Raw genomic sequence first — 121896 nt, forward strand, 5'->3', positions numbered from 1 at the left:
CCTGCTTGGCAAACCCCCAAAACAGAGCAACAACATTCCCAACTGGAGTAAATTAGAACAGATGAGTGGAGCCACTTGTGTGATTGTTAATCATTTGGGCAATCAGGATGAGTGCATGCATATGCATTGGAGGTTTTGGGTTGCATCTTTTCAGATTCTCTGTGTCTATGTGTGCCAATGCATGCCAGTGCACGCATGCACTTTATGTCTGTACGTGTTTGGTTATGCAAGGAATAAAACATGACGAGGCATTCAGATATAGGAATATAAACACTGAGGGGGTGTTGGGACATGGCCCAGCACAAAGTTCAGGGTCATTATCACCCCTGAAGTTGATCAATTTCCAATAACAGCATGCCTGTCATGATTTATTCCTCTTATACTACAGCAGTTTGCCAACAAAAACATTTATGTACTGTATTTATTTAAGAATGCCACGTCATACTTTTTATCCATGTATAGGTATGTTTCAATTTGTGAAATTTCCAGACAACAGGTTACTTACAGAAGAACAGCTATAAACAGTCATTCCTTTACCAACCACTCTTTCTCTATTGAAGTAAAAAAAAAAAAAAAAAAAAACACATTTGGTTTTGCTCTGTTACTTAGTGACCACAAGGTCCTCCTCCTGAAGACTGTTCTGTGTCTGAAAACATACAAAGTAATGAATATGTATATTCTGTTCATAAATGTTACATAAAAGACTCAAATTATCACAGCAAAACAAAATGCATACATTGTTTCAAATCTGCTTATGTGCTGCTACCATCACACAGATCCCTGAAATTCTCTAGCGTAACAAAACCACAACTTGGTTGGATCATTGTTTGTAAAGATAGTTTATCATGCCACTGATTCGAATGAATAGGCATATGAAAATGGTATTTGTCTGGTGACCATATGCTTTCATTGCTTTCAGTGAACAACAGGAACATTGCCCTGTTTCCTACAACCTTCTCAAACCTGCTCCTTTGCTCTTTGACCATCCTGTTGTAAACATCCTCCCTCTGCTTCCTAAAGCATTCTGGGTCCAATGCTCATTATGCTGGTTTTGTATGAGATTATAAAAATAATAATAATAATTGAAAGATGCAAATACAGCCCAAGGCAGGCTACCTTTACTCAGCTGAATAAAGAAACATTAATTTAAAACACTTGTCCAGTGAGTAGTAACTTTTAAAATATAATTTTACCAGTAAATGAGAAAAACAAACATTTTTATATATTTTTAAATATAGTCTGTTTAATAAATCAAAAACTCATATGCCTTCAATCTATTGTCAGTAGGAAATGTCAGTAGGAAAACACTAAAAATGCATCAACATTATTCACATTTAAATCCTTTTTAAATCCATACCACTGAAATTGTACTGTACCTAAAACAGCAATTAACATTTTACCATTCAAAAAAATAATATAGTGTAAAAAGAATGTATGTAATTTTGTACTTGTGTTTGCATCATTTGTTCAGTGAATTCATTTTTTCCTGCTTTATTCCCAATTTTTTTCTTATAGAAAATGCACAAATACAATGTAATATATATATTGAGTCATAGAATTATTACCACCTAGCAAAACCAGTGTTTTTAAAGTGTTTTATGTCTGTATGAGGAACATGTAAGCACACATCACATCAGCGCCAAAGGCCATCTTCTAATAACATGGATTTGGTAGCCATATGATGTTTTTTTAACAACCCATGTGTTGTACTTTACATATACTCCTGAGGACATTTACCCTCTCAAGCTCGAAAGAGTACATACAAGAGAGTTCAAGTACTTGTTTGAATTCCTCACTTTGGCGTGCTAATGGAGATTAAGCTGCATTGAAGCCTGTGTGTCAGCCAGCAATTCAGGTAGTTCATACCAGACATGCCTAATCTATTGTGTTCCTCTTAGTGCATCGTACACAGAAAATCATGAAAGGTCGAAAGGCAGATGCCATTTAAAACATTGTCATTAGAGTGGTTTTGTTCTCCTTAGAAGCCTTAGTATATATACATTTTTAAAAAATTGTTATGCTATGTACACTTCAGTCCTTACCACTGCGTAGTGTTCCAGGCAATAGACAAAAAACCACTATAAAAAATAATGTTTCTTAGCACTAAGAACTGAAATCAATTATATAATGGCAGCTGTAAGAAAATTCTTGTTAGGAAAGATTGTGTTTTATCATGTAGGAATTATCTTTATGATTTACAATGCATTTCTTTTGCAGACATATTTTAGTAAATTTGCAGGCACTAACATGTCACACTTGGTCACAAGGTGACTGTTATCTGATGTTCTGTCAACTCACATCTATTCAAGTGATTGTATTTTTCTAATTTAGATTGTTCTCCCTCTCTCTTCCTCTGTCTCACTCTATTTGTTTTTTGTTTTTTTCTGGCTCTAGAAAATAATATGCATTTCGATGTAGTTACTTTCCACAAATAATGGCAACAAAAAAAGTAGAAGAAAAGGCTGCTCTTCATCAACAGCCCTGAGGAGTGAAGAAAGATGAGCCAGTTGGCAGGTTGAAATATGCTTCTCTTGTAAGTTCATGTCAAGAATTAAAAGCAAAGGGAGCCCAAAAAAAAGAGAGATAATAGTTTTAATGGAGATGTCAGCGTGGTAGCATCGTTGCACGGAACACCTCCTTACTACAGTATGTGGCATGTCCTGACCAGAGCACAGAGGGTCAAAGCTGCTGCTGAGTGTGTTGCTTTAAGAGTTGGTGTAGGCAGGAGAGCCCCCTCACACACGGGCTTTTGGCAGTGCAAACATAAAGTAAGTAACAACATGGTCCTCGTGCATTGCAATTGGGAAGTAAAGATGAAGCCTGGTGTCGTCATAAGCTGCTTTTCCAATACGGTGAGAGTCAATAAAAGGCGCGAGACTTCACGCGCGTCCACAGTCCATTAGACGCAGTGCGTTGAACCCGCGCAGATTCAAGTGACAGAGCTGAAGCTGGCTGAACTAACATGAACGCATCGGCAGGATGTCTCTTCATGTGCTTTTTGTTGCTATTTAAGGTGAGTTAAATCAATGCATTGTTAGAAAATAACTTCAGAAAATCTGAATGGTGGTGATGTACGCACTGGTGGCTTGCGCGCGCTTGTATCCCTATGTTAGTTGTTGTGCTGAACGATAATAAGAGCAGACGAGGTGCATCTAGTAACCTAGATGCAGACAGACGTATTATGTGCAAAATATGAATTAGTGATGACAGCAAACGAATGGTATCCTTTCTTTCGGAAATGGAAAAAGGTGCTGTAGGAAAAAAGGCAAAAGAGCTGGGTGTGAAGGATTTATTTATTTTTTTATTTTTTTGGGCAGCTGTGTTTGTTTTATTTCCATCCACACGTTAAAGGCTTGATTCTCCTATTTTCCTTTGTGCTTTTGACCCATCATCTGCTCATCATCTGGTGAGCATTTATTAACTGATGAATAAACACGTCATGCCTGACTTCTGTTTCCCAAAGACACTGTCGGTGCATGTGGCTCTGAGTGGTAAAGCAAACAAAATCAGCACGAGTCGAGTTACATTTCCTGCTCGAACACATCTACTAAACCTTCAAATGATCAGCTTCATTAATTATTGAGGCCATCAGTTATAGCAGACATGCTACAGATACCTAAATCTGGTCCTGGAGTTGCAATTGTTCTGCATATGATTGTGTTCTTCCTGCTCCTCATACACCTGACTGAAGTAATGCTGATTACAAGCCCTTCCTGAGGTGAAGGTGGTGTGCTGGAGCAGAGAAAACACTACAATCCATAAGTCTCTGGATACTTCAGGATCAGAATTGGGAACCTGTGTGGTAGAGCATGCAATACTTGTTTTCTCAAAACAAAAACATGATTTTTTTCTGGCTTTTCTGTCTGGCCTTCTGGTATAGAGCAATCAAAGAATTTACAGTATAATCTTACTATCAGGTGTCAACCATAAGTGGATGGGTTTCCTCTGAGTTTAGGGTCTCTAACAGTTGTTTCCTCATGATGTCTCAGGGAGTTTTTCCTTGCCACTGTAAACTCTAGCTTGCTCATGAGGGATCTAAAAGTACATTAGCGTCCCTGTAAAGTAGTACTACATTATGTAAATGTCTTGTTTAAATGAAATTATAATTAAAAGTAATTGACAACCTATGGCTAATATTAATACTTGTCTCGTACATTTTTTGCATATTTGTACATATTTGTAACTATTTATTTTATATAGCACACCCAATTAAGTGACCAGGTCAGAAAATCATTGTGGAGCTTCCTGTATGTATAGGCCTCTTTGCAGGTTGTGGGGCACAGCGAAAGCCCTGGACAGCTGAAGATTGAACAGGAAGTTGAAATGTTGGTCATAGAGATACATAGACCTGTTCATGTGTAGGTCAGCCTTAAAATTTAGTTTCTACTATTAAGCATTGATTAAAAAATGCTTCAATCCTCTAAGCATACATGGTGCAACAGGTATGCTACTTAGAAAACCACACATGTCTAGACAACGTTTTAGGCTTGATTATGTTGTACAACATTTGCTGATGAACACCCACCAATGATAAACATGTAAATGCCAGCATCGGGACAGTTTGTCTTGTGGTCTGTTAGAAGGCTAGGAGCATCTGTCAGGCTCATTAGAAGATCATATGCACTTGGACAACTGGACGACACCGTGTCTGCTGCCTCTCGTCTGGGACTCTTGGCTTGGCACCTCCACACCTGCCACAGAAAGAGCTCAACATCTTCAGCGTTTATATTGGTGTTGGCACACGCTGCGGTTAACAGCCTACATTAAGATTGTTTATCTTCATGATTATCTATTTTCATTTTCCCTGTTGTAGGGAAGAGGTCTTTAAGAGATGGATTAGAACAGAAGTTCAGGAAGGTACCCACAAATAAACCCTTATGTCTTTTGGCCCTTGCGTGTACTGTAAGTCTGCAGAAATTGGATGGCACTATTGATGAATGATGTGTGTAAAGAACGTCTCGTTCTTCAAGCTGCACTTAATAAAATGCTGAGAGAGAAGCGCAAATGGGACAGAAATGTGCAGTTCAAGTCGTAAAAGGAACAAGGACTTAAGGAATGAGAAATGCGATATCTATCAGTACAGTGGAGATGAGTTAACATGAGGCGTTTTATGAGGCACGATGTGATCCAGTGAGTAAATTGGTATTGCTTGCATTAGGATGGTTGGGGCCAAATTCTACTTCTCACACGAGGTAAAATGGACAGTGAAAAGACAAACTTTCAAATTGTGTACATTAGGAGAATGTGTGTATCAGCCAGTTTATTAAGACTTCAACAGTTAACTGTCCTCTAACAAGTGCTGCATGTCTGCTTGCCAACATGCCTGCTATTCAGATGTTTCCAGAGTAATTAGAATAGGGACTGGATTTATTTGAACGTCTCGTAACTTAGACATACCAATACCAAATTCAGTAACATGAAAAACCCAACATTGATTCTACAGTAAAAGACATGCCTGGGAAAAAGATAGGCTTATATGGATATAGACTTAAATATCTGCACGAATTAATCACATCCGGGTGACAGAAAGTATTTTATCCCATTTTCCACTGAAGGTACAGACACTCATACAAGCATTTTTGTTGGTCTCCGCATCTCCTTATCTACTTCTCGGCTGCTATTTATTGCACAGCTCCCTAAATCCGCTCTTCTCATGTAACTCTTGATCTCTTTTCTTTCTCACATTCTTTTATTGTCTCACACACACAAACACATTCGCCTCTAGTGACCTAATCGGTTCTCCCACCAGCTACTTCAAAAACAAAACCTCTTGCACTTTGACTTGCCTTTCTGTGTAGCATTTGTCAAATGTGTGGCTTCATTTTTGGTAAAAAATCTTTACTGAATTACTTGATTCTTTATTCGTTCATAGTTTATAGAGAAGACACTGCTTTAGCAGGCAGGGTGGAATACTGACCATTGTGTGTGTGTGTGTGTGTGTGTGTGTGTGTGTGTGTGTGTGTGTGTGTGTGTGTGTGTGATTGTGTACGTTTGTTGAAAAAACCCACTACTTTAAGAGTAATGGTATGCAGATTAAGCAGGCTCTGGGTTCTTGTTGATGTAATGATGTGTTTGAGGTGATTCACCCCCCTGGTGGCCTTGTTGACCCTGCTATTGTGAGTGTTTCACTTCCTTCATGAATGCCGCACATAATTGACTCATAAAGTATTTTGTCGGAAGAAGTCAATGTTTAGTGTCTTTTTCAGTTGTTTCATAATCTCCAATAACATTCCCAGCCATAGACCTTTTTCTTTCAGAATGCTACCGTCTAACTGGTACAGAATATGTGAGGCAAAGCAGTTTCTCTTTTGTGTAAATATTAGATAAGTGTAGCAAGGGACCTCTTTGTCACGCTACCACCATGCCAGAAGCCCAGTGTTCAAGAAGAAAGAACAACCAAATTGCTGTTTTCTTGTTTTGTTTGACAGTAAACTCCAAAACAAAATACATTCTTAAATCCAATTTTTTTTGGTTCTTACATTTAAACCTGTTTCTGATTCTGATGATCACAACACCCTTCTGACAGTAGCAACTAGTTCAAAGAATTTTTATGATGAATTTTATTTTTAAATGAAGTGTTCTTTCGAACAAAAATGTGCTTTTCTAAGTTTTCTGTGGGTCAAGTTTCTTAAAATAAATAAGTAAATAAATAAATAAAAGCTCTTCGAGGTTTTCCTCTGTACTAAAGTTTTCACAGAGTGCAGTTAGTTATTAGCAGGACAAGCTAAATTTTTATCTATAAAAACCTCAGGTGTTTAAGAAACAACAAATATAAAAACAAGTGATACTAGAAATGTACTTGGTTCACAGATGTACCACAGTTTTAAGTGCTATTATAAACTGATAAAATATATAACATCGTTCTCTAATTTAAAAAAATGAGCTATTGACAAAATGCTATTTTTGGAAAATACTTTCTAATACTCATTACTTAAGTATTAACAGCAACTGTAGCGTCTTGTACTGCTACATCACAAGGAAGTAATATGTAGTAGGTTAGTAACCAAAATGCTGCACATTGAACATTGCATTTACCTTATCCAGAGCAACTTACATTTGTCTTATTCATACAACTAATCAGCTATGAGGTTGAGGGCCTTGCCCAGGGGTCCAGGAGCAAGGGAGGTGACTTAATAGTTTGTAACAGTAGAAGATTTTAGCAATTTCATTGAACTTTTTCCCCTGTGCTTTTCCTCATGCTTTCTGTCCCTGTAATGTCTCCCTATATTACAAATACCTGCTTCATTACTATATGAGCTATCTATAACTAGGCAGTTTTTATCTTGTTTGCCTACTGTTAGGGGTTTGCAAGAACTACTGTTAAACATGTTACAGGCACGTTGCCTTGCTTTGTAGTTATCAATGATATGTCATCAATAGCACCACTTACCCTTCTTCTCCTCTCTCAAATATGCCTGTCTCTGTCATTAGGTTGCCAGTTTTCTTAAGGCAGGGTAACTGTTAGCTTGTGGAGGCAAATAATGCACTTTTATCCTGTGATGAAAGATTTCTTTTCTGATAGGAGTAATCTCCTCTGAAACTAGTGTCCACATCCTCATAGCATGATGACTTACTGAATGGTATAATGTGTATGAAAATGATATTAGGCACATGCGTTTGCTTTTACAGTCACCAAATCACAATTCGTTATGAGAGATCTTAGTGTCCTATGACTTCTGAATGTTTTACGTTATCCACAATTTTGTTTTGCATCTCATTCCCTTAACTGTAACGAAATTCAGCTGAACCGTAACGTACAAACCAAAGCAACTACCAAACCGTGAATTTTGTGTACCGTTACACCCCTAGTGCTAGATGATTCAGTGTGCGAGAATGTATCTCTCTTTCTCTCTCTCTCTCTCTCTCTCTCTCTCTCTCTCTCTCTCTCTCTCTCTCTCTCTCTCTCTAAAGAAGTCAGCTTAACAGTGTATTATCTGTACTAGGTTTGTTTTTATCTAACTAGATACTGCTCCAGCAAACTTCCATCTGATCTAAATCTGGTTTTGGGTAATGGGCATAAATCCTGTGTCATTGTTTTCTCGCTAGTTAATTCCTTAAACTTCATTCCCGTTCTGCTGACATTGCTTGGTACAGGGAGTTTTCTTGATGAATAGTTTGAAAAAGGCCAAAAGTCCTGACTCTCAGTGCTCACTATATCTATACACCCTTTTCCTATTAGTTTCACTGAAGTTCCTGAGTAATATGATTCAAGATGAATAACTGAGTACTAAGCTGAGACAATGAGGGGTTCAGAAAACCACATGGAACCTAGTGTTTTTAGCCTCTTTTTTGTTTTAACAAAGAGACTGACAGTGCCCCGTCTTTCATGCTGGACATCCTGTTGGCTTGTCAAACTCTTTCATCTCTCAGCCAACAGGAAGGGCATTGTCATTAACTTCTAGAAGGAGAAAAGGTGGAGAGTGGTAGAAATTCTCCTCATGCCATAAGAAAGAAAAGAACAAAAAGATAATGAAGAAATACCAAGTAATTATATGGATTCATAGCACTGTATTAAATAGAATAATTGTTGTATTTTTTGGATGCATTATGTTAATTTCCAGTTCACAGTTTTTTTGTAAATAAGGCTTGTACTTAAAATCCAAGCCACCCAGAAATCTTTATTTAAAGTTTTAAATTGATGTTTAACAAATCTGTTTTATTGCTATTGAAATATTTACATATTATAAACCTCTCCTATACAAAATGTACATATCTGTTCCTTCTAAAGCTGATTGGTTTCCAGCCAATAAATCATGTAACAGCAGTGCATTGCATAGTGACCTTTTTTATGGTATGGTTGTAGGTTTGGCTGGTTTACGTATTTCAGAAGTTGTTCATCTCCTGGGATTTTCAATGGCTGTCTTTTAAATATACAGTATAGGAGCTCCAATGGCAGTAGGGAATGGCCAGACTGGTTATAGCTGATGAGAAAGCTGAATGAAATGAATCACTTAAATAATATATAAATAATTTAAAATAATATATAATATATCAATAATATATAATAATATATAATGTCCTTAAGTGATGTAGGTAATGTTTTAGTAATAAAAACAGTGATCCTATCTGAGTTTAACTAATTATCATAAGCAATTATCTAAATGAAAAGTGAGACACGTGGTGAGTCTTTGTCATTGTGATGTTTTTGTTGCGCTTCTTTATTGTTCATAAAGCTAAAATATGACAGCAGATTACCAGTGCAGCTGTTTACATAGCCAGAAACTGAAAGAAAGGCTTTCTAGTGCACCAGGAGCCAAAAGTAATTTTAATCATACACAAATGTAAAATTGCACCACACACTCTATTTATAGAAAAACACCCTGTCATGAAATTGAGACGATTTCAATATGAATAGAGAAGAATAAGCAACAATATTCTGTCAAAAAAGAAAAGTTTTTATCGATTTAATTACTTGGAGAGAAGCCTCCAGTGCAAATGCTTGGGCTGGCAGTGTTGTGCTTTCCCACAAGCCTGTGTCAGATGAGTAAAGAGAGATGACAGGTCATGGATCGGTCATGGCACAAGACTGCGGTGCTATAGTTTTGGGCCTAAAATAATCTATTAATACAGACAAATATTTAGCAAGATGAACATTACGTGTATGAAGATTAATATGGGATAGTGTTGCTATGAAGCAGATTTTATGTTAGAAATTTTGATAAGTTGCTATGCAGAAAAGCACTCAATCATTAAGACGTCTGAATTAAATTCTAAACAAAGCATTTTGCTGACTGATCTGTTTAATTTAAGTCAAGGTCATGATTCTTGACCAACATATTTCTTGCTTTGTTGCTTATGTATAGCTGTTTTGCAGTTTAGGGTCTTATGATAACTATCTTACTTAGTAAGGTAGGTAAAATATAAACAAATCTCTTTCTTTTCCACAAGTTCCACAATTTTCCCCACCATATGTTTTTTCCCCAAACTGTTGCCACAATTGTATAAGATTTATCTGAATGTGGTAGTGTTACATTTTTAAATGATATTTTTAGCATTAAGCCAACTCCATTCAGATATGGTTTACATGGGTTGAAGTGGAAGATCTTGAGTTGCTTGCTATAGAGCTCTGATCTCAGCTCTATTAAACACCTTAGGGATGAATTGGAACACTGACTGTACCCTAGGCCTCCATACACTACATCAATACCTGACTTTACTAACACTGTTGTGGCTGAATGATCACAAATCTACACAACCAGACTCCAAAATCTAGTAGAACATCTTCCCAGAAAAGTGGAGGTTACAGAAAATTGAGGCTAAATGTGGAATAATATATTCCAAAAGTACATATGAATCTTACGGTCAGGTGTCCACAAACGTTTGTCTGTATAGTCTACTAATATCAGTATATTGCTTAAAATTCATTCTATTCTATTTACTATTTAGGAGTGACATTAAGATAGATAAATAAGATTAAACATTGCTTGTTTGAAAACTGTTTTTATTGTTAGTTCTAAATGTTATATCAATCAGGTTTATCTGCATAGAGCTCCATAATAGCTTGTAGTAAATGTTTACAGCAACCTCAACTGTACCTCAGAGGAGAACCCATAACATAGAGGATATGGATCAAACAGCAAAGAGAATCAATATACAGTAGTCTGATTAAAGAAAACCTAAATTCAACCTAAGTATTGTAATGTCTTTTGATATTGGCCTTTCGAATTGTTATATTCATGTTGTTTTTCTTATCAGTTCACCAGTAACAATGAGTATCCAGCAGAGGGCACTAAAACAGTTGGTCAAAGAAAAGCTGGTTGCACCTGCTGGAGTTCACCTGTGCATTTAGACTTTACCTGCACTGGTTGACTCTCATACGCTTGTTTAACAGCTCAGATCACGAATACATAATGGGCAGAAATATTACTAGTTTGATAGTTTGATTGAGAGTCAGATATCATTGTTTATTTTTAATATATCATAATGTACACTGCACACATTCAGGTCTCCTTACATTATAACTAAACATTTATTTCAAGTGGCACCAACTAGTCATAGCACTGTGTTTGAGACTACAGAACCCGAAAGACAGCATGTTAGGAAAAGTTTATCAATGCATGAATAAAGATATCTTTAATTTTTTTTATTATTATTATTCATTAATTTTGAGTACTGTACTTACTGATAAATCAATCAATATAATATATGAACATTACCCCAGATTTACCCTCACCTTCATATAGTTTAGAATACTTCAGGTCCCTTGCTATAACATTTACAATTGACAGTCACTGTCAATTAAAACATAAGCATATACATGTAAGTGCCGACTGCTGACATCTTGTTCTTTTCTTAGATATTTTGTGGCTAAATGTAAAAAGTGCTTCTACTGTTCCATATTGGCAATAGTGCCGTGTCCCTAATATGTGTTCCTGGATGAGAGTTGAAAACTGTAAAAGCTATAATGAAAGAGTAAAGAAGATGATGAAAGGAGAAGAAAGAAGGGGAGGGGGTGTCATATGGCTCCCAGATTGCATTCATTGTCCCATCCCTGAACTGAACAAGGCTCATGGCTCATCAAAAAAATATGAAGGAAAAAGGAAAAAGAGGGAGCTAAGAGGAACTTGTCTCTAATATGGCCCGAACAAAGACCTGACAAGCTGGATTACTCATCGTCCATGGCGAAGATGAAGGCAGTGGGTGGAAATGCACCATATGTGAAAATATAGAAAGTGGAATTTACCATGAGATGTTGAAATGGGTTCGGCGAATCAAAAATGGCATAATGCGGTGACAGAAATGAGCAGTGAAAAGAGAGTGGAGAGAACATGTATGGTGCTGCTGCTAAAAAGGGGTCGTTGTGCTCTGACCTGGGTCTCCATGCCTTGTTGGGATGAATGTTTGCGAGGCTAATGATGTTTCCTGTGGTTTGGACATCTGCTTTCCTCCTTCACATGTGCTTTTTAAATGCAACTATATGGAAGTGCGGAAAAGAAAAAGCAATGACTTTTTGGACCGGTTCTCACGCACGCACACACGCACACAGGACATGCTTGAATCTTTTCAAGGCTGTGCACATGCCAGGTTAGCTTTGGCACACACTACCTCACAATTTTGAAAAGCAAATAACCTGCTTCACTTGCTTCCACATACTGTGTGCCCCTTGAAGCCTTATCCATTTTTTTATGATCAAACCCACGAACTATATCTAAAATGTAGTATGTGTTTAAAAATTAGAAGGCAAACCTCATTGGGTCAAGAATGCACAAACTATAAACACTTTACAGCTCTTATTCTTAAGTTTACTTTATGACCATAATATCTGGCTTATTATTTTAAATTTTTGGGTATTTATTTTATCAATAGAACTCTTATGGCTAAATTTACCACTGACAGGACACATGATGTCAAACTTACTATTAATAGGCCTATTCCCATTCAATTAAAATAAACAAACAAGTAATTGGGGCTGCAAGTAACAATTATTTTGATAATTGATTAATCGAAGGGCGATAACAGCATTTGTTGAAAACAAATTTCATTACAATTATTATCAATGTTATTACTTGTCACAGCCCTACAGGTAATAACTATTGCACTCGATAATATATGAAACTTTGTTACTGGATGGTTGCAGCTTTATTTTTTTTACTGAAAAAGCTATGCTTCACAGATGCTTAGCGGTATACAGACCCCACTTTGAGAAACACAGGGATAAAGGAAATCACTGTTAATTCTCGTTTTTGTTATTTAATATAATTTCAGTGCATCTATCTGCTTTACACACAAAGATTTTGAATTGATTATGAACACAAAAACGTATTCATAAGCATAATCAGACCTGTTTAATGTAGATATACAGTAAATTCTGCAAAAATAATTGTTCTGTGCAAACTGCATCCAGTGCTACAAGGCCAAAGCAGTTGTTTTTGTAATTCAATGGGGCGCTTGTAAACTTGTAATTTTGCCAAAAGGAATGTGCCAAATGTCACCCACAAATCTTCAATAACAAAATTACTTCTCACTGTAGATATCTTAAATATGTAATTATCAAGAACAGCTTTGCAAAACATAGTAAGATTGGTAATTTATGGTGTATACCTACTTGTTTCTCATATGAATATAATTTTTTTTAAATGCCTCTTTGTGTTAGCCTCTTCCACACACACATCATTGAAAAGACATGTTGTGCATACATTTGAAGTAAATACAGTATATACACCGGAAGAGTTTTGAATAACACATTTTTTTTCCCTAATTGTATATAAGAATTGTGATTGGCCTTGAGTCAAATCCCTCTGGATAAAAGTATCAGTCAAATATAAATGACTACTGTTCACCTTATCACAAGTACCTACCTGCTTTGGTCTGCCTTCAGAGTTTTCATACAGTAGCTATCATACTTCATAGGCTTACATTACTCCTTTTCCGAGTTGACCATCCATTACACAGACTATGCTATGACTTTGAAGGTGCTGATTACAGAGATGCTGGTGCTTCCATGTGCCCAGACACTGAATTGCAAAACATGAACATCAGTGTTTTAGATGTGGAAAAAAGCATTGATTTGCATTTATCATGCGGCTCATCAGCTCACTGGCTGCTTTTACCTGTCATCTTCTCATCTTCCGACTTCTTATAATCTTCTTTCAACACTGCAGGGTGCTCCTTGGACTTGACATGTTCAATACATGAAAGACATTTCAAAAGAGTGCTACCTCTTATTCATGCTTTTCTAACTTTTTACATTCCATGAGGGTTTAAATCCCTGAACCATGTCTGTGCTAGTGGTTTTTTTTTTTTGTTTATTTTATTTATTTTTGCATTTTCTTTTCAAAGAGAGAAAGAGAAAGATAGAGAGCAAGATAAGAATAGGGTAAATTATTTTTCTTTTTTTGCAGGCTTGTGGTGTTTTAATGTTAGAATTGAAAAATTCTAAGCATAAACAAAAAACTATAGCTAAGCTAAAATAAGCATAGCTCTATACGTAAGGAAACACGTATATCCGGACTATGCATAGTCAAAGTCTATGAATTTTTTTCTTTTGACAAGCATTTTAAAACAATCTTATGTATAAATCCATGGCTGTATAAAATGATGAGAGTCTGTTTTAATGGTTATTGATTTCAGCTACAATCTTTGTAGAATCCCTTTGATTCTCCTCCTTTAATAAATGTTTTTTTTTTTTAACAAATATATTTTGTCCTCAGAAAATGTTATGTCCCATGTTTTACCCTTAAAGTATGTCTTAAGTATGTGACCTCAAGTATGTGCAGCTCAAATGTCCACGTGCACTAACTTGCCAAAACATATCACTTGCTCCCTATCTACAGCATATATGTTTTCCTAAGCACTACATGGCCAATAAGGAAATGATCGTGCAAGACTAACAATGGAAAATTGAACCTTTGATACAGCATATCAACCATAATAAAACCTTCCCATCATCCCTTCAAAGTAACAGTAAAAAGAAGACAAAGGTCTTTCAGAGCAAAGGACAGGATACAAACATGGATAAATAAGGCAGGGGGAAAAAATGTGTCCTCTCAAATTTCCCAGTGAATACTATCTAACAAAAAAAAACTAAACAAAACACAATGGAGTAATACGGTTATTAGTTTGAACATAGTTTATGAGTCTGTGGTTCATGAACAGTTGCATCTATAAGTCTTACATTGACAACAAACCCGAAATCCAGTGAGTTTAATGGTTGAGTTTAATGGTAGTAATTATTAAAGTCTAATCATTTCTTAATGAGCTTCGATCAAGCACGTGTGTGCATGTAAGACCGTAACGTGCATTTATGAGGCATTTAAGCTGATTTATAAAAGCGAAAAATGAGCTAGAAGTAGCCCCCATCTTGCTAGTAAGCGTGTTATTTTTCTTAAAGAGTAATTACCTTGGGAAAAAAGGTGGGAATTATGCATGGCAAGCCTGCCAAATATCTGCCTAACTGCCAGCCAAGAGCATTTTACATTTGAAACTGAAGTTGGGCATCACCACCTATGTCAGCTTTGGTGTAAATAGGCTTCTTTGTACGCAGGGTGTGTGTGCAAGTATGTGTGTGAAATAGAGAGAGTGAAAAAGCTTTGAGTTTATGCTCCAAGGATACAGAGTGCATCACCACTGACAAACCATTAAATTGAAAATTGAACACTGTATTAATAGTAAGCTGACCCAAGATTCCATTGTTGAATACAAAAGAGAAAATATACTGTATATAAAGGGAAAACAACTAAATTAAGGATTAACTCATAATAAGTCATGCTGTTTTAGAAAACGTATTAGGAATTAAGTGGATTGATGCAGTAGAGAAGATAACTGTTTTCATCCTTACATCGGTTATTTTATTAATAGCAGCATATTCTGAAGTGGTTTATATTATTTGTATTCTATAGTAATATTTCAGCAACCACAGTTCTATTAAAGTAGGAATATCTGTAAAACTAATTGGTTCCTGTTATCACTTATATCTTACCAGGTCTAGACCAACCTCTCTCTTTTATTGTCACAAATGTAATAAAAAGAAAAAAAAATCACAGATTGTCTTATGACAGAGAAGCTAGAAAATACAAACCTCCACTTTTCTGAAGAAATAACATTGTTTAATGTGAAATTAATGACTTTTTTTTTCCTGTTTGTCTGTTTATATTAGGTATAGGTTATGTGGAACCTTAATCAGAATATACTGGCAACATTTGGTCGAGATGTTTTACTATCTATTAATTTCCTTTTTGTTCTCCTAGAAAGTTGTGGTTATTATACCTCAATAACCCCATCCACTCATTTCCAAACAGGATAAAGATGAGATGGCAATACAGAGCTGTAATGTTCAAACCAATTTAAGCTCAATTGTGCCAAGCTTTGACCGACACCTCTTGCCTTTAAACAAGCTATATAAATAAATGTCAGGTGACCTGAGTCATAAAACTAACCAGAAAAGTGAGAAAAAAAATTTTTTCCGAGGGTGTCATAGTGTGCACGTGTATTTTTTCAATTATTAAAAAAAAACATTCTTATACATAGGAATACATTTTAAGAATAACTCAGGGCACAAATAAAAAAGCTGAAGCCTGAGTGGATTGCTAAGCATTCACAGAGGTGCATGCAACAAATGTGCTTTTAACCATTTTAATGATTTACAGAAAGTAGCGTAAACACAAGTAACATTGTGTGTTCTTTTAAGTAACTGATAAAGCATTTGGTTTTCAGTATATAGAGTACACACCGCACAAACTTCATCTTTGCTCTGCACTTCTTTCTTTAGTTTGTCTGCTTTAACCCTAAAGTCTTCCAGAGCAGGATTGCTATTTCTGTGGAAGACAGTTCTCTAACTGCAGAAATGTGCAAAATCTTTTACACTCTCCATAGTGATGCTGAGCGAGCATGGAGACTATTCAGATATAGGATAAAGCCAGACAGAGTATAACTAATGTTCCACCCTTTGTAAAAACAATGGAAATTGAGCAGTTCAAATTTTTAAAGCAAAAAAAAATACAAAATGCATGATTGAAATGCTTGAAAATATTAATAATTGAATGTCAATATTTATGCTGGTATTGAAAGGTAAATGAAATATATGATGTATCTGACTTTTTCTTATCAACATGGGGAGCACATAAATACTACTACCGTATTTTCCGGACTATAAGCCACTACTTTTTCCCCACGCTTTGAACCCCGCAGCTTAAACAACGAAGCCCAGTTTCACAAGCTTCAAGGCAAAAACCTGAACCCCGTAACATTATTCATTCATTTTCTCCCGCTTATCCGTAATTCGGGTCGCAGGGGCAGCAGTCTAAGCAGGCCCCCGCCTTCGACTGCTGCCCAATCCTCACAGCACTGTCCCTTATGGTCCCTCCTGCAGGTGGTGAGCCCACGGCAAGGCGGCCCCACGTCACTCCGACGTCACGGACCTTGATATTTCCCTCGTAAGGGACCCCCAGAGCATAGAGGGTTAAAGGCCTTGCTCAAGGGCCCAAGAGTGGCAGCTTGGCGATACCGGGGCTTGAACCCCAGACCTTCCGATCGGCAACCCAGCGCCTTAACCGCTGGAGCCACCACTCCCCCCCGTAACGTTAGACCAATTAAATTGCCGAACGGGTTCAGTTGAACCAAAAAAACTCTTTATATTAAATCAGATGCGCTCCCACTGAATCGGCCCGCACCACATCATAAATATGTATGAGGTTCCTCTGACGTTTGACCTGCCGCTCACTCGGACTGTCTACAGGAAATGCGAATCCTTCTTCACGCTGAAAACAACCGGGCATGAAAAAACGCCCTTCACCTGTGTTCTGAGCTGCACGGCATCGTGAGAAAAGCTTCAGAAGATTTTTAAACGCACGACGATGCTAAAAGGAAAACTCTCGAGAGAAATTGTTGTGAAAGGAAGGAGGAAGACAGTGAACAATGACTTTCTTGGTAGGCTACTGTTTAGATACAAGCCGTGTAACAGACACTGTCTTTCGTTAAAGCCTGTGTAAAGTTCATTATTTTCAATGTAGACTTATAGACAGGTGCGGCTTATTTATGTTCAAAATAAAAATCTTTGTCAAATTCAGTGGGTGCGGCTTATATTTGGGTGCATTTAATAGTCAGGAAATTACGGTAATTTACTTGGAACATGGGATTCACAAAATATTCTTGGATTTATAGAAGTTATTTGTGCTGCGATTGCTAAATATTCTGCTTTAATTATCAAATGTTTAACATCTACTATAATTAATTGTTACCTTCCATGTCCTACCACCGAGCAATTGTAGTTTAGATTTTAAAAGCTCTACAACTAAAAATAAATGGCCTTACTTATCAGATTACCTCTTGTCTAATTTCCGATCTGTAATAAATCATAGTGAAGCAAACAGAAAATCCTTAACTAAATAAACCATAAATTGCAAATAAAAGAAATCATATTTGAATTCATCCCAAAAACTACTAAACACATAGTAAAAACCTTAACATTGTAATAAATTGTCAACATTTATTTTTATATATATATATATATATATATATATATATATATATATATATATATATATATATATATATATATATATATATATATATATATATATATATATATATATATATACAGACCAAAAGTTTGGACACACCTTCTCATTCAAAGAGCTTTCTTTATTTTCATGACTATGAAAATTGTAGATTCACACTGAAGGCATCAAAACTATGAATTAACACGTGGAATTATATATGAAATTATATACATAACAAAAAAGTGTGAAACAACTGAAAAATGTCATATTCTAGGTTCTTCAAAGTAGCCACCTTTTGCTTTGATTACTGCTTTGCACACTCTTGGCATTCTCTTGATGAGCTTCAAGAGGTAGTCACCTGAAATGGTCTTCCAACAGTCTTGAAGGAGTTTCCCGAGAGATGTTCGGCACTTGTTGGCCCTTTTGCCTTCACTCTGCGGTCCAGCTCACCCCTAAAATATCTCGATTGGGTTCAGGTCCGGTGACTGTGGAGGCCAGGTCATCTGGCGCAGCACCCAATCACTCTCCTTCTTGGTCAAATAGCCCTTGATGCCTTCAGTGTGACTCTACAATTTTCATAGTCATGAAAATAAAGAAAACTCTTTGAATGAGAAGGTGTGTCCAAATACACATCTCAGAATATCGGAAAAAAAAAAAATAATAATTATATATATATATATATATATATATATATATATATATATATATATATATATATATATATATATATATATATATATATATATATATATTATTTTTTTTTTTTTTTTTTTTTTTTTTTTTTTCCGATATTCTGAGATGTGTATTTTGTGATTCACAGTATATTCAAAAACATGGATCATATCTCAGCACAACAATGCCAACAATGTGTCAGGCTTCCTCAAAAAACATCAGTTCCTGTCTTAAGTGATGCTTTTGTGGTTGAATGAGCACATATCCACATATTCACACAGGAGATAATTAAAAAGGGGGAGTTAAATCTTGAATGTACTGTTTATAAAAGATATATGGGTGGGATTGGTCTTTTGTTCACATACTTTTAGCCTTTATAGTGTACTTGTAGCTGATAGAAAGCAGTTGATTTGATATTTGGGTTTTTTTTCCCAGCAATTTGACCAAACCTATATACTGTACTGTGTATATTATAAATGTCTTAAAAAATTATATATTTTGTCATATTGCCCAGCCCTTTAAACAGCAATACAACCCACACATTTAAAATAATAAAATCAGTGAAAATGAAAACAATAATGCACAACACGCTAATTTAACAGTGTCAAAGACCAGATATCCTAGAAATCCCTAATCACCATGCAGCCCAAGAATTAATTTGTATTTGCATGTCCAATATTAAGTGAACCAAATGATGGAGATCTGGAGATTTCCCCCAAGTAGTTTCTTTTATTTTTATAAATATAAAAGGAATAATAGATTAGGTTTTGATAAAATCTTCAGAATAAATTGAGGAAACATTGGTGACATGCTGATTTAATAACCACTACAGTTATACTAATAATGATGGCCTGAAACTTTTTGCAGAGAAATGGGAAAAGATTCTTCCTACTCCATATGTTTCTTTAGACATCCTTTGTAAGCACCTGCCTGTTGCCATTGTCTCACCCTCCCAATGACCCCAAACCTCCTCATTCCTTCTTATCTCACTTTTAAAATTTAGCAGCCTACTAACTACCTGTACACCTGCTAGATGCATTACTTACACAGGCTGGATGACTTAGACATGGCTGACCCCTTAATAACCGTTTTAAGGAGAAGGCCTATTGGATGTGTTGGATTTAAAGGGATTTTAGCAGCAAAGCCTCACTGAATGTGACTTATTGACAAATGTGTAATTTAACAATTGAAAAAAGTTTTTTATGCTGAAATGCATTGCTGCATAGAGCAAGAGGGGGAATTCAAGAAACATTTGTAATAAAAGTGATAATTTGATCCTGCCTTTAGGACTGGCATCAATTGTCTTGTAAAAAATACAGTTTCTGCTAATGTGCTGACCAGTTCATAATAAACAGAGTGATTATAACACTTTATTGTTCTTATTATCGACACACTACAAGGAATAAAAAGAGATCAAACCTCACAAAGGTCTCTTAATCATTTATGTTTAACACAGGCCAGTGCAAACTCTAAAGTACTGTAGTGTTTTGTCAAGTACAAAACACTAGTACCACCAAGTAAGTAGTGGCAAGACACTTATATTTAATTACACTGAAATGGTTGTATTCATGAATGCATTAATTTGGGTTCAGTAATTTGTGGACGGCAATGATGTTCAGATAGGTATAACAGATTACAATAATACTACTGCATGCACTACTATTAATTACTTAATTATAAAGCTATTAGTTAAGGTTTAATGTATGACCATTTATACAAATATGGGTGTTGATAGTTGCTTGTTTTCTCTCTGTAAAAAAACATAACAGTATGAAGACCTTCCTTTGTCAGCCTCCAAAAGATCCCACTATGATAAATGCAAAATATATAGCAAAAAGCCATTGGAATTATACATCAAATTACATTTCATTATGATCACTTTTATAATGATACATCAACAGTGAACAAACCTGTACATAGTCATTCCTCTCTCTCCAAAAAATATTATGTTACAGTGGCCACTGAATGATTTAAAAAAAATTAAATCGTGCCAGTGAGAACCCATTGCATGCAAAGGAAGAATATAGTGTAACACATCTGTATTTCATTACAGCGATGAGAGTTTTAATGCAACTTGAAGTGAAATAAGAGCTAATATATGCCTCGGGTAAGAGCCACTGAATATCGTCACAATTTCACAGATTTGATTAGCATCAAGCCAAGAGGATATTGCTATTCATGTGATATCATGAAGAGGACAAGAGAACATAGGAGAACCCTTACTTAACATCAGGGCCCCAAAGAAACTATGCATTCATGTCTTGTTGATGGACAGGCGGCGATATTCCATTTCACAAGCACATGAAACACTGTACTTCTACTTAGACACCTAAATCCTCTTTAATTGACGCATCAGAAGATACAATCATCCCCCAGTACCCACCAGATCATAAATGGTTGGATTTTTCTTTGGATTAAAGAAAGAAATATATAGGGGCAAGAAGTGAAAAAACATTACCGAATGTACGTTTTTTCTTACCTTTTCTTACATATTAAAGTCAAACAGTTTATTAAAAAAATATATATAAAAAAATGTGTACAAAAATGTGTATGGAAGACTGTAATTGAGTATTAAGTAAAAAATTAATTACAAGGAAAATTCAATAGTATTATATAGTACAATTAATATATAGAGAGAAAATGTTGAAATGCGGACCCAGTGTTTTGCAAGACTGTACAGCTTATAAAACACCACCAGTGGAATGAATGCAATTTATGAACCTGTTGTTGTGAGGGTCAGCGGTTGCAGACAGGGGAGTTAAATCAGTAATTTGGTTAATAAAAGTCATGTGACTTGGTGGTGGGCAGGGAATTATTGGGAGTTGAGGATGTTGATGTGACATCATGATTTATGTAATAAAATGCTATACAAAGAAAGATGAAACCAGCCAAATATATTTAGGCTTGCTTTTCTCTATTTTAACTGTAGCAAGCTTTTTAAACAACAATTCTTACAGCTTGAGAGAGCTGATTGACTGGTTGCAGAGGCTTCTTTGCTAGTTTCAACAAGTGCTTGGGAAGAAATCACACATGAAGGCAGTTCATGTTCAAGGATTCAGACAAAAACCTTTTTGTCTGTGGGACACTACTTGTGGTTTTATTGCTAAGGCAAGTGGCATGGTGTTTTTTAGGACAAATAAGGCCCCTGTAAATGGCTAAGTAGCACTCCTTAGCCAAGAAACCCAAGCATGCCTGGCATCAGGCACTTATGCAGGGTACAGCATGAACTGCAACAGCGAACACCTGTTTAAGATCTCATCAGTTATGCTGTCCTTTCCAGGCATCCTAAAAATCTCACTCACAACTGGTTTTATTTACCTCTTGTCCCAGATGCCTGCTGTCCATTAGGGCAGCCAAAGCAGCTGTAAATGGCAATTGATACAGTCCTATATGTCATTCCCAAGAAGCACATCTGGAGAATGCACTATAGACAGACACTGTTAGTTGACCTCCTGTATCTCTATAATACGTCCATAAGAACCCCTTTTTTATTTACCTTAAAACCATGTGCCATGACCATTGGTGCTTTTTGTTTGTTTGTTTGTTTGTTTTGCACAGTGTTTTAAAAATGGTGTTATCTCCACTAACCTCGTGATTTTTTTGTTACTCTCAAGGGGTCACAGAACGTAAACCCTGCGAGTATTGAGGTTGCACTGTATATACAATCTAAATTAACCAGTTTGCTTTTAAGGTAAACAAACTTAGTCTTGGATGTCCATGTCTTTATCTATAGCTTGGCCACCCAGCATATAGCATACATACAGAGCTCCTATTGATGATTTCTTGCTGTTTTTCTCTCTCTCTTCCTGACAAGTCCAGAAATTTGAGCACGGACATGAAAGTTAACTTTTTGGTGAATTGGTAGTCCATCTTGCATTAGTCAACACAGACTGCAAGCAAAACAAGTGCCCTCAGTGTTTATTAGGATCACCATACACAAACACCTGGTTGTTTCAGTAGTTGCTTTAAATTTGTGTGCTCATCAGTGTATGTATCTTTGATGTAATTACATCAATAGTGCGCCAAATGTTTTTACAGTGCCATATTTAGCAACAGAGAAACATGGTGAGATACTATAACTGATTTTTTTTTTGCCAGCTTTGTGGTCATTGAAGACAGATATGATTGAGCAGATATTTTGAGTTCTACCACTGCTCTGATTCAGCCAAGTATATAAAGATATAGGCTGAAAATAAAAAAATAAGTGTCTGTGCTTCCATTTTATGACAGCTTGAAAGGCTATGGAAACTTCACATGCTTTAGAACATAGCTGACATGTTAATGGTCATTTTGGGGATGTTTCCTGTTGCAAGTCTGCTTCCCTCCACCTTCTTTCTCTTTCCCTCTCTGTGTTACTGAATTGCAAACAATCTCAAATTTAAAGTAAAAAATATCAGTTACTGTAAAAATATTCTTAGGAGCACAAGATCACTATCAGTAAACAGACTAAAATCAGTTAAGCATGTAAAGATCCATTTCCTTACAAAAATTTTATAAACTTTATTGCACTGCAAGTGTATATAAAGTATAGAGTGTAGATTGCAGTGTTAAAGAATACTTAAAGTTTACAACCTCATTTTGCTATTATTGCACAACCTTTATACTTTTTGAGACAAAATTTGTATTGGAATATTTGTTTAAGAAAAACCTTGAATATATATTTTTATATATGTTAGTATATTAATTAAATAAATATTATGCTACTATAAATATTCTGTAGTATAAGTATATACATTTTAAATAACATCTTTTTGTAATGGCAAACTATGCTAATAATGCTAACTGCCATGTAATGCTAATCTATGGGGAAACATTTGAGTGCATTTTAGATTTAATTGAAACCTGAACAGTGTGAATTGGTTAATGTTTTTAATACAAATGCTTGAATTTAGCTGTTTTGTTTCGAGGACAAAAACAAATATATATAAAAAAATAATATTTTACTCACTTTAATATCTTACGATTATAATCAACATTTAACTTTTCTATTTTAGAAATAAAGATATTCAGGGAAATAAAGACACCATCTTTCAGCACTTTAGTATTTGCGAAAGCAGTGGGGCTGAAAATCTTTTATGCGAACAGCTACTGCGAAAGTGTTACTTAGCGTACAAGCCAGAGGGACTGGAAGCGAGAGGCAGTGACCTCCATCCCATTAAAGAGCCTACCATACAGAAAGCACACATATGGTGACCAATAAATATCTTTTGCTGCATTCAAGAATTTCAGTAGCGTTGGGGAGCTGTCTAGCCAGAATGCAGTCAGTTTGGACTTAGCTGGTATGTCTATGTATAACGGTTTTTGTTCTTATTACTGTGCACTTATAAGTCCCTTTATAATCAGTGTTTTTGTTTAACAAAACACATTGTTAAATGACACAAAACTTGACAGACCATTACTAATAGACATAAAATTGAACAAAGCATCAGAAGCACACTTCAAACCTGGAAAGCAGTCTGCAAGCAACAAGTCATGGCCCCATTACTGTGAATGTGCGTCACAAGGCGTTGTGTATGGAGTCTGGGTATGACAAAACTGAGCCTGTTAATGGAGGGTAAAGAAGTGTGTTTTCTGTTTGTATATAAAGGCTTATAGACATAATAGAAATGTGTATTCAACTCCATTGGTGCCAGTATAGAAAAAAGCCTTGAGGCATGACCTCTACTTTAGAGACATTGTGGGTTAAGTAAAACCATGATTTGTGGCTCAAAGAAAACATGGTACAGAGAAGGGATATTTGAAAAGGTATGTAGTGGGGTTTTTATTACATTTTGTAGGCAATCATCAGTGTTTGAATCTGATGTGGGCAGCTGCAGAGAGCCAGTGGAGGGAACACAGCATTAGGGTGATGTGGGAGTATTTTGGAATATTGAAAACAAGCTGCACATCTGTGTTTTGAATCCATTCCAGTGGGTTGGTGCCACACTTAAAAAGAGTTGTCAGAAGCAAATTGCAGTACTCCAATCTCAAGATTACAAGGGAAGGAACAAATGCCTGCGTGTCTTTAGTGGTGTGAAATAGACAGATCCTCTTGATAGAGAGGTATGCAGGAGTCTTGGCTTAGTGGTTAAGAGTTGGTCTACTGATTGGAAGGTTGTGAGTTCAAATATCAAACCACCATACTGCCACATTTGGGTTCTTGAGTAAAAACCTTAAGTGTTTAATTGTATTGTAAAATGTTAAGCAAATGTTGAACATGTACATTCATGTTTGCAACATACAATATAATGGCTAAAAGTTTGTGAACTCCTGACCAGTACACCCATATGTTGGTCTTCCCCAAACTGTTGACACAACGCTGCTTGCCGCACACAATAGGCTTTCAGCAGACAATACGATTGTTTTGGATGTCTTTGGATATCACTAAGGCATAGTAAGTAAGTGGTTCAGCCCAAACCTGTTCACACCTTTCCAGAAGAGTATTGGGTAATATAACAGCAAAGAGGAATTACATTTGGAATGGGCTTGTTTACATGGACCTGTGGGTGTAATGGTCAGCTGTCCACAAACTTAACAATATTGTGTTCCATGTTTTACAAACATATGACAGGATGCATGTGTCACATAGTTGTAACTTCCTCAGTCCCACCATACTATTTAGCCTAATAATCACTTGTCTGTAACATACAAGTACCGTCTTGTACAATTACATATATCAACATGTAACTATCAGGTTTTTCACCCTATAGTTTACTATTTCTTTTTATTCCTTCCACACTATGAGGCACATTGATGCCAAACTTGCCGTTTCCGTAGCAGTTTTTTGTTACGGGGTTGGGTATATTATTATATTTTCACAGACCGGCCTAAGGTGTGGCAGATAAATACAACAAAATTAAATGATACGACCTGCATAAAATTTTTTATTTTCTAAATATAATAATAAAAAACGTGAATTTGTTCATTTTGCTAGCTTAGGGGTTTCAATTTACTGGTAATGTATAATTTTGTGTTACTGGCCGGAGCATCTGCACCTTTAAGGAGGTAGCAGATGTAGGTAAGACATGTGACCGAGGCAAGCATCTTGACATGCATCAAGAGTGATTCATAGACAGATGTGGCGGAGAGAATCCGGTAACTTGATCAAGAACATGAGGGCAAGTACAATGACATTGGACGCTGCTGCCATGAAACCAAGCAGTCTCTAAAACTGCCTGACAGTGAGTGACTGCTCTTATCTGACCTTCCTGACAGCTGTAAGGATGGATGCAATGCGGGCAGAGGAAAGCTGTGTGCGCATAGTTGTCAAATCCCATATGATGCCGAAATAGGTGTTTCGCTGTAATGGAGAAAGCACACTCCTCTCGGCATTCAGCCGAAACCCCAGTTCCTTCATGTGAGCGAGGTCGACATCTCGATGCCAGACTGATAACTGCACAGATCAAGCTAATATCAACCAATCGTCGATATAGTTGACGATGCGGATGCCCTAAAGTCTCAGGGGATCCTTAGCCCCATCGACACATTTCGTGAAAGTGCGGAGTGATGAGGCAAGGCCAAACGGAAGGACCCAATATTGATACGCTTTGACCCCAAAAGCGAACCTTAGGAATTTCCTGTGAGAAGGAAGGATTGGTACAAGAAAGTTTGCATCCTTTAAATCTACCGTGACAAACCAGTCCTCGGATCTGATCTGAGACACAACCTGCTTGAGGGTCAGCATCCTGAACTAGAGCCTCACCAAAGAACGGTTCAGCTGACAGATCTAGGATAGTCCGCAACCCACCGTCCTTTTTTGGCAACTATGAAGTACCGGCTGTAGAACCCGGACTCTCTGTCTGACCACCTCGTTGGCCTCCTTCCTCAGGAGAGTGTCAAATTCTTGAGCCTGCTCGCTTCCCACCAGAGTGGGACAGAGCCTGTTGAACCGGGGTGGATAAGACCAGAACTGAATCGTATAGCCTCGCTCTACAGTGCAGGACCTATCGAGATACATCTGGCAGAACTATCCAGGCTGCCAGGTGCTCTCTTAAATGTATTAGTCTCTCGAGACTGACCTCCTGCACTGACCCAGTTCTAGTGACGAGACCTCCTGGTCCACAAGGACACCGGGCAGAAACCAAGGAGGGAGTTTACTGGAGCTGGATGTGCCCTAAAACACATTTGTGGCAGGGTTAATGAGCCAGGTCCCTGAGGGGGCCTAAGAGATACGGGCACCAAGCAAGGCGGTGCTACACGCCCTCCGGTCATCCCCAGCAGGTCCGGTCAGGACCTTTTGGTCGAAGCCTTTTTATTAAAGATGACATTCCTGAGATCTGTCACCTCACGGGGCTTCAGACCAGAGCGCCATGCAGGATCACTTACAGGGGGAGAGCGCATCACGACACTCTGTCTAGGCACTACCCAGTCGGAAGTGCTGGCTTGTGGTTGGTGCTGCGCCCGCCGAGCAGCCCGATGAGAGCGGAGTGGAAGGTACTGCTGGAACACCGCCGATTATTTCTTGGCTTTTTGGATCCTTTCGACTACCGAGCTAATGGAGTCGCCGAAAAGGCCTGAGGGCAAGAGTGGGGTGTTTAGCAGCAAGGCTTTGTCCCTGGCAGAAATCTTGGACAGGGTGATCCACAGATGTCTCTCTGTGGCTGTCATGGTGGCCATAGACCAGCCAATGGCCTTAGCAGTTTGCCTTATAACAGAGCTTTTGGATCTGACCGCCCATTAAGTCTCCCACATCCAGCTCCCGCAGCAGGTGGCTTGGTATGCTTGTACACCGCCATGGTGTACAGACATTCAGCAGCCTGACCTGCTGAAGCAGAAACCTTCCCCACCAGCGCTGATGTAGTACGCAGAGGCTTGGTGGGTAGTGTCAGGGTGTTAAGGGAGGATGCCGCCCCTGGGAAGAGATAGCCTGCTAGCATCTCTTCAACCCGTGGCATGAGTGCATAGCCATGATCCCTAAGCCCTATGATGATGGAGTACACCACGATCTTGGGGTGAAAGGGGCAGGCTGAGAAGTGCAGGGAAAAAATGGCAGTTCCCAACGTGGAGGCTGTGACGCCGGGAGCAAAAAGGACTTACTGGACAGAGAGGCTTTATGCTAATCGGCTGGCCAAGCTATTCTCTAGGTCATGTGTCACAACCTCCAGGAGCTCCTCGTTTCCGGTTTAGCAAGGAACTGCCCCCCTCCTTGGATGAAGAGAGGCGGAGCTGCATGCACTCGTGGCAGGGGGAAGAAAGCGGCGAAAGGCATGCTTCTGACACCTACGAATGGGAGCTGGACCAAGCAGATGAGGCAGGAAAAAGGGGCAAGCCCGTCTCCAAAACCTCTGCGAGGTATATTTGCGAACCCCAGGAACTGAATTGCCACTCTGCCTTAGCCAGAACCGCAAGAAGCGCACCGGTAGCAGAGCAAGTGCATGGGCATGCGAGCGCAGTGCTGGCAATTGGCTCCCTCGAGAGATTGTCTCCCAAAGAAGCCTTCGTCTGCTATTTTGACAGACTGACAGACAAACTACATTTTTACACAGAGCGCTTCGTGAACAAACAGAAGCTGGCACCGGCTTCACTCCATGTGCGTTTTATACTTCCTGGTCGTGCCGTCCCTCCGGTGAGAGCCTGCCTCCAATTTTGACTGATTACACACATTATTCAGAGCATGGACAACGCGGCTACGTTCCCGAAGTGTTCCAATGCAGCTCAAGTTCCTGAAAGGGAACCATTAGTACGTGGACAATTGAAAAAATCTGTAATCCAGAACCACCCACAACGCCTGTGAACCAAAGCCACAATGCAACAACATTTATATAATTAAACAATGAATTTAACGTCTAATTAAGCTGTTGTGGGAACACCCAGTACTAAATGTTTTTGTATTGACATGCTGACACAGAAGAAAATGCCACATTTGTGATGTGCAAAAATATATTTAGGTTATCTATAAAATGTGATATTAAAATCGGTCCTGGTGCTTAAAGTCAGAAATCTAAAGCCCACATGGGTAGATAAGTTAGAAGTGAAAATGTATTTAATTCCTAAAGCAACAGCTGCTGCTTTCATGCAATCAACTTTCTTGTAAAAATCAACTCACATTAGGCAATAACACAAGCACCTATTACCTACAATTAACTTTTTTTTAAGTTTTGGAATTAAAACTGAATATTTGGTAGTGGCTCCCTGTTAAATTAGCTGTCTCCTCTTTTTTATGTTTTAATGACTAATTATAAGCTTTTATTCACTCCTGTAGCAGCCACTTAAAGCTTGCATGGGTTTGCTTTTTGAGATGTGCGGTTTCAGTGAAAGGGCTTGGCTGCCAGATTGGATTCGTGTCTGTGTCAAAGAAAACACTGGCTTCTGGGAGGTCTTTTAGCACTTTTACTACTAGCCCATGAAACGAAAGGTATAAAGAGAGAAATGTGTAAAGATTTATAAAAAGAGACATGCAGATATATGTTAAAAATATTTCAAGCTAGGCTTCGAATTCTGCTTGCCCAGAATATTAGTTTTCAGCATCTGGATTTCTTTCTTCTTCTCACTGCAATTATGTTCAACAGCAAAAGATGTGTGTCAAGCTCTAACTGTATAAAGACATCCAAAGCATAAATCAAATACAAGTGGCAGGCCAATTTTAGGAGAAAGCCGCTACGGACGTGGATATAAACATTTACCACACAGTTCTAGTAAAAACATGGGACTATTTTCAAATCATATACTTTAAATATAATTATACTAAGCAGCTTCACCAGTAAAGCAATGCAGCAACACAATTTTAAATTAAAGCATAGCCCCTCAACCATTTTCACCCTTTTAGCCAACATAGCTGGTCAAATATGGCACCTTAAACAAGCTACATAAATGCTTTTGCTATCATAATCTTCTTTTTATCCATGATGAAGTATGACAGATGACCAGAGAAGAAAGACATAAGAAGGAAGAATCAAATCCATGTAGTCCCACTTTCCTGTAATTAAAATGCTTGAATGGAGAACGCTTATTACAATGGAAGCATACCATACTGGCTCTGCAAGGGATGAACAGGAGGCTTATTTATGATAAAATATATCATTATGACTTGCAGCCAACTTACTTTGTTTGCTTGAGATGGTGTAAGCACACTATATTTGATGTGACCAATGTTTCATGCTAAAGAAAATCTTGCAGCACTAACCAAAGAGCTTCTGCAGATGCACTCTGCCTCAAATCTGTTTCAGGTAATCCCAGACAGACTTTATGAGGTTAAAAGTAGGACTTTATGGGGACAAAACTATTTATTCCAGGCCTTCGTGTTGCTCCCTACGCTGAAGATAGTTCCTAATGGCATTGGCTGTATGTTTGTGGTTGTTGTCCTGCTGCAGAATAAATGTGTGCTAATTCTCTGATGGTATTGCATGATAAATAAGCATTTGCCAGTAATTCTCAGCATTAAGGACACCATTAATTCTTACTAAATCTCCAACTTTGTTTGCAGAAATGCATCCCTAACCTGCAGGAAACCTCCACCATGCTTTACTGTTGCCTGCAGAAAATCATTATTGTACTGCTCTCTAACCCTTTTGGCAAACAACTTGTTTTTTGCTGAAGCCAAAGATTTCCGATTTCCGATATTTTGACTCATCAATCCAGTGCATCTGCTGCCTTTTTTCTGCACCCCAATTTCTATGTTTTCATGCATAGTTAAATCACCTAGCCTTGTTTTGGAGGTATGGCTTTTTGGCTGCAATTCTTTCATGAAGACCACTTTTGGCCAGACTTCTCCAAACAGGTGTACCTGGTCACTGGTTTCCACCAGTTCTTTGCTGATGGCACTGCTGGACACTGCTCTACCAATGTCAAAGGGAAGTAAGCATGATGTGTCTTTCATCTGCTACATTAAGTTGTCCTGGCCAACCACTGCTTCTACACAACTTTTTGCTTCATTTAATGACTGTGTTTCACCCTTCATATGATAATGATAATCATTAGCACCTTTTTATTATCTTGGTTAATTATACACCTGACTCTGATCCTACAAAATCCCTGCAAGTGCACAAAGCTAAACTAAATACTGATTTGATTTGGATTTCTCTTTTGTTCATTTACTTTCCATTTTGTTAAATGATAAACACACAAAGCATTCTCATTTGAAAGCATTTTTTAACAATTGCCTACAATGTTTGCACAGTATAGAATACATTTCTAAGAAATACTTTTACTTTCAAGTTCATACGTATTTTAAAAAGAAAGACAAGGAAAGGTATGCTGTCAGGAAGATGAAACGTGTTTGCCTTGCACTGCATCGCCCACTTTTTTTTTAAATGTTGGCCCTGCTGTTCTGGCATTTGTTCCCAATAATAAATGCCTAAGGACATATTTGTCATGTTGGTGCCCAGGCAATTAAATTAATGTGTGTCTGTGGTTTTTATGTGAAATTAGCATGCCAAGGTGTTTCTGCTCTCTGAGAGAATGTGTATGAGGGTGTAACATGCTTCGATTTGCTCTTCTGTTAAATGTCTTTTTGACTAAACATTAAAAGAAAATGGAAAATGGCATATGTGCAGGGACAGCTGGTGTTAGAAGACTAGCAAGGCTAAGCTGTCAGGGCCTTCTCTGCTGGCCTAAACACTCTCAGAATCACATCACTGACTTACGTTTAACTTGTTTTTTCAATGTATACTCCATGAATATGTATTAAATTATTCCCAATAGTCTATTCTCTTCATTTCATAGTGTTTCTCTCACTTGCTCTGTTTTCTGTAAAGTCTGTTTAGGTTGGAATATTTATCCAATCATATTTCAGGCACCACAGCACGTATGCCAGGTTCAGAATCTGGCATGAGTCCTTCAACAAGTCTGGGTGCCTGTACACAGCAAACAACAAATCTAAAACATACTCTCAAGCCTATTTAATAGCAATAATAGGCAGCAATAATAGGTTATAGTTCATGGATATGTATATGGATCCTTAATAAGTAGTTATAAACAGGTGCGTATACATTATCCAAGTGTTGTGTGTATACTAATGTACACCAAATTAATAGAAGGTTAATATTCTAATGTATATGCCAGATCTGAACAACAAATTCCTCACAGGGTTTTTGCCCTTCTGCTCTGCTTACCTGAGCCCTTGTTGAGGCCCAGCTGAAGTGATAAATTATGCACCATTTCACAGAAATTGTTGTAAAGGTTGGTGAACACCCTTGACTTACCTTGAGAAATATGCTCTTCTTTCTACAGGAAAAATGTTTTGTTTAACGTTTAAGGGTTAATATGGGCCCTTCTGCTGCCCCAAAATACACTTTTTGCTTCACTCACATAATTTAAATGTTTTTTTCAGCCCAAGCCTCTGAGGGAGTCACCCATCTTTTTTCTGGCTCCCCATATAAGCATTAAGCTGGGTGAATGCCATGCAATCAGTTCTGCATGATACACCCTTCTTTCTAGACTTGGGTGTCCACCAAATGTGTCACTTGGGAAATGCCACCCAGTCCAACCAAACCTCTTTAACTGATTATCTAATTACATTTTCCTCTGCATAAGCATTCCTGGCATTAGGCAGCTGGGCTTAAGCTACTCAAAGCAATGCTCTGTCCTTGACAGTAGAAAACTCAGATTCAGAATGGTAATGGGATGTCAGGAACTATATTGCTGCATAATTTTTAACACTCTCTTTTAGTGTTTTGCATTTACAAATTGGCAATATAAAATGCTTTAAAAATTCCAAAACACTAATACAAAAAACAGACAACCATCTGTCATGCATCAGTCATAACTGCCCCAGGAAAACAAATGTCTTTTTTTTTTTTTTTTTTTTGCCTTAAGTGGGTGTGATCAAGGATGTAAACCAGGCAGATAATCAAAACCAGAATTATGTCAGCCCAGTGCATCCTCTTATTCCTCCTAAATAGTGAGGGCACAATCCTCTGACAGAGTGTGTTGTGGCTTGGCGATGCAGTTGCTTTGTTTATATGTTCAAATATTTGTGTGTACGTTCGGAAATCATTGTATTTTATGTACAGTATAAACAGATCTCTAAACCATAGAAAAACTAAACTAAACTATTGCCTTCAATGTGAACCTTCTGTGTCTATTTTGTGTCAGTGTCATATTATTATCCATTATGGCCTTATCAAACTTATCAAGCTACTTTTAAATTTCTTCATGTGTTTTTTAAACTCACACATGACTGGATACAACTTTTCCTACTCTACTGAGGCTATGTGCTGAGGCTATGAGTCTGTGAACATGAGCTAACTCACTTTTTAATCATAATGTGTCAATACATGTAATTTCATCAGGAGCTTTAGATTTCATTGCAGCCAAACCTGATCCTTTCAGCCTGTTTGCATAGTTACAGCCACTCAACACCTTTAGCATACTCTGACTCTGTTTGTAGCCTGGGAATGCAGGATCGAGTTTGGACTGCAAGATTTCACACAAGCAGGGACTTAATGGGAATTACGGTTTCGTTCCCACTTATTTATCCCTGGAGAACGATTAAAGGTCAACCCAGAGCCTTGTATTTCATACTCTGCTCCATGTGGAGGCCTTTTAGACAAGTTCACTCCTTATATTAAATGGCTGCTCTAATGAATGTGGACGTAGGTCATTCAACAGTCTAGGAGTTTAGGAAAGGTCTAAGAAGTGGCGTGTAATTACGCATTAAATCCAAATACCATGATCATCTCTGTGCAGGGAAATGTATAATGACAGGACATGGTTTTCTTTTCTAACAGAAAGGACTGGGAGGTCCTTACTAACATTTAATTTGATATGACATGATGTTGAAATGTTTATGTTGGTGTGATTAACATGTATAGCTAACAAGAGGCCTATAGACAGTTAAGTGCTTGTATTTAGATAATCATCATTACCCCGTTAAAACCTGACCCTTTTGGCTTTATTTTCTTACCTAGTATGTTCTATTTTGGCCAAAATAATCTATTTTAATATTCTAAAAGTGGTGTGATACCATTAAGTGTTTTTTTTGCAGCATTTGGACTCTAAATTCCCCAATAAACATGTTACATCTTCTTTTTTTATATATGCAAATGGATCTCATATGTTGATTTCAGCAAATATTGGTTATAATTATATTTAAAAAAACAATTGTATTCTGTAAACTGTTAACATAATTTAAGAAGCGATTAGATAAACATAATTTTTTTTTTTTACATCTAAAAATAATGGTATATGAAGGCCCACCATACACTTCCTCAAGACCTAGGACCTGTAGATTTGGCTGTGTTAACCCTGGCAATTTATTCTCTGACCTCTGACATCAAAGGTCAGAGAATAAATCGCCAGGGTTAACACAGCCAAATCTACATCATATCTACATGCAGGCAAGCAGTTCTGAAAAGCAAAGAAAACTAGAAATGTGATTTGAGCATGCTGGCACAAACTAGGCACGCCATCAAAAATCATCAGAAATACAAGATGAATCAAAATACATTTTTAAGAAAATATTTTTTATTATAAAATGCATTTCTCATTATTTAATTTGGTAATACAGATTTTCAGTAGTCACCTGCACATATGCTTTGCATTAATTTAAGCACAGTCATGTATAAAGATACACATGTGTATTTAGGCATCTGTGAATTACATATATATTCTTGTTTAGAAACGAAAACATATTTACTTTTGTTTTGCTAAAATGCAATATGTCCAGTAGAGAATCCCATTGGATTTAAAAACAAATTCATTTTAACAATAAATTCTGACGTAAATATTACTTAGGAAATATTCAAAAAACAGAATCAGAAATAAGCAATGTACATAAAAAGTACACAATGGTTCTGGGAGTTTAACCACGTCAAGTTGTCAGATTGTCATTCAGTTATGTACCTTAGAGCACATTTAACAACTGCAGTACAACAAATGGGAACCAAAATTGTTACAGTAATCAATGTGGAGATGAATGAATTCATTTCTTCAATGCAAAAATGCATTTGCTATTATATCTATTATTATTTTTGATATCTCACTCATTTTACATATATAGATATTTTGGAAGCATTTGTGTTCACATGATAAGTTTATTATCAGTGTCTGAGAACTGTTAAAACAACATGAAGTGCATGGATACATTTCTATTTTTAACACAGAGTTGACATGTCATTGTTTCTTCTTGCTCAGGGAACACTGCACAGTGTTATAGCAGAACAAACAGTATTGTTTAAATCCAGTGATTAAAACCCTTCCTCTTGTACCACTTCACTCAGTTGAGAATTTCTGACAAAAGGTCTCTTAAAGTTTAAATGGAACATGATATCATTCCAAAGGTTCACTCCAGGCATCAACCATCCTCTGTAGCGTGTGTGTGAGCTGTTGCGAGTTCAGTGCGACCCACATAGCAGTACTGATTTTGGATTTTGCATAAAGCCATATCCTGTTGTTATTCTGTATGGATGACAAATATTGAGCTTTTAATGGTCTTTACAGCAAATAATTAATACCGAAAATAAGCAAGAATTAAATAAATGTGCTTCTGAGACCTCCTCTGCCATCATTTGACTGGTTACTTTAGCTGCATTTATCCGGGAAAAGCTTAAAACGGAAAACATTTTCTTGATGGTTACAATGATTGAGGTAAAATGAACACAAAATATAGCATTCTTGCTGATGCAGCCCGTCAACGAACAGATAATAAATAAACTCCTGAATGGAACTAGAACTGGAACTAGAAGGGAGGGATCTATTTGTTTAATTCATGCTCATTTCCTGAAAAATTATTTGTGAAGACCATTAAAAGCTTAATATTTTGCCATTTTTTCCAGTGTGCCATTTAAACATGTGCAGCCATGAACCCCAATAAATCTTTGTTGCAGATGTTTAGAAATTCCAGCTGTGCAGCATTTCTGAAAGGTACAATGAAAAACATGTAACAGGATCATAAATAACCAAGAAGCAAGTGATAGTACACAAATCAATAACTTTCTTTTTTTTTCTGTATTTAATGTTTGCATTGCATTACAAGATAGAAACACAAGCAATGCATTATTAACAAAAAAAGCACATGCCTTTTATCATCCAGAGAAAATCTAAAACCCAGAAAAACTCACTATTAATGATAAAACTAGTATCTACCTGATTAGGCCGAGGATTTGTCTTTCTCAAAGACGTCAACCAGTTCTCTTGACTTAACTCTGTGAGCATGCTTGTGTAGGTTCCTTTGCTGAGACTGGTGCTCCAGGCCAACGAAACTCTCCGTTGTGTTTGCATTTAAATCTTTGTGATTCTCCCTCACTCCTGCTGAAATGCAGTCTGCATCCATCATTTTCTTCCTTCATTTAAGTGAAGTCTTCCAATCTTAAAATCCAAACGTCTCGTGCACGATCCCTTGTGCTGTTCTAACTAAGCAGTTTGAAATATGATTGTAACCTTGGAGGTACGGACCAACCCTTTCAATTATTGTTGCCAACTTCCTTGTTGCTATAATAAGAATGATAGAACAAAATGCGCCGCTCCATTCACTATGCGTGACGTTAGAAATGTTTAACATTTCTAACTCTCAGTGTCTCTTTGTTTTTAGTTTCTTTAGCTAGAACTTTAGCTCTTTCTTTAACTGTGTAAACAGTGAATACCTCTTTCAAAATGATAAAAGATGAACACAGGTCTAAAGGCCACATTTTTTTTAGGTCATAACTGATTTTAGTCTATTGCCTGATTTCTACTAAAAACATACCAACATTTTTATTCTATCACTCAAAATTTTTTTTGTTCTGACAATATACCCAGACACTTTGGATTTAGTGAATTGGTATGTAATATATTAATATATTCACTAAAAGAATACTTTAAGTGAATGTTGATATTTACTTTCATTTTATTTACAGATGGATCATGTTTGTGAAATGGCACAGGCTATTCACATGAGAAGTGATATATGAATGAACCACTGCAGTAATGAAATTAATTGGCACAAAAGCATAACCAGTGGTATAAAACTACCTCCCAGGAAATAATTGAATGAATAGTATTTTTTGTATGATTTTAATTACTCAAAAACTATTTTGTAATTGCCATTATCTTACAAAACAAGTCATGGCCCTGCCTCTGTGCTTTGACGTCATTTGCATCACTGTATTTAAGGCCCAACCCTTTGTAATTCTGTTGCCAACATTCTTGTATTCATATACTGTCCAAAAATCTTAAGCAGTTGTGATTTAAGTTGTATGAAATTAGTGTCAAGTCTGTTTATGAGAAACACTGTAAAATAAAAATTAATTAGCAAATCTAATAAACCAATATTTTATTCATAATAAAACATGCGAAATGTTTAAAATGAGGAAATATACCATTTTAAGGAAAAAAGGTCGGTACAGGGCAACAAAAGTCTGGAAAAAGTGAGTGTTATTAAAATTAAACAGATAGCTTAATTGACTACAGATCAGTAAGGGTATAAATAGTGTATGTTAGAGAGGCAGAGTATCTCCGATCTGTGAAAGTGTCTACAAATTGTAGAGCAATTTCAGAATATTGCTCCTCAGCATAAAATTACAAAACTTTTATATATTTCATAATTTACAATACATTATATCATCAAAAGTTTCAAAGAATCTGGAGATTTTGTGTAAAAATGTGTGAAACGTGTGAAAATCAATATTGGATGCCTGTGATCGTCAGGCCTCTGATAGAACTGCATTAAAACAGTCATGATTCTATAATGGAATTCACTGCATGGGCTCATGAACACCTCCAGAAATCAAGTCAAGTTAAGTCAAGAAGCTTTTATTGTCATTTCAGCCATATATACAGTGAGGAAAATAAGTATTTGAACACCCTGCTATTTTGCAAGTTCTCCCACTTAGAAATCATGGAGGGGTCTGAAATTGTCATCGTAGGTGCATGTCCACTGTGAGAGACATAATCAAAAAAAAAAATCCAGAAATCACAATATATGATTTTTAAACTATTTATTTGTATGATACAGCTGCAAATAAGTATTTGAACACCTGTTTATCAGCTAGAATTCTGACCCTCAAAGACCTGTTAGTCTGCCTTTAAAATGTCCACCTCCACTACATTTATTATCCTAAATTAGATGCACCTGTTTGAGGTCGTTAGCTGCATAAAGACACCTGTCCACCCCATACAATCAGTAAGAATCCAACTACTAACATAGCCAAGACCAAAGAGCTGTCCAAAGACACTAGAGACAAAATTGTACACCTCCACAAGGCTGGAAAGGGCTACAGGGAAATTGCCAAGCAGCTTGGTGAAAAAAGGTCCACTGTTGGAGCAATCTTTAGAAAATGGAAGAAGCTAAACATGACTGTCAATCTCCCTCGGACTGGGGCTCCATGCAAGATCCAAGGTTACTGTTGGTAATACACTAAGATGTCATGGTTTGAAATCATGCATGGCACGGAAGGTTCCCCTGCTTAAACCAGCACATGTCCAGGCACGTCTTAAGTTTGCCATTGACCATTTGGATGATCCAGAGGAGTCATGAGAGAAAGTCATGTGGTCAGCTGAGACCAAAATAGAACTTTTGGGTCATAATTCCCTTAAACGTGTTTGGAGGAAGAAGAATAATGAGTACCATCCCAAGAACACCATCCCTACTGTGAAGCATGGGGGTGGTAGCATCATGCTTTGGGCGTGTTTTTCTGCACATGGGACAGGGCGACTGCACTGTATTAAGGAGAGGATGACCGGGGCCATGTGTTGCGAGATTTTGGGGAACAACCTCCTTCCCTCAGTTAGAGCATTGAAGATGGGTCGAGGCTGGGTCTTCCAACATGACAATGACCCGAAGCACACAGCCAGGATAACCAAGGAGTGGCTCTGTAAGAAGCATATCAAGGTTCTGGCGTGGACTAGCCAGTCTCCAGACCTAAACCCAACAGAGAATCTTTGGAGGGAGCTCAAACTCCGTGTTTCTCAGCGACAGGCCAGAAACCTGACTGATCTAGAGAAGATCTGTGTGGAGGAGTGGGCCAAAATCCCTCCTGCAGTGTGTGCAAACCTGGTGAAAAACTACAGGAACCGTTTGACCTCTGTAATTGCAAACAAAGGCTACTGTACCAAATATTAACATTGACTTTCTCAGGTGTTCAAATACTTATTTGCAGCTGTATCATTCAAATAAATAGTTAAAAAATCATACATTGTGATTTCTGGATTTTTTTTTTTTAGATTATGTCTCTCACAGTGAACATGCACCTACGATGACAATTTCAGACCCCTCTATGATTTCTAAGTGGGAGAACTTGCAAAATAGCAGGGTGTTCTAATACTTATTTTCCTCACTGTAGCTTACACAGTATACAGTGAAATGAGACAACATTTCTACAAACCCTGGTGCTACATAAAACAACATAGAGCTACAAAACAAAACACTAGGCTAAGGACTAACGTGTCCTCACTACAAAAGTGCATTGTGTGCAACCGAGTGCAAACAGTGCAGTCAGACAACACAAGACAGTGTTGGACAGATACACAAAACACAAAATAGTGCCACCAGTAAACCTATTGTATAATGTTATACAGTACAATGTGCAAAAGAGAACTGTATACAAGAGTGTATTTGTAAACATAAATACAATGTTGTGCAAAAATAGCAAGAGAAATCATTCTGTGAACACAGTTTGCCATGTTATCCACAAATGCAGGTTAAATCTCTGTCATTCAAAGAAGAAGGCATGTGTGAACATGACCCAGAAATGCCATCCTCTATGGGTTAAAGCTTATATAAAAAGAACTGAGACAAAGAGGAAAAGTGCTGTGGTCAGAGATAACTACATTTTCATTGGTTTTTGGAAACCATGTGCACCACGTCCTCTGGACTTAAGTGAAGAGGGACCACCTGGCTTGTTATCAGCACTCACTTCAAAAAGCCACGTCTCTGATAATACGGAAGTGCATTAGTGCCTGTGGAATTTGGAAAGGCTCCAACAGTGCTGAACAGTATATACAGGTTTTAGAGCAACAAATGCTTCCATCCAGAAAATGCCTTTTTCTGAGGAGGCCTTGCATATTTGTGCAAGACAATGCTAGCTGCATACTGCATCTATTACAGTTGTATGACTTCACAGTAGAAGAGTCTGGGTGCTGGACTGCCTGCAGTCTAGACCTTTCACCAATGAAAAACATTTGCCGCATCATGAAACAAAACATGCCACAAAGGACACCCTGTACATTAGAATCCTGTACCAGACACATATAGGATAATGTTCCTCTCCCAAAACTTAAGCAACTGGTCTTCTCAGTTCCCAGATGTATATGGACAGTGATGCTACACAGTGGTAAGCATGCCCCTGTCCAAATTTTCAAAAACCCGTTGCATCCATCAAATTCAAAATGACGTTATTTTTTACTTAAAATGGTATGTATTCTCAGTTACAAAATGTAATGTTTTTTTGCTTTATTGTGAATAGAATATAGATTTCTGAGATTTGCAAATCATTGCATTCTGTTTTTATTTACATTTTGCACAGCGTCCCGACTTTTTTAAAATCAGGGTTGTATTTGTCTTAAATATGTAAGTCTTTGTACTTTGTCTTTATCCAAAGTGATCTAATAAAAGAGTTTTGTCTTTTTCCACTTGCAGTTTTTGAGACATTTTTAGAGAAACTTTCCAAACGGGCCCATAGCCTAAATGATTACTTTATATGATTATTCAGATTCCTGTACCTACAAAAGGTCTTCATGTACCAGAGGTGGGAAGTTTTGAAATACAACCCGGTTATGTCGCCGGCCTAGAGGACGGCAAAAAGCGTTGAGATAACCGATGATCGAGATAAACAAAAACCAATATGGCGGCAATATATTAAACGTGCTTGAAATGTCTTTATGTACATGATGTGCGTTATTAAATGAGAATGTGCATGCACGTGTTTTTGGAGGTTTTTTACACAACAGCGTTGCTGCGATTTGTTTGAGTGGTCATGCGGATCGAGATAATCTGTAATGAGGATAAGGAGGCGGAAGCCGAAGTAAACGCAAACAAAGTTTATTGAGAGTACTCTGGAGATAATCCACCAATACTTGTAGCGAATCAGTAATATCCAGTGGTGCGCTCCCAGGAGCACGGTCCACGAAGTTCTGTGAAAGCAGAGACAGTTCGTTTAGAGATTCCACAGATCCGCGCTACGGAAAGCGCAGCGCTGGGCAGCAACGGATAAACGTGGTGCAGACAGCGTGAACATGGACAACAGCAGGATCGGGGTAATCCGGGGTGCCGTTGAGAGAATGCGGAGTCCGAGAAGAAGGGTACGTAGCGGGATACGTATACGCGATCACACAGACCGACATGAACCAACACATACGATCATGCACAAACAATAACGGACCGCGAGTGTGTGGAGGTGAGGGGCTTAAATAGGAGATGGGATGAGTGAGTGAATGAGAGTCAGGTGTGTGTGATCAGCATGACTGCGACGAGCTCCGTGTGGGCGGGGCACGCACGGAAAAAGAAGCAGGGTGCTTCGGGTAATCCCGCCGCCGAAGGGGGCATGGCAGGGGGATTCCTGACATAACTGACCTTAAGTGGCAAATTTGCCCCCCTATCATGGTTCGGCGACAAAAAAAATTGACATAACTGATAAAAAATGCTAAGACAAAGCGAGAATTTGGCGGTTCCACTCCAAAAGACTTAATAGGGTTGGCGAGTTAACCGAGGTCGAGATAAGTGGGTTCAACTGTACTTTGTTACTGTGTTTAAGTAGATTTTTTAAGTATCAGTATTTTACTTTACTATATATTTTTTGGACAACTTTTTACATTTACTCATTACATTTTTACACAAATATCTGTGCTTTCTACTTCTTAATTTTTTTTTTTTCAAAACATGCTTGTTACTTTATTTTTAATCTTATCGTTTAAATGTTAATATTTTTTATTGTATATTAGTTTTTAGCCCAATCACCTGTTTCTTGCACCTGACTCTCACACACCACAGACGTAGACTAGTTTATGAAGCTCACAATGAGAAGACTGAAGTCAACAAGAATTCTGGGGTTAATGTGGATGAGACAGAGGGAGTCAGCGATGTAAACAGGACTAAGAACAGAAACATTTCTGATCATCATCCTCTTTTCTCTGCTTGTGTTCTATATGGTGATTGTTCAGCCTGGATACATTCATTAGATAACACATCAATTGTGAAAATTAACGCGTTAATACCGTGTTAACGCATATTCATTTTAACGGTATTAGTTTTATTAACGTGCTCATTTTAGTTTGACCATTTTTATTAAAAATATGAATACATATAAAAGAGGCGGAATTAACTGTTGTTTTTCTGATGTGCCAATCTCAAATCAGCACCAAAATCCGCCATGATGCACAAAATTAACCCTCTGGGGGTCGTTTTTGTGGCATTTTTTCCTCATACCGCCTAAACTAACTGAAATTACTTTGTCTTTTTTGATCGTACAGGTCAGAGCAGTACATTATTCCAATCTGTAAAGGGTCTACTTTTATTTGTATACACGCATAGACACACAAATAAAAAATAATAACCAAATCCGTATAAAAGTTAGAAGACGTACAATTTATCAGGTGTCACCCAATTAACGTCCGTGTGGAAACATAGCAAAGGTTCCATTTGGTGTCCTGATGATTTATGTAATTTAAAACACCATAATTACTTGAAAACATTTACAAGAATATTTTGTCTTCATGCTCTATATTGGGTTTGGTTTCACTAATAATAAACATACATTTGCATAAAACATCCATATTGTCCATTCCCATGTTGATTAGAGTATTCATACTTGGAAAGTATTTATTTAAGGCACATTAAGAACAGATAAAACTGTACATTTAAGTTTCGTTTAATGTTGAGTTAACTCATGACAAGCATGCCATTATTCGCGAATAAATATTTTTAATCAATTGACAGCCCTAATATTAATATGATGTAAAAGTTTAGTTAACATCATCATGCTAAAACAGGTGGTAGTAAAGGATACTTTTTACTTAAGTACATATCAGAGCCCAAACTTTTTTACTTAAACTTGAGTAAAAAAGTATAGTCAGTACTTCAACTTTTACCTGAGTATTTTAAAACATGAGTATCTGTACTTCTACTTAAGTAAAGCATGTGTGTACTTTTGCCACCTCTGTCATGTACCAATAGAATTAAATTAATTGTACCCTACCACTGTTTGAATGTATTCAATTTTGGAAGAGACAAATTAGGGAATGTAAAAATCTTTCAGGATGGCAGTACTAAATCCATTTAAGTGATGTTAAACTATACTTTTGTTCTAAAGTTAATCCTAAGATTATTAGCGTAAACTATGTACCAGCATTAAACAGCAGTTTCATTTTATTGACATCTAAATCAACTACTACACCTGTCAACAGTAAGGGCTGCAGGGGAACAGCCTGACACTTTAAGGTTTGCATGACAGAGTTGATTTATAGTTCAAAGGCCTTTCAGGAATCCTAACTGTTAAACAGCAGAAGATAAATGGACTGTGATGTAGTCATAGGCCGGAAAGCAATGAACATCTAAATCACAGCTTCCAGTTGCCACCTCTCTCTTGAGGCTTTGTCAATATCATGCTGCTTCATATTTCCATAAGAGGCAAAGTACTCAACTCTGTCACGGCTAAATTTTTCCGACTCGCATGGTGCAAAGTATCCTCAAATCTCACGCAGCAGTGTTTTACATAACTTTGTCATAAGAAAGAGATGTCTGAGCTATAAAAGGTATGGGAAGAAAAAGATCAATTATTCTTAACACGGACGGTTAGTCTAGAGAGGGAGACAAATGTCTTATTTTAAGACCTTTAGAAATAGCAGAGCATAATGGAGGATTGTAGAGTTCAGCATTAGCTTTTTGTCCAAGATTGTGACAGGTTTTTCCTTCTTTTTTTTCCTCCTTCCTCTCAACATCATCCAGGTTTATTACATGAATGTACTTAACTGCTGTCTATTCCTCATTTAACAAAACAAAAAAAATTGCATTGGAAATACAGGTATATCATGAAAGTCCAAACAGCGCAAACAAAGTCAGGAATCAAAGAATTAACTTATGGATACAACGTCTTACCGATACACAGTGCATGAAATGCAATTTGTAACCAGGGGTACTTTACCAGGCAAAAAGTGTAATGTGTAAAACCAGCCAGGACAAATGTCTTTATCAGTGCTTTGATCTCTGGTGTTGACTTCTTTTTTTGGTTGCAGATTATATTGTGGGCAGACTTTTGTGCTGTTGCCCTGTTTTTCCCCACTTGTGTCTGGAAAATTATTCTAAACATCATGCTATGGGATTGCAGCATGTCACTGCACAGCATGAGTAAGAAAAAGTGCTGTGACAGAAATGTCCCTTTAGGAAAGAAAAGCCACCATTTGGGGGGAAAAACTGATCTGTCGTGAGAGAAAGCACTAAGGGTTCAGAAGATAGACGATGAACAACAGGACAGTGAAAAAAAGACAAGTGGCACATCAGTGGACATCATTCAAGAATTCCTCATAACTCAAGCATTAAAAGTAACCTTGCACTGATCCCTTTAGAAGGAGATTTAGCCAAATACCTCTTTCCTGTTTCATTTCATACAGTCAGGAGCAGGGAGGAAAAGAGTGCTCTGGTATCAAAACAGTGGAAGATATCTTATTAATCTTAGGAACCTATGAATGAAACAGAAGCCTAGATTGGGATTGCACTGAGCATACAGTATGTGGTCCTCCTTTTCATTTCCCTCAGCTCTAGTACCTGGAATCTCCCTCCAGGAAAGACAAATTATAATATCAGGTTGATGTTATTATTTCTGATTGTCTTCTTTTGTAGGCCTGCTGTGACCTGGGCTTTCCATCTTTCTCTCAATGCACCATGCTTGTACTTTGAAATTCAATTTTATTGCCAATAAAAGAAGTGTACATTGCTCACTCTTACTCTGTTCCACACATATACTGTACATACACCATTGTCACTGTTAATGTTAGTCATGTCTCCTCACTAAGTTGGTGTATTCAGAAGGATAAGTTTGATGGTGCCTTGTTCCAAACCTGTACATCGTCAGAGTTTAGTCTTAAGGGCCCTGTTAATTTTCTTAAGGTTTTTTTTTGTTGTTGTTTTATTTTTAAATTATGACATATTCCTTTCCAGACATAGTGGCCATATTTTGAATGTTTGAAAGCATGGAATAAGAAGTGTTTACATTTAAGGGCTTTCAAAAGTGCTTCTCTGTCTATTCGTACTAGTGGAGATCTTCCAGGTCTTCTCTGGTGCAAAGCTAAGAGACTTTCAAAAACAAGTTAATGCTGACAAAAATACATTCTGATTACAGATTTTGCATAATTAACCTTAATTTAACTGCGTATTAAAAATTATGTGTTTGAAGAAAGCATATGTTTAGGTTGTCCAAACACTCGGGCAAATTGCTATAATATTTTCTTAGGATGATTATTTAGCAGTCGGATGGTGACATCCAATTTCATTTATCTCACAATATTCATTAACAGAAGGTTTATAAGGATGACATAACGGAAGCAAAACAGAAGTACGTAGACTTTTAAGGCGAGTGTTGTTGACTTAAGAGAAGAGATTTCTGCCAGCACTTAACGTCTAGGACCAATGGGAGTACAGGCACCGTGACAGCTGATTTTAACAGCTGGCTTGTTTTCTTAAGCAAGACGTTAGGAAGGGAATTTGATAAATTTGTCTTAAACATTCTAGAAAAGACTTGGCTGCCATGCTCTATTAAGCTTTAGTTCAGCCAGGTTTCACTCAGCGGCCTTTCTCTTGAATAAAAGTGCTATGATTGATTGGATGGTGTGATATGGAGTCTCAGAGGATGAGGCTTCACTGCACCCAGTCTTATCACTGGAGGGATTGTGTTTTTAAATTACTGTAAATGTGCAAAACCCGAATCTGCAAGGAATGTTCTGTCCAGGAAATCATTTAATGCATGACTTTTACCCAAAATGCTCAATGCTTATCAAAAATTATAAAATTGTCTTTGTTAATTCTGGAAAAATATGCTTTCTGATTCTGAAGTAGCAGAAGAAGAAACATTCCACTTCTAGTTTGAGTTTGAGCAGTATGTTTTCCTAGGTCTTGTTGATAGTTCCTATGAACCCCTGACAGCGCCTTTTGCATAGACCAGTTCAATATTGTGTGCCATTCCTGGTTTATGGGTATCAGTCTCATTAAAATAGTTAATACAATGCTAGTAATTGCTTGTGGTTTCAGGCTTTTCAGGGCATAGTAAGTAAACCAGCACTTGGAAGTTGCAGAATTTGAACTTGCAGACACAAATGTGATAGAATGTAGGGTGCAACTTTAACAATGCCTGAAAAGTTATGTGCTGCTGAAATTTGAGGAATTTACCAAAAGAGCACACACCCGATAGTGCTGGGTGACTGAATGACTTCAAAAATCGGATCTGCCACATGAATTCCTACTTAGAGCAGCCTTTTCATGTTGCATGTATATTCGTCTGACAAGCATTTTCTGTGTTCATCCATGCTTTCATTTGATGTAGACAGCTAGAGACGGGTAATGTTCAAAGAAGCATACATTGTTTTCACATTCTTTAGTGCAATGCATAGTCAGAACATGTTTGGAATTTCCATTTATTCTGAAGTTATCTATGCAGAAATGCTGACCAAACTTATGCTGGCTGCTTAACCTTTCGTAATGTTTTTAAATAATTTAAGATTAGCAGGCCATTATTGATTTATCTGCACACAAACAAAGGTTCAGGACAAGAAACCAGCAATGAGATTTAATCTAAGTACACTTTTCCTGGTTGATATTCCTGAGATTTGATTCAGGTGAGAACATCCATTAGAGCAAAATAAGATCTAATCTTTAGAAAACAGGAACCATCCAAACTACTGTAATCCTCCAAACAAGCATGAGTAATAGACAACCAGCCAATAACGAGCTACAGCAGCCATAATCTATGTGCACAGCGTGAACACAATCAACACCTGGGATTAAAACCTGAGCTTTAGAACATTTATGTGAGAATTACATATCCACAAGGGCACAAATACAGTATGTGGTCATTCTTTATTAAAGGTGTGTAAGAAAAGGGTAAAAGATGCAGGAGATACTGTAGAAACGGATTTTAGCATATATTGCATTGTGATGACGTTGAATTTTTAATAGTTTACCCACAATACTTATATTAAATGGATTATTAAATTTTTTTGTAGACAATTAAATTAAAAGCATAAAAAAGGGGAGGACAGTGCTGGTAATGAATATATACCATAATTTCCGGACTATAAAGCGCACCCATAAATATAAGCCGCACCCACTGAATTTGACAAAGATTTTTATTTTTAACATAAATAAGCCGCACCTGTCTATAAGCCTACAATGTCTACACTGAAACTAATGAACTTTACACAGGCTTTAACGAAAGACACTAAATGCAATATGTTGCGCTTCTATTAGGAGCATAGCGGTATTTTGGGAATAGCCTGCCACTGCATTCTTCTGCTATTACTGCGTGTGTTCAAGACTGAGGATTATGTCCTTTTTATTTTCTGATGCTTATTTCTAAGTTTCTTTGACTAACCCGTAACGCTGTTGCCAAGTAAAATAAAAAAGCACGAGTTTTGGAAACCTGTCTGTGCTTATATGATTTCTGTTGCAACTGGAGTTAGCGAGCTCTCCCTTCACCCAGACTCAACGCATTACAACGGCTTGTATCCAAACATTAGCCTACCAAGTAAGTCATTGTTCACTGTCTTCCTCCTTCCTTTCACAACTACAGTGGTACCTTGACCTCCGAGTGCATTAATGTACGAGTTTTCCGAGGTACGAGCGGTTACTCGGTCGATTTTTTTGCTCTGTTACGCAAGCAAAAAATTGAGGTCGAGATGCCGCTGCTAGATGGCGAAGCGAAGCAAGAAAGCAAAGATTGTGATGGAAATTAAGATTAGCAAAGAAGAAAAAGTAAAAAATTTTAAGTATAGGGATACGTAGTGTACAGGAGTGATAGTAAAAAATTAGTTTTCCCTCTGCCTCCGCTTATCGCCTCAACCCACACACACACACACACACACACACACACACACACCCTACCGGTGTTTTCGTTAGCTCAAGTCGTCTCATCCCCAAGGAAAATACACTGAATAAAACCTTATTATATCTTTACATACTCTTCTATTATGTTTTTATACAAGATTTGTTATTTATCAATGTATTTTCCAAATTTTTTTTTTACCGGGAAAAACCCAGGAAAAATCCATATATTACCACTTTGTTGTTTAAGCCGCGGGGAAAAAAGTAGCGGCTTATAGTCCGAAAAATACAGTAATTGGTTTCATTGCTTCTGGTTTATTAAATCACATGATCCCAATTTATATGGGAATCTGCTGATGGGGTCTCACAATATGTTATGGTTTAATTATATTTAATTGAATTTAAATAGATTAACACTTTAATTTTATCAATAGTTATTATAATATAAAGTGTAAATGTGTTTATTTAAATAGCATTATAAAATAGTTGCATGTCGTGTACTCTAAATACAAGAAGTTTTACCTCACATTAGTGTGTCTTGGCACAACATGAAGACCAGTCATCTGATTTGTTCAACTAGATTCAAGAACAAGGTTTTTGAGTTTCCGGTGGCAAATTGCACAGGCTTACTAACTTTGCTTAAAGCATGGATCTATTGTATTAGTCACTTAGCTAATAAGTATAGTAATTCAGCAGTCGTATTGTGAAGGAACAAAAGGGTAATTTAAAAATAAAATATCTCCCAATCTGTTCTTTAGAGGTAAGTATATAAACACAGATGCATTTGATTCTGTGATTTCGTAAGTTTTATCTGATGTACAGTACATAATTTTCCTTATTTCAGATTTAAATAATGTACCAAATTGGATAACTGTAATAGCTGAATAATGCAAACACAAACCAGAATAATATATACTCACAATCTAACATGGCATGTTCAAAACAAACTTCCTGTATTATCAAAACCTATTGTGCCCTAATTGGTTATTTTGCTAATGTGTTATATATATTTATTCACTATCCAGGTGCTTTTAACAAACGTCCTCTGAATGTATACAACATTGAATTACTGCCACTTTCCAGCCAAATTATTTGTTAACCACAGAATCTCTTGCTTAGCAAATAGTGTAAAGCTCTGGGTATTAGCACATATTTTATTTGTTATTGTTACTTAGGTCCATATTTTGAAGAAGTTCCATAGCAGATTTGTAGGAGCCTCCTACTTAGCCTTATGTAGCTAATCTAATCATCACCAGCTTGGCACAGACCCTCCAAGTCCCACAACTGACCTCCTTCTTTATCGGGCGTTTATGGCCTTAGGAGAGCAGCTGAGGCTAGAGCTTATGAGCTTGTGCATCTTTAAGAATGATTGCTGTTAATGGGCCCTGTCCAAGCTCTCCCCTGGTGTGACTTCTAATACGGGAAGTTTTTCCAAACACTGAAGGGATACCCAGCACATCGGGGGCTGACCACATAACATAAACCGTTTAGTGAAGCAAACAGCTTGAAAATCCATTTTAATGTGCATGAAATGCTAGAAATAATACACTGTTCTTGTGGTACAGTGGAGGCGTGTGAGACAAAAATGGTGGTCTTCGCTTTTGACGGGTAGCTCACATTGTTTTCATAAACTGTAATGGGCACTGGGCAAATATTTGACAAGGCCTAATTTATCCCAGACACATATTAGTTGTATTGTTCTCTATTCATTATTGCTTCTTGTTTTTCATAATTTCTTCTGAAAAGTTATTGTTCTTCAATCTCAATTAATAGATTTTTTAACATAGATGATTAAACGGAGATGATCAAGCAGGCTGTTAAAGCATTACACAAGACTAAATGCTACTATTAGGGAACAAAACCTGCATTAACACATTTAGTTTTTTTTTTCAGGTATGGGTGAATGCTAGCGATGGAGAAGCTATTTTTATCCGTGAGTTCACCCTGAGCCATCCTGACGATCTCCCTGATGATTTCTTGAATGAAGGTCCTGCAAACCATAAGTCTGAGGATTCTGTAAGTGTCTGAATTCAGACAATGTTTTTTACATCATATCTAAAGCTTTCTGACGCTTTCTTATGGCTCCTGATTCCTGTTAGTATACATAATTTTATAATGCTATTACCTGCCATATCAAGAAAAATTGATTGACAGCAAACATGGTTCTATACAGCTGGCAGTGACAGCAGTGTCTCTTGCATGGATATGAATGTAGTGACGAAGAACAGATGGGGAAAGCATATGACGCACATGCATGGGAAGGTCTGACATCTGTGTGACCTGACCCTTTTACACAGCTCTGAAAGACCCACTTAGGAGTAGTCCAGCTGCTTCCTAAATCCATTCGTCACCGATTTGTGTTATGTAATCATTGTATGGTTGCACATGATTGATGCGAATAAATTATTGTTGGGATTAGCTATTAGTTGCTTAGTTACTATACACTGTATACTTAGTTACTGAAACACTTGTTCACAGACGAGCCCAACAGATATCAGTCAAATTGTCATAATATTGCACATTTTTTATTTTTACACTAGATGGGGTCTAAAGCAGGGGTCACCAACTTTTTTGAAACTGAGAGTTACTTCTCGGGTACCGATTAATGTGAAGGTCTACCAGTTTGATAAAAAAACTTGATGTAGCTCACTGGTAAGTGGCACTTTGGTGAGCTATTTTTAGAAAAGGCCTGCGGGCAACCTGGTGTACGTGGGCAGTATGTTGGTGACCCCTGGTCTAAAGGAAGTTTAGTTGCTAAAGGACGTTTTTATGCTTATTGAGTTAATGGTATTTGACTGTTTTGTCATATATGTATGGCATCCACATCCATGACTCACACTTTTCCTCAAGTTTCTTTGAAGGGACATAACTAAACAAAGATGGAATTGTATATTTTAATGTAATTACATTTTATTTTAAGTTCCTTTCTTCCTTTTTTCACATTGTTCATAGTTTGTATGGCTGATAAATTTTGCTTTGGTCTTTTATTCTGCAATTGCAGTAGTTTGCTTTGCCTAACAAAGATTTTTGTTACAACATAGACCCTGTCTTTCATTGTATTTCATCATGAAATGAAATTAAGCGCTCTTCATGTTTACATAAAGGATATCTTCATTCAGTCACTTCTCGACGTATCTTTTCCTTCTTTCGTCTGCTCCAATTAGGGGTCGCCACTAACTCTTTCAACTCAACTAATTGCTAATTCCCTCACCAAATCCATAAACCTCCTCCTTGTCTTCCTCTTTTCCTCCTTCCTGGTGGCTCCATTCTCCTACTAATATACCCCATGTCCCTCCTGTGCACATGCCCAAACCATCACTTGAACTGCCTTGTGCATCAGTAATTAGTAACTTTATTTTAGATCCAGTTTCTTTGCATTTTCTAGACAAGTTTTTGTTGTGTTGTAATAATGCCTGTATTATTATACAGTAATCCACCGCTTTACTGCGGTTTGAATCTCGCGCCCCCGATTTATCGCAGAACTGCATTTATGCCACATAACTAATTAGTTTGGCTGATTTTCCCGGTCTCTCGCGGATAGCACGTTATATACACATTAAAGCAAATTCATTTTAACGCCACTAATTTTATTAATGCGTGAATAATGCAGCATTTCTGTTAGACTATTTTTATTTAAAGATATAAATAAATATAAAATAGGCAAAATTAAAACCTTCATATCAACACATTTATTTACAATGTCCTTTCTGTACTCAGATAGTACAAAAAACAAAACTTTAGATTTTTTTTTTTATCAATAAACATTTGTTTTACTGATGTGCCAAGTCTCAAATTAAGCACCAAAATCCACCATGGCACACACACATCCAGCAATTAAAACCATCCGTGTGGAAACATAGGAAAAGTTTCGTTTGGCGTCCTGATGATTTACGTAATTTTAAACCTCATAATTACTTTTTAAAACATTTACAAGAACATTTTGTCTTTATGCTCTATGTTGAGTCTGGTTTCACTAATAATAAATATACTTTTGCATGAAGCATCAATATTTGTCCATGCCCAAGTTGATTAGAGTATTAAAAACTTAAAAAGTATTAATTCAAGGTACATTTAGAACAGATAGAAATGTGCAATTAAGTTGCGATTAATTGTGAGTTAACTCATGACAATCATGCAGGCAATGCAATAAATATATTAATTGAGTGATTTTAATTGAATAAATAATTATTTTCAAATTAAATCTTTAAAATAATTTTTATGTTTACATATATCTAGTTAAAATCAGTGCTTAGAGAAGAAAGGTTCCAATTGGCACTTGATTTAATGTTGTGTTGCCTCAAGTCCTCAAACTTAAACAATTATTAGTTTTACCACAGTGCCAGAGATATTAGTTGTTGCTTTTGAACATAGTTTGCAGCTCCAAAAGTATTCTGTGTCTTGATTCATGGGCTTGTTTTTAGGGTTATAGAGCAGAAGAGGAGACTAGCAGCCTTTGCGACCTTGGCGCTTTACTCTGGCGTGACGTGAAGGAAGTGATCTTGGAGAGAGAAAACATTTTCATTGGCTATCTGGGTCAAGCAGGACATTAATGACAATTTGGTAGGGAATGTTGTTGGCCCAGGAAGATTGATTGAGAAATAATTACAAGGAACAGACCTTTCAAAATGAAAATAAAAAGTTTAAAGTCATAACACATATTATATTTATATGTATATATGTATATAGTGCATCACTCCCTATATTAGCTTACACATATATATTTTTTTAATGATTAAAGTGTTCCTTTCAGCATATCCTTTCATTCACACTCTTATTTCCTGTGTTTGTAGAATGCCTTGCACATACACTGGAAATAATAAAGGAGTTTTATCAGATGAATGCACTCTCTGTAGCTACATAACCCCCACACATCCTTCATGCTCTGCTGGAATTCTGCAGGTTGAAATGTGTGGCACGATATCACCAAAGTAAAGAGGACATCCTCTTTCTGTAGCTATGAAATGTTTACGATGGGAGGGATGGCTCTCCAGGGAGGAAAATCATGAACAGCCTTGCTTTCTTTAAACTTCTGTGTAAACATTTAATTTTGATTATTAAAATGCCAAAATATTCAACCAATAAAAAAAAAGGCTTATGTTTTAAAAGGAAAAAATAAGATTTTTCAAAATTACATAATCACCATTATTTGTGGTAGGATCAGCACTGGAAGGTTCATATAGTGTTTTTTTAAGTGCAGTGAATAGCAGTTGGGATGCACATTTTAAGACAAAATTTAATTGAAGCATTGTAAAACAGGGTTATACAGTATGCAAAGATTAAAGCAGAACAATGCTTTGAAGTTTTTAATTTATTTAAGTATCAACTGTATGGTTACAACTAAAGTTGTAGAACAATTATGAAACAGGATACCGAAATATTTGTTATCGGTTTCATTCTAGCAAAAATACATTATAGAAACTGTTGTTACTTTAAAATCCTCTTTTTTTGTTCTGAGAAACCAGAAAGGCAAATTTGATGGCTGTGATACAGTGTCTGGTAGACTTTTCAAATAATAAAAAAAACAACTGTTTTAAAGAACTGATGCCTACCAAACATGTTAAATAAATATTTTACCTAGGAAGGGTTCACTTTTTTCTTTTTTTTTTGATAAATAACAACATTTTTGCATCTGTTTTTTTAGGTACAATATAGAAGTCCCTGTAAATGAGCTTTAATCGATGAATGTGCTTATATAAAAAATTCATCAACACCATCTGACCATTCAGAATCAAGTCAACAAATGTCCTATAAGGACATCTCAGTATGGGTGCTGTTTTTCTATAGAGCCATCATCAACACTATACTGAGCAAATCTCCCTTCCTATCTGTGATATCTGCACCAGAAGACCCTTATATTCCTTTAGATCCAATTTTACAGGAATCCCAGATCACAGTGAGACAGAAACACTGTTGCTCTAACTGTTATTCTCTCCTCTTTAATGGGCATAACCCTGGCCTGCTCATGATTCTACCGGCTTGGCACTCAGGACAAAGCACATTTGACTAAACAAGTACCTGGGCAGCCTGTGTGGACAGAAATAGTAAAATCCTTTGGATGTTATAGAGAAGAAATCGACAAGAACGAGGCACATTAGCAGCATGTAAGGAGAAGGACAGTTGATTGTCCATAGATACCCCAAGTTTGCGAGCAGTGGCTGAAGGGGAGAGCAGAGAGTCATGAAGAGTTATTCGGAGATCTTTATCTGGAGATGAATCACCTGGGATGGCCATTAGTTCTGTTTTGCTGGGGTTGAGTTTAAATTGATGAGCACTCTTTCAGGAAGATATGTCTGTCAAGCATGCCGAGATCCGAGCGGAAGCTGTGGTAAGTTAAGTGTCATATTCATAGCAGTGGTAAGAAAACCCATCTGAGGATATGACTTCACCAATGGAGTGGGTATAGAGGGAGAAAAGGAGGGGACCAATTACCGAGCCTTGTGGGACACTAGAGTCTGCATGGGGCAGATGTGGATCTTCAATATGTTACCTGTAAAACAGAAAAGTACAGTAACAAATTACATTTACTTTGTTACTGTGTGATCGAGCCACAATGAGAAAAATAACAGCAAATCCTTTTTATGCACTTTTTCTTCTTAGATGCTCTACAATTGCTGTGTATCAGGGTTCATCGTCAAAAGTAAAATGACAGTAATGGTGGTCCCAAGCGTGTCACCTGTGTTTTAAGTGTAGGTCCTGAACAGAGATGTTGCACAATTCAATGCCCGATTTAGCCCTTTATTGAGTGGAATGATGTGTTGACCTTGGCAGTGTGTGTGCTACAGGCATGCTTAAACTGGCTTATAGAATGCCAGGGTTAGGGTGCCAGATTGCCTCTTTGCCCCAGCAGTCAATCACAACTTTAGTCAACCGTTATATAACACATCAAAGAATACATAAAAACTGTCAAATTTAATCAAAACACACAAAAAAAAAGCAAATATTGTGTAGAAATAAATGCATTTATTTCAACACTCCTCACTGGCTCAAGACATTCTACATTTTGCATTATCTGTTTGGAAGTTTCTTCTCAAAATCTACAACAAAAACCCGCATTTGATATTCTAGGTGATTCTAGGCATCTACCAAGTGTTTGTACTTTGTTATTCAAAATGGACCAGAAAACATGAATTATTCAGTCACAGCTGGTAGCTCTGTCTTAGTTCAAGCTTGGCCAATGATTATTTCTGTGCTTGATTTGATCTGGATACTATTTAGCTTGGTCAGAACATGTGTGGCTTATGGCAAACAAGAGTCTTTGTAGCACAGCTGCACAGAAGTGCTGAATACTACGTCGTAAGTTGGAAATCAGTCTGTGTTGCTGGAAATGCTCTGGCATCTTGGCATGGTAATGCTATGTTTTATTCGTGGTGTGTGTTTTGGTGCTTTATGTGGTCTAACCCCAGTTCTGGCACTGAGCTGATAGAGATCCTGCTATGTGGTTAGTCTCCACAAACCAGAGAGGTTTGTTCTGAAGGAGTTTGGTAATATTTTACTGTGAAATAAATAGCTGCCTCTTATGTTATTATTCTACCATTGTAACTACTGCAAGTGCGAATAAATGTTTTTATTTAGTTTGTAAAGGTAAACCAAGTGAAATAAATCCTATAATATAAACATTATATTATTTGCACATTTCATTATCAGACATGTAGAGCAATACAATCTTAAAACACATGGCAAAAAGGACACATTATTTATACACATTATGTATACTAGGCTAAACAATAATGGCTAAAATGATGACAATTATTTTGCTCAAAACTGAAATAATTTATCACAAAATATTTAACTTTTTTATTTAATAGTTTGACTTTTATTACTTGAAAATAAACTGCCTTTTTTGCTGTATACTGTACTGTATTACTCTTACTATTATCTATTTTCTGTTTTTATATTTATTATTCAGGTTTATAGGTTATGGGTTTAGAGTTTCAGTTCATTTTTTATTTAAATTAAACAAAGAAAGCAAACATGAAATGATTTCATGTGTGTGAAATCACTACTTGATAAAAGTCATGTATTGCTTTGATTAAAGTAAACTTAAAGTTAAACTCGACTCACTCTCATCTTACTCATCTTTATGTTTGCTCACTCTTCTCCACTCGCATCACTTCATTTCCTCTTTGCTTTGACACTGATTGTGATCATTTAATTATGAATGGATTTATTTAATACATGATTTTATTGGTTTGCAGAGCAATACAATCATTACATCAATTGATTCAAGATCACCTTTCATCCTCCTCATTTCTTTCAGTATTGGGAAAAAACAAGCAATTTTCCTGCTCATGATAAACAATAAATACATAAAGATTGGGTTTAGCAAACAGTTATATTCTCTCCCATATTTCCTTTTTTAGTGTTAAAAGTCTGCAAGCAATGGATGACACTTAAAGCTAGCTACCTTAAGATGACAAGCAAGTCATTTTTTTATTAAGAATTTTTTTTTCTCTGCTGGATAACTAGCTGTCATCATATACATGACTATAAACAACTATGAACAAATAATCAAATAAATCATTCATTTCACTGTTCACCAAGTTAGCATCAAGTCCTACTCACCAGCTAACTTCTTTTTGATGTGATTTTTTTTTCTTTTTGAAGCTGCATTTTTTTTTGCCTTTGAAATGTTTTTTGTATTTGTAGGTTTTTAAAAATGAGAAAGAAAAAAAACAGCAGAACTGTTAAGGGTTTCAAACCGTCTGATATTTTTCATTCATGAAAAATGAGAACACTCACTTTTTGGGTTTTGCTATAATATATGTTATAGGCTGCGTGGTTAATTAAACCCTTTTTTCTAAGAGTGGGAATTTCAGATATTCATTCCAAGACTGTGAGATTATAAATAAATGGTAAAGGATTAGATTTAAAAGTTAAAATAGGAGCATGCTTCAGTTACATTTTGTCCATTTGATTTTAAAGCTTTTGATTTTTTTATATATATATATTTAAAGAATAAATATAGATCAAATCAATGTTAGATTCAGTGTCAAATTCAGCTAATTTACTATAAAATAAAATGTATGAGATTTTTTTACCTAGCTTTATCAAGCGTGCCTGGGAATGAGTGTAACCAGTAGCCATATATTGTAGCATTCAGAATTCACAGAACTTTAATGCTAGTTGCAATAGTTCCAAGTGGGGAAAATAGAAAATTCAGAATGGCCGTTTTTTCCCTTTAACATCAGTTTCCAATCTTTTTAAAGTTCTCTTTATGGTGTCTGTTCCCAATATTCATTTTGTGGAGCTTTCCCAGAGGAGCTTGTCTGCTACTTGAATACAAAGCATCATTTCCAGAATAGAGGATGTTCGGTTACAGAGTTTTGGCTTTTAAAGTTACTCACGGTGACTGGAATCAAATTGCACCCTTTTGGTAGCAAAGGTCACGTCTTTTCCTCTGCAGTAAGCATTTACTGTAGTTATGCAGTGGCTTCACAGAGCATAAACAGAAACAAATGAAGTCTATGCCAAGTGTGCATAATCAGGCCACACAAACTCACCGGCAGCAATAGTGAGATTCTAAGTGAGGTCACAAAGTGCTACCTCAGAGTCGGGCGAGCATTCTTGTCTCTCGACCACAAAATTGAAAAATAACCTGTTGTGCTTCCAAGCTGAAAATCATGCACAAAATGAGAGTTATGTACTTAAACAAAACCTTACACTCTCTTTGGTTCTATCTGAATCTCAATAAGATTTGTTCAGTGGATAATGGGAGTTCAAGCCTGCACCTTTTCGACAAATTTCTGCTTGGTGGTCCTGTGTAGTGGTTTGGCTCTCGAATTAGCATTTTTTTTTTGAAGGTGTATTAGGTGAGCATTTAGATTAAAGAAAGTGCTGCAATGTGAAAAAATGCTGTCCACAAGGAGTCGTATTGCAACGTGTTATTGCCAAAATGCAATATGTCTGTATACTTTTCTTGACAGAGGTGTCGCCCGTACTCAAATGTTAACCACTGAGAATATAAAAATTGGCAGCTAAGTGGGATATGTCAGCAACAATATTGAAAGACAGAAAAATTGGACATGACACGAACAATAGGTCAAGCTGATGTGTTGCTGCTGGGTGGTCTGATGTGATCATAGAAATGGATTAGCATGTTTTCTGCTCATCTGCATTAAGTGTAATTAAAAAAAAACCCTGTTAATTAGCAGATTTTCTTTTGTGTAAAACATAAGCGATTTCTTTTACTGTCATGAATATTTTTTTGTTTTCTGTTCATACTTTGAAACTGCTGGCCTGCTAAGGTTCAAGGGAGTAATCGAGGTAGCTCTCTCTCATCTTTTAAAGCTTTACTCAATCATCAGTAAACATGGATGGAAGCAGTTAAGGAGCAGATTTATCACGTAGCTGGGTCACAGTGCCCGCTGTGGAGGCATTTATAGAGGCCTGAGTAATCTGCCCTCACTTGGCATGTAACGTTATGACAAATGACTGTTAGGAAGAAGGTCAGAGATAAACACAAATAGATTGCTAAGGTTTCTACATTAATAAATGCTCATTATTTTCCTTTACGCCTGCTTCTAATGTTTCTTAATCTTTAGACTTCTATTTTGTGCTTATGTATGTTTCTAATCTTCGGATTGAAAGATTCAGAAGCTCAGTTTCTTATAACAAAAACTCCTACCTACATCTGTAGTTATATCAAAACAACTTTTCATATGGTCAGCATTTAAATTGTTCATCTATCAAATGTTCAGACCTGGCCTTGTTGTATCTGACAGTGTTCTTACAACATGTCAAACACCCATCTGTTAATGCTGTTACACATAATTAATTAAAATAATTGTAATTGTAAATATCAGAAATTGGAGTTTCTCTTTTACTTGAACCAACAAAGCGATTAAGGACTTATTTTAAATGTTTTGTAATATTATTGCACTGTTGTAGTTAACATGTCTTCTGTGTTGTGTCTGTTTACATGGCACAGATATTTTTGTTTTGGTTCATGTCTTTTCCCCGCTCATGTCTTTGGTTGTCTACATAATGTGTTGTGATTATTCTTGCCTGTTTTCATTTTACCTCTTATTTAGTCTTGGTGTTTCTTTGTTCATGGTGAAGGAGACGGTCTTTGTTTACTTTTGTTCAGTTGTTAACAAGCTCTTATATTGATGTTGTGATTCTGTTTTTTGATTTTCTGTTTTTAGTCTTGCTTAATTCATGTCTCTTTTTTGTTTTAGCTTTTTTTCCTATTTTTAAAGCCTGACCACTGCCTGCATATTTAACTTTATGTTCCGATTTGCCATGTCAATTTTTAAAGGAAAAAAATCACACTCATAATTTTGCCTTCTATTTTATATGGTGCAGATCAGAATGTTCTGTAAACACAATACAATATAAACCCACCTTCTTTACGGTAGCAATGAAAGATTATTTGCCTTCGCATATGTAATAACAACTAAAGTAGAACAGGAGAAACAGCAACAGTTAAACTGAAACAGTTCTTTATCGATGCATTCATTCACACATTCCGAGAAGTGTTTTACCATATAAAAACGCAAACAGTGACAGATCAACTAAGATGATTAATTCTTTGTGATGTGCGGTGGATGAGCTAAAAGTGTCTGAGAGAAGTGGGAATGTCTAAATGTGGGCCAGGATTTATAGAGGATTTCAAATATTGCAACTTTAAAGTTTCAAATAGTTTGTGAGAAAGAAGAAGCATCCACTTATAGCACAGATGAAATTTGTTCTGGTTAGGGAAAATGTGTGTACCTGGAAAAAATGTTATCTGCATTTGTTTTTCTTTTTGTTTGGAATTTTTGGAACCTAGGTTGCCATTTACAGCATTTGGCAGACACCATTATCCAGAGGGACTTACAATTATTTCATTCCTACAACTAAGCAGTTGAGGCTTAAGAGCCTTACTCAAGGGTTCTACAGTGGCAGCTTAGTGGTGGTGAGATTTGAATTCATTACCTTCTGTTCATTAGTCTAACATCTTAACCACTGAGCTTCCCCTCAGTAATAGGTTATGTTCTTTCATGTGGATTCAAGTTATACAGATATATAGGGTTGCATGGAGGACAATATGCAGTATTTTTTTTTAATCCTGCATGGTGGCTGGACACAACTTTTCTTAAAACATTCCACTGGTGTTTTAAAAAACATTTATCAAAAATAATTTTAATATTGAAACCTGTATATAACAACCTTTTGTGATTTGAGACTTTGTGTACTTTTTTTAATGCCAGGCCCCTATCACCTGGAGTTTAGAGCTTCCATTAAGGCTACAGACCTGAGAGGTCAGATAAAGAGTGAGCATTATCAGCTCTATTCAAGGTACAAAAAAGGCCCAGTGATTTCTCCCTAGGTTAGGTTCACTGTGACCCAGTTCTCAAATCAGTCCTTGGGGTTATATTGTGCGCTCAACAACTGAACCAAATGAAGTGTTGGCATCAGAGATACGCAATGTCATTTAGGTAGTAGAGATGTGATAGACTTTATATAGCCATGCTAATAATGCTACAATTATCATACTGAAAGTGGTAACTCAGTGGAAAATGTTGAACTTAAGTTCAAATCCCAGCATGCTGCAACTCATGGGCCCTTGAGCAAGGACCATAACCCTCAATTGTATAATTTTTCGCTTTGGATACAATTGTCTACAAAATGCTATAAATATAAATGAAATGGTCCCCCTATCCACAGATGTTCTTCTGTGCCTTAGTATAATTAATTTCTTCTATTGGGATCATTATGAGGTGCCATTTTATAGATCCGACTGTCCTACTGTAGTATTGCTAATATTATAGCAATGTGTCTATGGCCTGGAATCTCTATACACTGCCTGAGTGAGTAGTCAAATGTGACACATGGATGAAGTTGATCTATCTATTAGGCTTTAATACTAGTCCAGATCCTCACTTTACTCAAGTCCACTATATTAGTGGACAGATACCTAGAAAACCGTGTCAAGTAAAAAAAAAAGTTTCCAATAGTTTCTGCCTTGTGGTCTTGTGCCATGATACGGTTCCCGAATTTGGATTCCAAAATTCAAACCATTTTAATTGTGAAGCATGCATTAGAAGAAAAATTAAGATTTAATTCTCTGCTAACATCATACAGCTCACCCACCTGAACACTAGATGTCAGTGTTCTTTAAAGTAGGGTGAAAGAGCTGAATTCTGAAACCTTACATATCTAAGACAAATGTGTAAAGTTATTAGATATCTTACTTAATGTAAGATCTTTAAAACTCACATAACTATATATTATATTACACAGTTAATTTTTTTTTTATTTCTGTTGTGCTGTTAAATTAGACCTTTAAACATTTATGCATTTGCATTTTTAGTAATTGTTGCAAACAGCTTAAGTTGCTTGTATCGTGTTTTGTTTTTGTTATTGTCACTGATGCTTCATTTAATTACTGATTTCCTGGCATGTCTGTCTGTTTATCAGACAAGTAAAACATTTCATTTCTTACTTTACTCAAAGCTCCTTTTTTTGCCTGATTTAAAACCTTATTGACACGTCATTGTTATCACTTCTGTGCACTTTTTTGTTGGTCATATATTGATATAAAATTTTTATTCAAGTTAAAGGTATGTTTCTTCTTTTTCCCTTCTCACCTCGGATCTATATTTTAGTTTTTATATTAGTGTTTTAAGTCCCTTGCTGCTTTCTGGCTTGGAGTGTATGTGTGAGTTTTTAAAGAGAGATCATGTGGCACTATGTTTATCTTGTGGTTTATGGTAATAAAAGCATTATATGTTTCTTTGGGGACACATATCCCAGCTGATCTGTTATGAGGTGCCATTTACAGCATCTTAGTTTAGTAAAGGGAATATTTTTGGATGGATGAGTACCATATTTTCTACCCTGATCTTGCAGATCCACTGGAAAAAAGCTCTGAGGGTCTATTATACTGTAGATATACTGGAGATGCCTGAATGTGGTAGACCTCAAAAATAAACATACAGAACATTTTTTTAGACAAGTCTATGCTTTTGCAAACTGCATGGTAAAAAGATTACTAAAGAAAATGTTTTTCTTATTTTTCTAAGTAAATAAGCTGGGGCAACGAAGTAAAAGAAAATAATAAGGTGTGAATCACCCTGAACTCTTGCTGGATAATGCAGCGATGAGCTGAATTCCTTATCCATTTACTCACAAGATAGTGAACTGTATTCTCCAGGACTATAACATGTGAAAGCTACATTGTCAGTAGCAATGACAGTGTCATATCTGGTGACTCCTGTGTCAGTGCTCAGAGCACCAGGGTGGTCCCGCTGTCTCATGTTACGCGTAACGGCTTGGGCATGACACGCTTTGGTAAAGTGTAATATAGGTTACGGTGCACAGCAGGATACCAGGTCACCAGTCACTTTAATGAAGATAAAGGTTTTCTGCCTGCATGCCTTGCCTGATCATTTGTTACACACTGTTTGTTCTGCCTCCATGTCATGAACTTCCCTTTGCATGTGTGGATGATTTTAATCTGCCCTGTGGTTTTTGTGTTTTGTTTATTATTTTCAGTTATCATTCAGCCTTAATTGGAGACTTTTAAAAACTTGCGCTGACCTGATCTCAGAGTCAAAGTTCAGTTAGAAAACGTGGACTGAGTCAAATGTTTTTTTTTATAAAAGATAAGGTGAAATAGGAAATTTAATGTTTAAAAGAAGGTTACAGAAATGTAAATGTACCTCAGAATAAACTTTTAGTAAAAAGAATGGTTATGCAACTTTTCATGTAATCTCAAAACCCAGCGGTGATACACCCAGGTGATGCTAAGCTCCTAAAGTATGACATAAAGGAGAAGCATTACATTCAAAATTGATGAAAATAAATTAATTAAATAAATAATAGTGCAAAAGTTTTTTATTTGCCATTTTTATTTGCCATGTTTAAACACTTTATTACACCAAGGTTCAGTCTTCCTTCTGGTAGAGGCTGTCACATAACCCCGCTTTTAACACACGTTCAACTTGCGGTTAAACATGTCAGAAAAATGTTCCACTAATTCTAGTAATACACTTGCATTTTATTATACCTTGCAGACACAACTATCAACAACCACATCCATTTTTTAAATAAATTAACAGAGTATGTTACTATAAAACATTTTAATCGTTAGAAAATGATTATTGTTAGAAACTCATTCTGTATTTTTGGTCTATGCTAACTAGCTAGTTTGCCATATACTTTTATATTATATTGGATCAAGTCAAGTCAAGGAGCTTTTATTGTCATTTCAACCATATATAGATGACGCAGTACAAGGTTATATGAGACGTTTCTCCAGAAACCTGGTGCTACATAAAACAACATAACAGAACACAGACCTAAGGACTAAAGTAAGTTGTTCTCGCCACATAAATTGCATCGTGTGCAACCTCGTGGAAACAGTGCAGGACAAGACAGTGTTGGACAAATACATAAAACACAAAATAGTGCCGCCAGTAAACCTACTGTGTATTATACAGTACAGTGTGCAAAACAGAACTGGATACAGGAGGGTACTTGTAAATAAACACAAATCTTTAACACAAAAGGTTGTGCAAAACAGCCATAGCAGCAGTCAAATGGATGTGCAAAAAACAGCATGTAAACAGTTATGTAATAATAAAATAATACATTTGGGTGGTACTGAAGACATGGATGTGTGAAATGAGTATGAGTGTGTGTTTGAGTTCAGATTTGTAGCAGCTCAGTAACACAGTAGAGTGAGTGTGTGTGAGTTTCGGTTCAGTTCTGTGTTGCCTGATGGCCTGATGGCTTGAGGGAAAAAAATGTTCCATAGAACACTTACACACTTATACACTTGACACACTTACACACTAGAACACACGTAGCCTAGTCAGCTATCTTTACACACAGCCAAAATATAGACTCGAACTTCAGCTTTTATTAAGCCTGGTGGGCTAGCTAGTAAATTTCTGATTTGCTCACCTCTTTTCCAGTCAGCATTATAAGTGCAAGTCCTCAACATGTTGATAGGTCTTTCTCACCACCAAGGCTGAGGGTTAACACATGCTAGCAATATTAGCAAAATTAAACATTTGGTTTTAATAACGTAATATTTAAACAGGGTTGAAAAATAGGGCAACCTTTCACCTTCAGGAGTCTGGGGTTCCTTGTTTGATTTGTGTTCTCTGGGGTTTCCTCTGTTTTCCTTAAAGTTAAATATGACTGCATGTAAACATGTGTACGAGTGTGCGCATATATATGTGTAATCCAGTGGTGCACTATCCAGGGTTTTTTGGTTTGAAACGTATGATCCAGTGTGAAATCGTCAGTCTGTTTGTTTCATTTCAGACATCTTTGCGTTAGCAGCTGTTTATTTACAACCTTTTCCCTCAATTCTGCACACCAGAAACTCCCCCTGGGTTTGGTCACATTTGCAACCTGGCTACTCAGCGAACTGGATGTGACCTTGTCAGATCAAGCACACAGCAGCAGGGGACGGGGCGCCAGTCTCGTTTCACCTCGCTCAGCTTCCATCACTGTTCAGGATGATGTCACCTGTTTTCTTTTGTAATTATCATGTGGTCATATTTCTTTACCTATAAGCTCTGTGAAACTTGCCATTACAAAAGATGGCTGTAGCAGATCAGTTTGCTTGCTTTCTTTCTTTCTTTCTTTCTTTCTTTCTTTCTTTCTTTCTTTCTTTCTTTCTTTCTTTCTTTCTTTCTTGTGCAATTTGATGTATTAAGGCCCAATATAGTATAATACTATACTAATCTTTTATGTGATTGCTATAAGGACAGTGAGTCTAAATATTTTTCTGCATGATTACCTACTTTATGCACATTCGATGCAATTCTATAAATTAAGTACTATATGTATGTTTTATAGATGATAATGTGTTTTATGATAATTGAGAGTAAATTGGACTTTTCCATATAACATAGTGATGAGAAAAGTAAGATGGCTAGTTTACTGGTTAGGTTGCAAAAAATGTATCTGTGATCTCACCAAGGTGTGCTAGTGGCATAAATGGTTATAATTTTGATAGAAAATGTTGACATTAAAGAAACTTTTCATAAATAAATGAAAAAATCCAGTACATTCAGCACTCTATGTTCTGCCATCAGATCTCTCACTTAGTTACAATAGGGCATGATATTTAACTGATTTGATTTGCAGTGTTGCAGGTTTCATGGTTTAAATTTCCTCAGGGTGACTGACATTTGCGTTCTGAACCCATCTGATCGAGTCACACACAAGGGCCATCAACTGAACGAGAGTTAATCATGTGAACTTTTAACACCATAGACACATTCACTTACAGTTTTTTTTAGATGAATAATAACACATTTTTAGGAAAAGCATATTTACCTGCAAGAGTGTCTCTACTACCACAGCTTGATCTCTCAGTGGTGAAGACAGATCTTTAGGAAGAAATGAAAATGAGACGTTGCAGTTACCCAAAAAGAAAGTGAGCTCAGTGTTTTAGCACAGCTGCAGGAGTAGCTGAGTGATGTGATATTCTCTGGTTTCACTGCTAATTTTTTCGCAATAAAAACATGCTGCAAGTCTTCCAGTCAAACATGTTGTTGGCCATCTCCTATATTATCACTATCAAACTTCCTCATAGATCTAATAAGCCAAAATCAACATCAAACTTGAGCATTAGAGAGATGAAACCCATATGCTTTATATTTGCTTAGGGTATTGGGATAAAAAGATGAAACGTGATGTGGCATACAATGGATCTGATATGAACCACCAGAGCAGGAAAACTTTTTATTATACATGTATTTTACAGTTCAGTTCAGGTCAGTAATTTTTTTTCTATTATCTATTTTCATTACCAATTTATTAAATCCTCTTTTGATTAGGCACAAACAAGAAGCGATTACTTTAAATCAGATAAATAGAATAATGTGGTCAAATCAGATTGAAATTAAACACCAACATGAATAAAGTGTAAAAAAAAAAAAAAAAAACAAGTAAAAGGTCATCTGGCCAATGACTGACTGCATCTGACAACAGCTCAGTACTTCTTGGCTGTAGCTTAAATGTGTTTCTCTGTACTTTTTCTTATGTCATTCCACACCATTTTTTTAAGCTTAGCATAAACATGATTTATCCTAAATGAAAAATAGACTACAAATTTGTGAGTTACACTTCAGCAAGTAAGGTTTACTAGGTGGTTAATTTGGGTTTTTATGTATTGTTTTAACTATTGTAAAATGTTATGTTGTCCTGAGGAAAGAAATATGGATCGGTGATAATGAATGGCTGCAGAATGTTTTTGCTGTGTGATCTTAGTCATGACACTTCACCTCCATGACCTTGTAAAAGCTGGTCTTCTGGAATTCTAAAACACAGCAGCTGTGATGGGTAGTACATTTGTATACCGGGTGAATTAATTAATACGCACACACACACACACACACACACACACACACAAACACGCACAAACACATATACATTATAGATGTTTGTCCTTGTGAGGTCCTATATCTAACCCTAAGCCTGACCTCAGTAGCTAAATAAAGCGGATTTTCTTTGTAATAATACTTGCAGGTTTACATTTATCTTGATAGAATTTGGCATACATGACTTATCCATGTATGAGTGACTTACAACTGAGCAGTAAAGGGGTTAAGGACCTTGTTCAGTGGCCTAGCAGTGGTAGCTTGGTGGTGCTGGGATTTAAACTTGAGACCTTCCAATTCAATGCCCTAACCACTTGAGCTCACACTCAAACAATAATGAAAAAAAGTAACATTATGAGTTGATGGGAATGTTAACCCACTTTTTTAGCCTATAGTGACAAAAGCACACTATTCAGCTCTGTATAGAGTCATTGTAACATAACAATGAGTAAGTAGACAGGAAGATAACAAAGCAAAAGTGTATTTGAAGGTTTATAGAGTCAGTTTTTTATTTCCCACTTTTCTTAGTCATATAGGCCATTTCATATAGACTTTATTTGGGTTTTTTTTCTAATTGTGGTAAATCAGTGGCATGTCTACTGTATATGGACTGATCTAAGGAGAAGTTATACCAGCCAGCACCTGTTGTGTCATCAACTTGAGAGGGGTTTTTTTTTTTGTCATTTTAATCATTAAAAAGTATTTGAAAACAAAATATGCTTTTGTTAGGCTTAATATCTTTCTGTTCAATTATCCATAAGAGAAAGGTCAGTAGGCAAGTTGCAGGAAGTTATGGACTGCCCAGTTAGACGAATTGGCATTTCCAAACTCCCATGTGAATGTTATTTATGTAGAATAGGTTGGCCAAAAACCCCAGACCCAGAGTGAGTTCTCCGCTGAGATTTTTATGGGTAAATAAATCTCTCATCTCTGGAATACTCACAACCTCCCACTGAGTGAAAATGGTTTGCCTTGTTTTGGGATTACTTGTGACTGACCAACAGCAGGCCATGGACTGAGATAGAGTTAGTAAAGCTATGAAGTTTGAATTTAAGACGATGTGGAAGACGTGATAATTCAAAAAATAAATCCTGAAATTTATGGTGTAATTGATGTGTAGTCTAGTAATAATAGTAAGTGTCTGTAAAAAATAATAAACAGTAACATAACGATGTGATAAAAAAAAAAAAGTAAAAAGCATTTAGCAAAATCATCATATGAAAGAAGTAACTAATAATGTATGCTCCTATGGTCAAATATGTGGCCTTGCTTTTATGAAACACCCAGATAACTCCATTTAAAGTCTTTGATATAGTCATTAAAATTATTTATGGTGCAAAATATGTACCATATCTTTCTAAACAGGCTCAGTGTATGTGTTACACGATTAATGTTTCATGTTCTGTCGTTTTTTTTCCTTCTTCCCAAGCCGCAAAGTTAAAATGAATGGGATACAGTGTCAGAGAATTAAGTTTTTATTTTAATCCCTGTTTTTAGTGCTTGTGGTTGATTTTGAACTGCAGGCTGTAAAATTCCTTTCTTGGGAGAAACATTTTATATCTAGACCCAGAAAGCATTTAAATCATGACATTAGTGTAAATCATTCTTTGAGCATGTGCACCGTTTATCGGGAGGAGTGAAGGGGAGGCCATCACCTCATTCGTCTGTAACAGTCTTACAAATCTTAAAGGACTGGGACTTTGGATGCAGAGTTTAATGTCACATCTCCGGACCCTCAAATCTGATTCCTTTTTCCTGCAGTCAAGACGTGACATAATTATGCTATTAACATTGCATGATAGTATGTAACTAGGCCAAATGGAGAACATTCATGGAGCGTGGACATGTATTTCTTCAACTGCAAAGATTTAGTATGTGTCTTCTGATGTACATGAATAAAGATCTTGCAGTTATAATGCTAGCTACAGATGGAAATACAGAATCATATCGATGCAAAGCATTCAATAGTAGGTGTTATGAACTGGAGGCTGAAGGATGTAAATCCAAAGGCAAAACCAGATCAGACACAGAAATCAGAAATAGGTTAAACAAGGAAAGAAAAAGAAGTAACAGTCAGTATTTCAAATTTACCGGATGGCAAACGTTCACTGAAGAACAATGGTGAATGAGCTGTTTAAATAGACGGGATAAAAACAGAAAACAGGTGAACTAGTATTCAGGTGAGATTGAGAGCCACAGAATGAGTACTGGATTAGAGCTGGAATGGGAGCGCTGGCTACTGGCTCAGTGGTGGAATAAAATGTGACAATAGGCGACGATAAACAGGCCGGTTGTAGTTATGTTTCTACTTTAATAATTCTACAAAGTATCACTGACCTTTTCTGACATGACCCCAGTCAGCCACCCACAGACCAAAGTCGGGCCAAGATTTTTTATTGATCTCAAACAGGCCTGTTCCATGTGTTGATCATTATCCAAGTAGACTTGCTGAAAAATTGTGGAGAAGGACCAGGCTGGCAGCTGTCCCTTGGTGTTTGGGCTTGTGGTAGACCTCATTACATCATCATCATCATCTCATGGTTCCTTTCTCATCTCGTGCTCACTCTTTTTTCCTGTTTCCTTATGGAATTGTTAATGTTGTGTTCAACTTTTGATTTTGTTCAGCAGCTTGCTTGCCACATTAATCAGATCTATTTGAAGCTTTGGAACAGATTGGTATTTGTGATGGGGAAAGATGGGTATTCTCTTTAAATTTTTTATTCTTTTCATTCATTCTCCCACAGAGGTTGGAACCAGCACGAGCAAAAAGAAGAACTGTCATAGTTTATCCAAACTTTTTGATTGTTTTTGTGTATGTACATTTATCTAAACAACAGTCTTTACATTTAAACTATGACAGCTAGCTAAATATTTACTAGTAGGCAACTAGTTTGACGTTAATCACAATAGACAGAACATATTGAGATCAGATTTAGCTGAAATTCTACAGTTATGGGAAAGTCATTGAAGCTAGACATTGCTTGCCAATTTTTTTAAACGAGGATCTGTCTGCAGGCCTGCCAATCACAGAGTTCATTTCCTCATGATGCGTGTAATATCATTTATTCAGCATTTATTTATTTTGGTAAACTTATAGGGATGCGGTAGCTCTCTTGGATATCAAATGTAGTGGGTGTTTGTATGGGATAAAACAGTTTGTCATCCTGTGTTCCACTGTGAAATGTTCTAAATATTTGTTTTGGAATGACCTCTTTGTTCTTCCTCGCTTAATTTGATAACCCTGTGGCTTTTTTTTTTTTTTTTTTTTGACTGAGATGCATATTTTAGTTAGGAGAAAATGTGCATGGAAAAAAATGGATCAGTCAACATGGCATTTCTTTATGATTTTTAATTCAGACCTAAAAATATATGAAAAGTTAAGACATAATCAATGGAACATGCTCATTCATATGCTGGTTTTAATGCATGGTTTACACTAAAATACACTATGCATGACCTCATTTTACTTGAATTAAAATAATAAGCTTGGTAGACCTTTTTAGTGGTTTTGATATCATGACACATTTCTACTTATACTGTGGCTGCAGACAAACCTGGCATTCACACTGTTTTCAGTTACACATAATTTTTTTTGTTCAAAGTTTTCTAATTCCTGGCAGGCGTCAAATATAACTGTGATAAAAATGAAGGGCTGTATAGAACTCACATGGTATCTTCACTGTTTAGACATGACATCACTTTATTAGACGGTAATGATAATAGTTAAAAGTGAATCCAAGGTAAATCTTAGGTAAAAGTATCTGGCAACAAAAGGTCTGTGTAATGACAGAATATCTATCAAATTAATGTGATGGTCATTGGTCATAAATTTTTCTGTCCAAAATTATTTTCAAAACTGATGCGAGAAATAGTTATATTTCAAAATATAATAGTTATATCTATTGTCAACGAATGTCATTATCGATTATTTGGGCTAAAGTGACGGTTTAGCGTGACGCCAATATAGCACAGCCGCTTGCGAAATGGCAGAGAGTACAGGGTCAATCTACAGCAGGAAAAAAAACACACAGCTGTCATGGATGAGGGCGAAACACCAGCACGGTAAGCAAATGTGGATATAATGTATAAACCTCATCATGTAAAAATTTGATAGTTTAATGAAGTGCTATTGTGTAACCTGTTTGTTTGCTAACTTTCAGACAGTCCCACTGGATCCGGTCTGTTGTGACTCACGCGCATATTGTGTGCGCAATCAGCTCACTCGCGATATAGTGAGAACAAACATTAAACCTAAAAGCAGTAAATAACAGCACCAGTAAACTATTACATTTTTAATTAATGTTGTAAATTTCAGAGAATGTTAAGGCATTTGTACACTAATGTTTATTCTTTCAGTTTATTTTAAAGCTTGTTAGCTAGCTCGCATTTCTCTGTTGAATTCTCTTTTTATAGCATTTGTCTACTACCACAGTTAACTTATCTGTTTTCAAATGTGATTTACTGCGGCTTTATTACATTCAAATGCTTGTTTTCAAAGTTTGTATGTTTAATTTATGCACTTAATTATTATACAAAATTGAATTAATTAGATTCTATATCTTCGCAACTAAACAAAATGTGTATTTTTTAAAGCATGGTTGTCAGCTAGCCATCTGCAATTATCATTAAATCAATTAAATCAAATCCAATGTTGATTTACACAATTTACACCTTGCACATTCAAATGTTTTTTTTTTTTTTTTGGTTGGTTGGTTGGATGTTTTGTTTTGTTTTTTTGGCAGAAAAAAACAACCCATGAGTGAATTTGTTCAGAGGAGAAATCCCCCATGCATTTCTCAACAAGAGGCCATTATAACCTTAAAATTGTCAAAATTAATCTTAGGGCTGTCAATCAAATAAAATATTTATTTGCAATTAATCGCATGACTGCCATGAGTTAACTTGTGATAATCTCAACTTAATCACACATTTGTATCTGTTCTAAATGTATCTTAAATAAATACTTTCCGGTTTTTAATACTCCGTTCAACATGGGCATGGACATACATGGATGCTTTACTGTATGTTTATTAGGGAAACCAGACTCAACATAGAGCATAAAGACAAAATACTCTTGTAAATATTTTAATGTAATTGTGGTGTTTTAAATTTTGTAAATCATCAGGACAACACAATTAACTTTTGCAATGTTTCCACACGGACGGTTTTAATTGCCGGATGTGTGCTTTATGGTGGATTTTGGTGCTCAATTTGAGACTTGAGATAAAACAAATGTTTTTTTATTTTATATATCTGAGTAAAGAAAGTTGTGAATAAATGTGTGTTGCATTAAAGGTTTTCTTTTTTCTTTTTTTATATTTGTTTAATTTTTATATACAGAGATGCTCACTGCATTAATCGCGCATTAATAAAATTTGTGGCGTTAAATTTAACTTGCGCTAACCCGTTAGCAATTTTTACAGCCATAATGTGCATCATCACTAATCACTTGCATTTTTAGTACAACTTATTTTTCATAAATTGCAGTTTAGCACTGTCCTCCAGAGGCACATATGGGAATGACTATCTCTCTTCCTTCAGTAAATGTTCTTCACTAGGCAGATGTTTTTTAAAGAGATTCATTGAAGTCTACTGATTGTTTTTCTTCACCATGAAAAAAGGAACATAATTGCAGTAATTTAGGTTTAAATCGTTTGATGGCACTGTTTTATCTAATTTGTACTGATCACATGAGATGAACTGCTGAGTGAAGGTTTGGGTAAAAATCCAAAGAAATAGTGAGAGAATGCCTGCGGTTGTGGATCTGGATTTGGGAATTTTTTGCGATTTAGTCACTCAATAGTTTTTCCAAGGTGACTACTTTACGTGGGTTGAGGATAATGGAAGGCAGGCCAGAACTACAATTTGCAGTAGTGAGACAGCAAAAGCCAGAAGAGAGTAAGTTAGATAGATGATGAAAGACTGAGATGAAAAAAAATGGCTGGATCTGAGAAACCAAGAAGAAAAACAAACAAGGTAAAGCATCAGAATAAGGAGAATGCAAGAAGTGAAAGGGGGTAAGGAGGAAAGTGAGTGGAACTACAGCTGACCCGAGTCTTGTGTTTGGTTTAGCATACTCAGCTAAGGCTTTCTCTGATTGGTTGGCAGGTTGGACCTGGAGGCTCTTGGGGCTCGAAGCACCCCTCTGACTCCTCTAAAAAAGAGGCAGAGAAATAAGCAAAGAAGCAGAGAGAGGGAGAGAGAGTGAGAGTAAAAGAGTGTGTGCTGTAACAGGGACTTGCAGTCATATCGACTCTATCAGCCACTGAGAGCAGAGCGCTAAACCTGCTGCATGCACTTATACACACGTGCACACATTCACACACGTGTGCTAGTGTCTCCGCGTCCCTATAGGCATGGACCATCCCACTGCTGCTGCCATGTTGCTGGCTTCTCTTGTGCTTCTGGTACAGTTCCTAAAGTTTATTTATGTTTACTCACTTCATAAGAATGTTTTTATGGTTCTTATTACCTTAATTTGTAATTTTTATTGTGCTCATTTACTGTTTTCTATGTGATTTTAAGGAAACGTTTGAGTGAGTCTTTATAATATATAATTAAATGATTGCATTATGTGAATGGCATGTCTTTTGCAAGGTTGTGTATGCACAAAGGTCCATTTTTAAGACATTTTATAAGATGGAGGTGTTTTTCCATGCATACTTTTTATAATCATTTTCCATAAGGAAAGGCAGGTATGTTGATGCTGTTCTCCTGGCACAAGCAATGTCTTTATACATTGTAAGTTTCTGCAAAACAGTATAAAAACAAGGATACTGTGAAATATACAAATGCAGAATTTGGGGCTTGGATGGACACAAGGGTTTAAACAGATGTGAAGTGATCATATGACCTTCCAATTAAATAGCTCATACTGTGTATATTGATGTATCCCAGAGTTAGTGAAAGTGAGCTTTGTGTTAGAGGTTTCAGGCTGTCAAAGGCTGCCCTTTACATCAGTAAATCTACGACATCACATTTCACAGCTCTGTTAATGGCAGGTCCTATCCATACAAATCTCTAGTATTTACTCATGGCTTGGGAATGTCATGCGATTAAACTTTACATAATTCATCGAAGACTATGCTGCTAGGAATTTTTAGGCTAGCATCACAATTTATAATACACACACACATTCATAAGTGTGAGCATAGTGAATAGTTCCCAACTGGAATAATCAGCCAAGGCTCTAGTGAAAACAGACTAATGAGGAAGCAAACTGTAATGTGTCTCAGCAGTAGAAATGGGACTTGATTAAAGTGACAGGTCAGGCATTTTAGAAGTAAGGTGTGGTCTGTACTGCTAAGAAAATAACTGCAAATCAAACAAATCACAGTGTGGACATCAAATGTTACCAAGACCTTGAAACAAGACTGATTTTTAACAACTTCACAAACAGTCAGTATAAAAACAATTCAGTAGGACCCAGTAAGTCAGAGAAAAATACATGGAAGTTCAGAAAAAATATATGGTAGATTTCATAGGTAAATAAAGAAAGTTTAAAGGAGATTAAATTAGAGAAGTTTCACTGCTTTATTTTCTGTGTGTGTATGTGTGTGAATGTGTGGTTAGTATAAAAAAATAATAAGTATTTTATATATATATATATATATATATATATATATATATATATATATATATATATATATATATATATATATATATATATATATACAGTAAGGAAAATAAGTATTTGAACACCCTGCTATTTTGCAAGTTCTCCCACTTAGAAATCATGGAGGGGTCTGAAATTGTCATCGTAGGTGCATGTCCACTGTGACAGACATAATCTAAAAAAAAAAATCCAGAAATCACAATGTATGATTTTTTTACTATTTATTTGTATGATACAGCTGAAAATAAGTATTTGAACACCTGAGAAAGTCAATGTTAATATTTGGTACAGTAGCCTTTGTTTGCAATTACAGAGGTCAAACGTTTCCTGTAGTTTTTCACCAGGTTTGCACACACTGCAGGAGGGATTTTGGCCCACTCCTCCACACAAATCTTCTCTAGATCAGTCAGGTTTCTGGCCTGTCGCTGAGAAACATGGAGTTTGAGCTCCCTCCAAAGATTCTCTATTGGGTTTAGGTCTGGAGAACCTTGATATGCTTCTTACAGAGCCACTCCTTGGTTATCCTGGCTGTGTGCTTCGGGTCATTGTCATGTTGGAAGACCCAGCCTCGACCCATCTTCAATGCTCTAACTAAAGGAAGGAGGTTGTTCCCCAAAATCTCGCAATACATGGCCCCGGTCATTCTCTCCTTAATACAGTGCAGTCGCCCTGTCCCATGTGCAGAAAAACACCCCCAAAGCATGATGCTACCACCCCCATGCTTCACAGTCGGGATGGTGTTCTTGGGATGGTACTCATCATTCTTCTTCCTCCAAACACGTTTAGTGGAATTATGACCCAAAAGTTCTATTTTGGTCTCATCTGACCACATGACTTTCTCCCATGACTCCTCTGGATCATCCAAATGGTCATTGGCAAACGCCTGGACATGTGCTGGTTTAAGCAGGGGAACCTTCCGTGCCATGCATGATTTCAAACCATGATGTCTTGTTTATTACCAACAGTAACCTGGTTGAGGTCATTGACCAGCTCCTCCCGTGTAGTTCTGGGCTGATTTCTCACCTTCCTTAGGATCATTGAGACCCCACGAGGTGAGATCTTGCATGGAGCCCCAGTCCGATTGAGTTTGACAGTCATGTTTAGCTTCTTCCTTTTTCTAATGATTGCTCCAACAGTGGACCTTTTTTCACCAAGCTGCTTGGCAATTTCCTCGTAGCCCTTTCCAGCCTTGTGGAGGTGTACAATTTTGTCTCTAGTGTCTTTGGACAGCTCTTTGGTCTTGGCCATGTTAGTAGTTGGATTCTTACTGATTGTATGGGGTGGACAGGTGTCTTTATGCAGCTAACGACCTCAAACCGGTGCATCTAATTTAGGATAATAAATGTAGTGGAGGTGGACATTTTAAAGGCAGACTAACAGGTCTTTGAGGGTCAGAATTCTAGCTGATAGACAGGTGTTCAAATACTTATTTGCAGCTGTATCATACAAATAAATAGTTTAAAAATAATATATTGTGATTTCTGTATCTTTTTCCAATTCATTTAAAAGGTGTTCAGTAGGGTTGAGATCAGAGCTCTATAGCAGACCACTCAACTTACGTAAATCATATCTTCATGAAGTTCTCTTTGTTCAAAGTGGCACTGTAATGCTAGAACAGGTTTGGGTCTCCTTGTTAAGTAAGGAGAAATGCAACTCTACAGCATCCAAAGACAACTATGTGTAACTTTGTAGTAATATTTTGTGAAAGAACTACAAATGGCAAAAAAGAAATCAAGTGTCACAGTATTTTTGTCCACATAATGTAGGTGTTAAAACCAAGTCGGGACAATGTGTAAATTTTAATGGCATAGCATAGCATCCTCTATACATCTTGTAATAGTCTGTATAAACCCAGGAACTGAGGAGACCAGTTCCTAAGGTTTTGGGAGAGAAATATTGTCCCATTTGTGTCTGATACAGGATTCTAGTTGCTCAACAATCCTGGCGCTTCTTTGTCATATTTTTTAGATGTGCCAAATGTTTTCAAACGGTGAAACGTCTGAACTGCAGGCAGGCCAGTTTAGCATTCTGACTCTTATATGAAGCCATGCTATTGTAATAGAAGCAGTATGCTGTTGAGCATTTTCTTGCTGAAAGATACAAGACCTTCCCTAAAAAAGACTTTGTCTGAATAGGAGCATATGTGGCTCTAAAACCCGTATATATCTTTGGCAAAGATAGTGCCTTTCCAGATGCCCATTTCATGAACACTAATGCACCTGAACGCTAATAACAAGTTTTAACACTTAACAATTTTTAGACCGGAAGACACAGAGTTCATTGTTTCCAAAAATAATTTTACATTTGGATTCATCTGATCATTTATCTCAGTCGAATGAGCTTTGGCTAAAGAGAAGACGGGTGTCATTTCAAGATCATGTTCACATATTGTATGTCTTCTTCTTTGCATGATATTGTTTTAACATGCATTTCCATTACAGAACCATTCCTGTCATTTATTCATTCACCCATGCCCCTTGCCCCTAAAGATTTCTCTGTGAAATTTAACAAAAAAATCAGCTGTCCTCTGTCTTAAAATGTAGTATTTTTATGCCCATACATGTCAGCTTTTTTCTTGGATTTTAATCTTATCAATGGAACATTAGAGACAATTTAGAGTAGCCAATGAAACTGCTGGGATATTCTTCAGGACAAAACTTAAAAAGTAAGAGGAAACCTGCAGAGACACAAGAAAACATGTTCAACTTCAGACAGGTAGTAACCAGTACCCAAGATTGAGCTTTTAGTCAGCAGTCCTGCCCTCTTCCAAAATGCTGCATCCTGCTTTAGTTTTAATAGACTTAATTCATGATTCCATAAATCAAGGTTAGCTAGAAAAAATTGTGCTAACATCTAAGTGACTACACACTCTGCATACTAATAAAGGAGTCTGTTGGCAGGAAGGTATTATGGTCCCAAAATATATATTCCATTCAAAAAGGGATTCTGATATAAAAACAGACTTGGCTATGAAAGCAGATTTTGTTACACTCAAGTCTGCCAGGGCCTTATTATCCCTATGAGTACAGCTTTAAAGCAGCATTTATGCATTGGACAACGAGGAGAAGTTTTTGTCTTAAATTATTTGTGCATCAAATACAAAAATATTAGACTATTGTCTATCTTTGACAAATGAGTGGCATTTCAGTAATCCAGTTTAAATCTATGGATTGCTGTAAGAAGTATCTAAGCAACCGCAACGAGTTTATTTATTTAAATTTGGTTCAAACTAAAGCCATTACACATAGCCTTTTGCTAAAAATGACTTTCTCCATGCCCCATCAGCTATGTTTGGATCTTGCTAACCTCCTCTATTGTTAGTGGTATTGCAAGAGTTTGATTTGTTTGTGGTATTCCCACTTGGAGCTGCATATGAATAATGCATTGTTTTTGCTACCTGCCCAAAGGAAACAAACTAGCAATGTCATTAACTTGTATCTTCTTTCTTTGTGAGGGTCATTCTTTATCCTTAACTAAACATGATGCCATATTTCTGGGATGAAGCCAGTACTGTGATGTATTTTTGCTTAGCAGTTTCAGTCTGGGGATTGAAATGCTTTATTATTTTGCTACATGGCTAAAGAAAATATTTAGCAGCTCATTGGGTATTTTAGAGCAGGTGTTTTTCAAAGGACCTCTTCATTATATGGTCCCAGTTTGTATTCCACCACTTAGACTGCCTTCATGGGTTAATACAGCTAAGAGGGATTTCTAAAATGTATTCCCCTTGCTCTTTCGTGTATTTAAATGGCTCCCATTTGTGATGTTGGCTAACGCTGAAATGTCCATTATTCTTGTGAAAACTTGTGAGTAACAATGGGTTCAATGGGGACAATTCCACAGTCTAGCGCACGCATATGAGTAGGACAGCCTCAGATCAGTCAAAGGTTGAGACGTTTCTTTGTTCGCTCTGAATCTTGTTTTAGCCCGGCAGTCTACTGTCACTATAGAGATTAACTATTTTCTAAACATAACACACGTCTGTACATGCATCCCTTTTTCTATATTTAATATTTTTTTCATTTTTTGCTTTTATAAACATGAATAAGACCCACTTGGGTGTAGGACAACTTAACTTTTATTTGTTTCATTAGTTTCATAACTGACCAAACAAGGGGAAATGTTGTGTGGGTGATGAGTCCCATGTAAAAAAAGCATTAGTTTTTGATCTGTGGTGTTTGGCTTTGAACCAGTTATGAAGCCGCTGCTCCATTGGCTGTCACGGCATGCCTGAGATGCACATTGTCCTTGCAAGTGCTGAATTCGAGTTCTCATAATATTGATCTTGGAACCAGATTCCTATCTCATATATCCTCTGTGCGAAATTCTCCTCTCTCCACAATTATCATGAGGGGTGAAAAATAGGCTTGAGCTTGTTAAGAAAACGCATAGTGTTTCACACTGAAGGGGATGACTCTGACACCTGACAGAAATAAGCTGAAGGACACATAAGAGTTTTGTCTATTTCCTACTAGACATTATCATGTTCCATTCACGCTCAGATAGACACTATTTTCACTGGCTTGCATTCTCTCCCCTGGACTTTATTAGCACTTTTTTTTCTGTCTAATTCTCACCAGCTTTAGTGCTGATAGACTTCTAAACTTTTTTAAGGCTATTATCACCAATGATATGATAAAAATATGATTCACAGGAATCTTATATAGCACTTGTGATAACTTGTGACTAAAGATTTTAATGGTGCAATACATTAAAAACATCATAGAAAATGTAGTTAAGGTTTGTTTTGTATGGTTTGTTATGGTTTCATGCCACCACTTTCTCATACTAAGCATCCTTTATGTACCTTTACAGTTTCCAGATGTAACCAAATATATGCTGTCAAGAGTGCTTAAAGAAACACTGTGCTAATGATAATAAACAAGGAATGTTTTGCTGACAGCCTGTAGCTAACTAAGAGCTAGTTCACTATTTTAAAGCAGTAAAATTGGAGCTAGTTTAAACACTTGACCTCTCATTGGCACCTCACATGGCTATGCCTTTTGCAATGATGCCTTTAATCTGACAGTGATGGCCTGTACTCTAAAGAACTTTATTGTGGTCCAGCGAGGTCATTTTAGTATTTTATCTGCCCTCGCTTTGAGTTTGTATTGCCAATCACAGAGTGAGTTAAAAGTGCTGACAGGTTGAATGTAGAAATTTGCTAAGCTTCACTGGAGAAGAGAAGTGGATATTGTGGCTACATGCCTCTCTTCCAAAGAATTAGGTCAGGAATGTGTGTGAACACTGAACGAAGCAGTGCATACCTGTTGCATGATGTCTAAAAGTTATACACATTCATTATAAAGTACGATATAAACAGTGTATTCATTTCTTCTCACTGTCTTTCTTTTGCTCCTGTTGTCGTCTGTAGAACTCACGGACAGCAAGGTCAGAGGAGGACAGGGACACTCTATGGGATGCCTGGGGCACATGGAGCGAATGTTCACGTACCTGTGGTGGAGGAGCTTCCTATTCTCTCAGACGCTGCCTGAGCTCCAAGTAAATCACTTCCTTATACCTTTACTGAGCTCATTGGTTGTTATAGATCCTTCTGTTACATTATAGTATTTCTGTTAGTCCTTGAAGCGTATATGGGTTGCACAAAAGCATATAACTGCATCAATAAAAAGTACAATATAACAAGTATCTCATATATTCTGAATTCTGTATTCTGAAATTTGCTTTGTTCTAGAAATGTTTTAAAGTTTTAAAGCATTTTCAAAATGTCTTTGGATAGGTGAAGTCATCATTAATTTGTTATATAATTGTATCAAAATAATAAATACTGGAAATATGATCACTTCGTAAAGTATTATTCATGGTGCAAAAATGTTTCTGTACTTTAGTTCATAGTCATGCAGTGACTGCTCAGTGCAGCAAAAAGGAGACCTTTTGACTTTTTTGGGAGATGAATTAATGCTCGACTTTACCCAGGTCCCTGAAGTTGCTTGAAAATGACACCATAATGAAAATATTCATGGATAATTTGTAGAATGCACTTAAAGGAGTCAGGTGAAATCTTTCAATTATAAGTGCACTCAACTGGTTCCCATTAATATTTTTCATGGATGGAAGGGAGTCCTTCTCACTGCATGGTTTAATATGGCCTAAATTGACATGGACATGCTTCTAATGATGCAAGTAAATCTCCGCATGAATACATCTCCCATGGGTTGTAATAGAAGCACTCGAAATACATTTTATTTGACTTTTAAACACTCCCTTTGGGTCACATTTTTTAGGCATATGGGCTCCAGGCATTGTCTGTATTTCAGCACATATGACTTTGTGGGTGGAACAAGCAAACTTGATTATTGACAGTGCAGAAAGTCCATTCAGCAAATCACAACCCAACCTTGTATAAAGAATTCAAAGGATTCAAGAAATTCAATTAAGGACAGGGAAAGGAGAGTGTGCACACAGTCAGGAAGTGAGTTGCAGTAATAATTATATGGCATATTAGACAAATTCTACACAAAAGTCACTTTTAAGAGCTGAGGAATATTTGTGCAATGAGCACATGGATTTCATGCTTTATGTGAGCATAAGGCTTGGCTCCACAAAATAAATACTCATAAGGCCTTTGACAAGGGTTGTTCAAGTCTGTGTTACCCTTTTGCCTTAATACCTGCCATTGTGAAAGGATTATTTAAGTAGGATACCTCAACCGGGATATTTGGTGCCAACGAAGCCAAGGTGAAAAAACGATGCTACATTTCTTTAGAATTTTAAAAAAATTACTTCAGGCACAAACTTTAAATCTTATATTTTTTATAATATGCACAAAGATGATGATAATGTTATTGGAGTTTACATTACCAATGAAAGTGGATCTATTCAGCATAGCAAAACCTTTTAAAAAGAGAAGCAGTGAATTTTGCCTTGTGGTTTGATTATACAGAACACTGTTCATTAAAACCTCACTGTGTGAGTGAGAGCTGCTCGGTTGTGCAAACCTCAAATTGAAATGGCAATAAAATTGACCCCTGTGATTTTGTGTTAAGAGTTGTTTGAGGTTCGGTTCTTTACGAGGTGTTGTGGTTGGGATTTGGAGCGCATGGGGGTTGTTTGTGTGAACTGATGGGCCTTACTGGGGATGAGGAGTGTGGAATTTGGGTACAGCAGGCAGTCAATGCGTGGGGATCGGGTTCATTTATCCAAGTTTTGGTTGCAGATCAAAGTTCTGTTGAAAGAACCACACATGGTTTTTATGTGCTACTGAGAGAAAATTTTAAATACTCTTGCAAATGCCTCACCCATGTTCCCCACAAGAAGGCATGTAGGTTATACACAAACACATATGCTCACATATATTCACACGTTAGCAGGATTTCTTGCCAGTACACACATGTATTTATTTTCCTCTGTCAGATATCTTAGTACATAAAACCTCAATCAAACCACAGCTCTAACACTCTGATCACCTCACCCCCGCACACACATGCATAGAGAATCTCCAAGCATATAAACCTTTTTTTCAAGGGTATCATTATTATACCCTTTTATAATCAGCTTTGTCTGGCTCAACTTACTTTTCAGCCATCTCATGCAGTCTACTATTTTAAGTACTACTCATTCAGAATTCAAAGATATTCAATAAAATAGAAATTGAAACAGCATGTTTCTGCTTTAAGTGGTAAATAATCTATAGAATTGTAGAGCTTAGATGTATCAAAAACTCTTCAAGCTGGGCAAATGATAGTGGACGAAGTAAATTATGATGGAGAAAAAAATAAAAACCTGATCAGTGATGTGTTATATAGAAAAATAATAGGTCTGCATTGTGGTTGCATGTTGGAAGAGTACATTTTGGTTTTGCCTCAAATCTCTGCCAAACCTCCAAAGTCCAGTCTTGGACAAGCTGCATGTTTATACTGAGCAAAGACTCGCCATTGCTCACTTGTGTTTATAATCATAAAACAAAAAACATACAAAAAAAAAAAAACATTTGAATGAAAATGTTGAACAATTGCAGTAGTGAAATCTTCATAAACACTACAAGTAGCACTACTGTAGAACTAATGAGTGACATTTCAGCCAAAACTGTGGGTGTGTGATCTGAAAATTCAAGCCCATATGAATTCATTCAGGCATTGGCCATCTGAGTAGAGCATAATGTCACGCCACCATGTGTGTTCTTTATACACAGCAAGAGCGATCTCATTTAAATTTTAAGTATAATGTCAGACTAAAGCAACTAAATATGTTTTGACATGTCCTGCTGTATAAATACATAGTAATGATATATTTACAAGGTTAGTGCATATGGAAACGTTACATTAGGTGTTGGATGTTACAGTAATTACACTAATATAGCATTTGTACATGTAGACATTGATTATATTCATGGATGCAGAGTTGGATTTGGCTGCAAGCACTGTAATTGCAGACATCTGCAGACTTTTTGTCACTGTTGTTGTAGCAGCAGGACCATTGAGTCGCTAGTTAGAATTTTTCCGTTGTGAGATTTGGTAAGCACAGTAAACAAACATACTGTACATATTTACATACATGGCAGTGTTCAGGGCAAATGTACAGTATTGTTTGCAGATATAATACACATTTAATTACTATATGGATTAATCATTGAACAAGACCATGTCAAGGCACGGTTTTGTGTTTGTGTGGTTACATTTGCCGCATTTTTATAATATTGGAGTTCCAGTTTTCCTCTGGTCAAGGAAAGAATTTATGCACTGCTTTTTCGAAGTGCTGTTTTAGTGAACATGGCGAAAGAAGTTGAGCTGTGGTAACTGCATATTTGTCTACTTGTTTTCGGCAGAGATCTCAGGAATTAAACTTCAACTGCATTCTCGTCTTGCTTGACATCATGATGTATTGTCACTTTCCCTAGTCTCGTTTAAAGCCTTAGCGCTCAATCTCAGCCTCTATTGAGTCTCTTTTCCTTTCTCAAGACAGGCATGGAATGAATCACCTGTGCATTATTTTCTCATGAGAGTCTTTATCTTTACTGTCTGTCCCTCAAACATCATGCATCAAAGTTCTTCTGGGCCATATGATGCTCTGTTTGACTTGGCATAGGCGCCAGTCTGGATATGACGTAGGCCTGATGCTTTTGCCAAGCTCTAAGGATTTTGCTTTTGACTCCATAGTCTCATCCATGGCCCTCTTAGAAGTAATAGTATAGCGGCCTTAATCCCTTGTCCATGAATCATAATATTGACGTGTAGCCCCTAATCACAGCTCCAGATCTACATCTGCAAGGGTCTTGTGACACTGGAATTTCATGTATGTTACTGAAGTGGAATATATTCATTGGAATAATCCTGCACTCTTCAGTGATCACTTGTCACCCCTAAGCTTCAAAGCATGAAGTGGACTCCAGCTTGAAAGTACATTAAGCTGATGTCGAATGGAAAATGCCAAGAGGATCTCTCCTAATAGACCATATTTGACTTGTTGAGTCCTTCTAATGATATCCTGTCTGTAGTGTAGCTGAAAGAGATAAAGAGAATGTAGACTGGATGGCTTTGATCAGTAGATGCTTTGTTAAGTGAATATCAGATTGAGTTATCTTCTCGCCATTGCAGGGCCTGTGAGGGGCAGAATATCAAATATCGCACATGCAGCAACGTGGTGAGTAAAACATTTTTAAATAGGTTTGTTTACATGCAGAGTCAGAATGTAAAGCCGAATGTTGTCTTGTGTTTAAGAATGTACTAAGTCTTTCTTCCTCCTATGCTAAACGCTTTTTTCTCAGGACTGTCCAGCAGATTCCGGAGATTTCCGTGCTCAGCAGTGTTCAGCCCACGCTGATGTGCGCTACCAGGGTCGCTACCACGAGTGGCTGCCAGTGGACAATGACCCTGAAAATCCATGTGCCCTCAAATGCAAGGCTAAAGGCACAGACCTAGTCGTAGAGCTGGCACCAAAGGTGTTAGATGGAACTCGGTGCTACACAGAATCTTTGGATATGTGCATCAGTGGAGCCTGTCAGGTTTGCATACTATCTGTAAACCTCTTTAATAATCTTTAGAATCTCCAGCAGTGCCATAGGCATAAAAACACTGATTTTTGCAGTGTCAGAATGTGTTTTCTATGCTGTGTGCTTGAACGAAGACAAGTTTTTTGTTGTTTTGGTCTTCACAGACAGCTCCAGTCATTTTGAATATGTATTTACAATGTTACATGTCTAATGGCATGATTCAAAATAACCGTGTTATGCTTTGGTTTTCAAGCTGTATGGTGAAAAATAAAGAACGCTATGAGTGCTAGCATGTCACACATCCAAACAAGGACTGAAGCTACTTATTTCCATTTGGATCATACTTTTATTTTAAAAAAAATACTGAATTGTAAAACATAATCAATTTAAAACAGTAGAAAACACAACAAATGGAAAGTATGGATGAAATCCAGTCTGTGAGATTTTTTTTTCTTTTGGCAGATTGTTGGCTGTGATCATGAGTTAGGAAGCACTGCTAAAGAAGATAATTGTGGAGTTTGCAATGGAGATGGATCCTCTTGCAGACTTGTGAGAGGGCACTACAAATCCCAACACGCCAGTGGGAAGAGTAAGGATAAAGTTGTTTTTCTTTATTACAAAGTCAGTCAATTATCTAGTGATATCCTGCATTTGTATTTGTTTAACTTTTACAACAGCAGCAGACACTGTGTGGAAATATATTTTAACCTTAATTAAGAAATTATGGAAAAAGGGAGTTTTGCTGCTTCGTTGATTTGTCCATCAATGCTATAGAATGTGAATGGATCATGTTGTTTAATAATGTCAAAAAGACGTTCATTTCATACTGGTTTCTCGTTATTGGCATTCAAGATTCTGGCAGGACAACAAGCAACATTACACTCTGATTTTAGAAAGGTTTTGCAACTCCAGTGTTTTATAATGTGTAAGCAAATGTATATTCCCCCACATGATCCTTTGTAGTATTATGATTTTTTCAGCTATTTCAAATCTTTTAATTACTTTCTTTTTAAAAGCATCCCGGCTTTGCAAATTGTCTTTCCATGTGCCAAAGATGTGTACAGTACTGTATAAATTGTTCAATGATATCCATTGCATGTTTTGAACGGCTTGACACACTGTTTAAATAATAGCTTTGCTTGTACATGCTATTTAGGAATTACTTTTTTTCTGTAACTAACAGCTGTGATTAATTTAAACCCTGGTGCACCTGCACTGCACATCTGCACATGCTGTCTCTATGCAAATGTACACTGTAATGCGTTATCAAGAGGATTCAAACTTTCTGCCATAATTTAGGTCCATACTTTCTGCTACTTGATGCATTTTATACAGTTTCATTTTTATGATGTTTGATGTCACTATTTGAACTGCATCATTGTGAGTAGGAAATAGTCAATGGATTAAATGTAAAGCCACAAAATCACTTGTGTTTCTTTTTTTAGTTGATTATAACTATAATGGAACATGTATCCAAGCCAAGCCGACCCTATTAAACAGCAAGCGGCATAACAGTCATATTCCAGTCATCGCACATAGTATTCGTTTTGTTTTCTATTGTTCTTGGTTTTACTCAAGTGTTCCTGCTCAGCTTAGATCACTTTAATGATCACATCTGACTGCAATGAAAAGCTTTGAGTTTCCTTTAATCATTCCTTCCTGCTTTTTTTTCTCTTTCCCCCAGCTGAGGACACTGTGATTGTTATTCCTTATGGAAGTCGTCATGTGCGCTTGGTTCTGAAAGGCCCGGATCACTTGTGTAAGTCTTGGTAGGTTCAGGGCTTCCATTTAGAACTGAGAAGATAAAGAGTTCTTTTCAAATAATCATGTTGCATATGTGTAAATGCAGCGTAAGAAAGAGGGTACTCCATGGTGAACTTTTTGGCGATAAATAGAGACATTTTAAACAGCTAGAAGCAGTGAATGAGCAAATGTTGCAGATGGCTCTTAGGAAAATGTAAAAACTGTGTGACATGCTACTGATAAATTCAAGAGATTTATATAATAGGGAGTTTTCATTTTAATACCAATTTATGATTTGCGATGTTGTTCACCAATAGTTCAAGTCATTCACCCCCAATTGGTAACACCAGTTTAGAAAGAGAGAGTTCATTTTACATTGCAGTTCACTTGCATTCAAAGACGTTCAAGGATTGTATCAATGATATCAAGATGTTGGCAGCCATCCGCATAATATGGCATAAAATCTAAAACAAATGTCTTCCATCCTTTCATTATTCTCATCACAGCCAGTGAAAAGTTTCTTTCTGAAGATGCAGCAACGTTGCTTTTCTCATGAACACATTTTGGCAGGTTTCTCACTGCGGGCAACTAAATAGTAACCAGCTGGCTGTTGGCAACAGCTGACACTCTTGGAGGGTTTTTGTTCCCACTTGGTATTTTGTAAATGTCCACACTGGATTAAGACAAGACCCCATAAATCGAAGGTTGACTTCGGGTCATGTTGTGAAGGGAGCAAAGCAATACACACTTCAAGTGATCTGCCATTGCCTGGAAAAGCCCAGACAGAACAAAGCCAAGCAAAATCTTTACTAGTACAAAGATTTGTTGTCTTTTTAATCCGTGTGCTAAATAACAAAGGTAGAAGTCCAGAGGTGTATGTCCTGTTTATGACAAAGTTAAACATTGTGGTAGTTGATCACTCTTGGAATTTAAATGCACTTTGCTTGAGACACAGTTTAAGGTGTGAACGTTCTAAAAGTGCTGTGGGCAGCTGTAAAGAACCAAAGAGAAAATGCTAATTCAATCACTTCTATAAAGTTAAATTCACTCTTTTAAAATTGAGTTTTGTCTCAGAACTAGTAAGTATTATTATTATTGCTGATAGATCATTTTATTACTGATTGGTTTTAATGAAAAGGTGTCTAGGTACAGAATATGTGTCATATTGAATGTCTGCAATATAAACTCTATTTGATATTTCCTGTGCTTGTGTGTAGTTTCTTTAACATTGGGAAAGTGTCAAAGAGTCTTAAAAAAAATGCTTAATGTGTCTAGTTTGTTCGGTAGACATGGGGAAATTGATGCAAGTGTCTGTGATGTATGATAACGGTTACCAGATCTGTGTGATAAAATTATTAAGCTAGTAAAGCACATAGTTTCTTTCACCAGGGTCATAAACTGATCTTGTAATTTTGCACATTTTGTCATAAAATAAAAATATCGGTGAGAATAAATAACCCATGCTGGCAGTTTAAAAGCTTTTAGGGGAAAACCACACACCTGGCAACACTGACTAGACAGTTCGATACAACATGCATGACAATTTATACGAGGCAGTTAAGGTAAGAAGGAACACATGATCAGCTTTGCTTTCTATTTCTCTGTGCTTTCTTGTAGTGAGGACTTGTTGCTCGAATAAAAGTTTAGAAGGGAGAGAAGTGGACTTTGCATGCTGCCATGAGCACATTTGCTTGCACTCAATTGAAGTACATAAAATGCAAGGTTCAAAGTTATGCCTGAAAATGGGCACAAACTGCTTAGTACATCTGAACGATGTCAGAATGCAATCAGAATGCATTTTCTTCCCGTTTTTACTTTAATGGAGAGAGGAATTGTTTATGTTTATCTCTTTCTGTTTCTAATTCTGATTATGCTAATGAAAGTGAGAGAGTAAGAGATTCAATTATAGAATTTATATTCATGTAATATAGGGTGATGCATACTGCTAAAGCTGTGTAGATTTTGCATGAGCCAAACATTTGACACATTGTTGCCATCAGTAGATTGTTGATTTTGTTTCTAGATCTGGAGAGTAAGACCTTGCAGGGGATAAAGGGGGAGCTTTCTCTGGATGGAACCAAGCAATACATCTTACAGAACACAATCATTGACTTCCAGAAGCTCACTGACAAGGAGATCCTTAAAATCGTCGGGCCACTAGAGGCTGACTTTACCATCAAAGTAAGGCACTAATCAGTCTATATAGTATTGCATCTTCTGTATTTGAAAAAGCTACTGTTCTAGTCACTGTTATTCAGGTTTAGTATAAATTTTTACATTCCCTATTTAATGCTCATTTTTAGATAAATAAATCTTTTAACAAATACTGTATGCTTTGCCAGAATGAGGCACATGCAAGATCTCAGAAATGGAGCAAGCATACAGTACCATGGATAATTATGAGTTTCCCTTATCACGTTGGAGTTCTCTGGTGAACTCACCCCTAACTCCCTTTAGAAACAAATTAGATTCCTGGCCGACAGCCACCCAACAATTATTACGCCTCTGCTTTTACCCAGTTTGTTAAGTAGCTCCCTAGATTAATGTGCTGGCTGTCATGGACTTAATGGAATAGCCAATTTGAAATGAAGCAGCCAGCAGTTGGAAAATGCCAGAAAAAACAATTCTCTTCCCTCTAAAATTCATCCGAAATAACACAATAAATAGGAATGTTGGAGACAGAAATCTGAGAAGCAGTAAATGCCTAATTTTCTAATTTGATACCAGGAAGATTGCCAGCTCATATCACAAACCTTTTTGGGAAAGCTGAGAAAAGTGGAATAAAAAGTCATTAAAACAAGCCAGACAGAGATTCCATTGTAAATAAATGTGTGACTTGTTCAGTTCCTGTAACCCGTTCTCCACTATTCACGCATTGTTTTTACCTACCCTTTCCTGGAAATCATTTTATGAAAACTTTGTAAGTATTTGAAAATTTATTTCCCATGTAAATGTAATTGACATAAAATGCGACTCTGTATACCAGTCTCTAGTGTACCGTTCCTGGCATGAAAAAAATGACTTTGAAATCTCCTTGATGGTTTGAATTTCATTCTTCTTAACCAATAAATGATTAAGATCCAAAAATTCTCAAATGGCTTGTGACACAACCCATCTGGGACTAAAAAGGGGTCTGAGAGGAAGCTTACACATTCAAGTGGGGGGTTTGGCCAGCGTTCAATACATGGCTTTATTAGGGGATGAATTTTTTGAGATGGTGGGTGTTTTACCCAGCTCCAGGCCTGGCTCAGTAAGGATGTATGGGGAGTGATATCTTACCATTCGATAAAACACTTCTGTCACTTCTAAAGAATGTGAAAGGTCTCGGAAGTTTATTTACGCTTGGTCATGAACTAGAAAAGAACAGAACTCTGTTAATGTTTGAGTCTTAACACTATTGAGCTTTTCTAGGTGACAAGAAGGTGAAAACAAACCTTAGATTCTCTGAGAGTGTGACAGTGATAGCCTGAACCTATTTAGTACATTATGCACTGGCAACATGGTGTAACTAAAGTCTGTTAACTAAAGTTAAATTAATACCAGGTGTCTTTATCAGAGACTCGTGGCATTGTAACCACAGCCATTCAAGCTGTCCGTAATGGGAGAATGTACTTCAAAAGCATGAGTGTTTATAGAGCAGGGGTCCTGCTGGCTTTGTGCCAAATCCCAGGCTTCATGAGCATCACTCAAAGCACCGGCACATCTTAACCCCCCTCAGCGATAGTGTGATTGGCTCACTCTTTTGATGGATGACAGCAAGCCTTAAGATAATACTAGCTTTGTAATTTCTGATCACAAAGTAATGCTTCCAAAGGAGATTTTTTTCACATATCCATTATGCATATGCGATAAGGCTGGTCCATGTTTTGTTTGTGCAGCTGATATTGTTATTACTGCATACAACAATGGCTGAACACTGTTATTCATAATATGAGCATGTGAATTTATCGCTATACCATAGCTTTTTTTCCTTTTCTATCTCTTCAAACACTTATTCTCAAATCAAGTCACAAACAAAACAAAAATCTCTTCAGGAATCGAGGTGCTTGCTCCCACTGTCGAACTTATGATACAGTGGTGAGCCTCTTTTCAAAAAAATAAATAAATAAAATAAAGAATTGCAGCCCGTCATAACTAATTGGGTTCAGTGGAACTGCACATTATGGAAACCAGGCATACTTTGTCTATTTTTCTACAAGAAATTGAAGACATTTGTCAGTAATTGTGTTCCGAGTTGTTGTTTCCCAAGAACTGATGTCATTATTGTATTTCTACATGCTTGCGAGGTTTGCAAATAATCATTTTATATAGGTTTGAGATGTTGTGTATTATTCTGACACATACTAAATCATTTCTTTTTTTTTTCAATCTTTAACTTCATTTAAACAGGTTCGTTATGCCAGCGGTGTAGACAGTGTGGTGCAGTTTATCTATTACCAGCCGATTATTCATCGGTGGAGAGAGACCGACTTCTTCCCCTGTTCTGTAACTTGTGGTGGTGGTAAAAAAAAAAGCTTTGAATTTATATAAACATTTTTTTTTTCTTGTGAGTTCTGCAAATTCACCTAATTTATTATGTACCCAGGGTATCAGCTGACTTCAGCAGAGTGCTTTGACCTGCGTAGTAATCGTGTGGTGGTGGACCAGTATTGCCATTATTACCCTGAGAATGTCAAGCTCAAACCCAGACTGCAGGAGTGCAACATGGACCCTTGTCCTGTTAGGTGGGCAATTAAAACTGTTACACAATCTGGTTCAGATGATTAACTGTTCTTTATCGTTTAATTAATCTTGGCATCTGTGGATTATATCTAACCCAAATGTCATTGTTTTGTGTGTGTGTGTGTGTGTGTGTGTGTGTGTGTGTGTGTGTGTGTGTGTGTGTGTGTGTGTGTGTGTGTATGTCACATTGTCCAATTTCTAGTGATGGCTACAAGCAAATAATGCCCTATGACCTCTACCACCCACTGCCTCGGTATGCACTTTGACTTCCACTTAGGTTTTTTTGCTGCACTTTTTCCTTGGCCTGCCCAAAACTTTTCACTCCTGGCCAGCTTTCTAGTTCACCTCAATCCGTGTCTTTGCAGAGTAACATTTCAAGTTCTCTTCCACAAAAGCAGAGAGCCAGAGGTTTCACATTCTATTTCAATGAAGCACTCACTGGGCCTAAAGCCAGACTGAGACAGTGAAGGCTTTCAGTCCTCTTGCAGTAGTCAGTGCAGATGCTTTAAGCCAGTGAGGCTGCAGTATGGCCTTTCAGCAAATCAGAAGTGAACTGCTTGGGGGAATTCAGGCTTTCTTGCGCATGCCAATATTGCTTGCTCTTTGATTTAATTTCTAAAGCACCACTGTGATTTTGAAAAATGTAATGTGTTTATTACTAACATCAAACTAAAAATTAAAAGTTTCATTTAAACTCTGAAATCTCTAATGTGAGATGGGAGAGCAGCCCATGGACTGCCTGTTCTACATCCTGCGGTGGGGGAGTTCAAAGTCGTTCCGTCTCATGTGTGGAAGAAGACTTGCAGGGAAACATCACTCCCACGGATGAATGGAAGTGTCTGTACGCATCCAAGGCATCCATTGTGCAATCGTGCAACACTTTCGACTGTCCCACATGGATTGCACAGGAATGGTCACCGGTAATTAAAATTTATTTAGTTCTATTCTCAACTATACATTGGCAATTTATTGAAAAACTTCTTTTTAATAATAAGAAAAAACTATTTATTATACTTATTTAGCATTATTTAGCAGCTTATCAAGTTGTACATGATCTAGGACATCAGTTTTTCTGTCTGGTGAACTAGAAGCACAGGAGCAAAAAGTATATAAATATGTAAAAATAAGTTAATCAAGCTCATGAAATTATAATAAGTGCATGGGATGTTTTACAGCATTCAAGTAATACCATTAATGCCACTGAATTCACTGTGGGCTCTTACAAAGAAAATATGCCTGTGGTTTAAAGGAGAGCCTGTTTAAGCACTGAGCACTGCTGACTTGGTTCATAAATGTATCCACTTCAAAGTTTTCTTCTTCTGTATAATCAACATCTTTGCATTTGGATGCTGTTTTCCGAATTCCATAGGTTTCTTTTAAGTGTATTTATCATCTGAAACAAAAAACTTTGATTGTGGCATATAGTAGTAACATTGAACGGATTAATAATGTCACTCACTTAAAAGAAACATTTATGTAATTTAAATGTCTGAATCACAAGTAACTGAAAAAACATACAAATAGGTCTGAATTTATGTTTGAATTATAATTGCAGATGTGCTCAATTTCTGCATTAAATCCTCATAACATGCAGCATATATCATTTCTGAATATAGCTATAAATATCACTAAATCAACCTACCTGTAAAATTATTTTAACATGTAAATATTGACTATTCTTATATTCAGGGGGCTGTGTTTAATCTGGTGTATTATTTATCATGAACTAAATGGGAATATCCTGTTTGGTTTCTAGCTGGACTTGTGGTGAACTGCTATAAAAGGCACTTAACACAATTACATCTAAATTAACATCCATAAGGCATAAATATATAATACACATGGTAAGGGAAATTAATTCTAAGGACCTGCACAGAGTGATCTTGTAGATGTAATGAAAGAAGTTTGTGTCCCGATAGATTTTTCCCACGGTCTAGCACATATTTCCCTTGAACAGAAATAGTCATTATAGCACCTTATTGTACCAAGAACTTAATTGCTCCCCCTTGGGTTTTGTTCTGGTCCATGTTAAAAGCCTGTAACAGCTTGGCCTCATGGTAAATGTTAAATATCCCAAATTTCCTGCAACTCATATTTTTTTTTATCACATTATCTGTTAATATATCTCTGAACCCAGTCTTCATTCATCACTAGTAATGTGTTAATTATTCAAAGGAGAAAAAAAAGATTTAAAAAAATGTACTCTACTCCATTATTTAACTCATGTAGCATTGTATGCAAGAAGCACCAACTAAATTATATGTATACTGTATGGACAACAATAATGTATGGACAACTTTATTAGGACATCTGACATTTCCAGCATTATTGGTTTCTTTCCCAAACTTCTACCAAAAAATTGTGTATGGCTGTCTTTGGAAGCAGTAGCCTTAAATTTTCTCTTGGTTGTCCTGCTTTATAGCTCTGACCTCAACCTTAATGAACAACTTTGGGATGAATTCAAACATATACATTACAGCACAGTAAAGTAAAATGATATGAAAATGTAAGAAGTAGAAAGTACAGCTATTTATGTAAAAAATTTAATGAGTAAAAGTAAAAAGTTGTCCAAAAATAAAGTAGTGAAGAAAAGTACTGATACCAACAAAAATCTACTTAAATACTGTAACGAAGAATTTGTACTTCATTACTTCCCACCTTTGCTCTTCAAAAGATTAACAAAAGTTCAATCTAGGATCAAAACAAGGCAAACATTCTGTGTGACATTATTGAGAACAAAAACATGATATGCTTTATTAGCTTATTCTAAAATAAAGGAGCTGAGTATACGTTCCACATGATCAGAACCACGTTTGAATATCTTGCGGTTGTTGTTTTTTCTCTGTTTCAAGAGTAAATTTCCTTTCAAAACAAAATAACCAAGAATTAATTAACCCAGATTTGCGGCCTTCATTGGGATTTTGTTTCCCCTGACAATTCTTCTTTTTAAATCTTTTTTTTTTTTAAAGCTTGTATTGGCTAAAGATATTTTTCAAAAGTATTTTAGAAGTATCCAGAGTGTTTAGGTTTCTTCATTTTTTTTAACATGGAAAATGGTTCTATTTTCATGTTATCAGTAAAGAAGCTATAATTACTACATTGTGCATATCAGATGCCAGCATCTGCTTTGTGGTTTTCAGACATAATAATATACATGATGCAAACCTTACCTAATGTATGTAACTCATGTTACTTTAGTGGCATAATCATTCTATAATGATGGAGTAGCATTTACAACTGCTGACTTGTTTATTTTTATAATGCTAGAACAGCAGAATTTTTGCACATTTCCTGACTTATTAGCTGACTTAGTCATTCCGCAGTTAATAATATAAGGGGCATTTTTTTTTTACCAACACAGGCATAAGTTATTGGTTCAGATTAGTGTGTTGCCATTTTGCTTGGGCACAAGTCATTTTTATGTATATGCTCTTTTGCAACATTCGTGGCCATAATTTAATGCACAGCCTGACATGGTCGGAACATCACCAAACTGTGGCAAGTTGATCTTTAACCATTTTCCTCCAAAATCTACCTAACTTGTTTTTTTCACAACACCTTTTTAGCAGGTGTAAGATGATATTACCTTTACTTCAAGCGCACTTCTGCTTCTTTTCTTACAAGGCAATTTTGTGGATTGTCACTATTTATGTGACCCTTGCAAAAACATAAACAGGTGACTTTAAATGCTAAGCTAATACTAAAGACCTCATTATTTTATTCATAACAAATAACTTAGATGTGGAACAATAAAGTCAATTAACATTGCTAAGTTTTATAGTGTCTTTTAGTCATTCTTTAGCTTTTAAACCGATCCTGCTGAGAGCTCACCTTTTAACCCTTTAGACAGCATGTGTCTGTATGTAATGTGACTATGTAATGAGTAGCTTGCAGTGACATTTTAATAGGGCTTGTTTGGTTATATGTGCATTAAGTCAGTCTCTCTCTCTGTGTGTGTGTGTGTGTGTGTGTGTGTGTGTGTGTGTGTGTGTGTGTGTGTGTGTGTGTGTGTGTGTGTGTGTGTGTGTGTGTGTGTGTGTGTGTGTCTCATTACCAGTGCACAGTAACTTGTGGACAGGGCCTGCGTTATAGAGTGGTTCTGTGCATTGATCACAGAGGGCTGCATGCTGGCGGTTGCAATCCTATCACCAAGCCACACATAAAGGAAGACTGTCTGGTTCCTGTTCCCTGCTACAAGCCTGCAGGTAAACAGTGTTGCATTTACCCTGCTTGTACCTAATACAGTGCATCCGAATAGTATTCACAGCGGTTCACTTTTTCTACATTTTGGTAATGTTACAGCCTTATTTAAAAATAGATTCAATTAATTATTTTACTCCAAATTCTACAAACAATACCCTATAATGACAACATGAAAAAACAATTCTGTTTGAAATCTTTATTAAAGATAAAACATGAAGAAAAAAAATAAATCACACGTGCATAAGTATTCACAGCCATTGCTCAATACTTTGTTGAAGCACTTTTGGCACCAGTTATAGCCCTAAGTTTTTTTGACTATGATGCTACAAGCATGGCACATGTATTTTTGGGCAGTTTCTCCCATTCTTCTTTGCAGAACCTCTCAAGCTCCATCAGGTTGGATGGAGAGCTTCGATACACAGCCCATTTCAGAGCTCTCCAGAGATGTTCAAATGGGTTCAAGTCTGGGCTCTGTCTGGGTCACTCAAGGACATTCACAGAGTCGTCCCGTAGCCACTCCTTTGTTATCTTGGCTGTGTGCTTAAGTCGTTGTCCTGTTGGAAGATGATCCGTCAGCCCAGTCTGAGGTCCAGAGCACTCTAGAGTAGGTTTTCATCAAGGATGTCTCTGTACATTGCTGCATTCATCTTTCCCTCGATCCTGAATTGTCTCCCAGTTCCTGCTGCTGAAAAACATTCCCAAAGCATGATGCTGCCACCACCATACTTCACTCTAGGGATGGTATTGGCCTGGTGATGAGTGGTGCCTAGTTTCCTCCAGACATGACGCTTGGCATTCAGGCAAAAGAGCTCAATCTTTGCTTCTCACTTCAACTCCAGGTGGGCTGTCATGTGCCTTTTACTGAGGAGTTGCTTCCGTTTGTCCACTCTACCAAAGCAGGCCTGATAGGTGAAGTGCTGCAAAGATGGTTGTTCTTCTGGAAAGTTCTCTTCTCTCAATAAAGAAATGCTGGAGCTCTTTCAGTGTGACCATCAGGTTCTTGGTCACCTCCCTGACTAAGGTCCTTCTCCCCTATTGCTCAGTTTTTCCAGCCGGCCGGCTCTAGGAAGAGTCCTGGTGGTTCCAAACTTCTTTCATTTATAGATGATGGAGGCCACTGTGCTCATTGGGACCAAAGGCAAAGGCTGTGAATGTGTGATTTATTTGTTTTTCATTTTTAATAAATCTGAAAAGCTTCCAAACAAACTTCTTTCACATTGTCATTATTGGGTATTGTTTGTAGAATTTTGAGGAAAATAATGAATTTAATCCATTTTGGAATAAGGCTGTAACATAACCAAATGTGGAAAAAGTGAAGCACTGTAAATAATTTCTGGATGCAGTGTAAACATCTGATGTGTGATATGATTTGACTAAAATACCCTATCACATTTAGAGTTATCTAGACTCTTGTCTATTAGCAACAGCTATAATAATTCTTGAAACACTGAAACTGGTTTTATCATTCAAACTTTTTTCAGAGAAGCTGCCTGTTGAAGCGAAGCCACCTTGGTTCAAGCAAGCCATAGAACTTGAAGATATGCCCATATTGGAGGAACCGACGTAGGTGTATTAAGTTTCAAAACTACTGTAAACTATCTTGACTGAAGATGGTAAAGACTTGTAATAAAATGTATTAGACTTCCTGCTCTCAAAGGTGAATGATGAATGAATGATGAATCTACTTTTGAACTCATTGTTACTTTTTAGCCCCTTATTCCTTCATAGCCATACTCACAAATTCTAAGCTGATAACTTTATACTGTTCCTATCAGTTTTACTGTGATCAGCTGTAATGTATAAAGAATGTAATCATTTGCAATTGTTTGCAATATTCTGTAATATTTTACAATTGACTTTAGAAAGTTGAAGAAATTAATTAAGTCTATATAGAAAGTCTATAAAGTTGTTTTCTAGAGATTTCATCGAAGAAGAATTTTATTAATTCCCTCTTTAAATCAAATCTCACTGCTGGTACTTACTCCTTAAAATCCGAGCTTGAAGCTTTAATTTCAGTAACTACTAAAAAGTTTGTTACTACAGTGATACTGTTTGAGTGCTGGTTCAGTAGACTTCTGATGTGGGAATTCTGCTTTCCTGGAGGTTTAAGTGCCAATCTCTATTTGCTCATGTCAGTTTTAGGTCACTTGGTGAGTCATACACAGTCATATACATAAGAAAAAGTATGAGATAGCAAGTGTGTAAGAATGAAACTGACTGGGCCTAGTAATTTAAAGGGTTAAATGAAGAGACTGGTAAAAATAGTGTGAACTTAAAATGTAGTCGGCGGAAAGAAGAGCCCATAACTATTTATGAGCTGATGTTCTGTAGAAACCATTAGTTTTTTTGTGGGCAGAAGATGATTTGTACAGATGAGTAGAGCTGAACGATGGTGTCTTCTCATCCACGACAAGAGCGCAGTGATTTACAGTGCTATATTTTTAACATTAAATTGAGGGGCTAAAGGGGTAACTGTGACGCTTTAGCATGCATGTTTGTCTCGCTGAATTTGCTGTAGATAAAGTTGAAGTAGCCTTAACTAGCACTGCTGCTGGTCATGCATGTTGCTTAAAGTAAAAAAAAAAAAAAAAAAAAAATGTAGAATATGGCAGACATGCGTTTCTCTCTTGGAGACCTTTGTTATTGTATGACTTTATGCCATTTTGAGGCAAGGGTTGATTTATATGAGCCTAAGAATTCATTTAATTCATTTCAACAATGCAGTAACAGTTGAGATTTAAAGAAATTCTTTAACTCATAAGGGAGGAACTGGATTGGATGCAATGGTTGGATTCTGTTTCATATGCATTTTGCCGTCCTCTTCTCAAACTCTATATCACTATAACTTAATTAACATATTGAATAATGCTGGTACAGTAAAACAATTCCATGGCTACATGCTTTGCAGAAATCTAGAAAAAAATTATAAACCATGTGTATACAATCAGCTTTGTAAGACCTCAACTTTGATCTATGCTACAGTAGATGATGCTTCACATGTTTTAGCACTGCTGACCTGTTTTTTTTTTTTCTCATTTTTTTTTTTTTACTTCTTTTTTTTTGAGAGTTATGCAGGGTGAGAGAATTGTCCATTGCAAAAGCATATGATTTTGCTCTTTGCAAGAGCCATGTCTTCCCCCCAAAGCACATAAATAACAGCATATAATATGCTGTCGCCCAGAAGCCAACAACAATATCTGCCTGCCATATGGGCGCAGGCGTACGGATGCGAACGGAACAAGAAGGAAATTCCTGTGTTAGACTTATTGCACCTCTGCTGCCAAGATTTAAGCTTGCCGTTTCTTCAAATACACTCTAAACCACTGTCGAAAATTACTCGCGAAGGTCAAGACTAAAACATATCACCCGAGTTTAGCTATTTGACCATGATAGACAATAGATATTTTGTCTTTCACTGTCAACAAGCCTCATGGATGTTATGAGATATAAGAGTAAGATTCTCACATAAAATAAGTATGTGTATTGAGGGAAATGTAGCCTGACGGGATGTTTCATTGTTGATGCATTAAACAAAATTTTGGATACATCTTGCAGGATGTTGTAAAAAAAAAAAAAAAAAACACTAGGGTGCTAGTTGTGGAGCATCCAAACCTACCAGTAGTTATTTTTTTCTCAGTGCACTGGATCATAAAAATGGAAAGCATGCTTGTGCTGTGGTTTCACAGCAAAAAATGTGCATGACATCCTAAGAGTCATGATCACAGTAATGGGCTCCCAGCAGGTAAGACAGCAAAAGTCACTTGAAACCCTAATAGAGAACATCACAATACAGTTTCAGTTCTTGACTCAGGTATATCCACACGATCGCAGGTTTCTTCCAGGTGACAAGGCATTGTAATTTGATTTAAGCAGTTTATGACAGCTAAAGTATTTTCATCATCTTTACACATTTTTATTTTACTGATTGATATTTATATTTGATGCAGATAAATGAAGACCTGCAGAGTAGAACCCCAGATTGGCTTGTGATTTTAATGAGAGTTTTGATCACTCAAAAGGAAATTGACTTGATGGACCTTCAACAGCTAAGGAATCTGGCATATAATGGTGTCTGGGCTTTCATAAGATAATCAAATGGCAGTAATACATTTAGTAGGCCATATGTGTAAAGTCTTCTTTTAGATTGTTTTATATAATGCTCCCCAGAAGGCACTGAGACTTTTTGACTTCACTCCTCTTCCATGCCTAAAGAGCTGATGTAATAAAGAGTGACAGCAGAGACGATCATACTATCTTCAATAATGGTCATGCTGGTATTACCTTTTTATTCCATCAGCAATGTACTGTTTGAAGAACCTTTGACGTTTTTAACTGTTATCTAATTGGATGGCTTCCACGATTTATTGCCAATTTGGTCATACCTTTAAGGTTTTTTTAACAAATCAATATGTAGCTGTTCTGCCTTTTGAGGTGACAACAGGAAATGCTTGCTTCAAGAGAAGCTATAAAAACAATGATTTCATGTTTTGTTTTTGTTTTTTTACTTTTCTGTTTGACTCTTAACTGTGAGGAAGTATGCATCAAAGCAATTTATTCAAGAGTGTTCTGCTTTAATATGTTACAGCTGTTTAAAGAATTGCAATAACAGCTGGATGTGAGAAATAAGTGCAGTTTATGAACTTAGCTGTAAATAACTAAAATGTGTGAAAAGAAAGCGAGTGCCAGAAGGAACCCAGATTGGCTTTTATTACTGTCAGTTCGTGTTATAATTTCACATCAGAGTGTGTTTTGTGTCAATTTTGTTTCACAGGTTTATCCGAGGCACTTGGGGGCCCTGCAGTAGATCATGTGGCGCTGGCATACAGAGGCGGACAGTGAAGTGTCAGGTGTTGCTCTCCTTCTCCCAGACAGTTGCTGATCTTCCAGATGATGAGTGTGAAGGACAGAAGCCCCCAGAAATGCAACCCTGTTACCGCACGCCCTGCTCTGGAGTGAGAACTGAGCAGGAGAGTGAGAGAATTAGAAACACAGCTACGGAGCAAGAAGAGCTACATGACTGGGAGTATGATGGGTTTACTGAATGCTCCGAGATGTGTGGTGGAGGTGAGCAATGTGGTTGTGCCTAGTCTGAACTGCTAGACTAGAAAATTAGTACTTTGTCAAATATAAGTAGCTGAGATTTTATAGAAATTGTGTTTGGCATATATGAACTTCATATACAATTAATGGCCAAAGTTTCATGGACACCTGACCATCACACCTACACATAGACGTTGAGCTTCCCATTTCATGTTTATACCACCTTTGCTCTTTTAATAACCTCCACTTTTCAGGGAAGGCTTTCCACTGGATTTTGTAATATGGCTGTAGGGATTTGTGCTCATTCAGCCACAAGATGTGGTTGGGCAGTGATGTTTGATAAAGAGTGCTGGGGTGCAGTGCATCCTAAAGATGTTGAGGTCCAAGTAAGGTTGAGGTCCAAGTAAGGTTGAGGTCCAAGATCTTCGACTCCAACCATGGCCATGATGATGCCCCGGTGCACAAAGCAAGCTCCATGAAGGCAATCTTGTTTTGTGCACCGGAGCATCATCATGCTGAAAAGAGGTCTAGTGAAGAACATACTGCATAAAAGGGCATTTTAGACTATTGTGTCCTTCCAACACTGTTTGACAAAGGCCCACATATGGGTGTAAAGGTCATGCAAATGTTCACTTTCTGTAGTTCTGAATGCTTCCATAAAGAGAAATTTAACATCATAAATTCAGGGTTCAGGTTATATGATCAACTTGGCCAGCAATGAATATTTCAAACTTTAGCTCTGAACAAAAAAACTTTTTTTTTTGGGTGTTCATCCTGCTGCTATGTAAAGTGCTGTTGACTGACTTTTGAGACTTTTAGCTGGATCTGATCATCTGATCAGAGTTCATCCTGCACTGCTGTCATCGGTCATATCATTAATAAAGACCAGTGAACAATTCCACAAGCAGCTATCGTTGCCTATGCTATGATGTTTTACAGATGTGCTGCTTATGCCTTGGACCCCGAATAGGTCCATTTATCTATATACTTTCTTCCTTGCATGACTTCGATACGCATTAATCTTGATTTTATATGTCAATATGACTATATGCCACAACTCTAAATGCTTTCTCGTGTACTTTTCAGCAACATGACTGTTCTTAAGGATTAAGAGTTGTTTATATCTATAGAGGAGCGCTCTGAGGTCATTCTTTGGCACATCTATTTGTGCGTACATCTTAGAGTTGATGTTGTTTTATATTTTTGGATCATGGTTGAAAGTATTATTTTGTCATTTGTGCATGTGTTACTGTCCGTGTCTGTAGTTTTTCAGGTTATTTTTCTTGTTGAATACTCTTATTCTTTGTTTCCTATTCGATTGTTCCGTATTTTTTGCTAGTTATAAACTCCAATGATGTAGATGAGGCTGAGGAACTGTCAGAGATCACCTTGATAGTGATGCCATTTCTACCTCTGTGTGTTTACCCAGCATTCATATTCAATTCTTAAAAAAAAAAAAAAGAGAAACTCAGGGAAAGGTCGTGACCAATTTCTGAAAAGAGAAACGTATAAGGATATTAAAGGCGCTAAACAGATACACAGAGTGATGTTGTTTCACACCCATATATTGTAATATATAATATAAACCATAATATTTCAACATTATTTACTTTTTTTAGGACAAAGAAAACCCAATCAACAAATTAAATCAGCTCATCTGTGTTACTGTGTTTAACTATACACAGATGGACAAGAAACAGCTAGAATATTAAGTGTCTAAGTAACACTGGTGTGAAGAATGCGAGGACTGCATGTAAGAAGAGCTATAAATCCAAATGCTTCATATTATGCATTTGCTCACGTTAAAACTATTTGACTGTAGTCCTCTTAGATGGAAATTGTGGAAAACTATACCTCCTCTAAACATGATCCTTGTACTAAAGCACTGTGTCATTTTGTTTCACGAAATACCTTGGTTTAAGTGTTGGTATTCTGTTCTTTCTCACATGTTATTACACAATTATCAAAGGCCTACTTTATTTTTGCTATGTATCTCTCTTTCTTTCTCTCTCTCTCTCTCTCTCTCTCTCTCTCTCTCTCTCTCTCTCTCTCTGTTTTTCTCTGTCTCTCACACACATTAACAAAATGGAGTCCTGTGTAGCATCACACTAACTGCCACTTTGATGTGGTAAACACAATTTTTAGGCTCATTATTGTCTCGGACACCATTAACAGGCTAAAGGCTTAATGGATCATTCATTCATTGGTCTGGGCATCACATGATGTCCTGCATACATCTTGAATCTAGCACCCACTGTGTCTGGATTAGTTACTCCACAACCTGGAGTGTTTTGATGTCATGTGGTTCATTGAGCTTAATCAGGGGGTGTTTAGATTACAGCTAAATGAGTCATTTTATGTAGACCACTAATTATGCTTTAGCACCATATGTGCATGTGTGACTGTAATGTTTTGTGCACGCGCTAAATACAGTCGCTCCAGCTAGAATCTCGACTCCACTTTGGCATACACTCACGAACGTCTGCTTTTGCTTTTTGACGGTCCAGTACATGAATACCTTGTGGTGCTTTGTCCTCCTTTTTTACCTAGACAATTCAATTTCTTCTCTATCCAGGACCTTTTGTTAGGTCTTTCCTTTCCTGTCATTCTATCTCTCTTAACATCCATATAGTATAGAATTAGGACTTTCTTCCTTAATGACAGCCAGCTAACCTCCAGCTAACTTGCTTTCAACCCCATTGTGACCTTCTGTAATGATCTCTGTGTTATGTCACCTCTAATATCCTTATAAAGAGGTCTTGTCCTAGCTTGGTGTGAACTAAATCAGAAAAATCACTTCCCATCATGATAGTTTTGTATAGTCAGTTACAGTTACTGCAAGGAAAGCAGCTCCAGGAATAGTGTAATGTCTGGCAAGCATCCACAGAATGGTGTAATTATAAGAAATTATAAATGGGCTGTTTTGCTGTGCATCTGAGAAACCATTTGCTAGGATACCAGTTGCTATAGTGAGTGGCTTGGTTTGCCACACAGCATGACATAATACACAAGATACCTGGATAGATAAATGCATCTTATATTTCACATGACTTCTATATCTGAACTTCTGTAGTTGAAATACATGTGGTTAAGGGTATGTCCATAATCCCTTTTGAAATGTCACTCAGTGAGTTGATGGATTCACTCATATTAGGAGATGTAAGCTAATACAGGGCTTCTTGCTTTTCATACATATATAATTTGCACCCCAGGGCTTAAAGAGGCAGTGGTGATATGTTTGAACAAGCAGACGAGAGAAGCCGCAGATGAAAGTGAGTGTGTCAGCACACAGCGCCCTCTTCAACTTGTGCAGGCCTGCAATACTGAACCTTGTCCTCCGAGGTAAGACAATGGAGTGGTCAGTGTGTGTGTGTGTGTGTGTGTGTGTGTGTGTGTGTGTGTGTGTGTGTGTGTGTGTGTGTGTGTGTGTGTGTGTGTGTGTGTGTGTGTGTGTGTGTGTGTGTGTGTGTGTGTGTGTGTGTGTGTGTGTGTGTGTGTGTGTTTACATTCAATAAAAAGGCTAATGAGTTGTTTTTTTAGAATGTGCAAACTACAAATTCATTCTCCTTTTAGAGTGTGAGGCTGGGAACTGCTCTCATGCTAAATTTGATTGAAATAAAAAAGCTCTACTCCCTTCAGCTGTAGCAGTGCACTCTGGGACAAACATTATCAGCATTTTAACCGTGCTAAAGTGTCAGCTAGGCTGCCACGTTTCTTCATTTTCTTTATAGATATAAGCTATGCATTTTAGAGACTAGTATTTTCTTTGAAGGCACATCTGCCCTACACATTTTCTGGATCCATCACTAAAGCCAGCAACTCATTTTCATTCAAGGATGATCGGGAACAGGAAACAAACAGCGAGCAAAAGTGTGCATAGGTTCATAGGTTGATTGATAGCACTAATGCAGGTATTGCCATGACAAAGTATAAATGACAGATAATGGAGAGAGCAGTTTAATTAATAAATAACTGTCTTGTGCATCTTGCAGTAACCAGTGTGGAAAGATATTTTGAAGCTTTGATTTTGAAGATATTTTTTATTTATGTCCTTTTGTTGTATGGTAAAGTAGCAAATGTAGTGGTCTATGGTTGGAAAATCCAAAACGCCCACCAAACCCTCTGCCTCACTGTGCTGGGCTTTCACACCTCATGCCACAGACATAAAAACCTAGAGGCCTTCTGCCTTTCTCTAGCCTGTTTTTCCAAGTGCTGCTTTTGTTTTCAAGCACAACAAACTTTGTGTTCTGCTTGTTTCCTTTGGCCACTGTTAATACATAACTGGGCCTCAACATCACCTTCAATGCTTCAGTTGCTTTCCTTATAAAGGGAATTTGCAGCTTTTCTCGTCCAGCCTGAACTGTCATATCAACAGGGGAGACCCAGACTGGCTGCCAGGCTTCAGTGGTGTCCTGCTGCGCTTGAGCTAACCACTGGTGGTCTTGGAGGTGGTCATCTCTTCCAACTTCAGTTGTTGCCACCATCAGAGTTAAAGAGGTGGCTCTCAGGTCAAAGGCACCAGTGGGATTGTTATATCCTCAATGCTGTGACTATGTGGATATTTAACCAAGTCCATGGGAAGCTCATTATAGAACCTTATGGCTCGAGTTTCTGTGAGAGTACACAAATATTCTTTGAAAATGTGATTTAGTTGATTAACAATTATAATAATTGACAAAAGATGTATACAAAGCAAGCAAATTAACTAAATATGTTTATCATTCAAGTTTTTTTTGTTTTTTTATTTAACACAAACCAAATCTCTAGTCATAGAAGATTCCTCTTTATTTTTATTTAGTAAACATTTCAGCCTTACCAGGAAGACACTGAATTCCACAAATTATGCCAAAACAGGTGTAAAAGTATTGTGTTTTACATGTGGCTTTGGCATTGTCTCTTCATGAGAGGCTTCATGAGGAGCCACCTGGGATTCTTTTACAGCAATGTTCCCACATATGCTGCACATTTGTCTGCTAAATGAAAACCATTTGTTGGATGGAGCATGTTTTTTTGTTTTTTTTACAATAAATTTGTAACTTTTGTAAAATCCATCATATTGAATACATTTTCTTTAGAAACAAAATTCAAGAATCATCCCTAGGTCAAAATGAAAAACATGCATACATTTGCTGTCCATTGATTGGTTCTCTATGTCTATCCAGGTGGGAACTGGAGGCTTGGAGCTCCTGTTCAGCAACATGCGGTGTTGGCCTCCAGACACGGGCTGTCACCTGCACGCTGAAAGTAAACGCACACACAAACCACACCGAGAGGGTCAAGGACGAGAAGTGTCAGCAGCCCAAGCCCTCGTCTGTGCAGGCCTGTAATCGTTTTGATTGCCCTCCCATGTGGGATCCACAGCAGTGGAGTCAGGTACAATAAAAAACAGTCTTGTAGAATTCTCAAAGGGGTGTGCTGAAACAAAATAACAATACCATATGTTCAAACATGATTCTTGCAGCATCTTTTTCAATGTAACAGCACTTCTAATGATATATATGACTTGCGCATGATTATTTGGTCAAACTTGATTTGACCCCAAAGCAATATCAAGCAGCATATTAATAAAAAAAAAAAGCTATCTTTTAATTTCCCAGTGTGCACTGTATGATAGAAGTTTGGCTTTTTATTTAGGTCATAGCCCTGGCAGCCAATGCAAGGTGAGTTCAATTAGAAGTCTTTGTCTCTGCATAGTGTTCTCAAACATGTGGAGGTGGCCATCAGAAGAGGGATGTTGTTTGTAAGCAGCGAATGGCAGATGGAAGTGTCATGGAGGTACCCGAAACCTTCTGTCCCTCTTCAAGCTTGCCCACCATGCAGCCTTGTGGCCAAACAGACTGCCCAGCTCAGTGGGTCTCTTCAAATTGGACGCAGGTCAGAAACATATATATATATTCTCTGGTAAAGAAACTGATCTCATGTTCCTGGTCAGAATTCAAAATTCTGTCGAGCATATTATTGCTGTTCATACTTTTTGTGCAGCTACAGAGTTCCTGTTGTTTTATTGTGTGTTTTGTGTATTGAAAGTCACACTTTATACACTCTTGGCAAAGTTATCACTTAATAAATTGTTACGCTTTTAGGATGACTTCACTGGTCTCACCAAGGTTATGTTACCTGAACATTCAACCCAGGCTTTTGAGATTTTTTTATTTATTTTTTTTATCACTCACTTGACAGAAAAGTATTCAAAAGATCTACTGTAGTGTAGTGATGGAAATGCTTACAGCCACTGGTGAACAAGCACACAGTTTATGCTAGGGGTTTCTGACCACAGCTTATCTACAGCAGTTATTTAAAGCAGTCATCTGTACATAGTGAATAACTTTTTTTTTCTGACTGACTGCATGTCCAGTGTTCAACAACCTGTGGTGAAGGGACCCAGAGGTTGCTAGTCCTATGCAGGAGATTAAGGCTGAATGGACAGTACCAAACTCTGATTCCAGAGGACTGCACTTCTGTTCTGAAGCCCTCAACAGCTCGATCGTGTTCCTCTGGACCCTGTGAGAGTAAGAGAAATTTGGCTCAATGCCAGCTTCTTGTTCAGATTGCAAAATTCAGCACTCATTAAAACATTCCAACCTGACTGTGATGAATCTGCAATGAGTCTAGGTTAAGACCTGTGTGCTGTTACAGTGGAACCTCGGAGCTCGTGAGGGTTAGGGACCAAGACCGGTCGCGAGTTCCGAATTTTCGCGACCTTTTGATACACCCCTTCCAACCCAGTAAAAACCCAAAGAACACTATACGAAATCGATTTAAATGAGTGAATAACACTATTTCACTCCATAACACTTAATTATTAGACAATTTTAATGAGATAAACCTTGATTAGAAATGTTAAAACTAGCGTTTTGAGCAGCTCGAGGTTGCTCACGAGCCGATCTGAATGAGAGTCGCCGGTCGGAATGAAAGTTGCGAGCATGCGAGGTCGCGAGCGCTGAGGCCGCGAGCTCCGAGGTTCCACTGTATTTATCACTTCATTATCTAAAACTTATTTTGTATTATATTGTTAATTTTGTGGTTCACATTACAAGCAAGAAAATGTTCTACAAGGCATCTAAATATGTTATTCATTAGGCCTTTTTTAAATAAGGGAGTAGATAGCAGAAGACATGTATAAAGCACAAGAGGTGGAGCACTAAGGGAGCAATAGGGGAAAATCCAGTGGGCTGATAGAGAAGGTGGAAATGTAGGATAGTGGTGCCAAAGAATTCTCTTTGCTCTCGTGCTCCAACAAAACCAGTGGGTCATTTGCCTTCATTTAAATTTAGACAGTGAATCAGCAGATTTTATTACAATAATGGGACCTGCATGTTTTGTTTACAGAGATTTTCACTCCAGTAGCTACAAAACCAGATCCTGCTATTTTGACCCAGAGGAGGGTCTATATTCAGTGGAGGAAAGGCCCAAAACTACATTTTGTAGTCGGTGGATATGCTTACTTGCTTCCATGGACATCAGTTGTGCTGAGTTGCCCGACTAAAAATTTTCGTAAAGGCCATGTTCGTTGGTTAAAGGATGGAAAACCACTTTTACTACTGCCACATGTTTCCATATCTAATTTGGGTTACGTCAAGATCCAGCAGATCCAAGCCTCAGATGCAGGAATGTATACTTGTGTTGCTGGCCAGGCACAGGCAAATTTTGTCCTAAAACTTCTTGGAACGAAGTTGACGAAGGTGTCAGTTTCAGAAACTGGCGCCTGGTCAACAGTCTCAGCAAAAACATACCAAATGTCGCCTAAAGAGAAAGAGGTTCTCACTTTTAATCGCTATGACATCGTTGTGCAGCACGTGTTAAATTCAAAAGGTTTGTCCCTTGAGACATACGTCTCTAAAGAACTGCTGGATGAAGATGCCGCTTTTGATTCTCTGAGCCCTCAGGTGCTGGTGGCAGACATGGAAAAACTTGATGAGATAATCCGTAACTTATCTGGTCGCCTCCATGGCACACAAAAACAAGAACTTATTACTAAGCTGTTAGAGGAGCTAACCAGGAAAACTGGCGAGAACAATGATTCCACCTTGGAAGCCCAGGAGAAGCAAGAATTCACAACTCCGGAGTATATTTCTCAAGGAAATTATTTAAGACTTAGTTCTCAGTCCACCAGACAATGGAAGGAACCTCTCAGGAGACCAGTAATTGTACAGAAATTTTCAAGAATCTACAAGTCCTCCCATGAAATTGTGACAAATGCTGGTAGTTTTGTTGTGGTCCCACGACAGGCCATGAGAGTGGAGCTCAAATGTGGAGCGCATGGCAACCCAAAGCCAGTAATTATTTGGATGAAAGAGGGGATGGAATTAAAAAATGGCAGCAGGTAAGAGTAGAAATTTCGTCCTGTTTGTTTAGAAGTTAAAACACACATTTGCATTACAAAAGCATTTCTGACAATCCGTTTTTGCATTGCTTTCAGTAGTTTTGTTGTTCTGTGTCGTGGCAGAGTAGGCCTGATGCCAGACAGCTCCCTGTACATCGAAGCCCCCAAGGAGAATGACTTTGGATTTTACACGTGCCGAGCCACAAATCATCTGGGGTCTACCTCATTATTGTTTCAACTACAAAGAACAGGTAAAAGGCATTACACAGAAACTTTTAGGCAAAGTATGAGGTTTTGTTATGTACACCTGACCCTGAATACAAGCTGAAATTTAGGAGGGAAATCTTACATTTCCTGTCCACATCAACAAGTAACTTGCTGGAACTCCTGTGTAATGTATCAATTGCCAGTCATGGTAGTGACATGTAGTGAAGGTCAGCCATGAGCCATATCAACTTTGAGATTACTTATTGACCTTGTAGGCACAGAGAACAAAGCACCACCGTTCCTGTTGTGCTGGACTGTCTCCCAGCATCCGTCAACAATTAAAAGATCCAGCAAGCCTTTCAAAGCAAGTTAGGGTAGCTTACCTTCTAGTAGAGTGGATAAGAGGCAGTGTACCTCTGAATTATGTTGAACGTTTGTACTTGTAAAACATCATCTGTCATAAAAAGTATTTGAAAGACTTGTTTGGTTCAAATGATTTTAATGATATATGCTTTGCAGAGCTATTTTATATCAAATACAGTGGAAAGGGAACAGTCTGCTTGAAGATTAGTGTGGATACTACTTAGATTTATTACTTAAAACTGGGAAAATGTGACCACATGAAATGTTTATGAACTGTATGTAATTCAAGAGCTTGGAATTATACGCTTGTTTAATGTCATACAGTAAAAAGTTTTTCCTCATTAACATAAATAGTATATTATTTAAATGCCACTAATTATTATTAGGAACTCCACACTAACACTGAGTAGGATTGCTATTTGGTTTTAGAATATTTTTGATTCTACTTGGCATGGATTTTACAAGGCATTGGAAACATATGTTTGAGATTTTGGTTCATGTTGAATTGACTGCATCACATAACTGCTGCAGAATTGTCAGATGCACATTAACACTTCAGTTCCCCCATTATACCACATTCCAAAGCTGCTCTATTACATTCAGGTCTTCCAATACTCAACGTTGCATTTTCGGGGAGCTTGTACCTACTGTGGCTGCAAATTTCTGTTCTTGGCAGGCAGGAGTAAAACCTGGTGTGGTCCTTTGGTGTTGTAGCCCTTCCTCTTTGGGGTTTAAAGTATTGTGTTTTTTGAGATGCTTTTTCACACACCACAGCTGTTAAGAGTAGTTATTTGAGTTCGAATAGCCTTCCTGTTATCTCAAACTAATCTGGTAATTCTCCATCGACCTATCTTGTCAAGAAAGCGCTTCTACCAACACAAACACTGCTACCTGATTGCTTTTTATTTGGTTATTTGTTTTGTTAGTTTATTGTTGGTTTTTTTGCACCTTTCAATCAAGCTTATCGAGTTTGTTGCCAGTAAAAATGTTAGTAGATTTTCTAAACCCAACCATATCACGGTCACTGTAACTGAAATTAAATAATTAGTGAACCCACATCACAGTTTAATGTAAGAATAAACTGTGAAGATCTTGAGCTGTATTTACTAAACAACTGCTACATGATGGTTAATTCTTTTAACATGCTGCTTTAAAGGTGTTGCTAATAAAGTGGCTGGTCAGTGTATGAGTTTTATACAAAGTTTTAAACAAAGTGAGTAACTTAAAAACCATGGATTGCTTTGATTGTTTTTTTGTTTTTGTTTATCTAACAGGAAGTGGATGTAGAGTTGGTACAAGTAAAAGTAACAGCACATGCTTTGCCCATTTCCAGTCATCTGAAGGTTGCAGTGGACAACACTGCCCCCACAGGTACACCGCAGCACTGCATTGTCAACTAAAGCTTTTTGATGTTACACCTGTTCCTACTAAATACAAACTCATCTCAGACATTTAAAGACCATATGCCTTATAATTGAAGGCAAATGTAGTAATAATAATGCAGTAGTAATCAACACTAGTTTGGGGCTTGTAGTGTAGATCCATTGGTTAAATAAGATAAGCATGAATAATTGAATAAGTATGCAAGCTCAGGTGGTGTTTATCATAGTACGGTGTTCTTTGTGAGGAAACAAATATCATTTAGGGCAAAAAACAGTGAAGTGTACATTTAATGGAATCAAGTTTTACAGAACCTCCCTATATTAAACGTTCTGTCTGGTCAGGCCAGATAGTACTTTCTTATAACTGTAACCACATAGATTTTCAAGTTAATAACTTTAAATCTCAACATTCTGCCTCAAAAGTAATACATAACTTTTTCAGATTTTTTTATTTTTGTTGTTTTTTTATTCAGATGGCATGTGTCCTCATGGTCTACTTGCTCTGTAAGCTGTGGTGGGGGTTTACAGAGACGCAATGTGACTTGTCCTAGGGCTGCAACAGGAGGACGTTCTTGTACGGGTGCTGGTAGAAAGCCAACAGAAACCAAGGCTTGTAACACGCAACCCTGTGTTGCCTGGACAGCAGCCCCGTGGGGCCTTGTAAGTAAAACATCATGAAATAAATGACAACTTAGTCATATGGTGATGAATACAAGAAAAATTAAATAATTTTGTAATTGTAAGTAAATTTGAAATAATGAAAGTTCTAGATACTGTAAAAAGAATTTTGCTTTGTGTTCTCTATGGCATTTGTATTACAAACCAGAGTAAAATTAATCATAAATGTTTAAGAACAAATAATATAACTGAATTGAATAAATATAGAAATAATAAAAATAAAAATTATGTCCTCTGTAACTTCCTGAGGAAGAATGTATAATTCATTTGAAAGAAGAATCAAGAGCAAAGAAAAATCCTGGTATAACAAAGTTTATTATTTTTTTACATTTTTTTTATTATTATTATTATTATTTTGAGCAGTTAAAAAAATATATTTAAGTCCAGAGGTGGTGACCCTATTGCAGTATTATGATATAAATGTTGCTTTGTTTAGTGCCATGGGCAGTGTGTAGGACCACAGAAGGCACTACAGCATAGACATGTGTTCTGCCAGGACAAGAACAGAACAAGAGTCGCCCATCGAATGTGCAGCAGGCTACCAAGGCAAGATATCTTCAAGAATTTCCCAAATTGTACCTTATTTAGCCTATTGTAGAGGTTTTGTTTTGAAATTGCTTATAATAAAGGAAAGAATAGCACCTACCATACACAATACCAGAGAAAGAATATGTTGTTTTTGCTTCTACCTTTCAGACCCCCCTCACATCGAAACTGCACCACTGACGCTTGTGCCCAGCATTGGCGTGTTGGGCCATGGACCCAGTGCACTGCCACCTGCGGTCGCCATGGCTTTCAGTCACGGCACGTCGCATGCGTGCACCGCCCTAGTGGAAAGTCAGTTCAGGAGTTTCACTGCGCTTGGAGGCCACGCCCTGCAAGCTGGCAGCGCTGCAACATTCTGTCTTGTGGGAGAGGTACGGCTTATCCTGTAATTGATTTAATAAGGGTTGTGTTGACAATCACAGGCGAAGTTTCTACAACAATAATGTGGTTGTACCAAAAAACAACAGACAATGAAATGCAAAAATGGTGTGCAAATAGAAATCAGTTTTGTCTGCTGACATTCTGATTAAATCAAAATATTTTGAAGGGCTCTATAAAGGCAATTTCCAGTCTAGAAGCTCAATACAAATGTTATGATGTGTTTGCAGGTGATTGCCAAGACAGCACTAGGTACTGTGAGAAGGTCCGACAGCTGGAACTTTGCCCCTTACCCCAGTTTAAAGCACGGTGCTGCCGGTCCTGCAGAGACCCCTAAGACTCTACCAGGACAAAAGAACAAAAACAGAGACTAATCCATAGACTTGGGAACGCCTGCAAACCCTCCACACAACCCAGCACATAATCCAAAACCAAAGACCATGGTGTGTGATGGGTCACCTGGTAATCTTGTAATCAGCCCAATGACAAGTGTGGGAGGGGGAGACTGGATTCAATTGTAAACTAATGGACATTTTTATTTAACTTCAATGAAGGCATTGATTTAATTGTTGTTTTTTTTGTTTGTTTGTTTTTTGGTTTATTTGGTTTTGCATTTACTGCCTGTCTATTGGTTCAGAAAGATGTAAGACATTTCGAGATTCACTGGAATGCACATTGTAGACTCCATATAAATATCAAATCAAAGTAGCCTTTAGTTATGAATGAATGTCCACAAGGGTTTGCTGTGGCCTTTGATTTAAACCAGTCAGTTTAACCCCAATTTGCTTACTATAGAAAAAAAAACTTGCTGAATTATTGTAATCTGCCACAGAAAAGAATGGTAGACAAAGAAAGACAAATTCTGAATTTAAATATAGCTTCTTGAATATTGAACCTTTGAACAGGAAAATGCTTGAGTTGTAACTGATGAAAAAAGCTGCACTAATGTTTTTTTGGAAACTATTCTGTTGCTGTCTTTGTAATAAGCAATTTATCCTATTGCCCAGTATTATGAATGTGACTTCACTTAAAAAGAAAAATGGGACTTCAGTGTGTGGAAACCCTGATAGCTTTGCACTCATAATTTCCAAGTCTATTTTTAATGTGGCTGGATTTTATTTGATTATTGTTATTGTTGTTGTTTGGTTTTGCTTGTGTTATTCTTTATTTCTTAAACTTGTCCATGTTTTTTGTCCACTTACCAAAGTCCACTTAACCACTTACCAATATCGTGTAGTTGTGCCTAATATTTATCATCCCTAAATAAGTGTTATTTACATAAGGTATTCGTTTAATAGAAATAATAATAAATTCCCCTTTTCAGTCAGGCATTGAGAAAAGAATCGCACAAAGCCAAAAAGAAAGTGAATCTTTCATTTGTTGTAGTTCTTTAGTATAATTGTTTTCAGCATAACCCCTAAAAAAGATTTTCTAACGCTAAGCTATCATATATGATCCAAAATCACTGCTGAAAATACTTCTTTTAGTGTAAAAGATGATTTTCTTTACCCCTTTTTACATTGCGAGGTATATTCACAGAGCTATTTATTTCTTTGATTTGTATAAGTGGAATTTTTCTACAATCTGAAAATAATTTGTGATGAAACTGTCCAAGCCTAGATTTTTCTTTTGCCATTGCTCATCACTAGTAATAGGTCTTTTTTAAAGCATTAAAAGTGTGTACGATTTGTATGCCACAGAAATTAATAGTATGTTTGGCACAGGCATGTAGGTACAATGTACAGTATATGCCAAAGATACAGGCTTCATCATCATTTACTTTTTCCAATAAACAGCATTTCTTCAACACACAAAAGACCAGATTTTACAATTTCAAAAATGACAAAAAATCAGATATTTCAAGAACTATATGTTTTCATTTTTATAAATCCTATCAATCACATTTAGATTTTTCTTTGACTCATATTCACTCTGTAAATGCCACTAAACAGTACCGCTGATAGTAACAGAAGTTCTACTTCCTCTTTCGGTTTTTGTGATGATTCATTGTGAACACTTAAGCCGAATACGGGTTTGGTGTATTGTTTAGTTTGCTGTTTGATCAAGAGGATACACACAACACAGGGGGAAGCTTTTCTGACGGATTACTTCCAGCACAACACACTTGATTTACGTCTTTAAGAAGGAATGAAGCGGTTTTGTTATGACATTAGCTGGAACACCTGAACCCTGTCTACATAACCTCAGGGTTTGCCGGGTTTCTCTTGTGGACAAACTTGAGTTCCACATTGATTCACTTATTGATGTGCTAATTACAAAGGAGGTCCTCACAAGAGATGATCAAGAGGAGATCCAGTATGAAAAAGGGCCACGTAAAAAGGTCCGCAAAGTACTAGATATATTGGAGGGGAAAGGGGAAGAGGCAGCAAGAATCTTTATTTCTGCAAGTAGATACCTTGAAGCATCTAATGTAAAAATTGGTGATCACTCATCAAATCAGTCTTCAGGTAAGTGAATGAATGACGGTGTGTTCAATATGTAAACTGTAGATTAAACACTTTGCAGAAATTTTTAACTAATTAGAGAATTGGATAATAGCGATATCCTTGTTCCTATGTGGTATAAAATGTGTGTAGATGTACAATTATATGTATATGTATATGTGGTATGTATAATTATATAATGTGTTTAGATATAAAGTATTTTACATGTATATTATGTAGTGTATGCAGTTATATATTATTTTATATCTATGTTATGTAATGTGTGTAATTAAATAGGATTTAATGTATTTCAGAATACCAAAAAGTCATAGCAAAGCATAAAGCCATCTTGAAACACAGAAGTGAATGTATGCTCTACTATAACACACGGCATGGAGAGAAGATCCCTTTTTGTGAGCATTATGTCAATCTGCTGATTGTAAAAGGTCACTATAATTTGGAAATTAAAAGACATGAGGTTTTAACCTTCGGACAACAGCGCATTTCCCTTCAGCATAAAGCAACAGAGCAGAGACTGATCAAGCCATCACAGCTGTTTTCCAGCAAAACAGGCAAAAAGCCAGCTAAAAAAATTTTAGTGACTGGAGTAGCAGGGATTGGGAAAACGGTCCTCGTCCAGAAAATTCTTTATGATTTCAGTAATCACAAAGAACATCAGTCTTTTGACTTCATTATTCACCTGACTTTCAGGGACCTGAATCTTGTAAGCAAGCCAGTGAGCCTACGAGAACTTATTCTCCGTAAGAATGGACATCTTGCTAAGCATCTCGACACTATCACTGAAAATGATGCAAAACTTTTGATCATTCTAGATGGCTTTGACGAATTTAAACACTACAGGGCTTGTGATGTAGACATCTTTTTGACAGATCTTGATGAGAAAGGTGAGGTGGTGGAAGTTGTGTCTAGCTTAATGTTAGGGGAACTCCTAACAGGAGCCTCTGTGCTGATCACCAGCAGGCCCATGGCTGTTAGCCACATCCCCATTCAATCCATTGACTGCTTTGTTGTCATCACTGGATTTTCCACTGTTGAGATCCATGACTTCTTCCAGCATTTCTTTCAGGATGAGGAGCTAGCTAACAAGATGTTTAACATAGTGGTGGCAAATGAACTACTGCTTACCCTCTGCTACATACCAGCCTTCTGTCATATTGTGTGTAGTATTCTGAAAGAAAGTAATGGTTTGTACCAATCAAACCCTAGAACAATGACTGATATTTATGTACAGTACTTGCTGGCATTGGTCAAATCACACACAAATGATCGAATCGAATCATTAAAGAATGTCAAGCATCAAGAGCATCTACAGGAAATCTTATTAAACCTTGGCAGATTGGCATATCAGAAACTAATGAATCAGGAAACTCTGTTTTATATTAGTAATGATGAAATAGCTAGATGTGTTATCGCAAGCACTTTTATGGACAAGACATCCGTTCAAGAGCCAAGCTACACAGAAGATGTTTATTCTTTTACACATCTCACAATACAGGAGTTTTTTGCTGCACTTTATTGTGCCATGGCTGATGTACCCTTGTCTGAGACATTAGGTTCGGGTACTGAATATAGTATTGAAAGTTTGCCAGGAAACCTAGATCTGTTTATGAGATTCCTTTCCGGTCTGCTATCAGAGAGAAGTCAAGAACTGCTCTGCAAAAACATTGGGTTTCAAAAGCAGAAAGATAAAATGCAGTGCTTCCGTCTGAAGCTTGTATCGGACACTCAAGCCTCTTGTGAGAAGGGCGGTTACCTTTTGACACAGTTGCACTGCATTTTTGAGCAACAGGATGTGCTATTAATGCAAGAACTCAAACTGCAAAGTTTGCGTATCAACCTCAGTGACGTCACTCTCTCCACCATGGACTACAATGCTGTCAAGCACTTTCTCAATGAAGTACATCTGACTATATCAGAAGTGGACCTGACTGGGACAAACATCAATGCGGAATCATTAAGAGATTTAGAGTCCTACTTGCTCAGATGTGAGAGGATATGGTGAGTTAAATTTCTAGATACATACAGCAGTGGTAACGAATAAGAGTTTAGATAAAAGATTTCAGACACTGCAATATCGTGCCTGAAATAATATCTAATCTGTTATAGGTTGGGGGAAAATAGTCTGGACCTGGAAGCAATCAAGGTAGTTGCTGATATCCTGCAAGCATCTGATATCTTGAAGGAACTTGGGTAAAACTTTCATTCATTAATATTTCATATATGATTGTACAACATAAAATATTTAAATAATAAAGTACTCAAGCATGCATCCACCTCATGCATACAGTTTAGGATGGACAGACATTGGTGATGAGCATCTTTCTGTACTAACAAATGCTTTAAAGATTAAGCAAACACTGAAGGAACTCTGGTAAGTAAACATAATACTGTGTGTGTGAACCATTTATTTGTATAAACATATACCAATAAATACCTCTTCTATGGATTATATAGTACATTACCCAGGCATTAAAGTATATGTTAGGTATATTTAATGTCTATACATTATGACATTTTTTTCTACTATTTGTTTAGGATGGAGGGAAACAGAATAACATTTGCTGGCTTATCCCCTTTACGTGTCTTTACGCCATCTCCTCTAGAGAGAGTTGTGTAAGTTGAGCAATTGCTAATATCAGAAGTTTACTTTCAACTTGATCATGTACTATAGAAATGTGGAAATAACATTGTTCTAGATTGTGTGTTCCTTATTTGTAGGCAGAAAGATATTACCAAACGTCAGTTGACACTTCACCAATCACACCCATGTGTGCTTTTGAAACATCCTATACAGACTTACTCTTCCTTTTTTATTATAACAACCTTGTTTCTTCTGGGAAGGCTTTCCACTAGATTTTGGAGCATGGCTAAGGGAATTTCAGGCAAGGAGATCTGACACTGTTAACATTCCAACTGATTCTAAAGGTTTTTATCTGGACTGAACTGAGGGCTCGGTGTAGACGACTTGAGTTCTTGAGTTTACCAATATTGACGTTTTTGTGAAATTTAGTGTTCAGGGCTACATGCTACAGCAGTATTGAGTTTGTATATTCCCATGAAGGGAAAAATATTGATACAGCATACAATGACAGTGAATTTAATTGTGTACTCACAACTTTAACAAAACAGATTGATGAGGAACCCCCATATGGGTGTGACATACTGTTGTCAACATCATTTTGGTTACCTTAATTGATTTGTCTTACTGATTTTCTATAACTGATTTTATGAGTTATGATTATATGCAGTGTTGGGCAGTAACGCGTTACTAGTAATGTATAGACCGGTAACGCGTTACTTTTTACAGTAACTAATACTTTTAAAAATACTTTTAAAAATAAAGTTACTCCGTTACCGTTACCGTATGGTGCGTTACCCGTTACTTTTATAAATGAATTAATTTCGGCTAAAGTGTAGACTACAGCATAACCTGCTTACAGCAGCGTCGCATTGTAGGCTTGGTGGATGAACCACTGTAAACAGGAAGAAGACGCGCTGTGGGCGTGTCTCCGTTTATTCAGGTCTGTGCGGCAGTAATGGAGTCGAGGCGAGAGCAAGACGAGTTTCTCAAAGTGGAAATATGCTCATAATTTCACCTTAGTTGAGTATAAAGACAAAAACGTTTAAGTCAAATGTAAGTTGTCTTTCTGGTTCGAAGCTCGTATCTACTGCGATAAACAGCAACTCCAATCTGTTCTACACTGTGGATAGTTTTCCTACTTCAGCTGTGAAAGGAACATTTTTTAAGCGCTCAACACAACAGCAGAAGCCACTTTAGTTTTTGATTGTGAATATATTATTCAGCTTGTTTTGTTATTTATTTCAGAAATCCTTGTGACAACAGTTTGTGTTGATCTGACTTTAATAAAATAGTGTTTAAAAATGACTTTGTGTTTAAGTCAGTTTTGTGTTTGTGTAGACCATAACGCATAAAAGGGCATTAATGGGAACATTAAGAAGGTTCTTTTAAAAAGTAACTAAAAAGTTACTTTTAACAGTAACGCATTACTTTTTGGTGTAAGTAATCAACAAAGTAACGGAGTTACTTTTTGAATGAAGTAACGAGTAACTGTAACTAGTTACTATTTTTTAGTAACGAGCACAACACTGATTATATGAATGGGCCCTATGACTGTAGTTGCTGTAAATATAATTCCAAATAGAGGACTGATAATAAAATATTACAATTCTGTATTAACAGAATACAATATATAGATGTGGTATAGAATTTCTTGATGTCTTAATATCAATATTTTATTCTTGATTTGATTACTACTGTATAATCATATGAATGAACTAAGTAAGAACACAACTGTGTTGTTCTTTTTTCCTAGTGCTATTTGGAACAATGTAACTGATGATGAAGGAGAACGTCTCAACAGCCTCTGTTCCAAGCCCTGTTTTACTGTGTCCTTCACAGAAGATAGCATGTGGACAGACTGGGCCAACTGGGTTCTTCAGAGATGTGAGGTGAGCAGCAGTGAGAAGCTGGTAACAATCCTGTACAAAGTGTGTGACATATCTGTCTGCAGACTAGAAAGCCAGTGGGCCAAGTCTTTCTATGTAAGTCTGACAAAACTAATAAAGGCACGAATTGAGCAATGCTTGGAAGAGGATGTGCGACAGAAATTGGAGAAGTTTGAGAAAATTCTGTCTTCATAGTTTATATATAGATATTTACAGTATATTCTTGTTATATTATTTGAGTGAATCTTGTGAAAAATATTTTGTTGGTATTTGTATTTATTTATTTATTTTTTTATGTATTTTATTTATTTATTTATTCATGTATGTATTTATTTATTTTTTATTTTTTGTACTTGAAAAAAATATATTTTTACTTCTGGCTTAATTATATTACTATTTACAATTGTTTTCAATAATTTATGACTTTTTTTTTTTACTGCTTTATGGCTTTTAATAATAAAGTAGTGCATCAGTAGAAAAATCATTCTCTTTCTTCCTGCAAATTTTAATTCTGGACAAATTTTGCTCTTAACATAAGTGGAGTTCATCAAACTTTATGGACATTATAAGCCTGAATAAAATTTAGAAGGTTTAATACTTTTAAATGACTTTCTAAGAACATATTACAAAGTAGGATTTGTTGGTTGTAAGTTTCATTCGACGTTTCGTCAAATGTGTGAATGAAGCACCAAGAAAGACCCAGAAAAAACTGATTTACAAAAGTCAACAGGGCAAGTAATGGCCAGTATCATTAACATATTACAGTACACTTGTGGAGTCTTTTAAACCACAACAAATTTCATGAGAAATATCATTTATAAGCTGCAAAGCAGATATGTATACATATGGTGATATATATATGTAATAAATATGTATATGTAAGTACTTTATAAAAGTAGATGTGGTAAAACATAGCAGGTTCCTGAAAAACAGGTTTTTCCCCAAATCCTTCCATGAAATAGCTTAACACTTTATAATGAATTCCCCAACTCCAGCTTTGTAATTCATACAGCCTTAATACCGAGACACACACTGTATCTCAAGCTGCATATTACTGTACTGAATAGTAATAATAAAATGGCACCATTTGCAGTGCAATAGTTTAATATGCTACAGCTGCATAAGACAAAACCCATAAAGCCTTCTCCTCAGCATGGTGGGGCTGGTGTTCAGTCATAGGGCTTGCAGCACTTAGTGGAATGTGTTTACTGAGTCTTGAGAAGACATTTCAATGTCTGGTCAGTTGTACTAACTGGACACTGGACACCATGTAACCCTGGGTTAAATATGAGAAGAAAAGTGAAGGATAGCAGAATGACAGCACTTTATTACAGATAATGTGCCATGAATCACTATATGGCAAAAGGTCTTGGCATACTTGCAGAAAAGCAAAAGCAAGCAAGTGCTACATAAAGAATATTGGTAACAGAATTTCACTACATGTCATACTCTGTATGAGTGTGTATGTGACAATTTTTACATTTCATAGCATAAGCATTTTACTACATGTAATACTCTGTATGAATAATATTTTGTACCACTTTTCATGCTTTAGTAGTTATTAACAAATATTGTATTTGTTGTAAACAGGTCTATATGGCTAAACACACACACAAGCTTTCACCCTGTAAAAAATATCTCTATAAAACGCACACAGTCAGGCTTTTGTGAAATTTCCATTGGAAATTAAAGGGAGATGCAGCATCACTAGTCTGGCATTGTAAATTATTATTATTAGGCCACTCTCAACAATACACCACTATAATTTTTTCTTTTTCTACATCTAAAAGATTTTTGTATTAAAACTAATATTGCTGCAGATTAAAAATGTCCCTCTATTTCCCAAGATCTCTATATTTCCTCTTTTTTTTTTTTTTTTTTTTTTTTTTTTAAACAGCTTTTGTTGAATTGGGTACAATATATAAAACAGATGTTTACAAATAAACGACAAAATGTAAAATAAAACTAAATTGTACCAAAAAACTAAATAAAATATAAAATAACTGCCTTGTGTCTCTTTCTTGTTTATTTTTTAGACTAGATTCATATTGCATCACAAAATGTATAAATCTTTCAAAAGTAGTTCAGAAGTCAATCTTGTCACATGAATCCAGCCCTCCCCACATGACTGAACAGTGAATCAGAAAATTATGTAAATTGCTACATTCTGTTTTTTATCTTTATATAGATAGATATGATATATTATCATAGTATATAATGATATATCATATATTACCATAATATATATAGTATTTTATATATATACAGTGGGTACGGAAAGTATTCAGACCCCCTTAAATTTTTCACTCTTTGTTATATTGCAGCCATTTGCTAAAATCATTTAGGTTCATTCTTCTTCCTCATGAATGTACACATAGCACCCCATACTGACAGAAAAACACAGAATTGTTGACATTGTTGCAGATTTATTAAAAAAGAAAAACTGAAATATCACATGGTCCTAAGTATTCAGACCCTTTACTCAGTATTTAGTAGAAGCCCCCTTTTGATCTAATACAGCCAGGAGTCTTTTTGGGAAAGATGCAACAAGTCTTTCACACCTGGATTTGGGGATCCTCTGCCATTCCTCCTTGCAGATCCTCTCCAGTTCTGTCAGGTTGGATGGTAAACATGGTGGACAGCCATTTTTAGGTCTCTCCAGAGATGCTCAATTGGGTTTAAGTCAGGGCTCTGGATGGGCCATTCAAGAACAGTCACGGAGTTGTTGTGAAGCCACTTTTTCGTTATTTTAGCTGTGTGCTTAGGGTCATTGTCTTGTTGGAAGGTAAACCTTCGGCCCAGTCTGAGGTCCAGAGCACTCTGGAGAAGGTTTTTGTCCAGGATATTCCTGTACTTGGCCGCATTCATCTTTCCCTCGATTGCAACCAGTCGTCCTGTCCCTGCAGCTGAAAAACACCCCCACAGCATGATGCTGCCACCACCATGCTTCACTGTTGGGACTGTATTGGACAGGTGATGAGCAGTGCCTGGTTTTCTCCACACATACCGCTTAGAATTAAGGCCAAAAAGTTCTATTTTGGTCTCATCAGACCTCATCAAGAATCTTATTTCTCACCATCTTGGAGTCCTTCAGGTGTTTTTTTAGCAAACTCCATGCGGGCTTTCATGTGTCTTACACTGAGGAGAGGCTTCCGTCGGGCCACTCTGCCATAAAGCCCCGACTGGTGGAGGGCTGCAGTGATGGTTGACTTTCTACAACTTTCTCCCATCTCCTGACTGCATCTCTGGAGCTCAGCCACAGTGATCTTTGGGTTCTTCTTTACCTCTCTCACCAAGGCTCTTCTCCCCCGATAGCTCAGTTTGGCCGGACAGCCAGCTCTAGGAAGGGTTCTGGTCGTCCCAAACGTCTTCCATTTGAGGATTATGGAGGCCACTGTGCTCTTAGGAACCTTAAGTGCAGCAGAAATCTTTTTGTAACCTTGGCCAGATCTGTGCCTTGCCACAATTCTGTCTCTGAGCTCTTCAGGCAGTTCCTTTGACCTCATGATTCTCATTTGCTCTGACATGCATTGTGATCTGGAAGGTCTTATATAGACAGGTGTGTGGCTTTCCTAATCAAGTCCAATGAGTATAATCAAACACAGCTGGACTCAAATGAAGGTGTAGAACCATCTCAAGGATTATCAGAAGAAATGGAAAGCACCTGAGTTAAATATATGAGTGTCACAGCAAAGGGTCTGAATACTTAGGACCATGTGATATTTCAGTTTTTCTTTTTTAATAAATCTGCAACAATGTCAACAATTCTGTGTTTTTCTGTCAATATGGGGAGCTGTGTGTACATTCATGAGGAAGAAGAATGAACCTAAATGATTTTAGCAAATGGCTGCAATATAACAAAGAGTGAAAAATGTAAGGGGGTCTGAATACTTTCCGTACCCACTGTGTATATATATATATATATATATATATATATATATATATATATATATATATATATATATACATACACCCTGCTATTTTGCAAGTTCTCCCACTTAGAAATCATGGAGGGGTCTGAAATTG

At 36.9% G+C, this 121896-nt stretch overlaps 2 protein-coding genes and 1 long non-coding RNA gene across 9 annotated transcripts; 2 read left to right on the plus strand and 1 right to left on the minus strand.

The window, feature by feature from the left end:
* The first annotated feature begins 2724 nt into the window (after positions 1-2724).
* Positions 2725-112754, plus strand: LOC310726569 (ADAMTS-like protein 1). Of its 5 annotated transcripts, none has more exons than XR_014533793.1 (26): positions 2725-3013; positions 49357-49479; positions 78779-78906; positions 82959-83004; positions 83129-83365; positions 83816-83942; positions 85038-85112; positions 87120-87277; positions 89486-89597; positions 89682-89820; positions 90021-90071; positions 90534-90738; positions 93876-94023; positions 95503-95584; positions 98793-99085; positions 102274-102403; positions 104224-104434; positions 104756-104935; positions 105417-105570; positions 106391-107384; positions 107513-107635; positions 109229-109325; positions 109810-109996; positions 110451-110560; positions 110711-110931; positions 111169-112754. XR_014533793.1 is itself a non-coding variant. In XM_083542289.1 (26 exons), the coding sequence occupies exons 1-26, from the start codon at positions 2963-2965 to the stop codon at positions 111273-111275; spliced, it is 4494 nt and encodes a 1497-aa protein (XP_083398415.1). In that variant the 5' UTR covers positions 2725-2962; the 3' UTR covers positions 111276-112754. The 5 variants fall into 5 exon arrangements, 4 of the variants coding, with proteins under 4 accessions (XP_083398415.1, XP_083398417.1, XP_083398416.1 ...); XM_083542289.1 differs by having other exon boundaries at positions 107508-107635; XM_083542291.1 differs by lacking the exon at positions 104756-104935 and having other exon boundaries at positions 107508-107635.
* LOC310726982 lies at positions 35349-35942 on the minus strand. Its single transcript, XR_014533905.1, has 2 exons — positions 35610-35942; positions 35349-35380 (listed from the first exon to the last, which is right to left on the minus strand). It is a non-coding gene; the product is annotated as an uncharacterized lncRNA (long non-coding RNA).
* Positions 112755-112974: 220 nt separating the features above from the next.
* Positions 112975-118351, plus strand: LOC310726570 (NACHT, LRR and PYD domains-containing protein 1 homolog). Of its 3 annotated transcripts, none has more exons than XM_083542293.1 (6): positions 112975-113406; positions 113697-115401; positions 115510-115593; positions 115691-115774; positions 115939-116016; positions 117738-118351. In XM_083542293.1, the coding sequence occupies exons 1-6, from the start codon at positions 113103-113105 to the stop codon at positions 118063-118065; spliced, it is 2583 nt and encodes an 860-aa protein (XP_083398419.1). In that variant the 5' UTR covers positions 112975-113102; the 3' UTR covers positions 118066-118351. The 3 variants fall into 3 exon arrangements, with proteins under 3 accessions (XP_083398419.1, XP_083398421.1, XP_083398420.1); XM_083542295.1 differs by having other exon boundaries at positions 117824-117965; XM_083542294.1 differs by lacking the exon at positions 115939-116016 and having other exon boundaries at positions 117738-118117.
* The last annotated feature ends 3545 nt before the right edge of the window (positions 118352-121896 follow it).

The sequence above is a fragment of the Silurus aristotelis genome, assembly GCF_946808225.1.
Source record: "Silurus aristotelis genome assembly, chromosome: 5".
In the NCBI taxonomy this organism is placed as follows: domain Eukaryota; kingdom Metazoa; phylum Chordata; class Actinopteri; order Siluriformes; family Siluridae; genus Silurus; species Silurus aristotelis.

Coding starts and splice junctions, on each gene's coding strand:
- LOC310726569 (XM_083542289.1), top strand. CDS start 2,963: ATGAACGCATCGGCAGGATGTCTCTTCATGTGCTTTTTGTTGCTATTT. Junction 90,072..90,533: donor CTCTACCACCCACTGCCTCG/GTATGCACTTTG, acceptor CTCTAATGTGAG/ATGGGAGAGCAGCCCATGGA. Junction 104,936..105,416: donor TCTCTTCAAATTGGACGCAG/GTCAGAAACATA, acceptor CTGCATGTCCAG/TGTTCAACAACCTGTGGTGA.
- LOC310726570 (XM_083542293.1), top strand. CDS start 113,103: ATGACATTAGCTGGAACACCTGAACCCTGTCTACATAACCTCAGGGTT. Junction 113,407..113,696: donor CTCATCAAATCAGTCTTCAG/GTAAGTGAATGA, acceptor AATGTATTTCAG/AATACCAAAAAGTCATAGCA. Junction 116,017..117,737: donor TCTCCTCTAGAGAGAGTTGT/GTAAGTTGAGCA, acceptor CTTTTTTCCTAG/TGCTATTTGGAACAATGTAA.